The sequence below is a fragment of the Panthera onca genome, chromosome A1 (genome assembly GCF_046562875.1).
Source record: "Panthera onca isolate mPanOnc1 chromosome A1, mPanOnc1 haplotype 2, whole genome shotgun sequence".
Taxonomy (NCBI): domain Eukaryota; kingdom Metazoa; phylum Chordata; class Mammalia; order Carnivora; family Felidae; genus Panthera; species Panthera onca.
Window position 1 is genome coordinate 233,778,292 of NC_138339.1, and position 143,404 is coordinate 233,921,695.

Below are 143,404 nucleotides of genomic sequence, written 5' to 3' on the forward strand. Positions count from 1 at the left end.
GTGCCCCTGATATACCCTTTCTTTTTGCCAAAATAATGTTAGTCCAGACCAATTGCTAAAGAAGGAAGGAGAGAGCTGTTCTCCCTGAGGACTGAACTCAGGGCCTTCACATGGTGAGTTTGACACACTGTCAGCTGAGTGTGTGTGTGTGTGTGTGTGTGCGTGTGTGTGTGTGTGTGTTGTAACTGTTCTTAACATATTCATTTACTCATTCATTATGTTCCCATTAGATGTTGAAGGTCTTACAAAAATGAAGGACTTCTCTCTACATGTCTTCGGTTCAGATTCCTTATGTGGTATATACTCTAGGGGCAGCTTAAATGAAGTAAAGCAAGAGTTTAAGAGGAGCAAGAGTATTTCTGCCTGAAGTGATCAGGGCCGACTTCGCACAGAACGCGACATTTGGACCTCACCTTTAAGTAAATGCGATTTCAGTAAGTAGAGAGAGGAGATGCCATAATCCTCTGTGGGGGCGGGATTTGTACTTATCTTGTTGACTGCTGGCTTCTCTAGCTACTAACTGGTCCCTGATGCCTGGTAGGTGTTGAACAGAGATTTATTTAATGACCATTTGCGTGCAGGGTGAAGAGAAGAGACACATAATCAAATTCTAGAGTCGTGGAAGCCAGGGTTTTGTTTTTTTCATACAAAAATTAGCCTACTTTTGCTGAAAGCTAAGCTGCATGAAGAGGAAAATTGGAAACTGAAATTGGAAAGTTCTGTATTGAATCCAGGTTCTAGTAGCCTAAGGAGTACTCAGTAGATAATCGTGACAACAGCTTGGAAATATTCATCTGGGGTGTTTTTTTAAAATCAGTGGGATAGATCAAAGTAAAGAAACCAATTATAAATCTATTAAAAGAGAACTGAGGAGACGTGGACACAGGCTGGATATTTGATAATGTTAAGAAATTCTTGTTCATTTAAGTGTGATAGTAATATTTTGGTTATCTCTTAGAGAAACATAAGGAAATATTTACAGGTAAAATAATACGATGTCTGGGTTTGCTTCAAAATCATCCTGGGAGTTGTAGGGGGAGGGATACGGATAAACCAAGCATGTCATGTATTAATACCTGGTAAAATTGGGGGATGGCTAAGGAGCTTTCTGGGGTGATGGAAATGTTTTATATATTGATTGGGAGTGGCAGTGAAACAGGCACATACATTTGTCAAAACACATTGTGCACTTAAAGTTTATGCATTTTACTATATGTACGTTTTATGTAGAAAAACTAGGTAATGGTTTAGGTGGGTTCATCTTACTATTCTGTCTACTTTCTAAAGTATGTTTGAACATTTCCTAATACAAAGTAGAAAGAAAGAAAGAAAGAAAAGAAAAGAAAAGAAAAGGAAAAAGAAAAGAAAAGAAAGAAAGAGAGGGGGGAAGAGAGGAAGAAACCTACTGCAATATTGGGAGCAGGAAAATTATTTAAATTGAAGTTGTGGTATGGCATAAAAGGGGATCAAGTGAGAGTGACACCTTTCAGGTTACAACAGATAACGGATCACTCGGATTGAGCGGGTTTTGCCTCATTGGAACACTGGTGCAGTATTGCAGAAAACGGCATGGGTGGCTTTGACCTAGGCGTTCAAAGGAAAAAGCACAGGAGGATTTTCATTCAGTATTTTCTGATTTAGTTTGCATGTTCTCCAACCGATTTCATTATCAACGTCATCAGCGCGTCTACTTGATAGTCTCATCCGTAAACTTGTTACTCCATCATCTCATAAGGAAAAAAACAATTTGAAGAAATTTTCTTTGATGTGCCTTTGGTAGGATTGAGACTTTCTCAGACCATAATTATGGACCCAGGAGGGAAGGTACTTAGGGCTCTCCAGGCTGGGGCCTAATCCTAAAGAGATCTCTCTTGGAGCTAGTGTCCCTGGGTGCCTTGCTTCTATCAGAACTATGTCCACGGAATAGATAATATTGTCATTTTCATGCCTGTAGATCTATTTTTACTTTAATATTTGAATGGTAACAGTTTCCGTGGGTATGTTTTTTTTCTACAGATTTGATATTATGATGACTAGAAACACCATTGATGCAAAAGTTGGAGCAGCAGGGGTCAAGGGAAGTTTTCATGACAAGGTTGACCCATCTTGACCGTGAACACAGATGAACAACAGGCTTTAAATGTCGTGTGTGCCAGGGGAGCCTTTCATCCAAGACTTCACAATAACATTCTGGATTATATTCAAATGAGATTAAACATACCGTCCCAGAGACACCCTGACAGGATTGAAGGGAGACATTACCGGAGGCAGCTGGGGCGTGGAAGTGAATCACTCTGCCAGTCCCGCCCCGCACGGACACTGTTTACCTGAATCTGTTCTTTGCTTCTTCCCTTCTGACTGAATCCTTGTATCGGCCAGGGGGGCCCCCATCCCTCAGACAGCCCGGTGCGTCGAGGGAAGCTGACTCCCGCCCCCAGCTCCAGGGGTGAGCCTGCCTAGTTACAGCCAACCCCGTACTTACGCTCTCACCAGTAGATTGTTCAGAAACCCACTTGGTCTGTTTCCTCCGACTAAGTGTAAACTCTGCGAGAATGTGGATGTTCATCTGTCTTGCCAAAGAACCTAGAACGGTGCCTGGCACGTAGTTCTTAATAAACATTTCACGAATTCCTTTTCGCATTCCTCTTCAGCAAACTGTAAATGAACACCTACTACCTGTCCGGGACTCTTCTGGATGCAAAGGTACACAAGACTCAAGAAGTCTAGCAAGGAAGACAGACATATAAACAAGTCTCTAGTACTATACCATGGTTAACGCTGTCATGAATTACACATACAAGGCTGGAGGGGCACGGAAGGAGCAGCCGACTTCCTCCAGGGAACTCACACGAGGCTTCCCAGCGCTTCTTCCGGCACTTGGAGCAGATCTTCGAAGATGAGCAGAGATTTTCCAGGTGAAGAGTCAGACCGACTGCAGTGGGGCCGCGTCATCTGTTGACCAAACCAGGGCATTTGGAGAGTGAAAGGGAGGCTCCTAATAATTACACGGAATGACAGGTGTAAGCAGAGACCGTTCTGGGCAAACCAAGCCACGTGGTCAGTCCTGGAAGGAGGAGGAACGCGGGAGAAGGCGAGGATGGTGGAAACAGCCCGGGAAAGGCCAGCCCTCTGGCGCGTCGGAGTAAGGAGTGTGGTGCAGTCGGAGGACGGGCTGTGGCTGGAGCGAAGGGCGAGGGATACGGCGTGAGGGACCTGTTCTGGTGAGCCAAGAACTCCGACTGCATCCGGGACCTGGGGAGCTTTCTCAGCAGGAGAGCACCATGATCAGATGTGCATCTGGGGACGAGAGTTCTGCCGGGCATGTAGAGAGAGAACCGGAGGGACACAGACTAAAGAGCAGCCAGACGGGAGGCTGGTGCCGTGGCTCACCAAGGGAGGATGGGCCCCTGATCTCAGGCAGCATGGAAGGGTGGGTTCAGAAGGAAGGACATACTCGAGGGAACGCTGCCGTGGAAAGAACTTGCATGGAGGGCCAGGGGGTGAGGAGCAGAAGAAACGGATGATGCTGAAGTTTCCAGACTGGGTGATGGCGGCTTTTGCTGTCCATTCCCATACAGGGTGACAAGCGGAAAATGACCTCAGCTGCTTGGCAGACGGAGAGTGGCCAGGGAGCAGATACAGGAAGCTGAATCGTGTAGGGGCCAAGTGCCAAGGCAAGAGGCCAATCCAAAAGCTGAGTCACTGTATCCAAGGGGTCAGCACGGGTGGAAAAGAAGGAGTCAACGTGCCTCCTGGGATCAGGGAGGTCCGTGAAGGAGAAGTATTGAAGCAGATGGGCAGGGAAGCAGGTACCCGAGGGCAGATCCGTGGAAGGACAGAGAAGACATGCCCCCCTACGGTTGGAGGAGTAGACCGGGCGGCAGAAGAGGTGAACCTGTAGGCAAGTCAACATGATAGGAGCAATCGGTGTGTTCGGTGCCCAGGGGAGGAAGGAACTTAGCATAGGTGAACAAATTGGCATGGTTCTGTCTACAAGCCCTCGGTGATTTAAAAAAATTTTTTATTAATGTTTTCTTTATTTTTGACAGAGAAAGAGAGACAGAGCATGAGCGGGGGAGGGCAGAGAGAGAAGGAGACACAGAAGGCGAAGCAGCTCCAGGCTCTGAGCCGTCCGCACAGAGCCCGACGCGGGGCTGGAACCCACAAACCACAAGCTCCTGACCTGAGCTGAAGTCGGATGCTCAACCGACTGAGCCACCCGGGCGCCCGGAGAAGAAAACAATTTTAGGCTGTGCCTAGTAATTAAAAAAATATTGTCACATCAGGGCACCTGGGTGGCTCGGTCGGTTAAGTGTTCGACTTCGGTTCAGGTCATGATCTCCTGGTTCCTGAGTTCAAGACCCCCCCTTCGGGGGTCCTGCTGTCAGCACAGAGCCTTCTAGACCCTCTGGCTCCCTCTCTCTCTCCTTCTCGCTCTCGAGAGTAAATGAACATTTACATGTAAAAACATATATGTTGTCGCGTCAATATATTGCTGAAGCTCTAAAAATCTTCAATCTATTTAATTTTTGGAATAGTTATACACTCGGTGATTCAATCCCCCAAAAGTATCCAAAAAATATACGCACAGGAAAAACTCCCGCTTCCATCTCGTCCCCCGACGCTCCTGCGTCCTCGACCCCGGGCCCGCGAACCGTCTCTGGTGCACCCGGCAGGAGTTCCTTTCTGCTAAATAGATTTCGGGAGCCCGGCGTCGGGGCCACGGGGCTCCGCTCGGCGAGCGTGGCAGGGTGGTCTTCAGAAAGAGGGAGCGGCGGTTGCGCCGCTCGCGCCCGGTTCTGGCAACCGACGGCGACGGCGGGCGGGAGCATCTCAGGAACCCCCCAGGCGGGGCGCCACGCGTCGCCAGGCGCCCCGGCCGACCGAGGCCGCGTGGCCAGGAGGCCCGGTGGGTGCTGAGGGGCAACGGCGACGGTCAAATCCCGGGGCGGGGCGGGGGCCCAAGCCGGCCCTGACGAGCTCCAGACGCGCGGGCGAACTCTGGCGAAGCGCGCGCAAAACGCCGCCCTGCAGAGTCGAGGGGGCGGACGCCTGACGCCCGGAGAAGCCGTCTCCGTGGGGGAGGGGAGACCGGAAGCCACGAGAAAGACCAGAGCGGCGACCGCGGCCGGGCGAGCCACTCTGGAGCCCCACGGACGTGCCGTCTTCTTTCCGTCTTTCTTGCCGGCGGCTCTTCTCGCGGGAACTGGGGGGGGGGGAGGGAGGCTGAGGTGCAAACGGGACGTGCCGGCCCGGAGCGGGTCGGCGAGGCGCCCGCAGAGCCCTCGAATCCGTCGCGTCGGCCGGGGAGGACGGAACCCCTCCGCGGGTCGCAATCCCTGTGTCTTCAGGGGCCCCGGGGCCGGAGGCGCCTCGGGCGTGGCGGGCGTCGGCTTCGGTTCCGAGGCCGCCGCGCGTCCGGTCGGCCTTCCCGCCTGCCCTGCGGCCTTGGGGGGCGGAGCTCGCCTCGCCGACGAGGCCCCGGTCGGTCGTCACGCGGCTCCCGCCGACGGGGGGGGGGGGGGGGGGGGCGGGGTCCGGGAAGGGCCGGGAGGCGACCGGCCGAGGGACGGAGGATGTTCCAGGGACGAGGGCCGCCCGCAGGCGCAGGCGGCACGGAGCTCGTCGCGGTGTGAGGCGCGACGGGGAGGCGTGCGTGAGAGGAGCACGGTGGCCGAGGCGGGAGGACCGGAGACGAAGCCGGGAAGGGGGAGGGAGGGGAGGGGGCGGAGGAGGAGGGGGGAATAAGGGAAAGATCGGCCCCTGAAGTGCCAGGCGTTGTTTTAAGTACCCTACAGGCGTTCACCGAGGTCGCAAAATGCCTCAGGAGGTAGGTCAGAGTGGATTCTATACGGCGTAATGTATATAATACGTATATTAGTATCAGTGCCTCTCGGCCTCATTGTGCTAGAATTCGAAAGGAGGCTCTTTTCCATGAGCTGGGAGAGCGGAGCGGATACAAATGTGGCCTTCGCAGCCGGGTTCAAATCCTGGTTCCGTTGCTTACTAACTGTGCCATCTAGGGAAAGTTAACTCTGTGCCTCAGGTTCCCTGCCTCGAAAATGGGGATAATAAATAGCACTTACCTCACCGGGTTGTTAGGAGGATCTGGTAAGTTGGTGTATCGAAAAGTCCTCAGTAAGCATTACCTGTCACTATGGATGTCTTATGCCCCACCCTTCCCCCCTACCCCCACTTCCTCCCCCCACTTCTTTCCCCCTCCCCCCACTTCCTTCCCCCTCCCCCCACTTCCTTCCCCCTCCCCCCACTTCCTTCCCCCCTCCCCCCACTTCCTCCCCTCCCCCACTTCCTCCCCCCTCCCCCACTTCCTCCCCTCCCCCCACTTCCTTCCCCCTCCCCCCCACTTCCTTCCCCCTCCCCTCCACTTCTTTCCCCTCCCCCCACTTCCTTCCCCCCTCCCCCCCACTTCCTCCCCTCCCCCCACTTCCTTCCCCATCCCCCCCACTTCCTTCCCCCTCCCCTCCACTTCTTTCCCCTCCCCCCACTTCCTTCCCCCTCCCCCACTTCCTCCCCTCCCCCCACTTCCTCCCCTCCCCCCACTTCCTTCCCCCTCCCCCCACTTCCTTCCCCTCCCCCCCAAGCAAACTTCCATTTATTTACCGGAGCTGGTACAAATCCACATGCCTTTAGGGAGAAGACAAATGGCCGGAAATACACAAGCACAACTCGTGTTGTTGCTCTTCACATTCATTGTGCGTTTTACTGTGAGGGTTTGTGGCAGTCGTGGGTGGGGCCATTCTTCCCACATCATTGGCTCACTTCATGGTCTCTGTGTCATATTTTGTTGGTTCTTGCAATACATCAACGTTTTGCATTATTGTATCTGTTGTGGTGATCTGTGATCAGTGATCCTGCAATCACTTTGTAATTGTTTTGGGGTGCCACAAACGGCGCCCATATAAGACGATGAACTCAGTCAATAAATGTGTGTGTTCTGACTGCTCAGGTTGTTCCTCCTCTCTCTCTCTCTCTTTGGGTCTCCCTATTCCCTGGGACATGGCAATATTGAAATTAGGCCAATTAGTAACCCTGTAATGGCCTCTAAGTGCTCAAATGAAAGGAAAAAGCCACATGTCTCTCACTTAAAACCAGAAGTGACGAGGGGCGCCTGGGTGGCTCTGTAGGCTGAGCATCAGACCCTGGCTCAGGTCACGATCTCGTGGTTGGTGGGTTCGAGCCCCCGTCAGGCTCTGTGCTGACAGCCTGGCGCCTGTTTCCGATTCTGTGTCTCCCTCTCTGTCTGCCCCTTCCCTGCTTCTGCTCTGTCTCTCGAACATGAATAAACGTTTTAAAAAAAAAAGTTTGCTTTAAAAAAAACTAGACGTGATTAAGCTTAGTGCGGAAGGCATGGTGAAAGCCAACATAGGCGGAAAGCTGGGCCTCTGCAGCAAAAACACTAGCCAAGCTGGGAATGAAGAGGAAACAATCTTGAAGGAAGTTTAAAGTGCTGTGTTACAAATGATACGCAAGTGAAACAGTGTTATCGCTGATACGGAGACATCCTGAGCGTTCTGGAGAGACGATCACAACAGCCACAACATTCCCTTGAGCCAAAGCCTGATCCACAGCGAGGACCCAACTGTAATCCTTTCTGTGAAGGCCGAGAGAGGTGAGGAAGCGCCAGAAGAAACGTTCGAAGGCTCATGACCTTTAAGGAAAGAAGCCGTCCCTGTGCCATAAAATCGCAAATGCCGGTATGGAGCTGCGGCAACGTATCCGGGTCTAGGTACGATGGTAACGAGGGTGGTAGTACTGAACAACAGGTTTTCAGTGTAGACGAAATGGCCTCCTAGTGGAAGAAGATGCCACTGAGGACTTGCAGTGCCCGGCTTCAAAGCTTCTGTCTTGTCAGGGGCTGATGCAGCTGGTGATGTGAAGTCAGTGCTCACTGACCATTCCAAAAACCCCCAGGCCCTTCAGAATTATGCTGAATCGACTCTGCCTGTGCTTTATAGATGATACCCCGAAGCCCGAATGACAGCACGTCTGTTTACAGCACGGTTTACTGAATATTTGAAGCCCACTGTTGAGAACTACCGCTAAGAAAAATGATTCCTTTCAAAATATTCCTCCTCACGGACCAATACACCTGGTCACCCGAGAGCCCTGCTGTGTACAAAACCCCTCAGGTCTTATATTTTAATAGGTAGATTTTGTAAGGTCATAGCTGCCATACATAGTGATTCCTCTGATAGATCTGGGCTAAGCAAATAAAACCTTCTGGAACGGATTCTAGATGCCATTAAGAACATTCTAGATTCTAGATGCCATTAAGAACATTCAATATGCACGGGCAGAGGGCAAAATATCAACATCTGCTGGCGTTTGGCAGAAGTGGATTCCCACCCTTGGGGATGACTCTGGGGGCTCGGGGCGTCGGTGGAGGCAGTCACGGCGGATGTGGTGGAAACAGCGAGAGAACCAGGACTGGAAGCGGGGCCTGAAGGTGGACGGCGTTGCCGCGATCTCGTGACAGGACGCGATGGGGTGAGGACTGCTTCTCACCGCTGAGCAGAGAACGTGGTTTCTCCAGATGGACTGTGCTCCTGCTGAAGATGCTGTGAAGCTGGTTGACGTGACAACACGGGATTTAGAAGTTAAAGCAGGGCAGGGTTTAAGAGGATGGACTCCAGTTTTGACGGAGGTTCTACCGTGGGGGAAATTCGATCAAACAGCAAGAGACACTACAGGGAAATTGTGAAAGGAAGAGTCCGTCAATGTGGCAAACTATTGTTGTTTTCTTTTACAAAATTGCCATATGCATATATATGTATATAATATATAACAATAGTAATAGACATATTTTTTAAGTTAAGGTACATTGTTTTTTAGACACAATGCTATCGCACACTTAAAAGACTGTAGTCGAGTGTAACCGGAACTTTTTATATGTCCTGGGAGACTCCCAAATTAATTTGACTTGCTTTATTGCAATATTTGCTTTTTTGCGGTGGTCTGGAACCAAGCCCACAATATCTCCGTGCTATGCCTGTATGAGGTGACGCGTGGTTAACTAGACACGAGATGAGTAACAAAATATGAAGTAGCTTGCGAGGTTCTGGTCTTTGCAGGATTGTGTAAAACTATTCAAATGAAAAAAAATTTTAAAAATTTAAAACCGAGTACATTAAGTTGGCCCTGGGCTGTTTACTTGCTCTGTCCTTGAAGTTACCTGGGTAAATTTTGCAGTTTCCGCACTCAGGAAGGCCCCAAACAAGTCAGTTATACACATACTCATGCTTCTCTAGGTACAACGGTCTTTGTAAAAACTGTTCCAAACCCAGACGACTCCTTCTAAGCTCTGGGTACAATAGTGTGGTGTTTCAGTCAAATCTTATCTTAACTGAATCGCATGTGGTAAGAAATACCCCAGGGCAGTGCCTAGCACATAGAAGAATCTCTTTTTATATCAGTGCTTCTCCAGTCGACCTGAGGCTAAGGCATCGTGAAGTTCTGCTATTAGGATCTATGACATCCCTCATGAATTTAGACTTCTATCACATCACCTAGACCCAACTCTCGACAATTCTATCAGGAATCCATCTTTAAAAAGGCCAGTTCTCACGTAACATGATGTGTAAAGCTGGTGGCCTTTGTTCCTGTGACGTTTTAGGATTCATGGACGAAGAAGCGTATTGGTGGGCTCAAATTCTGCCACATTAAACCTGTTTCCTGGAACAGAACAGGAATTGAGGAGGACAGGAGTTATATACAGGCATTTATCCACAGAGACAAGGCGGGGTCTGGGAGCCTGGTGACACCGGTAGGCCCTGGGGGTCTAAGCAGAACAGAACACAAAGAATTCGGGTGGGTGATTCTTCCGAGTCTAGGCAGGGAGGCAGGGAGACAAGCACCGCAAACCTGAGTGTGCGGTGGGGTAAAGTAAGGTCCTCGCCACTGGCTTGGGTTTCAGGGCAAAGAGGGAGGGCCCCGGCTTCCGTGGAAGTAGGTGCCTAGAGAACCAGGCCAGCTACTATGGGGACTTCGCTATATTCTATTCGCAATTTTTGCTCCCCAGGCAAGCTTATAAAGGAAATCACTATGGAAACAGCATTCATGTACCAGAAATCTGTTTTGCACCCAGATTTTGTTTGCTGTGTTTTGAATGCTTTGAACCATTAGATAAGGCATATCTGATTTTTGAGCTTCATCTGAATTCAGGCCCTCGGCCACACTGAAATGGGGGAACCCCGAAAAGCACCCCATCACGGCAGCTCACCCATCGGGAAATGTTGCAACCTTTCTAACATAATAAAGTCACTCTACTAGCTTGAACTACTTTCTTAAGTAGGAAGAAATAAAGCTGAGCTGCCTGACACGAGGAACAGGATGCGCGGAGTATTTTCTCAAAGTACAAAAGAGGAGCTGTACCCTCAGCTGCCACGGCTCAAGTAGCTCTCACACGACATTTTTCTCACTTGCGAGACTTGTCTATGGTAACGTCATCATCACGGCTGGGTTGAGATCTTCCCTGCTTTGGAACTCAACTTTCAGAACAAATATATTTAGGTACTGTATTTATAAACATACTCTAAATTTATGGCCAGCAGGGGAGGCGGGAAGGCAGCTTGGCTCCCTTTCCTCATTATTTATTTCTTGATTCACGGAGCGAAATCTACAGTTTCATTTTTATCTTACTAATTTGTCTTTCGCGAAGTCACGGTGTTCTGACCCAACATATGTCAAAGAAACAGACCACCTTACATTTTGTTAAGTGCCTGGGACGTAGGGATGCTTATCGGGTTATTTTAACCGTACAGAAGCAGGTTTCCTCCCACGCCACCCAGAATTATCCAGATCATCAGCTCCGTTTTCTGTTTGGGCAGTGGGGGCCGGCTGTCCTCTCGCTCTCGGCAGAGGTGGCGGGTCAGTCCCTTCCGGGACTTACTCAGGCCGCCGCCGCCCAAGCAGCGGCGGGCGGGCGCTCCCCGCGCGCCGCTCTCGCCGCCCGAGCTCCGCTGGCGCGCGGGCTCTAGGACCGCGCGGGACGCGGGCGGCAGGCGGGGTCCGGCCGTGCGCGGGGTGGGGCCGCGCCGGAGTTCCCCGGCTCGCGCGCCCCGGAGCCGAAGAGGCGTGCGCGGCGGGGTGGGCGGGGCCGCGCGGGGCGGTCGGAGCGCGCGGCGGGAGGGCGGGGCCGCGCGCGGCGGTCGGAGCGCGCGGCGGGAGGGCGGGGCCGCGCGGAGCGGTCGGACTGCGCGGCGGGAGGGCGGGGCCCAGCGGGAGGGCGGGGCGCGCCGCTGGGCCGCGCAGCTGCCGGGCTGGCCGGGCATTAGGGCCGCGGCGGAGCAGGCTCCCCAGCGCGCAGGGCGGGGTGTACGGCGGGCGGCTTCGCGGGCAGGCGCGGGCCCCGAGGCAGCGGCTGCGCCCTGCGCCGGGGAGGAGCCGGGGGCGGGCGGGCGGGGACTGGGGCCCGAGGCGGGGAGTGCCGGAGCGCCGGCGGCGACGACGGCAGCGGCGGCAGAGCAGGCTCGGTGCGTGGGTCCTCGGCGGCTGGGGGTCCGCCCGCGGGCTGCGGTGCGAGCGGGCGGCCCGGCTCCTCTCCTCCCCCGCCCGCCGCCGCCGCCGCCGCTGTGATTGGGTGGAAGATGGCGTTGGGCGGATGGAAATCCTAATGACAGTCTCCAAATTCGCCTCCATCTGTACCATGGTAGGTGCGGCGGGAGGGCGGCGGGGGCGGCCCGGGACCCCCGCGGGCGGGCGGGCGGGCGGGCGGCCGGCCGGCCGGCCGCGGCCCTTGTCTCCCGCCCCTCGCCCGGGCGGCCCGCGGGGCCTAGCGCGGGGGCCGGGGGCCCGCGGCCCGGGCGGGGGCGGTTGGACGGCGGCGGGCGGGGAGCGCGGGGGCTCAGCTGCCCCCCGGGAAGCGGGGAGGCGCCCGGCGAGCCGGGGCGGCGCGAGGGTGGCCGGCGCGGGGGCGACCGTGCCGGACGTGGCGGGGCGCGGGCACCGGTCGTCAGCGCCCCCGGGCTCAACTGCTCAAGTCTTCCCGCGGCGCCGGGGCGGAGCGGCGAGGCGCACCCCGGGCTGTGGGCGCGCGGCCCCCGGCCGGGGTCGGAGGTGGAAGGACGCCTCTCCGTTTCCGTCGGGCGGCGCGCGGAGCGGGGAGGTGGCCCCGGGCGGGGGTGGGGGGGTCCGCGGGGCGGGAAGGCAGGGTCTCATTCCTGCCGGGAGAGGACGGAAGTCAAGTGCAGATTTCCTCCCCGCGCCTCTGGCGAGGCCGAGGCCCCTACCCGGTGCTTCAGGGGAAGGGGGTGTGTGTGAAGGTGGAAACTTTAAATAAGTGCTGTTGAAAATTTTCCTATTTTCTGCCCTTGCTGAGCAACGAGCTCTCCGTTTTCTAGCCATGTGTCCAGGTGGCAGTCTCGTCTTTGCGAATCCACGTTAATCTTGAAAACAGCTTAAGCTCTCCCGTCGATTGTTTACTTTAATAACACCAGACACATCTGTGTGTGGCTGGAAGTATTTCTGTACGGGCTCGTTGTTCGGGTTTCGTTGGGGGCTTTGAAATAGACTTTAAGGGACAAGTGCTAATGCCTGTTGCAAAGTCCCGAATGCATTAAAGCAAAACGTGGGGGCGTTTGAATCTTGTTTTTGTGATTGGCCGGAAGGGCCACAGTTTTCCACGCGATGGGGCAAATTCGTTCCATTAGCTGCACATGAGCCACCATCTAGGGATCATAATTGGGAGCCCTCACGGAAAGAAAGTTAACTCTTTGCAACGTGGGCCTAGTGATTGTGTTATTAAAGACTCCTGAAATCTTTCCTTCTGTTTTGTGTCTTGCGGGCCCTTTTTGTGCACCTGATCGCATACAGGAGCTCCCCAAGCAAGCTTCGGCTTAAGAGTAGTACATTGTATATGCCTTTCTTTAAGGAGCGGCGAATCAGATTGGAAAGAGGCTTCAGAAGCAGAATCTATACTGCGCGCTGGGAAACAGCACAAAAAATGGCTGAAGTCAGGTGGGATTAAAATCGCACAGCATTAAATCATTGAAGAGTGAACCGTTGAAGAATCCATTTCCCCAAATGGATGTTTGTTCTTTCTCATAAATACACAGTTTAGGAAAGCAGTGATGTTAAAGGGACTAGATTAAAACGATTCCCCAGGATCTTTTGGATTCATTATTGTTAGGTGTGCCAATTATCTTGTTTCAGAAGGAATGTGATAATTAAGTCTTTGAAAGTGATAATCTTGCCAGATTGCTGAGCTATACAGATTGTCTGGTCATAGTTCACTGTCAGAGTCTCTTGCTTCAGGAGCGATGTGTTTCCTTTTTACTGACCATTTGTTCACTCAAGTATATCAGATACATGCTTAGCGCCTGCTAAGTGCCAAGACTGGCTTGAGTGCTGGGGGGGAACAGTCGTGATCAGGGCGGTCCCTGCTTTTCATAGTGTATATATTCTAGTTGAGGGACACAAACAATATTCAGGTTAACATAACAATAAATATATATGCTTTAATTAGATTAGGAGAATGAGGAAGAGGTTTGCCAAGTCAAACACTAAGTCATGCCATCTGACCCGAAGAATGTTAGACTCTTAAGCTCTTTCTAGGGCTTTCACTCAAGTGCATTTAAACATGTATTTGTGCGTCTTACTGGTGAATAGGGAAATATCAGTGCCTGGTCAAATAAGATTGTTCCAAAAACTAGTGTTAGAATTGGATGTGTCTGTCTTCATATTTGAATAAATGCTGATGCACTCCCAAAATAACTCTAAATATCTCAAAGTAATCTGTAATCTTTAAAAAAAATTTTTTTTTCTTAATGTTTATTTGTTTTTGAGAGAGAGAGAGAGAGAGAGAGAGAGAGACAGAGCATGAGCAGGGGAGGGGCAGACCGAGAGGGAGACACAGAATCCGAAGCAGGCTCCAGACTCCATGCTGTCAGCAGAGAGCCCGACGTGGGGCTCGAACTCACGAACTGTGAAACCGTGACCCGAGCCAAAATCGGACGCTCAGATGACTGAGCCGCTCAAGCACCCCACAGTAATCTGTAATCTCTTGAGGGAAGACTGCAACCCATCTTCTGAGAGTTACAAAATTGACAGTCAAGAAAAGCAAAGATATTTACCTTTATGCCTTTGTAGGTGCTGTTTTGCTAAGCTTTGAACACTCTCCTTTCACCTCTTGTCTGGTGAGGGCATACCTGTCTCTCAAGCTGGTAGCCTTATCCTAATCTAATCCTGCCCCTGTCCCTCCTCACCCTCTCTCCCCCTCGTATAATTTCACAGAATTTTTGTAATCTCAGTGGCATTAATCCTACTGTACTGAAAATTTTTCTGTTGTCTCTTTATTAGACTGTGAAGGCCTTGCAGGGAAGGACTCTCATTTATTTCTGCAGTTTGGTGTAGGGCTAACTTTTGCATACAATAGAACAGCTTCCCAGAGCCCTGCATTTCTCCTACCCATGTCTGGCGGAAGTGAGTTTGGTTGGCATGGATGAGGTTGGGGGTGTGTATGGAGTGTTAGACGGAAGACGAGTTGGACCGAAGGAGAATATGCTTACTACTCAGAGAATCAGCATCTTTGGCGATATTTATGATGAGTTGGAATTTTGTTCTAGAAAATAAAGTTTACCTAATTTTTTCATTTGTCGACGTAAGGTCTCTGGGCAAATTGGCAATACCTTCCTTGGGTTAAGTAGCTGTTAAAAACAAATCTTTTCGATATGTCTTACCCTGGATCACCATCGTTCTGCTAACATGTGAAAATCAGTTTTTCTTAAGTTAGTGTTATAGCCTGGCTTAAATGAGTGATTACGTTTAGATTGCAGTGAATAATAAATTTGCAAACATATCTCTAGAAATACCAAATGTTATTATTTGTCCTTGAAATAATATATTTTCAGGAGTGCCTGGCTGGCTCAGTTGGGGAAGCCTTTGGCTCTTGATTGCAGCTCAGGTCGTGGTCTCACGGTGCGTGGGTTCAAATCCCACTCTGGGTTCTGTGCCGACAGTGGGGAGCCTGCTTGGGTGGGATTCTCTCTCTCCCTCTCTCTTGCCTCTTCCCCCTTCCCCGTTTGCATGTGTGTGCTCTCTCTCTCTCTGTCTTTTTCTCAGACTTCAAAAAAAAAAAAAATAGTATACGTTTATTTTTTCGGCTTCAGATTTCACAGAGTAGCTACCTAATAGCGTGTATGTGATAATTGTGAAATGATGGGAAAAGTGACTGGATACATGTAAAGGGTTGAAAATTGAGGTGGAAGTTGGTAGAGCAGTTTTGGGTGGCCTAGGACAGGACTAGGAAGTTATAGTATGGGTCCTGGCCGTTACACGGAGGCAGGTGCTCTTAGCACAGTAGTGGGGACTCTCTCATACATATTAGCGTCAGCTGACCATTATTGTTTCCTGTTTGGGTTGTAGAAGTCAAGGCTGGGAAGCGATTGTTGGGGAGGGGCACTGGATAAAGGAGAAGTTGTTGCCGGTAGATGGGGGTGGGGGGTGGGGGGGTGACGCCGGCCTGGCTGCTTGCTCACTCCCAGTCACGGGTCAGGGAGTAGGGAGAGCCCTTACAGTGTGGTGTCCATGAGGCCAAGGCCACAGGTTAGCTCTTGTTGGCTCTGACAGGTTTACTTCTTAAAAGCCAGTCCCTAGGACGGCACCCGACGCATGGTAACCTTTAAACTACTTCTTGAAAGAAAGTCACGGGCGAGGCTGGCTATTTGTCTTTTCTTATGGTTTGGAGTCTCATCGAGGTCACTCAGTAAGACTTAAGATGTAGGGACGGTCAGTGCAGTTTATCATCACTCCAGAAGGAAAGGAAAGGAAGGAAAACTTCTCACACCCTGTGACATGTTGATTGCTGCCCCTCGCCCCCCCCCCCCCCCGTGTGTGTGTGTGTGTGTGTGTGTGTGTGTGTGTGTGTCAGAGAGAGAGTGTCTTCATGTACTCACAGTATTGTATTAAATAATAAAATTCTTTGTTTTTTCTCAGGAAATAGGGTGGATGTAAATCTTTTATTAAAATAATTTTTACTAATATTTTATTAGTATACAATAGTGTTTCTATGGAACACTCAAAGTGGGTTGCCGTTGTTTTACTAATTTTTGCTGTTTTTATTGTAACTTAATTTTGGAGAGAAAAATTTCAAAAATAAGGAGGTTTTTTTTTTATCATGTAAATGGTTAAATACTGATAAAGAACGCTTGAGCATGTGTTTGAGGAGGCTTAGTGGAGAAAACGTTTAGAATAAGTATTATAAAAGTTTTATTTAAGCCTGCTAGTCTTCTGATTTTGGCTAAGATATATTTTCGTTATTAAAAATTATTCATTCTCCTTACAGAAGATTTGGAAAATATTCTGTAAAAAAGAGTTTGAAAACTCTTAAGCAAAAAGAAAATAACTTCCTTTACCTGCCAGAGCATATTTTGTCATTTTTAAAAGAACTTAATGGAGCTCACACCCTAGATAAAATTTTACATTTCAGTTTTCCCCATGACTGATTGTCTTGCCAGGTTTTACGTTTGTACAGTGGCAGGGGAAGCACGGAGAGTTTAATATTTAAAATGATAATATGGCGAGATTGTTAACTCAGTAAGGTATGGTGATAGGCCACTAGGTTGTTGACCGGTTATTTATTGATCATTAGAGGATAAAGTTATATAGTCAGTAGAAATAGAATTTTATAAGCGATGGTGGGTTTATTCTAATCTTGGGTACTTATTATCACAAGCAGAGGTAAGACCATTGGGATTTGGAACTTCTAATATGCTTTAAAAGTGTAGTTTTAAATACCGCATTCGAGTGTGTGGAATGTGTATAAAGACTGTCTTTTGTATCATGTAGTTTTGCTTACCTTCGTCCTCTGGCTAATCTTTTTATACTGGATCTCAGAGCAGGTTAATGATTTACCCTACCGTGACCCATGTGGTCAGTTTCAGCCAGACTGGATCACAGCGTGGCTTCTTGTCCTACTCGCTTCCAGGCCTTTGACGGGGCGCCCAGAGATGAAGTGCACCTCCATTGTGTTACGTGCACGTGTCTTTCTTCCTGGCTTTGAAGTCCTGTTTCTTCTAGCTCTCCTGAAACTTTTAGTCTCAGGAAAGATTATTTAAGATTATTATTTGTTTACTTAGTAGCATTAATTCCTTTCCAGAAACCTTCGTTTTTCAGCTTTAGGTAGTCTAATCTACAGGCTAAATCAGATTTTCTTTTAGTAGCTTGATTCCAGAAATTTAATCTAGTGTTTTGTTGTGTATCCTAAAGTATGGCGTATTAAAACAGTTGGACCAGAAGGTAAATTCTAGTCCACATTTTTTTTTTTTTTTTTTTTTTGAGAGAGACAGAACGTGAGCGGGGGAGGGGCAGAGAGAGAGAGGGAGACCCAGGATCCGAGGCAGGTTCCAGGCTCCGAGCTGTCCCAGCGGGGCTCAAACTCAGGAACTGTGAGATCACAACCTGAGCCAAAGTCGGGCGCTTAACTGACTGAGCCACCCAGGCGCCCCTCTCGTCCACATTTTGACATTTAGATCTGTATATATGGGAAAGTCTCTCTTAAAAGTTCCAGTTGAATTTTCTCATTTGTAAAATAAGGGGATTAGACTAGACACTTTAATAAATATTTCTCATGTTTCCTTTTTGATCTAAAACTCAATACTCTGATCTTTGAGAGTTTATAAATTATTGATGCTATCGTTTTGGAAGCTTTAATCGTATTTTATGTACTAATTTTTTCTTTTTACTTTTTGACTACCTTCCTCCCCCCACACCTTCCACTGCAACCTACCAGTCTGTTCTCTTTATGTCTGTGAGGTGTATGAGGTGGGGTTTTTTTTGTTTTTGTTTTTTTGTTTTTAAGATTCCACATATGAGAGTTCATACGGTATTTGTCTTTCTTTGTCTGACTTAACATAATGCCCTCGGATCGATCCATGGTGTAACATGTGGCAAGATTTCATTCTTTTTTATGGCCGAGTAATATTCCACCGTATGCATATACCATAATTTCTTTTATTCATGCATCCATCAGTGGATACTTAGGTTCCTTCTATGTCTTGGCCCTTGTAAATAGGGCTGCCTGTATCTTTTTGAGTCAGTGCTTTCCTTTTCTTCAGATAAATACCCAGAAGTGGAATTGCAGGGTCATGGGGTAGTTCTGTTTTTAATTTTTTTGAGGAACTTCCATTCTGCTTGCCATAGTGTAGTGGTCGTACCATTTTATGTTCCACATCCGCAGTGCACAAAGGTTTCCTTTTCTTCATGTTCTCACCAACACTTACTTCTTGTGTTTTCGATACATTCTAACAGGTATGAGGTTTTGTATCTCGTCATGGTTTTGATTTGCATTTCTTTGAGGATTAAGGATGAGCATCTTTTCATAGACCTGTTGGCCATCTATATGTCTTTTGAAAAAAGTCTGTTCAGATCTTCTGCCCATTTTAAAAATCAGATTTTTTTTTTTTTTTTTTTTGCTATTGAATGAGCAATAATAATAATCTATGAATGAGTTCTTTCTATATATATCTTGGATATTAGTCCCTTATCAGATGCATGATTTGCAAATACTTCTCCCATTTAGTAGGTTGCTTCTAATCCTGTTTTAGATAATATAAGGAGCGTGGAATTAGATACAGTTAAATATGAGTTATGCCTAGGTTCCCAGTTTTGTTCATGGAAAGTGACAGTCCAAAGTAAATGCATGTTTCTTCCTTGAAGAGCATGTAGTAGAAGTTAGTGATATTGCCATTTTATTCATTAGCAGGCTATTCTATGTAACTGTTTACTCAGGTTTGAAGTTTTCTTCTTTTCTGATATCATTCAAAAGAATTTTGAATTATTGCCCTTGATGGAGGTTCCACATTTGTTTACTTCATTGTGTGACCTTGGAGAAGTTACTTCTGCATGCGATGGTTTCCTTATCTGTATAATAGGGATAAAATGAGCCCGGGTGGCTCAGTAGTTTGAGCGTCCAACTCTTGACCTGGCCCGGCTCTTGATCTTGGCCCACGTCATGATCCCAGGGTCATGGGATGGAGCCCCGCCTTGGGCTCCATGCTGACTGTGAAACCTGATTGGGACTCTCTCTTCCTCTGTTCCTCTCCTGCTCTCCCTTGCTCGCTCTCTCTCAAATTAAAAAAAAAAAAAAAGAAGAAGACAAAATTCTATCTGGCTCATGGTAATCACTTATGTAATGGCGGTGGAGGTTCTTGTTATTCTACCCTTCTAAAGTGATTTGCTCCCCTGGGCATGGAAAGGATCCTGGGGCACTACTGATTAATGTTCGTGGCCTCAACAAATGTTAGTAAGCAGAATTGAAATTTCTTTTATGCAGTGCGGTTCCTGAAGTTCATTTTCATCACAAGAAATAGCTTAGTGGTAGTATATTACACTGTGAAAGCACAGATTTATGTTGAGGTGGATCAGAGTCTGATATTACAAACCAAGAATGTAGATTGTCGTTCTCTGTTTTGAATAGTTCGTAGAAAGATTTTATTCCTTTTGTCTGGGAATAAAAACGGTCTAATTTGTGACATTCTCAACCATGTTTTAGAAGTTTAGGTAAGTTGGGAATACCACCTTTCGATGAGAAATCTTACCTTATTCTTTATACTAGAGGGAAGAAGCACACCAACTCTTTGCCACTGTGAGAACGGGCTGTGTGCATTAAAGTCAGCTTCAGGCCTTATTTCCTTTCATACCTTCCTATTGTTTATGCCTCTTTCCGCTCCTGGAACCACGTCTCTTGCTGGCCTGCAGTGTAGTTACCCAGCCTACTTTCGTATCTTATCTAAAACTTCTCTCCCCGCCTCACGGCTGGAACAGGATTATTTAATATGTGTAAAGTACTTTAAGGATTGTAAGAGAAAGGTAAATGCTAGACCTTGTGAAGAGTTACGTATGGGTTGCTGGACTGAAAACTTGAAACCGGACACACGGTGTTGTTGAAAATCCCTAAAACTAAAGTTTGATCGTTTAAAGCCCCACGCTTAGGCTTTGTGTTAAAGAGGGAGGTGAGGGGAGACCATTTAAGTATACTTTGCTTTGGAAAAAGCAAAGTTATTAAGTCTTTGCTTTCGCAGACGCGCTCCATCCAGAAGAACGTTGTGATGACGTCAAGTACGAGATATTTAACAGAGGACCTGATTGCAGCTCTTCATGATTTCATGATCCTAGATGTTCTCTGGCTTAGGCTTTTCTGTCGCTTCTCTGTGAGAAAGACCATTAGCTGTTTTTTAAAAAATGGTGTAGTGGCTACAGAGTGTAGACGTTTGCCGGTAATCCCGTTTGTAGTAATCCACATGTCTAAGGCTGCGTGCCAGTAAAAATTTATGTCCAACTTAAACCGAGAAGTGATGTTTATTTCAGTGATGGCTCACAGATGTTCTTCTCGAAATGCTTTAGGTGCGGGAACCATCCATGCATTTCAGGCTTGTGAATGCTGGTTTAAATCACAGCATCTTTTAGCCGAGTTAGAGTACCGTTGCCTTTGATTTTCTTTTGGTGTTTTAGTGACCCAGTAAGTCTTCTGCCTGATGGTAAGTGTTCTCCATGGGAGGATGGGGACTATTCGGGGGAATAACGGGCACTGTTATTAAGCTGATAGTGACGTGCTTTTTTTGTTTGTTCTTTGGGTTTTTTGGGGGTGTGTGTAGAGAGTGCCTTTTCTTCAGTAAGTACTTTCAGGAAGTCTGAATGGAGAACTACACGATTATCAGGGTGTGTGTGGGTACTGAGAATACAGAGATGACCATGATAAGCCCTGGCCTCACAGAGCTTCCCCTGGAGTGTGTCCTGACTGTTTTATAGATGTGCTGAGAAAGTAATCCTCGTGGCCACTGGGCAGCCAGGAGCCATCCGGATTGACCAGAGATCCTTGACCAGTCACATCCCGGTGAGAACAGCCTTCTCTGTATATTTTTGTGGGCTCTACGGTTACTGTTGTCTGTGTATACCACGATGAGAAAAAGGTTGGGAAGGAGGGGAGACACAAAAGACGAGTGTAAGGAGATGGTTTTTGCATAAGTAATGATACACACACGTGAAAGAGAAAGTGGTCCACTCTGGGAGAGAGAAGAGGAATTCAGGGGAAAAGCTTCACAGAAGAGATTTGAATTTTGTGAAATGAAGTCATGTATTGCATGGGCAAGAAAGGGGGGATTCCAGATGCAAGCGAAGGTATGCAGTCATGGGACAGATGATGTGCTGCTTTTAGAATCTGTAGCTGGTTTGCACAGAAGGAGTCCTTGGAGGCTGGAGAGGAGGAAGGGGCAGACCACGAAATACCAAGAGAGTTTACCAACAACTATTGCCTCTCTTTAGGTATCATTAAAATGTGTATTTAGCCCGAGAAAATGTAAGTTCAGAGGAAAGTTGTAGGGATCATGAAACAATGGAATTGATAAAAATGTGTCAGTATATTTAATTACATTGATTATTAAAAGTTCCTTTTTTGGGGCGCCCGGGTGGCTCAGTCGGTTGAGTGTCCGACTTCGGCTCAGGTCACGATCTCACGGTCTGTGAGTTCGAGCCCCGCGTCGGGCTCTGGGCTGATGGCCCAGAGCCTGGAGCCTGCTTCCGATTCTGTGTCTCCCTCTCTCTCTGCTCCTCCTCCGTTCATGCTCTATGTCTCAAAAATAAATAAACGTTAAAAAAAAATTAAAAAAAAAATAAAAGTTCCTTTTTTTTTTTTTTTTTTTAAAGATGACAGTAACAAGATGGGGTAGAAAAGTATTCAGTGGGTAGTTAACCCCCCCCCCCCCCGGGCCCACAAGCCCCAGTATTAGAAAATTTAAAGTTATGTATGCATATTGAAACTCAAGGATAGATAAATACGAGTCCACACAAGAAACAAATTTTCTTGCTTCCAAACCAGCAGAAATGTAAACCATCACTCAAACTCTGAGGGCAGGAAGATGGGAAAAACAAGAAGGGGGGAAAAAGTGATAAACAGAAGACAAAAATGAAGTGGAATAAGCCCTACTGCATTCATTACATTAAATCTAAATAGATTACATTTTTCTGTATTATGGTGAAGGGACTATGAAATTGGATAAAAGCCAAAATATTGCTAAACAAGAAACCTGCCTAAAACAAAGACGACATATCTAACAATGCAACACTGCTGCCATACCTAAGAAAACCAAACCTATGTATAGACTGGTCTTTGAGATATTTCAGGATCATTTCAAAGTTATTTAGGGCTTTTTTGTTGTTGTTAGCTTCATACTTTCTCTGGCTGTCGTCTTGAAGATCCACTTGGGGTTAGGAAGGCTCAGGTAATAGTAACCCCGTTTTCACAGGTTGGAGACCTAGGCTTCAGGTCGCCACCACAGCAACTAGGGATGGGGTCCAGAGTTCTCGACTTCCAAGCCTGTGATGATGTCCACAAGCCAGTATGTTGAAGCTTTCATGGTTGGGACAAAATTGTTTCTCCTTCTTTTTTAAACAAGAATTTGGGAATTTTTGTCTCTAACTTCTAAGCTGTGTGTGTGTGTGTGTGTGTGTAGGTTTGAGTCCCGCTTCATTAATTATTGGTACTTGGATTTCAGCTGCGAAATGGAATAGTAATTCCCATTAGACCCCATGAGTGGATGCATGTGAAATGAGATGATTCATGTGGAAGGCCTTTGTGCTGTGAAGCTAAAATCATTACATGACCATTATTGATAGGACTTCTTGTCCTCATAAGGAGAGGACGCGAGTGCCGTGAACTGTGCGAGTTAAGACGGGGCTCACAAGTTCGCTTTGACAGTGTAGTCATGTCCAAGTTTGCAAGTGAGTATTTTACGGATCCTGGTCTTAGGATGCGCAAGTGATTGATGAAGCAGAGTTTTAGGTTATTTATTTATTTGTTTTTTAGTCTAATGGCTCGTAAATTTATGGTTAAGAGAGGGTTTTGTTTTTTGTTTGATAAGGTATTTGTGGGTTTGGCTCTCTTACTAACATACAATTGTTTACTGAATTGTGCTGTGAGGGAGCAGTTAACTTCTTTTTTTTTTTTTTTTTTTTACGTTGATTTATTTTTGAGAGGGAGAGCAAGTGGGGGTGGGGCAGAGCGAAAGGGGATCCGAAGCGGGCTCCACCCTGACAGTAGCGAACCTGATGCCGGGCTTGAACTCCGGAACTGTGAGATCATGACCTTAGCTGAAGTCGGACGCTCAACCTACTGAGCCACCCAGGCATCCTGAGAGCAATTAACTTCTGATGTCAGCAAATTTCCTGTAATTCCCATCTAGTAGCATTTTTTTAAAGGTCTAAAATTATGGAAAGTAAATTTTGTTAATTTCTACAGTATTGGTCTGTGTGGGTCTTTCAGGGATCCTTGACGAGAGAACTTTGTAATTGTTTCAAATTACGATCATACCAGGAGCCCATCTGGGCACATATAAAGTAAACAGTGCAGGAGGTTCTAGGGGCAAGGAGGGAATAAAATAAAAGCCTTCTGTTCTTTGGAATGGAAAATATGTTTGTGATACGAGATTCTGTAGACAAAAACAATTATTCTGATTTGTATGTGATTATCTCAGTTCAGAAAATTAGGCATAACTTTGAAGAAGCTACTGTCTTTTTTTCTAGAATATTGTTCCACAACAATGTTTGTTTTTGTTTTGTTTTTTTGCCGATGTTGGAAAGATTCCCTGGTATTTAATTTGCTTTATGAAGATACATGCAGGATGATTACGGTGGTACCTTGGGGATAGCAATTGGCAATTTGAAATTTGCATGAGGAAAATGTTTTGAAATAGTAGGGGAAGAAGGGTGTTCTTGTTTCTGGAAAACAAGATACTGTATATATATATGTATATTTTTTTTAAGTTTATTTATTTTGAGAGAGAGAGTGGGGGAGGGACAGAGGGAGTGAGAGAGAGAGAAAGAAAGAAAGAGAATCGCAAGCAGGCCCCGCACTGTAAACGCAGGACCCGATGTGAGGCTTGAACTCATGAATTGTGGATGGAGACCTGGGCCGAAATCAATAACCGATGCTTAACTGACTGAGCCACCCAGGTTCTCCAAGGTATAATATTTAGAATGTTTGCACCTTACAGCCTTGAATGATGGTTCGTCTAGGAACTGGTGAGGAATAGAAATGGAGCGTTTGTCATTCATTATGTGATGGACTTAAGGGTGTAACCCTGATGATGTTCTCAGACTGATAGTAGTCAGGGTTATTTATTTAAAGGTGAACAAAAGTTGGAACAATTTTGAAATGTCAAAGGCTCAAACTAAATAGATATAATTGATCAAAACCCAGAAATACTGTGCCTTGATTCTGCTAGGTAAATTTATTATTCTTATTGTCATTATTTGCATATACTTCCTGAAAAGACACCTTTTTTTTTTTTAACCAGTTTCTTTTGTTTATTAGTTAGTTTCATTTGACTTGCTACATTGTTTAGATTTGAGGAGGTTTACCCTCTCCCAGACTGGGAACCCAGTTCAACAAAGACCTGACATGTTCCCATGCTTGGTGAAGTCTATGCCTTGACTTTTGTCAACTTGACAAAGAGAAAGTTGGAGGAAGAAGCAGTCTTGACTTCTGATGTGGTTCCCCCCCCCCCCCCCCCCCCATGAAAATCAAGCCTTAACCCTGTAACCACACTTGGATACTGGCAACCTTCTTGTGTGACAACACACTAGATGGCCTTTTTTTTTTTAAGTTTTTTTTAATGTTTGTTTATTTTTGACACAGTGATACAGAGCATGAACGGGGGAGGGTCAGAGAGAGGGAGACACAGGATCGGAAGCGGGCTCCAGGCTCTGAGCTGTCGGCACAGAGCCCGATGCGGGGCTCGGACCCACGGAGTGCGAGATCGTGACCTGAGCCGAAGTCGGACGCTTAATCGACCGAGCCACCCAAGCGCCCCTAGATGGCCCTTTTTAAACTAACAAGTGAAATCTGCCACCTGTTTTGTGCTCTCTGTACTTTTGTTGTTTTTGTCCCTAAAAGACTGAGTGGCCGCCTGTCACTGGCCCTCTCAGCACTCTGCAGTCCTGCTGTGCCTGCCGCCTGCCTGGTTGCTGTAATTCTCTCCTTGTCTTTCACCTTTCACTTCCGGAGCGGGGTCGGGGTCGCAGTAACTAGACCATTTCAGCCCTGACAGCCTGGCTTTGTTGTGATGTTCTTGCCATTTTCTGTTAATGGTGATGAATTAGATCATCTTAGCCGACTTTGGACAGTTGAATGTGACTTCAGTAATTTTCAGCTTTCCTGAGGAGCTTCGATAGAGATTTCTAACATTTATCGAGTGGCTGGCTCCTTTGTGATATTTTGCTGGGTTGGGTATCTCACAACTGGAGATCTTACAGATAAAGGTGGAAAAAGTTAGGATTTAGGTAAATTTATACATGATAAATCTAGAATGGATTATTCGAGAAAGGGTATTTATTTGGGTGACGTTTTTGGTTGACATCAGAGTTCACAAGGCTCTCTTTAAGTGTTACTTTGTACTGTAACAGGGAGACGGCTGGTTTGGATAGGTGTGGCCCAGTTGAGAAGTGAAATTTAATGATGGAACATTTGTAAAACCACCAGAATTATATGCCTGGTAGGAGCGGTTGGTAAATGTTGCCTTATTTTCCTTCTGTCATTTCTGCAAACAATCTATATTTATTACTGACTCTGAAACATGATGATGTGGTCACTTAAAAAAATTTTTTTTAACATTTATTTATTTTTGAGAGACAGAGGCAGAGCATGAGCAGGGGAGGGGGAGAGAGAGACACACACACAGAATCTGAAGCAGGCTCTGGGCTTGCTCCAAGCTCGCTCTGTTTGTTAGCACAGAGCCCGACTCGGGGCTCGAACCCACGAACTGCGAGGCCATGACCGGAGCTGAAGTCGGACGATCAACCGACTGAGCCATCCAGGCGCCCCGCCCCTTACCCATTTAGCCCATCCCCCTTCCCACAATCCCTCCAGTAACCCACGTTTTCATTTTCTTAAACCCCATTTGTATTAGGTCTTTTTTTTTTTTTTTAATGTTTATTTATTTTGAGAGAGAGCAGGGGAGGGGCAGAGAGACAGGGGGAGAGAGAATCCCAAGCAGGCTCTGTGCCATCAGCACTGAGCCCAGTGTGGGACTTGATCTCGGGAGTGTGGACATCATGACCTGAGTCTATATGAAGAGTCGGTGGCTAACTGACTGAGCCACCCAGGCACCCCCCCCCCCCCGTTTGTATTAGTTTCTTAAAACCGCCCAAACTCGAGTGGCTTCAAAGAACAAAAGGGTATTGTCTCCAGGTTGTAGAGGCCAGAGGTCCAGAATGCCGGAGTGAGCCGTGAGTTGGGTCTTTGGAGGGCTGCGGGAGAGCCCTCTCCGCCCTTCCCAAAGCTGTTGGTGCTTGTTGGCGGTCTTTGGCCTATAGATGCATCCCCCAGGCCTCTGCCTCATCTTTGCTTGGCGTTTTCCCCCTGCGCCCCTGTCTCACATGGCCATCCCTCTTGTCTGTCTGTCACGTTTCCCCTTTCGCAGAGACACCAGTCGTACTGGGTTAGGGCCCACTCTAATGACCAGTCTAATGACCTCTCACTGGATTATCCAAATAGGGTCACATTGTGAGGTCCTGAGGGTCAGGACTACAGATACCTTTGTGGGGGGGGAGGGGGGTCCCGTTCACCCCCTAACAGCAGTGGGGCCGTCGGAATCCGTGAGTGTTCACCAAGTCGGGGGATGTGGAATGTAGGGCTCTTTCCCTTTCAGCCCTTGTCCTCAAAGGACTTGCAGTCTGGTTGGGAGACCAGACTCCCACGTGGCAAGGTGAAGGTGCCGCAGACTGGACGCTTACCCGGAAGGGAAGGCAGGCTGGCCGCTCGAGCCGGAGGAGGCTCTTGGGAGTGGCGGACAAGGAGCTTGGGGGGATTTGAGAGGTAGCTCCAAGGAAAATGAGGGCGGGGAGAGGGTTTGGGGGAGGGAGCGAGAACGGATGAATGAGTGAAGACAGCTGGCAAATAAGAGTAGTGATTAGAATTACGTAAGTGGTTGAATGTTTCAGCAGTTTTGTCCTCAGATTAGTTAAATTGAGTCCGTTGTGTTGGTTTAGGCAAAAAACCTCGTGAAGGTTGTCTGGTACTTTTATTTTTTTTTTTATTTTTTTTAAATTTTTTTTCAACGTTTTTTATTTATTTTTGGGACAGAGAGAGACATAGCATGAACGGGGGAGGGGCGGAGAGAGAGGGAGACACAGAATCGGAAATAGGCTCCAGGCTCCGAGCCATCAGCCCAGAGCCTGACGCGGGGCTCGAACTCACAGACCGCAAGATCGTGGCCTGGCTGAAGTCGGACGCTTAACCGACTGCGCCACCCAGGCGCCCCTGTCTGGTACTTTTAAAAAAGACATTCGTATGTGGTTAATAATCACATTTGTAGCGTACAGTTCTCCTCTGGGCTACAGTGAGTTAGTGAAAAGAAGTACGTTCGACCCAGCGGGTAAAGGAAGGTGGGAGACCTCATACAAAGGACACCCACCCCTTGTCTCCCCAGTAGCGAGTGACAGAGAAAGACAGTTTGAGAACCTTCCGTCCTTTTCAGCTGTGGCACTCTTACTGTTCTTTAGCCTAGTGTATGTAAGACTTGAGCAAAAAAAGGATCAGAGGGACTCGTTCCGCAGAAAATGTATTTTAAAAAAGTCAGCAGAACCTGGTTACGGTGGGTCAGTCATTAGTAAAAATAGTTTATGCGGAATATATTTTTATGGCAAATACCTGCTGTGAAGAAGCCTCACCAAGATCATTACATTTTAGACCACTTTATTATTACTTTATCTTTTCAGCAACTGTAAAATCTGTGAAATGGGCCAATAGTGGTATCCTGTTTCACAAATGAGAAAATGGACAGATAGCTTACTTCAGACTACAGTTGTGTAGTCTGTGATTTAAGGTTAGAATTCTGCCTGAGATCTCTCTAAATTCCATCTGGTGCTTTTGCCACTGGACTACTGGTAATATAAATGTAGAGCACCCCCCCCCCCCCACCCAATACTACCACAGTAGCATTTACTGCCCACTCCGCCCCTCATCCCCCAGTTTCTTAATACCCTCAATCCAGTCATTGTTGAAATTGCCTGATTATCTCAAATGGTTTTACATAGCTCGGTCCATTCGTTGCATTTGGATGTTCTGTCTCTTTTTTGGGGGGGGAGGGGGAGAGGGATGGAGGGAACAGAAGGGGGAGTGGAGGGGGAAGGGAGATAGGGAGGGAGGGGGAGAGAATCTTAAGCAGGCTTCATGCTCAGTATGAGTCCTATGCGAGTCTCAGTGTTCTCGATATTGAGAACTGTGAGATCGGGACCTGTGCCGAAATCGCGATAGATGCTTAACGGACTGAGCCACCCAGGTGCCCCTGGATGTTTTATCTCTTAAATACGGATCCCTCAGCCTTTTTGTAAATAACAGTGTACCAGTTGAAGAAATTCAAGTGTCCCGTAGCTTCTCTCGTATTCTGCATTTTGTTGATTGCATCCTTTTGGTGGTGGTTAGGATTTCCTCCATCCCGTGTATTTCTGTACACTGGTACATCCGGAGGCTTGATCCGGAGTCGTCGTCGTCGTCGTCTTGTTTGTTTTGGCAGGGCTGGAACAAGTGAGTAGGTGGGTGGTGGTGAGAGAACATGTCAGAGGTGATGTGTACTTGCGTTTCCGTCACATTGGGAGGTCCGTGTGTCTTCTCGTGCAAGGGAGGTTGACGTGCGTTCAGGTGTTGTCAGCGGGACTCCTGTTCTGCAGCTCCCCAGCCGCTTTTCACCTAACGATTTTAGCAACTGTTGCAATAATTGCCTGGATCCAGCATTTCATCAGGGGTTAAGAATAGAGTTTTAACTGCCTTTGTAAGTTTTTTTATTTGAAAGAAATACAGAAAATGCTTAGAGAGGACGTAGACCTATTTTCTGTATCATGTTTAAGGCTGTGTAGATGTGAATTTCTTGCATGTGCAGCATATTTTCATAATTGCACTCCAAAGCAAGTATTTAGTCAGGGTAAGCTTTAAAACAAAGTTTAAATTTTTTCATACGTAAACATAGTTTTGTGATATTACAGATGGATAAATACATGGGATCCTAATACAATTCTTGCATCTGAATGAAGACTCAATTGTGATTGTACAGTAATGCTAGACAAAGTCGTTTCTCTTCTTTTCCCCTTTTTAATATGTTCTGTTTTGAAGTCGTGCACTTACTTTTGTTGTTATTAAAGCAACTTCAAATTTTAAGCATATGATTAAGAAAAGTAGATGAAATAGGACGCCTGGGTGGCTCAGTCAGTTAAGCGTCCGACTTGGGCTCAGGTCATGATCTCGAGGTTCGCGAGTTCGAGGCCCGCATCGGGCTCTGTGCTGACAGCTCGGAGCCTTCGGATTCTGTGCCTCCCTCTCTCTCTGCCCCTTCCCTGCTCTTGCTCTGTCTCTCGATCTCCTTCAAAAATACATAGACATTAAAAATTGAAAAAAAAAGAAAACTAGATGAACTAACCAGGGTCAGTCACTTTAATTTTCAAATTTAGGCTATTAGAGTGCATTGATTTCTGTTTGTAATGTTTAAAATGAACCAGAAATTTGTGTCTCCATAACATACTACCACCAATTTAGTGGCCAAAAGCAACGTAAACTTTTATTATTCTGCAGTTCTTGAGACCGGAAGTTTGAAATGGGTCTCCCTGGGCTAACAAGGTGTCAGTAGAGCTGTGTTCCCTTCCGGAAGCTCCAGGGGTGAGACTCTTCCCTTGCCTTTTCCTGTTTCTGGAGGCTGCTGTCATTCCTGGGCTGGTGGCCCCTCCGTTTTACAGAGCCAGTGAAGGCTGGTCAGTCTTTATCCCACCACACCACTCTCAGCCTGCCTCACATTTACAAGGACCCTTGTGATTGCATGGGACTCATGTGATAATCTCCTATCCCAAGGTCAGTTGATTAGCAACCTGAAGGCCCCCCCCCCCCCATGTTGAAAATGGTAGAGGTGATGGAGGCGGGGCCTTTGGGAGGTGACTAGGCCGCAGGGGTGGAACCCTCATGAATGGAAGGACTGTCCTTAGAGGAGACCCCGAGAGCTGTCTGTCCGCGTCTCTGTCGGGTGAGGATCCACCAGAGGTTAGCGGTGCGCAGTTTGGGAGGGGGCTGTGGGTGGGACCAGCTGTGTTGGCCTCCCGATCCGGGGACTTCCGGCCTCAGAAGCGTGAGAAATAGATGTGTGTTGTTTCAGCCTCCTGGTCCGGGGGGTCTGTTAACAGCAGCCTGGGCTGACGAGGACACCTACCTGAAGATGCCTGCTTTAATATGCTTGAATCCAGTTACCAAGGTCTTACAAATTTTTTCCCGGCTCATGTCTTTTTTCCCCTGTATTCCCTTTTACTTTTTTCTGTTGCATAATGTGAATGTTTTCTAATGTAGCCTTTTAGTTTCATTATTGATTTTTTTTTTTTTTTGTGGGTGCGTGTACTTTTAGTGGTTGCTTTAGGTTTTGCCATACACATCGTAAATTTTCAGAATCGGCTTCACCTTTATTCTAGCTTAATTCCAGTGGAATAGAGGAATTACTCCCTCGTGGGCCCATTTCCTTTCTCCCCTTTCCTGGCATGATTTGTCTGCATAGTACATCTGTTAATGTCATAAACTCATCAAGCACACGGTTATAATTAGTACTTTACAATTTCTGATCCCTAGCCCTGTCGTCCCTTACAGCTTTGCTCCTACTCCCCTCTTATGTGCTGTTATTGGTACATATATCACGTGTGTATTTATATGCAGTATATTCTAGTCCCAGCAATATTTTATATACATTTTTTATATAATTGCTTTTAAAATCAGTTGAGAGATGAAAGGAAGAAAAAAAGTGTTTATTTTGCCTTTCGTAGTGAAATAATTACCATTACGGGTCCTCCTTTTCCTTTTCTTTTTTTTCCTTTTTGGTTTGTGTGGGCTTGAATTACCGTCTGAGTTCACTCGCTTTCAGCCTGAACAATCTCCTTTAGTACTTCTCGTAAGATGTGGCCACTAGCAAAACATTGTCAATTTTTTTTTTCCCTTTTCTGTCTGAGAAGGTATTTCACAGTTAGTTTGAGAGCTTTGCCGGATTTAGTGTTCTTGGTTGATGGTTTTTTCCTTTGAGCACCTGAATGCGTTACCTCACTGCCTTCTTGTTGCCATTGTGTCTGCTGAGAAGTCAGCTGTTAATCTTACTGACATTCCATGGTGATGACGTCTCTTTCTCTCGCGCTTTCCAGATCTTCTCCTTGACTTTGCCTTTCAGTGCCTGTGGTCTCTTGCTGTTTATGACTTGCATCTTCTTACATTCTGGTTTATGTAAAACGCCTCTGCCTTCCAGTTGGAAGTATTGCTGCTTTATATTTGCGTTTCCGTTATAGTATATCCGTGTTGTCAGTCAGAATGATTAGATTAATTCAGAATGGTTTTGCCTCAGTTGAGAATATATTATCATCCTCGTTTACAAACATTGTCACAGAAGGCATTTATAAGGACATTCAGTGCCAACTGAAACGAAGTAAAACTATGAATATTGTTGTGCTTGTTTCACTGCATATCTACTCGACACATTTCCATACGAGCCCTTTAAAAAGGCAGTGGATGTGAGGGTGACTGGCCACATGGAATTTATTAGAGGGGGTGTATTAGTTTCGTGGGGCTTTGTAACAAGTACCACAGACAGTGCTTAGAACAAGAAAAATGTATTGTCTGATAGCTTTGGAGGCCAGAAGTTAGATTGGGTGTCAGCAGGGCTGTGGCCCCTCGGAAGGTGCTAGAGAAGCATCTGTTACAGACCTCTCCGGGCTTCTGCCAGCTTCTGGTGCAACTTAGCTTACGCATGGCTGTCTTCCTTGTGGCTCTTCAGATTGTTTTCCTTCTGTGTGTGTCTGTGTCTAAATGCCCCCTTTTTGTAAGGACACCAGTCCTATTGGATTAGAGATTACCTCGGTGACCTCATTTCAACTTGATTATCTCTGTAAAGACCCTATTTCTAAATTAAGTCACCCTGAGCTCCTGGGAGGTCAGACTTTTTCACACATTTTTGGGGAACGCGTTCCACCCCTAACAGATGAGTTAAAAGGAGTGTTGCCATCTAAAGTCCTTTTAGAAACAAGGTAGGAACTTAAGGAACTGTACTTTTTTAAGGGGAATAGCAATTGATTAGTTTAAGTATGTTTTAAACTAACTAGTTTAAGTACCTCTAGCTTCACTTACAAGCCAGCACTGGAGCTTTACCTCGGTGGGGCTTATACTTAAACTTTGCATTAACCTGATAATGGCTGACATCAGGAAGTGGTTAACCAGTTGCTTGATTTTCTTTTTTTTCCCCTCTTTGTAATTGCTCGATCCCGACCCTGCCGCCCCCTTTAACAGCTGTGCAATATTTTCATTAATTACATGGATACTTAATAAGAACTTTTGTTGTTTTGGGGCACCTGGGCGACTCAATTCGTCTAGCATCTGACTATTGATTTCAGCTCGGGTCATGATCCAGGGTCATGGGATCGAGCCCCACGTTGGGCTCTGCACCGAGTGTGGAGTCTGTTAAGATTCTCATTCTCCCTTTCTCCCTCCCCTGCCCGTCACCCTACCCCCCCCCCCTCCCCGCAACACACTCTCTCTCTCTGAAAAAATTTTATTGTTTTGCTGATTATGAAAAGAATATATGTGAACAGGAATGTGTAAAGAAGAAACTAAAAGTCACCTATGACCCATTAATTAATTAGTAGTAATTGATAGCGTGTTTTTGTCTGTTCTCTAGGTCTTTTTCATGCCTAGCAAATATAATTTTTAAAACAATTTGTTTTTAATTTTTTTTTTTTTAATGTTTATTTATGTTTGAGAGAGACAGAGAATGTGAGCAGGTTAGGGGCAGTGAGAGAGGGAGGCACAGAATCTGAAGCAGGCTCCAGGGCTCCGAGCTGTCAGCACAGAGTCCGACGCGGGGCTCGAACTCACGAGCTGTGAGATCATGACCTGAGCTGAAGTCGGACACTCAACCGACTGAGCCACCCAGGCGCCCCTAAAACACAATTTGTATGGTTACGTATCCTTTTAACGGCCCGTGGGTAATTGGATTAATTATTAATGCTAGTGCTCTCAAATTAGACACTTCTAAATTTATGGCTTCTATCTTTTCCTCTTCTGTAACCTCTTGGAGCCCAAGACATATTTATTTTCATTGTTTCTTATTTTCTTTTCTGACAACAAGAATTTGGTGCCAAGTAGGCTTGGGAGTTAACAGGGGATCTTGGGACAGCTAGCCCTTCGTGGTAACAGGTACTTCGGGGTGGGGGGGGACTAAATCTGGAATCACGATATTCACAGCGATGAGCAGATTCGAAATGACCTCCTGCAACATAGTAATTTAGATTGTAGCGAAGGTGGGAGCTAGTTTACATTGTTATTAATTTGCCCTTCATTCTGAAAAGCTACCAAACTGGCATAACAAAGGTTGGGAAAAAATGGTTATGCGGGAAGCCTTCAACTAACAGATTGGTGTCCGAAGATTCTCTTTAAACGTCAGGTGGTCGGAGCTCACTGTTCATTTCCCTGTGGAAGCAGTAGGTGCAGTTCCTCAGCCAAGTGGACAAGGAGTGTTCGACACTGACCATTACTGCCGTTTACAACATTATGGTACAGGCTTCTTGCACAGGGGCTGCTGTTGCCACGGGGAGAGGAGCACAGCTTAGAATTTCACGTCTTTTGCTGCCTGTCCTTTTTCAAGAAGGAACCTCGTAGGGAAATATCTTCCACTTTCATAGTGATTGGAGGAGAGCCCGACACTTGGGGAGGAAGGGAAGTAGGTGTAATGAGGGGGGGGGGGCGGTGTCGACGTTTGACACCCCTGTTTTCAGGCTTTCCCTCTACTGCTTTTAGTTACAGCCAGGGGCAAATGACCTTAAACTCTTGAGTTCATCTGTAAAATGGGCCAAAAATAATAGGTGTGACAGTTCGTTACCTTACCTTCAGCTTGACGTTTTTCTAAGCCCCCTACCCATACTAACACAGTTCCCACAACAGCTCTGAGGTTGCTACTGTCGCTGCCTTTTATGGATGAGAAAACTGAGGCGCAAAAAAGCTTATGGAATTTCCCCAGTGTCATATGGTAATGAAGCTGTGGAGCTGGGAATCCTGTCCCTGGAGTCTGGATCCAGAGTCTCTGTAGTGAGTAGTGATCATACTCAACTTCCTGTCCCAAAGTACGGCTTCCCGGGTTATTGGGAGGAGTAAGTAAATAGCGTATATCAGGTGTCCCATTCAGTGAATGTTCGTTCCCTTCTTCGACTCTTTTCGGTGTCCGCCGGGAACCCTGTATCTTCCTGACGGGCTCTACTTGTGATCGCAAATTACGAATTGCCTATAGTAGCCAAAGCAGGGTTTCATAACGTAGTTCCTCTCTTGACTTGTCTACGCGTTACCTTCTCCTTGCAGGTGAAAATCCATCCCCGCTCACAGTTTCGGGCAGTTCCCGGGTGAGTGGAAACGGGAAAGGAAGACACGGGGAAAAGTCTGAATCAGCCCAGTGGCAGTGTGACTTGATGTCAGGGATAATCAGGGATTGGGGACCCTGATGCAGCCGGGCCCGCCTCCCGCCTCCCGCCTCCCGCCTTTTCTTTGTAGTCTTGAATTAAACTTAGCGCTTCCTTATATAGACTCTAATGAAAAAAACTTAACCTTTAGATGAAAAATTATAGACCTCTTCTTTTAAGTTTATTTTTTTGAGAGAGACAGAGCAGGAGCAGGGGAGGGGCAGAGAGAGAGGAGAGGGATGGAGGGGCAGAGAGAGAGGCGAGGGGTAATCCCAACCAGGCTGCACGAATGCTGAGCCCAGCACAGGGCTTGAACCCACAAAACCGTGAGATCATAACCTGAGCTGAAATCAAGAGTCGGTAGCTTAAGCTGACTGAACCACCCAGGCAGCCCAAAAACTGCAGACCTTTCTGATGAAGGAATCGATGAAGGAATAATTAAGTAGGCAGACCCCGATGGATCATCTAAAAATAATGGCACACTTCTCTTCCTGACAACTCCATTTTCTCACCCGAGACAAGTAATGGCAATTTTCTAATATTGTCTAGTATTTAGACCATGTCCTAATCGCCCCGGTTATTTTCAAAATGTCTTCCGTGGGGGCACCTGGGTGACTCTGTCAGTTAAGTCTCTGACTTTGGCTCAGGTCATGATCTCGTGGTTCGTGGGTTTGAGCCCCGCGTCATGCTCTGTGCTGACAGCTCAGAGCCTGGAGCCTGTTTCAGATTCTGTGTCTCCCTCTCTCTCTGAACCTCCCCCACTCATGCTCTTTTTCTGTCTCAAAAATAAACGTTAAAAAAAAAAAGTGTCGTCTATGGTACATATATATTTTTTGAACAACAGTCCAATCAAGGTTCATATTCTGCCTTTGTCTCTTCAGTCTTTTTAAATCTAGAACAGTCCCTCAAGTTCTTTTTTTCCTTAATGACACGGACTTTTTAAACAGACAGGTTGTCTCCTGTAATGACCCTTTCTGGATTTGTCTGGACATTTCTTTGCGGTATTTCTTAATTTGTTCATAAAATAGAAATGCAGTCGCAAGGCTTGATTAGACTGAGGTTAAACATTCTTTGACAAGAACATGTCATGAGTGATGTTGTGTGCTTGATAACGTAACGTGGAACCTGATGGTAGTTGTATCTATTAGCGATGCTGTCTGATACTCTGATGGAAGTAGAAACCACCATATCTCTTATCAGAAGTGATATATTTCGCTTTGCAATTACCGTGTAAGCTGGAGTATTTGACATTTGACTGATACCCTGTTCCCCTATGTACCCACTGACGATTAGGGCAGTTTCAATGATCTCTTTGGGCTTTACAAATGATATTTTTCTAACTCTGTCCCTTCCATGCTTATTAGCAGGTATTCCTCTGCAAAGAATTTTCTCTCATTAGCTGGCGTTGAAGTAGACTTCTTGTAAAGGCAGAATAAATGTTGAATTCCTCAATGATGAGGTTTTAGAATGAGGAATCATCAGTGTGACCTTCCCCACCAGTGCTGGGACTGAGTCTTCCTCTATTTTTCACTCTTTTACTCTCCTTTGAGCATCATGATGGATTTCTGAATGTTTAGAATCTGTTACAGTTGTTTCAATATTTACAGTTACCCTCTCTGATGCTCAAACTCTGGTGGATTCTGCGGGGCGCCCCTCAGTGGCTGCCGCCGTGACTTGCTGATGTCTAGCCAAGTTGCAAGAGTCGTGCAAGGAATTCCCAAAGAGCCCTCACTGCCGTTCGCTGATTGTTTACATGTTGCTAAATCTGCTTGGCGGACGGACACACACACGTGAGTTTACCCGGAGCATTTGAGGATGAGTTGGAGACTTGGGCCGCTTTACTCTTCAGCTCCTCAGCAGGCATTGCCCAAGAACGAGCGTGTTCTTTTTCATAACCAGCATAACTTAGAAAATCAATACTGTTACCTAATCCGTAGTTCATTTTAAAATTTAGCCAGTTATCCCAGTAATGCCCAGTATCAGATTAAAGATGATCTTACAGTGTAGTTGGTTCGCTACTTGTAATCTGTCCTTTAATAACCGTCCCTCGGCCTTATATGGTGTGTGTGTCTTTATTGGCCGTGACACTTTTGAGGAGTACACACCATATGTTTTTGCATCGTATTCCTCACTTGGGGTTTGGCAGATGTTTCTTTATGATTGGAGTCAGGCTCTGCATCTTGAACAGGAATACCCCGGAAGTGATGTGTCCTTTCAGGAAGCATATGATGTTAGTGATTGGTTCCGGTATTGGCGATGTTTGTTTCGATTGGTTGGTTGGTTGTGGTTTTCCAGCAGGTTTCTTCATTGTCAACTTACTGTATTTACTTTGTACTTAATTTGGGGGAGACACATTTAACACTGAGCAAATATACTGCTCCCCATCCCATCTCACTAGCTGCTTTTAGGACTGCCGTTTTTGTCTCTAGCCGCTGTTACAAATTTTGATGCTTAAATTGCCCCTGGCCTGGCTGGTGGATGTCAGGCCGGCTCCTCTTTCCCTTGGTCATATCTTTGTCACTCTTTGAACCCTTCTTAATTTCCTGACATAAGATATTCTAGGTGCTTCTCACACTTCTTTCCCTTTTCTCTAAAGTATCTTGGTTCCTTTTAGCGGAGAATGGTGTTTAGAAACCAAGATACGGGTTCTAGGTGTGCTCACTGGTATGGGGTGTCACGGATTTGAGGCTTTTTGGGGGGACGTACAGCAGGGGAATTGCTAAAAATTAGTTCACGGTGACATTTTCAAATCAGATTTAACGTTAGAGCGGATTTTTTTCTCTGAACCTTAATTTTTTCAGGTTTAACTGCAATTGCTACGGGAGGCTCTAGAGAAATTCCTGTGTGGCATTTCTGAAGCTCACTGGTTTTAGTGCCTTGTTTCAGCTGTGTGGTTATTGGCTGTCAGCTGACTGGGAAATAATTGTGAAACCTGCTGATCTCTTGTTAGAGCAAATGAATGTTTTGCAATTAAAATTTGTTTAGATTTCAAGTTACGAACTTTTACAATGAAACTTGTATTTAGATTTACACATGTTGTTATGTATGTATGTTATTTACACGTAAAGAAAAAAACAGCATTAATCAAATTTCCAGTCTCGTAAGGATTCACAGCGCTACGCTTGGTTTTGTTATCTATAAAATGAGGATACTATTTAAAAGGGTTGTTCTGAAGATAAAATAGATCCTGTATATAAAGTACCTGGCATAGTCTTTGGCCTTCATACTACTTAATAAGCGGGATCTGTTATTACTAATATGAACATACTATTAATACTATTATAATAAACACTAAAAAATACTCTAAAAATTACTCATTTAAAATATTTTTAAGTTTCCTCACTTATTTTGAGAGACAAAGTGCAGTCAGGGTAGGGGCAGAGAGAGGGGGGAGAGAGAATCCCAAGCAGGCTCCGCACTGTCAGCACGGAACCTGATGCGGGGCTCGAGCTCGTGAACTGTGAGATCATGACCTGAGCTGAAATCAAGAGTTGGACGCTTAACCGACTGAGCCACCCGGGTGCCCCTAAAAATGACTCGTTTGATTAATATTCCTTGATGTAGAAACAAGATTTCACAGTCTAGAACTTTTGATTTTCTGTGTGTTTAAACTGATTTGTTTGACATACAAATGTAATGAGTTTTCAGACTAAACACACCTGTGTAGCCAGTGCCAATGTTAAGAAAGAACATCACGAGCACTTCTGAAGCTGCCGCCCTTAGGTTCTTTCGCAGCGACTATGGCCATCTTCTCTCTCTGGGGACAGTCCACTACTTTCTCTCCTTTTTCTCTATGATGCCTTACCCCAAACATAACACACATAGTCAAGGAACCACCTTATTTTTGAAGTTAGAATTGCATTAGATGGGAACCTTTAAATGAGTTTTGTAAATAGCTTTTGATGTAAGTTGCATATCGTAATCTAAACAAAAACAGATTTCTTAATGTGTATTTATTTTTGAGAGAGAGAGCCTGCAAGCCGGGGAGGGGCAGAGAGAGAGGGAGAAGGAGAATCCCAGGCAGGCTCCACACCGTCAGCACAGAGCCTGATGGGGGGCTCGAGCTCGCCAACTGTGAGATCATGACCTGAGCCGAAACCAAGAGTCAGACGCTTGACTGAGTGAGCCACCCAGGAGCCCCCGATGTAACATTTTGTGTGTTTTATCGAGGTTCTCCTTTTTTACACCGTATGTTTCCTGAGGTTCGGGGCCAAATATATTCCATATATGGCTTTACTCTAGTGGTGCCTTGTGTATGCTTAGAAGTCAGGAAGTTCTGTATTCTCTGGTTTGAGTTTGGTCTACTAATTGACCTAGGTTATGTTAGTTATCCATTTTATTCGACTTTCACCTTATTAAACTACCTGCAGGGTCTTCATCAAGGTCTGTTTTGTTCTAGTTGTTCGTACGACTTGGACTTGGGTTATTATAGTCACCCCACCTCTGCCACCCTCAGCAGTGTGACAGGAAATGAGGGTTCCGCTTAGAGTAACCTTTTTCAAGAAATTTGTTTGTTTGTTTATTTAGAGAGCGAGAGAAAGAGCATGAGCCAGGGAGGGGCAGGAAGAGAGGGGGAGAGAGAATCCCAAGCAGGCTCCAGACTCTGAGCTGTCAGCATAGATCCCGATGTGGGGCTCAGACCCACGAACCGTGAGATCCTGACCTGAGCCAAAGTCACGAGTCAGATGCTCAATCGACTGAGCCCCCCTCCCCCCCCCCCCAGGCACCCCTTAGAGTAATCTTTTTATCTCCGAGCAGGAATCGTCCGAGAGTCCTGCAGCACTGGGGAACTTGTCCAGTCTTCCTTCCTGCTTTCTCGCAGTTGACCTGTGCTGGGGAAACAGCCCTGGCTCAGCGACAGCTGAGGCCTCCAGTGGGAGAGGATAGTGGTCGAGGGGACTGTTGGTTCCTGAATTCTGGACAGAATGGACCCTACGGAAACAGAGTTCGTACGTTTGGGGCAGGCTCCTCTTACACACCGTGGCACGTGGAGAGAAGCGTGTTGGCCTTTGCACTCCCTCCCCACCTTCCCCCGCTGGCTTCTGGCGGTACGTTTATATTTGGCTCTATGCCTGCATATAAAATAGCAGGTGTCTCATGACTCGTAGGCTTTGTGGACCTTAACATTTAAGTGTTTGGACAGAATATAAATGTTTAGGGATTCAGATGGTACAGGGAAGGGTCACTTGTATTTGATAAATTTTGTCACACGTAGAGATTTGAGATAAAAAGTAAGTTGTAAATGTTTTCATCCATTTTTTGATACATTTTTATTCACATTCAGATTGCTCCTAGGTATCTTTAACATTAGTGATTAGTGTTTGAGTCACCTCTGGTTATTTTTTGGGACCTAGAGCGTGGCATGTCGTCTTGGCTTTCATTTAGGTGGACCCCCGCGTGCAGCACGTTTACGTTCATTTTCCATGGCGTCAGTGGATACTGTGGCGTGGGATAATAGCATTTCTGTTTTTATAATACTGACAATTGATTCTTTTTGGTTTGTCTGCTAAAATCCCCACATAATGTATCACTGACTGCTGACCTATTCTTTCCTTTATAAAAGGGATTTTACAAGTCTTATTCATTATAACATCCATCTTATACAATGATGAGATCATATCTCCAGGCATAATTAACAAATGTGTTTAAGCTCTTTACTTCTCTCAAGGCATCTGGAACTCTCGTTTAGTGAGATTGTCTCAGCTCCAGGAGACTTCCTCGGATAACCCTTTGTTGTTCAAAAGGAAGTAATTGTGAGAGTATTTTTTTTGTAACGTGACAGACTTTAGGGGACCTGGATGAAGGTAACTCCCTCTATTCCGAGAGATTTGGAGGAAAGTTCCCCGTATGTTTGGGCATATGATACGTGCGTTCTCACCTTGGACTCCTTGACCTCTCATCTCCCCACCCCCATTGAGTATGGGACACCAACCCTCCCCTTCTGTGTCACTTTTCAGCATATAACAGAAGGTGAACCTAGGTGGCAAGCCAAGAGTGATAGAAATTTTAGAAATTGAATTGCTTTTGGTCCGAACACTTCACTGCATGTTGCCTCTCCAAGTTCTGTCTCACAGATCTTTAGTGACCTTGTAAAGAGAGCTTGAGTCCTTTTCGTTTATAGTGTGACACGCATCATCACGATGTATGGCAAACAATCGTTTTTAGATAAATCAGAGATTAAAATTTTCTGAAATTGATCCATAATTGTGCAACGTTTAGGAAGACATTGGAGATTTTTGCTTGGAATAGTGGCATGAATGAAAGGGCTTTAATATGGGCTGAGAGTTTCTGATGAGGTTGATTTAGCATCAGAGATATTCCTCCTATGATCGTACTGTTAATTGCCAAAGCTTTTGATATGGTTTATACAATGTTTATATTCTGGGGAGAGTTGACTGACCACTTTGAAGTAATATACTTGTGAAACGAAAAGCTCACGTTAGAGGGAACCGGAGGCCAGGCCGAGCTCATACACATCCACCACTTCTTCAACATTGATTTATTTTTGAGAGACAGAGAGACACAGAGCGGGAGCAGGGGAGGGGCAGAGAGAGAGGGAGACGCAGAATCAGAAGCAGGCTCCAGGCTCCGAGCCGTTGGCACCGAGCCCGACGCGGGGCTCGAGCCCACAGACCGGGAGATCGTGACCTGAGCCGAAGCCGGTCGCTTAACCGACTGAGCCACCCAGGCGTCCCTCACGTTCCACTTCTAAAAGTTCAGTGGAAACGGCAGAAAGATGGGAGTGTGGGGAGTGTGTTGTGTTCAGTTCATTCAACTCTTAACAGAGCCCGAGGATAAGTGGCGCTCCAAGGGACCAGATTGAAAAGCAGCAGGGCGATGACAGAGACCGTCGCGGGTGGGAAGGGTTCGGGGCAGGGGAGAGAAGAACCAGTAGAGAACGACCGGCAGGAGCCTTCTCGGGAGAGCCCGTGTGGAAGGTGGAATTTGGAATCTGTAGCTCTTGTTGGGGTGTGGCTGTGATGCAGTCACCATAGCGACCCGTTAAAGAAGCTGGTTTGCGGTAGCTGGCTCTGGAGCCTTCTGTCTTTTTCCGTTCAGGGTAGCTGGCCTGCCAGGATTTTACCTGTAGGATGAAGCAGAGACCTGGTCTTTGCAGGAAGCGGGTGATGGCCTAGGCCCCTAGGCCTCGAGTGGAGAGAGCCCGGAGGGCTTACGGTGGCTCGCTTTTACCACAGGAGCGGGGGACACGGCTCAGCCCGTCCCTCCGAGTGCCACTTCCTTTGTGAGCCTGCCGGCCTGCTCCTCGCACTCTGGAACTTGTCGCGGGCGCTCCCCGGACGAGTGTGGGAGCGGGGTGGGGGGCGACCCCGTGCCAGGTACTTCTGCTGATCATCTTGCACTCACAAATCCGAACAACTGACCGAGGATTTCCAGACACTGGAGGAAAACCAAGAGCTTGAGAGAGAACAAGAAACTTCCGGAGTCTCCCTTGAGTGTCAGTAGTGTAATGACTAGGGCCACGTTTCTGTTCCTTCTCTTTTTCCCTCTCTTTCCTTCCTCTCCCTCCTTTCTCCTTCCCCCCCCCCCCCTTTTTTTTCGATGCTGCTTTTTGTTGGAGTGATCATATTTTTTTATTCTTTTGCTAGTTATCTGTACAATTAAAAAAATTTTTTTTATGTTTGTCTCTTTTTGAGAGAGAGGAAGAGACAGAGCATGAGCAAGGGAGGGAGGGGGGAGGGCAGAGAGAGAGAGGAAGACGCAGACTCCGAAGCAGGCTCCAGGCTCCAAGCTGTCAGCACAGAGCCCGACGCGGAACTTGAACTCATGAACTGCGAGATCATGACCTGAGCCGAAGTCGGACGCTCAGCCAACTGAGCCACCTAGGTGCCCCTACAATTTTTAGCATATAATTAAATTTTCTTATGTCTTAAGTTACTCAGTATCTCTTGTCTTCCCCTGTTTTACAAGTGAAGCTCCTTGGCATGCATTAGCTACTCTTTGAGTAATCTCTCTCTCTAGTTACTGTGTTTTTGACTAAGTCATGGCATATTTAGTTATAATTATAGAAACAGATGTGTCACAGTCTCCGCATACATAAGGAACTAACAACTGGGAGGTGGGAGAAATGAGAGGTAGCAGGAAAGGTAAATGTGCTAATTTTGTTTCATAGCAGGAATTTGTCAAGTTACTATATGAAGTTGGTAAATCTAGCTAGGGATTTAAATGTAGAATTACTAGAAACCCGAGAGCAATATTGTAGCCATTAATACACAATAAAAATGAAGAAGTGATCTGGGGAAGGGGAGTTTGGAGGTAGGGTGTGTGCGTGCGTGTGTGTGTGTGTGTAGGTACGTGTGTACGTGCACACACCAGTTTCTCTTGCGTGGCACAGGTGTAAAGTCTGTTGGCTGAGGCATGTATCATTGAAAGCGATCGTCGTCACCATAAAAACTAAGACCGAACTGTTACCAGTGTTATCCCTGGAGAAGGAACGTAAAGGGAGCGAGTGGTAAATAATGCTTTTATGTTCTTCGTTTCTGCCCCCTTGACGATTTGCATTGCCTTCGTGTTGTGAGCCTGCAGTGCTGAAGTCATCCAGAAGGCAAGGCATACGGAAGGGATTTGATACTCGTTCTAGTACTCATAACAACTGTCCGTCGGGAGCTCATTTCAGATTTTTGAGTGGATTGAAGATTGGCATATTTGTCTTCTGCCTACACAATAGCTATCAAAATAAAGTGCACTTAAAGAGAGTACTGTCTTCTACCGGAATTTTCCACTGTGTTGCTCAGTTTGGTAACGACCACTTAGAAAAACTTGAGTGACTAATGCTTTAATCACACCTTTACACAGTGCTTTAACGGTAGAGAGACGTTTCACATTCAGGATTTGATTTCCATGACAATTTCCACGACAAGGTGGGCACAGGAGATGTTTTCCTGTATCGTAAGGGGGAGGAAACTAAGACTGATGAAGCCACTCGCCAAGGTCACAAGGGCTTGTAAAGTGGTGACCGCACCTGCTCCCCAACTCTTCGGATGCACTGCCCGCCCCACTTCTCTAGCGCTTCTGCCGCTCAGCTCCTCCCGTCCCGTGACGTCGGGCGTCCCTCTTCCCGCTTCCTACCTTTCTGCTTTGTCACGTGACCCAAACTCAAGTGCCGACATCAGCGGCCTTGATTTCTTCCCGCATTCTGAAATTTGTGTTCTAGTCGTGTTTCCGGTACATCAACCTGTGTTTATTTTACAAGACGAACTTCACCGCGGTTTCTAAGAAGCGCCGCCCGCGAGCGCCGGGTGTGTTTCCACCGCCTGTTCTTTGAGCAGCTGGACGGCCCTCATCCCTTCCCCTGCTGCACTGACTGCTGCTCAGAGTCGGAGACGCCTTCCAGATACTCCTCCTACCCCTGTTGGCCACTGTTGTGCTTTACCGATTCAAAGCAGTGGAATTATTATTTTCTTCTTCTTCTTCTTCTTCTTCTTCTTCTTCTTCTTCTTCTTCTTCTTCTTCGTAATATAATTAATTACCAAGTTGGCTAACATACAGTGTATACAGTGTGCTCTTGGTTTGGGGGTAGATTCCCATGATTCGTCGCTGACATCCCCAGTGCTCATCCCAAGTGCCCTCCTCGATGCCCATCACCCATTTTCCCCTCTTCCCCACCCCTCCGCCCCCATCAACCCTCAGTTCTCTGTATTTAAGAGTCTCTCGTGGTTTGCCTCCCTCCCTTCTCGGTTTGTAACTATTTTTTTTTTCCCCTTCCCTTCCCCCACGGTCTTCTGTTAAGTTTCTCAAGATCCACATATGAGTGAAAACATAAGGTATCTGTCTTTCTCTGACTGACTTATTTCACTTAACGTAGTACCCTCCAGTTCCATCCACGTTGCTGCAAAAGGCCGGATTTCATTCCTTCTCATTGCCAAGTATTATTCCATTGTGTATATAAACCACAATTTCTTTATCCATTCATCAGTTGATGGACATTTAGGCCCTTTCCATAATTTGGCTATTGTTGAAAGTGCTGCTATAAACATTGGGGTACAGGGGCTCCTGGGTGGCTCAGTCGGTTGAGCGTCCGACTTTGGCTCAGGTCGTGATCTCACGGTCTGTGAGTTCGAGCCCCGCGTCGGGCTCTGTGCTGACAGCTCAGAGCCTGGAGCCTGTTTCAGATTCTGTGTCTCCCTCTCTCTGACCCTCCCCTGTTCATGCTCTGTCTCTCCCTGTCTCAAAAATAAATAAAACGTTAAAAAAAAAAATTGGGGTACAAGTGCCCCTATGCATCAGCACTCCTGTATCCCTTTGGTAAATTCCTAGCAGTGCTATTGCTGGGTAATAAGGTAGATCTATTTTTAATTTTTTGAGGAACCTCCACACTGTTTTCCAGAGTGGCTGCACCACTTTGCATTCCCACCAACAGTGCAAGAGGGTTCCCGTTTCTCCACATCCTCGCCAGCATCTGTTGTTTCCTGAGTTGTTAATTTTAGCCACTCTGATCAGCGTGAGGTGGTATCTCATTGTGGTTTTAATTTGTATTTCTCTGATGAGTGACGTTGAGCATCTTTTCATGTGCCTGTTGGCCATCTGGATGTCTTCTTTGGAGAAGGGTCTATTCATGTCTTCTGCCCATTTCTTCACTGGATTATTTGTTTTTCGGGTGTTGAGTGTGTTAAGTTCTTTATAGATTGTGGATACTAACCCTTTATCTGGCATGTCATTTGCAAATATCTTTTCCCATTCTGTCTGTTGCCTTTTAGTTTTGTTGATTGTTTCCTTTGCGGTGCAGAAGATTTTTATCTTGATGAGGTCCCAGTAGTTCATTTTTGCTTTTAATTCCCTTGCCTTCGGAGATGTGTCGAGCAAGAAATTGCTGTGGCTGAGGTCAAAGAGGTTGTTGCCTGTTTTCTTCTCTAGGGTTTTGATGGTTTCCTGTCTCACATTTAGGTCTTTCATCCATTTTGAGTTTATTTTTGTGAATGGTGGAAGAAAATGTTCTAGTTTCATTCTTCTTCATGTTGCTCTCCAGTTCTCCCAGCACCATTTGTTTAAGAGACTGTCTTTTTTCCATTGGATACTCTTTCCTGCTTTGTCAAAGATTAGTTGGCCATACATTTGTGGGTCCAATTCTGGGTTCTCTATTCCATTGGCCTGCGTGTCTGTTCTTGTGCCAACACCATGCTGTCTTGATGATTACAGCTTTGTAGTAGGGGCTAAAGTCTGGGATTGTGATACTTCTCGCTTTGGATTTCTTCCTTCCTTTCTTTCTTTCTTTCTTCTTTTTTTTTTTTTTTTTTTTTTTTTTTTTAACTTTTACTTATTTTTGAGAGACAGGGAGAGACAGAGCATGAATGAGGGAGGAGCAGAGAGAGGGCGAGACACAGAATCCAAAGCAGGTTCCAGGGTCTGAGCTGTTGGCAGGGAGCGTAATGCGGGGCTCGAATCCAGGAACTGTTGAGATCATGACCTGAGCCGAAGTCGGATGCTTAACCGACTGAGCCAGCCAGGTGCCCCTCACTTTGATTTTCTTTTTCAACGTTACTTTGGCTATTCAGGGTCTTTTGTGGTTCCATACAAATTTTAGGATTGTTTGTTCTAGCTTCGAGAAGAATGCTGGTGCAATTTTGATTGGGATTGCATTGAATGTGTAGATTGCTTTGGGTAGTATTGACATTTTAACAGTATTTATTCTTCCAGTGCATGAGCATGGAATGTTTTTCCATTTCTTTGTGTCTTCTTCAGTTTCCTTCGTAAGCTTTCTGTAGTTTCCAGCATACAAATCTTTTACATCTTTGGTTAGGTTTATCCCTGGGTATTTTATGGTTCTTGGTGCAATTGTAAATGGGATCGATTTCTTGACTTCTCTTTGCGTTGCTTCATTATTGGCGTATAGGAATGTAACCAATTTCTGTACATTGATTTTGTATCCTGCGACTTTGCTGAATTCATGGATCAGTTCCAGCAGCTTTTTGGTGGTCTTTCAGGTTTTCCATGTAGAGTATCACGTCGCCTGTGAAAAGTGAGTTTGATTTCTTCTTTGCCAATTTGTATGCCTTTTATTTCATTTTGTTGTTCGATTGATGAGGCTAGGTCTTCCAACACTGTGCGGTGAGAGTGGACATCCCTCTCGTGTTCCTGATCTCAGGGGGAAAGCTCAGTTTTTCCCCATTGAGGATGATACTAGCTGTGGGCTTTTCATATGTGGCTTTTATGATGTTTAGGTATGTTCTTTCTATCCCGACTTCCTTGACGGTTTTTATTAAGAAAGGATGCTGTATTCTGTCATGCTTTTTCTGCATCTATTGACAGAATCATATGGTTTTTATCCTTTCTTTTATTAATGTGATGATGTATCACACTGATTGATTTGCTAATGTTGAACCAGCCCTGCAGCCCAGGAGTGAATCCCACTTGATCAGGGTGAATATTCTTTTTATATGCTGTTGGATTTGATCTGCTAGTATCTTGTTGAGAATTTTTGCATCCGTGTTCATCAGGGATATTGGCCTGTAATTCTCCTTTTTTGTGGGGCCTCTGTCTGGTTTGGGAATCAAGGTAATGCTGGCTTCATAGAATGAGTCCAGGAACAGCTTGAGAAGGATAGGTATTATTTCTGCTTTAAATGTCTGGTAGAATTCCCCAGGGAAGCCATCTGGTCCTGGACTCTTATTTGTTGGGAGATTTTTGATAACTGATTCAATTTCTTCGCTGGTTATGGTTCTGTTCAAATTTTCTATTTCTTCCCGTTTGAGTTTTGGTAGTGTGTGGGTCTCTAGGAATTTGTCCATTTCTTCCAGGTCGTCCAGTTTGTTGGCATATAATTTTTCATAGTATTCTCTGATAATTGTTTGTATTTCTGAGGGTTGGTTGTGATAAGTTCGTTTTCATTCACAATTTTATCTATTTGGGTCCTCTCTGGTTTTGAGAAGTCTGGCTAGGGGTTTATCAATTTTATTTTTTTTAGAAAAACAGCTCTTAGTGTCATTGATCTACTGTTTGTGGGTTGTTTTTTTGTTTTTTTGTTTTTTGGTTTTTTTTTTTTGATTCAGTATTGTTTATTTTTGCTCTAATCTTTATTATTTATCTCCTTCTGCTGGCCTTGGGGTTTCTTTGCTGTTCTGCTTCTAATTCCTTTAGGTGTGCTGTTAGATTTTGTATTGGGGATTTTTCTTGTTTCTTGAGCTAGGTCTGGATTGCAATGTATTTTCCTCTTAGTGCCTTTGCTACATCCCAAAGGGTTTGGACTGTTGTGTTTTCATTTTCATTTGTTTCCATATGTTTTTTAAATTTTGTCTTTAGTTGCCTGCCGGACCCATTCATTCTTTAGCAGGATGTTCTTTAACCTCCATGCATTCGGAGGTTTTCCAAACTTCCCTGTGGTTGATTTCAAAAAGCAGTGGAATTTAAATGGTGTTTACTTCAAAAACTAACTTATCTTTTTGGGTTTGCAATACTGAATAAGCAACATCTGGCCTTATCTGAACCCTGTAGTTATATTTTCACCCAAGAAATTTTGGATTTCAACAAATGACTTGCTGTCCAGGAGAACAACAGTGGGACATAAGTGTATTTGGCTCTTGTCTTGGGAGGCCAGAGTGTGTAATACCCTTGATCCTTGATCGTGTGTGTGTGTGTGTGTGTGTGTGTGTGTGTGTGTGTAATTGTTGTAAAGTATATATAATGTAAAATGTGTCATTTTAACTAATTTTAAGGGTACCTTTCAGTGTCATTAGTTACATTCACCGTGCCATGTGACCGTTACCACTATCTGAAGACTTTTTCATTATCCCAAACAGAAACTCAAAGCCATTTGGTGGTAACTCCCATTCCTCCCTCTGTCCAGACTATCCTGGACTCTATTTTCTCTCTTATGAATTTGCCTGTTGTAGGTATTTCATGTGAGCGGAAGCCTTTTGTGTCTGGCTTCTTTCACTTAGCATAATGCTTTCAACGTTCATCCATTAGTAGCATGAATCAGGACTTCATTTTTTTTTTTTTTTTAAGTTTATTTATTTTGAGAGAGAGAGTGGGAGCACGAGCTGGGGAGAGGCAGAGAGAGAGGGAGACAGACAATCCCACGCAGGTTCCACATTGTCAGTGCAGAGCTGGATGAGGGCCTCGAACTCCCCAACCTTGAGATCACGACCTGAGCTGAAATCAGGATTGGACGCTTAACCTACTGAGCTGTCCAGGTGCCCCAGGACTTCATGTGTTTAAATGGCTGAATAATATCTCATAATAGTCTATTGAATTACTTCACATCTTGTTTGTCCATTCATCTCTTGATGGGCATTTGGAATTGTTTCCATCTTCTGGCTGTTATGAATAATGCTGCTGTGAACATTGACATACATGCATCTGTTTGACTTCCTGTTTTCACATCTTTTGGATATGTACCTAGGAGTGAAATTGTTGAGCCAAACGGTTATCCTGTATTTAACTTTTTGAGGAGCCACCAAGTCTGTCTACATCCTGTAAAAATAAATTTTTATCTATTATTTTTATTCTAGCCATCCTGATGAGTGTGGAAGTGGTACCTTGTGATTTTGATTTGCATTTGCCTGAAGAGTAACGATATTAAGCATCTCTTCATGTACCTACCGGCCAGTTGGTTTGTCTTTTCGTTCTTGAGTTCTAGAAGTTCTTTATGTATTCTGGATATTAATAGTCATGGCCAAAAAAGCTTTTAATACGTTGCTGAATTTGGTTTGCTTGTATCTTGTGGAGTATTTTTGCATCTGTATTCATAAGGAATATTGGTCTGTAGTTTCCTTACAGTATCTTAGTGTGGTTTCATTGTCAGGGTAATTAATGCTGGCCTCATAAAATGAATTAGGAAGTATTCCCTCCTCTTCAGCTTTTTGGAAGAGTTGGAGAAAGATTGGTGCTAATTCTTTTTTAAATATTTGGTAGAATTTGTCAGTGGTGACATCTAGTCCTGGACTTTCCCTTTTTCTTTTTCTTTTTCTTTTTTTTTTTTTTTTTTTAATTTTAGTCCTGGACTTTCCTTTGTTGGGAGGTTTTCAGTTACTGACTCAATCTCCTTACTTGTTTTAAATCTTCAAAATTTTAATTTTTTTCTTGAGTCACTTGGTAGTTTGTATTTTTAGGAATTTGTCCATTTCTTCTGGACTTTGCAATCTGTTGGCATACAGTTTATAATATTTTCTTCTTCTTTTTATTTCTGTCAAGTTGGTAGTAATAGTCTCTCTTTTCTTATTTTATGAATTTGAGTCTTCTTTTTTCTTCGTTAATCTAGCTAAAGGTCAAATGTGTTGATCTTTCCAATGAATCAATTTTCTTTAGGTGTACAATGGGATCTTCATTTTTAATGTAGGTTTTTCCAGCTTGTAAATTTCTCTCTGAGCGTTGCTTTTGCTGTATCCCATTTGTTTTCAAATGTATTTTTGTTTTCATTCATCTTAAGGTATTTTCTAATTCCCTTTGGTTTCTTCTTTACCTGTTGGTTGTTGAAAGGGTATGTCGTTTAATTTCCACATATTTGTGAACTTTTCAGTTTTCCTTCCTTCTTTTACCAGTTTGAAGTTTTATTACAGTGTGATCAGAAAAGATGCTTTGTATGGTTTTAGTCGTTTTAAATTTATTAAGACTTGTTTTATGGTCTAACGTGCGATGTATTCTGGGGAATGTTCCAACTGCACTGGAGAAGAATGTATATTTATTGTTGGCGGGAGCCTTCCATTTATGTCTGTTAGGTTTATTTGGTTTCTAGTGATGTTCAAGTTCTCTGTTTCCTTATTGAGCTTCTGTCTGGGTGTTTCATCCATTATTGAAAAAGGGTATCATCTAACTATTGTACAGCTGTCCCTTTATCCCTTCAGTTTTATCAGTTTTTAAAATTTGTTTATTTTTTTAATTAAGGTATGATTGACCTGTAACGTTAATTTCAAGTGTACAACATGATAGTCACAACTAGACACATAAGTCACAACTAGACTTATGGTTGTGAAGCAGCCATCACCATAAGTCTAGTTACTATCCATCCTCCTAAAGAATTACATAAATTTTTGTTTTTTTGTGGTAAGAACTTTCAAGATCTGCCCTCAGCAACTTTCAAATATATAATAACAATATTGTTGACTATAGTCAACATGGTAGTTCTATTTTTAATTTTTTGAGGAATCTCCATACTGTATATGATTATGTTGAATGAAGTACATTCCATCCAGACCCATTTTGTTAAGAGTTTTTTTAAATCGTGTGTTGATGTTGCATATTGTCAATTGCCTTTTCTGTGGTTACGGAGATGATACAATTCTTATCCTTCATTTTGTTAATGTGGAGATTCATGTCGATTGATTTGTGGATGTGAAACCATTCTTGATCTTGGTGCATGATCATTTCAGGGTGTTGTTGCATTCAGTTTGCTACCATTTTGTTGAGGAGTTTTGCATCTGTGTTCATCAAGAATACTGACCTGAAATTTTCTTTTTTGTGTGTGTGTTCTTATATGGTTTGAAATCAGGATAATAGTTGGCTTTGTAAAACGGGTTTGGGAGTATTCCCTCCTTTTCAGTGTTTTGGGATGAGTTTGAGAATAGGTATTCAATCTTTTTTGAATGTTTGATAGGATTATTCACCAGTGAAGTCCTTCTGGTCCCAGACTTTTGTTTCTTGGGAGGATTTTGATTACTGATTCAGTCTTCTTACTAGTAATCAGTCTTTTCAAACTTTCTGTTTCTTCAGGATTCTGTCTTGGATGATTGTATGTTTCCAGGAATTTATCCCTTTTCCTAGGATGTCCAGTTTGTTGGCATATAATTGTTCATAATAGTCTCTTAGATCCTTTATATTTCTTTGGTATCAGTCGTAACTTTTTTTTCATTTCTAGTTTTATTTATTTGAGCCCTGTCTCTCTTGTTCTTAGTGAGTCTAGCTAAAGCTTTGTCAATTTTTCTATCTTTTCAAGGAAAAGAAACTCTTGGTTTCATTGATCTTTTCTGAATAGTGTCTCTATTTTATTTTTGCTGTGATCTGTATTTTCTTCTTTCTCCTAACTTTGGTCTTAGTTTTTCCTTTTCTAGTTCCTTTAGGTTTTATACCTAAGGTTATTCTAACTTTAGGTATAAGTCACCTAAAGTTAGAATAACCTTAGGTATAAATCACCTAAAGTTAGAATAACCGTAGATATAAAACCTAAAGTAACTAGAAAATCTATTATTAGAGTTATACCTAAAGTTAGATTGCTTATTTGAGATTTTTCTTGTTTCTTGAGGTAGACGTGTATTGCTGTAGTCTTCCCTCTTAGAACTGCTTTTGCTGCATCCCGGAGATATTGGTGTGTTGTGTTTCCATTTTAATTTGTTGAACTATATTTTTTGATTTCCCCTTTTGAACACCCACCGGGTGTTCAGTAACATGCTGTTTGATTTCCACATATTTGTGATTTTTGGTTTTGTTTTTTTCTTGTAAGTGATTTCTAGTCATATTGTAGTCAGGAAAGATACTTGGTATGGTTTCAGTTTTCTTACATTATTATTAAGACTTGTTTTGTGGCCTAACATAGGATCTGTGTTGGAGAATGTTCCATGTGCACTTGAAAAATATCTATTTTGCTTTGGATGGAATGTTCTGCATATGTTTATTAAGTTCATCTAGTTTAATGTGTTGTTTAAGGCTGTTGTTTCTTTTCTGATTTTTTGGTCTGGGTTATCAATTGATTTAAGTGGGATATTAAAGGCCTTCACTATTGCTGTCAGTTTCTCCCATTAGGTCTGTTGATATTTGCTTTGTATATTTATGTGCTCCTATGTTGGGTGCATAAATATTTATTTACAAATGTTGTGCCTTCTTGTTGGATTGACTTCTTTATTATTATGTAATATCCATCTTTATCTTTTATTACGACCTTTGTGTTAAAGTCTATTTTGTCTGACATAACTACCCTACCTGTCTTCTGGATTCTATTTGCGTGGTATTTTACATGGTATATACATTCATCCTTTCACTTTGACTATATGTGTCTTACATCCGACGTGAGTTTCTTGTAGGCAGCACATAGATGGCTCTTGTGTTTTTATTCTTCCAGTCACTGTCTTTTGGTTGGAGATTTGAGGCCATTTACATTTAAAGTAATTACTGACAGGTGTGTGCTTCTTGCCATTTTGTAAATTGTGTGTGTGTGTGTGTGTGTGTGTGTGTGTGTGTGTGTGTTTTGTACTTCCTCTGTTCCTTTCTACTTCTCTTGCTTTCTTCCCTTGATTTGATGACCTTCTATAGTGTTATACTTATTTTCCCATTATCTTTTGTGTATCTGCTGTAGGTTTTTACTTTAGTTTTACATGAGGCTCACTTTTAAGAGCCTATATATAGAAGTCTATTATAAAGGTAATGGAAGTTAAGTTTGGATGCATTCTAAAGCTCTGCATTTTTACTCCTCCTCCCCCCTATGTTTTATATTTTTAATGTCACGTTTTGCATCTTTTTATTTTGTGTATCATTTAACTAATTATGGAAGTTTTGTGTTTACTACTTCTGTCATTTAACCTTCATACTAGCTTTATAAAGTGATTATTTCACTACTTTTACTATGTATGTATGTGCTTTTACTACTTTACCAGTAAGATTTTTACTTTCCTATGCGTTCTTGTTCCTATGAAGTTAACATTTCTTGTCAGGGTCATTTAGTAGTGACAGATTCCTTTAGCTATTGCGTGTCTGGAAAACTCTTACCTCTCCTGGAGTTCTGAATGATAACCTTGCTGGATAGAGCTCTTGGTTGGAAGTTTTTTCCTTTCAGCACTTGGAATATACATGCCGCTCCTTTCTGGCCTGCAAATGAATCATCACATGGGCTAGGTGTGTTTCAGTCTGCTGCTTTTGCCCTGGGTCCTGGACGAATGAGTCTGCACACGAGCCCCCCAAGAGCAGAATCTTTGTTTCCTGCAGCCCTGTTTGTCCTCGATGTAAGCCCCATTGGTTTTCGAAGCCAGATGTGTTGAGGGTTTGTCTCTCTGGTGCAGGTCCCAAGGGTTCAGGTGCTTGAAGGGATGCTCCTTATTAGTGAGGTTCCTCTTGACTCCTGATTGTGGGTCATCGCACCAGGGGTGGGGTTTTTGGCAAGATAGTGTCTCTTGCTCTCTTTCCCTTGTTGACGTGACTTTGTTGTGGAGGATATGTTTAACTGATTTTCAGCACATCGCCCCCTCCCCGTTGTTGCGTAGGTAGCTGTAGATTTGTTGCGTCTGTGGGAGGAGTCGAGGTCAGGATTCTCCTATGCAACCATCTTTTTTCAATTTTTTATTGATAGAGTTTGAGGTTTTGTAGGTTGGTGCGTATTATGTTTATAATTGTTATATTGTCTTGATGGATTAAACCTTTTAATAATATATAATGTCTCATATCTACCACCCCCCCAGTTTTACTGAGGTATTATTGACATATAACATATGCAAGTTTAAGGTGGTGATTTGATACATGTGTGTTGCAAAATAATTACCCACTTTAAGGCTGATTAACATCTCCATTTCCTCACATAATTGCTGTGTGTGTGTGTGTGTGTGTGTGTGTGTGTGTGTGTGTGTGTGTGTCGCACGATAACATTTAAGGTCTGCTTTTTTAGATCTTTCAAGTCTATAATACAGTATTTTTATAAGATTTGGGGGGGGTATATTTTACATACAATGTTACATTGGTTTCAGTTATACATAGAACTTTTATCGACTTAAAACTCTATCTTGTCTGAAATTAATAGCCTCCCCTCCAGCCCTCTCTTAGTTACGGTTTCCTCAGGATATCTTTTTACATTCCTTAACTTTCAATTGCTTGTTGTTTTGTTGTTGTTGTTGTTTAATCTAAAATGAGTCTTGTAGACATCCTATACTTGGATCATGTTTTTTAAGTCTGTTCAGCAAATCTCTACCAGTTAGAGAGTTGAAGGCATTTACATTGAAAGTAATTATTAACAAGGAAGGACTTCTGCCTTGGTAGAAGGTAGTAAAACCTCGGTTTGCAAGCATCACTCGTGCCCGACACATGCTTGTAATCCAAACACTTGTCTGTCAAAGTGAATTTCCCCATAAATAATGGAAACTCAGCTAATTCGTTCCACAACCTAAAAACATTCATATAAAAATGATTACAATACTGTAATAGAATACAAAATAATAAAAAAAATACAAAATATAAACAAAAATAAATTAACTTGAACTTACCTTTGAAAACCTTCATGGCTGGTATGAGGGAGACAAGAGAGAGGAGGGTTATTGTGTAGGACGACTTTGACTATCACTACCGGAATCACCACTATCTGTTGGCTCAGTGGCATCTTTTTCTGCACGGGGCCGTTGTATATGCTCGCATGGATGTTGAGTACAGTACAGTATTAATACACTCTTGTCATACGCTGTATATAATGTAATTGGCAATAAGGCACAGAGGAAAGGGTCTACGTCTGCAGGTAGCCTCACCTAGAAATGGAGCTAAGCATCCCTAAGCCTTCTCTTGCCTGGAAAAGCAGAGGGCCGTCCATAGGTGCTTTGAAGGGACAAAAAATACTCTAGTGCCAGTTGTGGGCACCTTCCGATGTTCTGAAAAATCACTGATTTCTGCCAAGCACCACGGCCTGAGACCGAGCCTCCAAGCACGGGAGGTGATCCCCCACAGTCCCGCAGCAAGAAAGAGAAGAACCATTGGTGCAGTTGTGATCACGTGACATTTGGCGTCATGTACTACTCGTATTGCAAGACGTCGCTCGTTTATCAAGTTAAAATTGATTAGAAATGTTTGCTCCTCTTGTGGAACACTCGCAGAACAAGTTGCTCGCAATCCAAGGTTTTACTCTATTTGTTTGTGTATTTTAGTTTTGTCCTTGTTTAATCCCTCTGTTAGTGCCTTTTTGTTATTTACTTGATTCCTGTAATGTACCATTTTGATTCCCTTTTCTGTATATTTTTCAAGTTATTTTCTTAGCAGTTTTCTTGAGTGTTACAATTAGCATCTCAAATTTATAACAACTTAGTTCGAATAGTACCACCTCCGTTTCGTTAGTATACAAACATTCTGCATCTGTACATCCCTGGTCTCCGCTTTTATACTGTTGTCACAGACGACATCCATACATTGTGCACCTATTAACACAGATTCATACTTGTTGTTTGATGTGTCTTTTAAATCCTGTATGAAAAAGAGGGGAGTTAAAAGCCAAAAGTACAGTAATACTGGCAGTTGTATTTACTTGTCTTCTTTGTTTCTTTACATGGCTTTGAGTGGTTGCCTAGTGTCTTTTCATCTTAGTCTGAAGGATTCCTTTTAGCATTTTCTTGGAGGGCGGGCCTGCTAGTAATGAATCCCCTTATTAGGCCTGTCTTGTGGGGCGGGACGCCTGGGTGGCCCCTTGGGTTAAGCATCTGAGTCTTGATCTTGGTTCGGGTCACCATCTTACGGTTTGAGTTCAAGCCCCGCTTCGGAGCCTGCTGGGGATTCTGCCCTTCCTCTTCTCTGCCCCTGCCCTGCTCCTGCTGGGGATTCTGCCCTTCCCCTTCTCTGCCCCTGCCCTGCCCCTGCTGGGGATTCTGCCCTTCCCCTTCTCTGTCCCTGCCCTGCTCACGAGCTCTTGCGCTCTCCAAATAAAAAACAATGAATCCCCTTAGGCCTGTCTTGGAATGTCCTGACTCTTTGTTCATTCCTGAAAGATAGTTCTGCAGTTACAGAATTGTTTGACACTTTAAAAAAAAAAATTTAACGTTTGTTTACTTAGAGAGTGTGCAAGCGAGCAGGGGAGGGACAGAGAGAGAGGGAGACACAGACTCCGAAGCAGGCTCCAGGCTCTGAGCTGTCAGCACAGAGCCCGACGCAGGGCTCTGAACTCACAAACCATGAGATCATGACCTGACGCAGGGCTCGAACTCGTAAACCACGAGATCATGACCTGAGCCGAAGTTGGACGCTCAGCCGACTGAGCCACCCGGGTGCCCCGACACTTTTTATCCCTGTGCCTGCTCGCATCTACAGATTTCTGATGAAAAATCAGCTCTTAATCTTACTGTGGATCTTTTGTATGTGATGAGTTGTTTTTGTCTTGCCAATTTCAAGATTCTGTCTTTGTCTTTTGACAGTTTGACTATAATGTGTCAGAACCTCTGAGGTTTTCCTGCTTCGGATTCATTGAAATCCTTGGATATGTAGATTCGGGTATTTCATCAAATTGGGGCCATTATTTCTTCACATTTTTTCCTGCTTGCTTCTTTTTGTTCCCTCTTCATTGGGGATTCTACTGATGCAGATGTTGGTATTTTGATGGTGTCCCATAGGTCCCTCAGCTCATTTTTCTACATTGGTTTTCCATTGTGCTGTTTGGCGTGGATAATTTTAATTTCCTCATTTTCAAGTTTGCTGATACTTTCTCCTTTCTGCTCAAATCTGCCATTGTACCCCTCTACTGAATTTCTTTAAAAAAAAATAATAAATTTTTTTTTAATGTTTATTTTTGAGAAAGACAGAGACAGAATGTGAGTGGGTTGGGGCAGAGAGAGAGGGAGGCACAGAATCCGAAGCAGGCTCCAGGCGCCGAGCTGTCAGCCCAGAGCCCATCACAGGGCTCGAACTTACAGGTTGTGAGATCATGACCTGAGCCGAAGTCGGACGCTCAACCGACTGAGCCACCCAGGCGCCCCTCTCTACTGAATTTCTTACGTCAGCTGTTGTACTTAATAATTCCTGGTGTTCTGTTCAGTTTCCTTTTTATTACAGTCTCTTTGTTGATATTCCCTATTTATTCATACAGATGCTCTTGCTTTCTTCTAGTTCTTTGAGCATATTTAAGACCGTTGATTTAACACCTTAGTAATTTTAACATCTAGCATTCCTCAGGGTAGTTTTTGTCAAATTCTTTTTTTTTTCCTCCCACAGTGCTGTGGTTTTCTGTTTCTTTGTATGTTCTGAAATGAGAACTGGACCATTTGAATATTACATTGTGGTGACTTTAGAAATCAGATTCTCCTCTTTCTCAGTGTTGCTGTTGAGGGCTGTAGTCATCTGTTTGTGCAGTGACTTTCCCAAAACAACTTTGCAAAATCTGTATTCTTTGTGGTGCGTGGGTACTGTAGTTTCTCTTAATTATCACCTTGTGTGTCACCTTGTGACCTGACAGAAATTTACCCACAGGTCTAGGTCACCCCTCCCACCACCCAAAACGTCCAGAAAGGGAAGTTCGCGCGGTGCAAGAGGGTGGAAACAGATGCACGTATGTGTGCTGTTGCCCCAGGCTGCCTCCAGTATGACGGGGTGCACGGCCCCAGTGTTGGGAGGGCAGGGTCCCCAACCGCCCCCCAGTACCAGCCCACGCCCCACACGTGGGCCCTGCGCCCGCCAGTGCCGCAGGGCCGGGGGACGGGCTGGTGGCCGAGGCACGCGCCGTGCTCTCTCTGCCTTCGTCAGCTGTCCCCCTGCTCGGTGTCCGTGTTCTGAGATGGTTGCTTCTGACAGGTTTTCCAGCTCGGTGGGCTCGTGAAGGCACTGACCCAGGAGCTTCAACGTTCCACGGCGTCACCCCGCCTGTCCTTACGCGTTGGACGTGACCGCACGTAGTCCAGCTGCGGTTCCTTTCTCTGTTTGACAAAACGAAGTGTGGTGGTAACTTTACTTTGTGTTAGGGTGAGCAGGTACGGTGCGCCTCTGGAATCTGGAGTATGAACTTTGTCGTTGTAGTGACAGAGCAACTCAGGAACTGTGATTTCATTTCAGCTTAGTGACACCTTGTATCTGTGTAGTGGTTTTCTTCACAAGGATGTGAAGGACTTTACAAATAGGCCGTTATCCTATAACCCGGGACTTGAGAAGATGAAGTGTGCATATTTTTACAAGTGGAAGAAAGTGGAACATGTTTTTATCATACAGAAACCGAACATCATCTTACAAATCAGTTACTCGCGTCAGGTGTATGAAGTTGGCCAGTACCAGTCCAGGGCTCCTTGTTTTTATAGTGCCAAAAATCCTACCACCTGATAAAATAGGTTGTAAAAACTATAACGAATGTGGCAGAAAGAGCTTAAAACAATGATACATTTCTGGTTATTTGTTCACCAAAGTAGGTGAATCTGTGCGTTGCCTTCACCACAAGCTGCTGTAAAAACCAAATCTTACCTTTTTTTGTTGTAGGTAAGGTGCCAGTGAGGGAGTTCAGATATGGTTATGCTGTAAATGTGTAACTGTCGCGGTGCCTGGGTGGCTCAGTCAGTTGAGCATCCAACTCTTGATTTGGGCTCAGTCATGATCTCATGGTTTGTGGGTTCAAGCCCCCACGTTGGGCTCTGTGCTGACATTGTGGAGCCTGCTTGGGTGTGTTCTCTCTCTCTCTCTCTCTCTCTCTCTCTCTCTCTCTCAAAATAAATAAGTAAACTTAAAAAAAAAAAAGTATAACTATCCATGAGAGTATCTGATAAATTTCTCATAAAGTTTTTTGGTATTGAGATGAGTAGGATTTATAGAATTCATTGTGCTCGATCACATTAAGTACCGTATCCCATTATGCTGAGTTCGGTCCTATTTTGAGAATTTTCTTTTCGGTATTGTTAAGCTAAATGTGAAGGCTTGGCAGAGCAATTCTTGCTAAGCCCGGCGATGGTGGTGATACACCATTACTTCCTGACAGAGATGAATTAATGAGAGATTTTTCAGTAACTCGTCTCATGAATATTTACGGATCAAAAACATGGTTGTTGTTGTTGGCACTGAGTCATGTTCGTACTTTTTTCGTTCCTTGACTGAGTTAAGAGATTTAAGTGACTCTGAATCTTCTTTTCTTTTCTACGTATCAATATTCTCTACAAATGACACATTTACCCATGGATATATAACTCTTCACTGAAGGTGTTAGAGCAAATAATATGAAGATTGTAGCTTTTAACATGTCTGATAGGAACATTGAGGTTCTAATGGATATGGAGATTCAAATCACAGCCTGATGTTTTTGGTCTGGTCATTCATCATTGAATTATAATGATTCACGTATGTAACTTAGCTTTTGTTTCTTACATGCTGTGTTTGTGTATATATCACCGTTAGATGAAAAGGATTATGGGAGTGCTGTCCTGAGTAATTTTAAATGTGCCGTGATTTGGCCAGCGATTAATTGTAGAATTGAATTTTCCTTAATTGCTGGATGGGGAATTTTACGTGGGTAACATACCACACGTGTGTTCCTGTGGCGGCAGCTGAAGCAGGAAGTAAGCTGCTTTAATTTCTCCTGAAAAGAGTTGTGTTGTTGAGAACCTGCCAGAAGTCTTCCTGATCGGGCTGAAGGTTTGGAGTAGCATGGAAGACGGGAGGAGGATGGGATGTTCACATACGCCGTTGGAAATAAAGTTTGATGGTTTCTCCTTCGCCACGGAACTTACACAGATGGCTCTCAGAAGGCCCGTGATGGGAACGGAGGCCGGGGCCCTTCAGGAGCGTGATTTCCAGAGCTTGATAACTGGTTGTGTTGTAGTTCAGGGATGCAGCAGGGCGTTCGGACTTCCCCCTTCGTGTCGGAGACCGTACCTCCCTCCTCTGTGGGTGCCATTTGCACCATATGCTGTCTTCCCACGGGGGGCTTTGCTCGGTGCCGGTCCCGGATTCCCAGACGGCACCTGCAGCCCTGCGATAACCCTGCGAGGACGCGGTGCCGCTGTGAAGTCTGGCTTGGGGTTGAGAACCCTTTTCTGTGGGCTACGTTTTCACTTTGATGGCAGAGGTCGCACCAGAGGAGGCCGCTGCAGAGGTTCTTGGGATGGCTGCACATCAGCGTGGAACGTCCAGCGCCCTTGTCGGTTACTTTGGGAATTTCAGTCTTTTGGGCGGTTGATCTGAAGGGCGGGGGATGGGGGGGGGGGTAAGAAGGGGTAAAGGAACTGTGTTTAGTGCCTTCTGTTGCAGACATTGTTCCAAATCCATACATTTTTAAAAAACAGGCCATAATAAGGGTGTTTGCCCTGTTTTGCAGATTAGGAAATTGGAGCACGAATTCAAAATACTGGGAATATTTTGCCCAAAGTTCACACTTTGGTTGTGATTCTGTGTTGCTGCTAACTATCTTCAAATGAGAGCATTTTAGATTTGCAGTCGATGCCGTGAGTCTGGTCTCTCTCACCTTGCTGATGAGAAAAGCGAGGCGGAGCGATTTGAGGCAGTGACGCAGTGGTTGAACTCCTCCTAGAACCAGGCCAGGTCACTCGGCCCCCCGCGCTGCCTGGGGCTGGAATGTCGAAGTGTCAGCTCGTGTTCCGGGCTCTCGTTTCACCAGCGTGTACAGCTGTATGGAAATACCCGCGGAGAACAGCTCAAGGCTCGGGCTCTTTTAGTTCCGTCCGCTCACAATGGAACACCGTGATGGGAATGTCCCCCATTCTCCGCTCTCGGGGCCATTCCTGTCCCGATATCCTGGAGTACGAACTGCATACTGGCATAGTTTGGTATTGTTTTCTTCTCTGTAACTTTACGTTTATTTTTAATAGTTTTCTGCCTGTAGGTCGTCATGAAAAGCTAATTGTTCACTGTACACGCCCCAGTTGGATTATGACTTTGCGGTTTTTTCTTACCGTTTTTAAATCTTTTGTAACCCTCTATATCAAAACTCTCTTGATTTAAACCCACAATGAGAAATAAGTTTCCCAGTTAGACCTAATAGACACATACTTAGTTCCTGGAAAAAGTCTCACAGACCATTATTTACCCTTAGGGAGATACACGCCATAATGTCTTTTGTTTTACTGAAAAAGCAAATGGTAGATCCACCAAATTCATCTCACTTCTCACTAAATGACACTTTGACGGTCACATTCTACAACTTTCCGCTCAGGGCTGGGTAGAAAGCAGATACTATACTTGGTGAATTTCACCTCTTGTGAAGGTCTACTGCTTTCAGAAGATACTTATGATGCGTGACACTTAGGGTGTGAAATGGCTTGTTTTTTTTGTTTTGTTTTTGTTTTTATACAAATGTTTGTCGTCTCTGATACAGTTTCAGGGACCCGGTGTCATCCAGAAATGCAAATGTGGGCTTCCAGCCTTCCTGTTCTCCGTTCTCCCCTTTAAGATACTTGCTTCGTGTATCTTCTGTACTTTGGGTTCATCCTTTGACGGCTCAGATTCGCTTCGTCTCTGTTGTGTTCGTACCCTCACGTGGGTTCTTCCTGTGCCTCCAGAACTTTTCTTAGTTTACCAAGGTCACTCGACTGTCTCCTTTTCGGGAAGCCTTTCCTGCCTGTTTTGGCAGTTCTCCTTTGGGGACTGACCTGGTGTGACCCTTCGGTGTTACACTTGGAATGACAAACACTGGATTCTAAGATAGGATTTGAAACATGAGAATGGGGAAATGTCATTGTATTTTATTGTACTTGTTTTAAACAGAAATTTCTCTGGGAACTAATAGTTCACTGCAACTATCTAGTAAAAAAAAAAAAAAGCTAGCGTACTTGATAAGTATGTTTCTAGGTAGTAGATGTCCGTCCTTTTACTGTGCTACCGTTTTTTTATTTCTTCCTCATGGATGGCGTCCTCTTGCGTCTTTCTCGTAATGGCAGAATCGGAGGGCAGTCAGAGAGGCGCGTGCTCCATGTAAAAATGACCGTGTGAAAAAGACTTCATCAGAAGCAGCCTTCCCCTGGCTGGCTTGTTTTCTTTTTTCCTGTTTGCAGATGGTGTGTTCAAAATGATAGATCAAAGGTGTGTATCTTGCTTCAACTTTTCTTTCACTTGGATGGTTTTTTTTTTTTTTTGGCATGAAAAAGAAGCATTGCTCACCTTTCTAGGAATCCACAGTAGGCAGGTTTACGGGGGTGCTTACTCCATGGCCTGCACATTCTCGGATCGGATGGCTTTCTGAGGATGTGAAAATACATCCTGACTTTTTTTTCAGAACTTAATGTTTGACCTTCCGTAGACTATCCAACATTGTATCCTTAACGTCTTAATGAGATTGGACGATCCAGCAGATTCCCACACGTTGCTAGAGGGTGGGGATGAGAGGTGCTGTAGGGATCAAGGTCTTACACGGGAGACGACCGGGGTCCAGACAGGGAAGCGTTTTGCGTCAAGTTGTTACGGCTAGCTGCTTGCATGGCCAGGACCAGACCCAGGACTCTGGCTTTGCCAGGTCCGGGTCAGTGTCATTAATAGTATGCCGTGGTCTCTACCGCAGCTCGACAAGGGACCCATTCTTCCATGAGATAGTTTTCCATAAAACATTCCCTGTTTTTAATAAAAAGTGTGGATTACTGGCATTATATTGACAGGAATCTTGACTAAAAAAATATTATCCAATATTAACTTTGTTTCTCTGGCACAGCCTTTGAGTTTTTCTTTTTTTTTCTGATTTAATTATTAAGTCTTTCTGTCTTTCTTATTGCTTGTTTGTTTTTAAGAGCAGTTTTAGTTCACAGCAAAATTGATTTTGGATTTCCCATATGATATATGGATTTCTCATATAGACCTGCCCCAGTGTGAGCATAGCCTCCCTCATTACCATCATCCCCCCCCCCCACCAGAGTAGTACATTTGTCATAATTAATGAACCACGTTGAAACATCATAATCAGGTAAAGTCCATAGTTTGTGTTACTGTTTACTTTTGGGGTACATTCTGTGGGTCTGAACAAATGTATGATGACATATTCATCATGGTAGTATTACATGGAATGTTGTCACTGCCCTAAAAATCTGTGCTCTGCCTCTTCATCCCTTTCTCCCCAACTTCTGATTTTTTTTTACTGTCCCTCTAGTTACCATTTTTAATTAAAAAAAATTTTTTTTAATGTTTATTTATATTTGAGAGAGAAAAAGAGAGTGTACACAAGCGGGGGAGGGGCAGAGAGACTGAGGCAGAATCTGAAGCGGACTTCAGGCTCTGAGCTGTCAGCACAGAGCCCGACGTGGGGCTTGAACCCTGGAGCAGTGAGATCATGACCTGAGCTGAAAGTCAGACACTTAACCGACTAAGCCACCCAGGCTCCCCACCATTAAGTTTTTACTTTCAATTATTATAATTTTTATATTTAAAAGTTTGGTTCTTTAAAAAAAAATCTGCTTTGGCTTTAGAATCTCATCTTTGTTCTTAAAATCAAGCCAGTGTTACTTTTTGACACACGTTATGCATTTGTTCTGTATCATGTCGGAAATAGTTCTGATATTAAATGTCTTGAGAGTCTCATTCTGCCGTCTGTGCTTCTGCTGACTTTTATTCATAGAGTACTCTATTTTCCTGTGGCTTTGGGTATGTGTATGAGTTTTGATTGCGAACTCAGGTCTCTTGGAGTGTTATCTGTGGGAACTTTTTGTGGGGTGGATTGGCTTTATCTTCCAGGGTGAACTTGGTCGTTCTGCTGGTTGTAGGGTGAAGAGGGCACTGTCAACTCAGGGTCTCTCTGAATTACATTTTCTGCTCAGGTGGTTTTGCTGTAAGATCATACAGCTGGCATGAATTTGGGTTACAATCTTTCATAAGTCAGCTTGGGGTTGTGAGTTTTTGGAAGATGCCCTCCACTCTCAGTGCCAAGGACATGCCGGGCGCATTTCCTTGCTGCCTCCTCCTGCGGTACAGGATTATTTCTTGCTCCCCTGACATGACGATCTGGCCCTTTTGGGATCTCAGTGCCCATGCTCAGGTCTTCTCTTGGCCTTTCTATCTCCCGAAGTTTTCATTTTCCCTGCACTCCGTTTCATTCAGCTGTCAGAAGAGCGTGTAAAGGTCACTAGTGTTGACAGTTACCCTCAGTGTGAAATCTCTCTTTGGCATTGGCTTAGCCTCCAGGGTTCCCCCATCATTTTGTTTTTTGTTCTCTGCAGCTTCCTTATTTTCTCACCAGCTCAGTAAATTCTTATTTTGTAATATTAAAATTCATCCACCTTTTGGTTGTTTTCATCAGAGAGTCACGGATATCTAATTCCATCCTTATGATGAATTTTGTACTAATAGGTACTGAGTCTAAAATAACCTTTTGTGTAAGTTACAAAAACAGAGCTAGAAACTCCGGAAAGAACGTCTTCTTCCTGTGTGTGTGTGTGTGTGTGTGTGTGTGATGTACTCCTACAAAACAGATGAATCCTGATACCTATACGTATGAAAGCGTTAGAGCAAAAATTCTTACCTGAGCATGCCACCATTTCTTTCTTTTGTCCTGGTAAAGCATCACTGATTTAGTAAACCACTGTTAATTGTAGTAGGATCATATTTCTCAAGCGTAGGGATAGAGAAAATTGTTCAGAGCCGTTGCTTTTGGATATTGACTTATTCTAGGTTCAGTTTAAACCTTGGGGTCCTTGTTGACCATTATTTGACACAAAAGGGTTTGCCAACTTCCAACAAAATCTTCAAGGAGTGACGACACAGAGAACTCTTCTACAGATACTAAAAATTACGCAGCAAACTTTTGGCTTGGCGGCTGTTTTTCTCCAGCTGTGTCTAACTCTAGTGTTGAAAACCAGTCATCAGAAACTGAATTGCTTCGTCTACTCTTTGCCTTTGTAGTTGGCATGGAGTTAGAGTAGAGTTGTACTCTGATTATTTCGGCAGAGAAAATCTTGAATTCATGCCATAAGAGTATCTCCTGCACATTCACAGAATCTGCTATACAGCGTCCTTATCATGGTAAGGTGTATGTTACTAGGCTGTGCTTGAATTTAGAACCGTCATAAAGTAAATCCCGTTCTCTCTTTGTACTTTCCACTTGGATCCGCTACCCTGACTCCATCTGTCACTGTAATCTCTCCCTGTTGAATTGTGTTGCTTGGCATTTATTGGTTGGCTTGGGCTTCCTAGAGTTTTGTGTTCATCTAGTACATGTCCTCAGGAGGGTTGATAAAAGTGATCGGTAGTGTTAGAGTGTTGAGTTAGAAGAGACTGTAGAAATTACCTTGTCTTTTAATTTTCTAAACATGTGTAGCTGTGAAAACCTTGATTTGGGTAATGGATTACTTGGAAACACAACAGATCAACGTAGAGGAGTTGGAGGTTTTGAAAATCAGTGAAGAGACCAACTCCTTTATCTTGCAAATGAAGCGTCTTAAACCCAGAAAGATTAAATGACTATGGTTTATGGCTGTTTCCACCTTCCCACACTTAGCATCTTTCTCCCAGACCTCCAATTGGATTGTGGTTTTGCTTTGTTGTTAGACTTTTGGACAGTACAGTGACTATACCTCTGTGTTCCTTTGTGGGGTTGGCCAAAGTTGTTTTTTTTAATGATAACTATCTCATTTTTTCTTGTGCCTTTGTTTCTTTCTCTTGATATTTCTTAGCTATTGTTTGGAGCAGATATTTGTGATCATTACTGGCTAATGAGAGTAGCTTTTCTTCTCCCCTTGAATTTGAAGGAAAGGGGGAGAAGGCAGCCAGCATTTATGGGACACCTGCTTCTGTGCCAGGCACTGCGGATGCTTTCATCAAGGTTTCAATTCAGTTAATTTGTAGCCGCCCTATAGAGTAGTTGGTGACATTTTGCTTTTACAGTTAGGAAACTGAGGCACAAAGAAGCTAGTAAGTTGATCCGTAGCCAAACCACCTTGAGGATGCGGACGGGGAGAGGGATTTCTAAGCAGTGCATGCATGATACGTCACGGGTAGGGGGATGAACGGGTCATCTGGAGTGGTGAGAATACGTGCTCTGTGGCATGTGATTGCTATTACATTGGAGAGAGAATGTTCACGTGTTCTCCTGTTCTTCCCACGGGCCAGAAACGCTTTCCGGAGTTAGGTGCACTGACATTTTACTGTCCACATAAATAGATGTGATGAGGTTGTACTCTGGATCATAGAGCCTTTCTTCTTTTTTTTGTGGGGGAGGGGTTATACTTACTTAAACGAATATTGTTTTGAATTCGTATGGTAAGTGGTAAACATCCGGGTTACTGATAGTTTTCGACATACGTGAGGAAGCTTTGACGTGATGCTGGAGCTGGCAGCGGTGGAGGGTGGGGCTTGCAGCGTTCCCACCGAGACCGAGTTGTTCAGTGGGTCTCGAAGTTGCTGTGATCATTGAATTTGATGTCAAAACACAGGGCATAGCCAAATTGGAAGTAAAGGGTGTTTGTAAACTAGCGATTCCGTCAAGGTTTTGTGTAAAGCCTAAAACGAGTTCCAAATTAAAAAAAAAATAACGAAGGCAGCGTCATGTTTATGTACCAGCGCTGGATGGCTGGAGGACATTAGAGGAAATGTGTTGTTTTGGTAGAATCTGACCACCAACCAATCCACCCAGTCCCTCTAATCAGTGCTGACAATCAGGAAGTTGAGGATGTGTTGTCTAACAAAGGTTGGCCTTCCCAAGTCCAGGGATGGAGCTCAGTCAGGAAACGGCAAGGTCTTCTGAGCACCGAGGTGATGTTAATTTCGTGTCCGTGCCCCGGAGGAGGCAGTGTGTGCGTGTGGTTTTACTGCAGCTTTGCAGAGTGGCGCGCCGGCATTTTGTGAGTGATGTCGCATGGGTTTTGTCTGGGGGGATGTTTTCTTGGGAGTCTTCAAGTACACATACCTAGAGGTATCATGCTTTCAGCGTTGCTGTCATTTTTCCCTCTCCGGCTACGTTGGGAGTCCATTTAGGGGCGTGTGCCAGTACACAGGGCCCTAGTGGCACCCCACCTCCCCTCTTTTTCAGGGACGGAGTTGAGTCGGTCGTATTCCTGAGACCACGACACGTGATTGTGGTCTGTGCCGGGCCCTTCTTCTGTTGGGTTTCGTTTTGGTTTTTCCCTTTTTTATCCTTCACCCCTAGTTGCAATGCCCCAGTGCTCTTCAGCACCCACTCAAGGACGTTTAACATCCATTCTTAAGCCCGCTGGCCGGGCGCTAGTCTTTATGTATGCGTTAAGCACAGTTTTTCTTTTTTTCATATTTAACATTATGTTTTTGAGAACTAGGCGTGCTTTTGTATGTAAACCTAGCTCCGATCATTCCGACTCTGCTCCAGAGCGGGCTGTCACATTTCATAGACTGGCTGCTTGTTGGCTGTGCGGTCGTCCGTGCCGCCCCGCGCGGCGTTCTTGTCACTGTGGGTCCTGGGTGGGGATCCGTCAGGTCAAACTTGGAGGAACTGTTAGGTCACCTACTACATGCGTGTTTGGTTTCGGCTCCCTGAGATGGCTGTCGAATTATACCCCGTTAGGGCACGGGTACAGCAGGGGCTTTAATCCTTTAGCTAGAAAAAAAGTCACAAGTTATAAATACAGCTTCTTGATCCGCGCTTTGCTTTCCTGAGAAAGTTCTTGCAAACTAGTCTTACTATTAAAATCCTTCACTCTTCACTATCATCCTTTATTTTCTTTCAGTAATGTTACGTGGTGAAAGGGAACACAGTTTTTTAAGGGATGTCTCTGTGATGCACGTATAACCGAAACGTTATGAAAATACTACGAATACTAAGAGTGCTGTTTCGTTTGTTTTAATTTTTCTTTTACAGGGCGCCAATGCCTCGGCATTAGAGAAAGAGATTGGCCCAGAACAGTTTCCAGTCAATGAGCACTATTTTGGATTAGTCAATGTAAGTATCCGTTGGTCCTCCGCCTTCACAACTATGGTTGCAAATCGTTTTCAAAGTGTTGAATGTGTTTCATAATTTATTAAAGGAAAATTGTTCATTTGCATCGGTAGGCTTAAAGCCAAGAAACTTGATTTGGAATTTTAAAATGCTCTTTTTTTTTTTTTTTTTTTTTAAACGTTTATTTATTTTTGAGAGAGCGAGCGAGTGAGCACGAGCAGGGGAGGGGCAGAGAGAGAGGGAGACACAGAATCGGAAGCAGGCTCCAGGCTCTGAGCCGTCAGCACAGAGCCCAACGCGGGGCTTCAACCCACGAACCGTGAGATCATGACCTGAGCTGAAGTCAGACGCTTAACCGACTGAGCCATCCAGGTGCCCCTAAAATATTCTTTTTAATGGAAGGGAAACAAGACTGCTCGAAGTCTTAAGGGTCTTAGATTGGAGTTAGCCAGATTTTTCCTATTTTGTATCAAATTTTTTCATAACGGAAATTTCATATGGCCTATGCTACATGATCTCTTGTTTCTTTGAGAATTATTTAAATGTCCAAATAGAAGCGGTCCAAATGTACAGGTGTAATAAATAAAGTTTTGCAAGTGCCTCCATGTGTCTGTGGACTCTTTGTGAGCCGACTTCTGGCAGTGTTCCACTAGCATAGATATAAAAATGCAAAATATAGGAGAAAGATACATCCCCAGTCCTTGTGAAGATAATTCTAGTTTTTATACATCATTGAAATTTTGGGAGAACTTTCTTTGGAAGTTTTAACTCTTTTTCTGACTCATCAACAAATGCCACAAATCTGTGTTCTACAATTGTGGTAGTTTATGCCGTCCTGTTACGTAGATCCGTGGTGAATGTTTTAAACTCTGTGTAAGAGATGATAATACAGGGGACAAAGTAAGCTCCATTGAACACACGTGTGTCACTCACTGAGTGCAATCCGTGACGTTCAAGGTAGATTTCTTGTGTAGGTAAAGTGATGTGGGCATTTCCTCTCCTGCTGGGAGTCCCCTTGAGAGCGTAAAGCTTGTAACAAAAGGAGTCTCCACCCCACTGTGCCCACCTCCCCAGAGGAGCCTGCTCATTCATCTACTGGCTCTTTTTTCCGGAATCTACCCCCACATTCTAAATAAAGTGCCTGTATGCTGTTAAAAACAGTCTATCGACTTCTTTTCCCTCACCCTAGACATTCCTTCATGGCTCTCCTTTTCTAGAACTGGTCTTCTTCCTTGGATTTTTCCCTGCTTTGTGGAACATGTTCTATGGTAGCTTCTTTAGGGAGCGTGCATGGGAGGTGAACTTTGAGCTCTCGTGTATTTAAAAACGTTTTGGTTCTTGCTAAAGCTAGATACACAGCCTTCCTTCAGAATTTGTAAGGGATTACTCTGTGGCTTTCTGGCGTCTGTTGATGTCAAGAGGGCTGATGCTGTTCTGATTTGTCACCTCTTCTGAGTGTGGCCCCCTCCCCCCAACCCCCCAACAGTGTTTTAGGAGGCTTTCAGAATGTGGATGATTATCCACAATGTTCTGAAATTTCATGATGTGTCTTCGTGTTCCTCCCCCTCCCCCCCCCCCCTTTGTTGCATTGACTATGTACCAACTCATTCAGACATTTTTCGTTTTCCTCAAGTCTCGAACATTTCTAATACTAGCATTTGGATAATTTCCTTCCTATCAGTGTAATCTCTTTGTTCTGTGTTTTTTGATATACCCTTCGTTGCATATCGAAATGCAGACTGATTTCTCTGTTTTTTCTGCGTTTTCTCCCATTTTTGATCATCTGCTTTGTATTCTACATTTTGGATTATTACTCACCCTTTTTTATCTTGTTCATTGCACCTTTTATTTCTTAGAGTGTTACTTTTGTTCTTTGATTTTGTTTCTCTGTGGTTTTTCTCAGGATATTATTTATGGTTTTTATTGTTGAGGTTTTCTTATCCTTACTGGATTGTTTCTGAGACACCCCCCCCCCCCCCCGCCCGCCTGCCACCATTTTAAACTCTGTTTCCTAATGGAAGCTCTCCTTAAATTTCATTCCTGCATAAAGATGAAATTCTGAGAAGCTGATTGGGGCTCTGTGTATTAGGGTGGAGCTGGTCTACCAAGGGCTTCTCTCCAAGGTGACTGCCCCCCACCCCCATTTCAGTGGCTAGAGCCTTTTCTCTGGGGCTGTTTACCTGGTGCTGAGGGACTTCTTCAGTCTGTGTCTAGGGCTGGCTTCGTTCAGGGTCTTATTGAATCCTGTCCTCTGTTTGGTGCCTCATGCGGTCCTCTGCTGTCCTTAAGGGCTCTTGAACCAGACTCTCCTGTTCAGCTTCTGTGGGGACTAAAACCTACACTTGAAAGAAAGGCGAAGTGCCTAGGGGTCTGAACGGTCCTTTTAAAAGACTTACAACCAGGGGCGCCGGGGTGGATAAGCATCTGACTCTTGGTTTTAGCTCAGGCCATGATCTCAGTTTGTGGGATCGAGCCCCCATGTCAGGCTCTGAGCAGGGAGCCTGCTCCGGATTCTCTGTCTCCCTCTCCCTGCCCCTCCCCTGATCGCTTGTGCACGCTCGCTCGCTGTCTCCCAAAGCAAACAAGAAATAAGCATTAAAATAATAATAATAATAAAAGGCTTATAACTGGACCTGTGTTTTCCCACCCTCACCCTCCTTTCCCCCCCCCCCCCCTTTATTTTTTCCTAATTTATTCTTTTACTGTCATTTCATTGGAGTTTTGTCAGGGGTGGGGGGAAGTTAATTGAATATATTTGAATGTATGTAATTTCCCTTGTTTAACAAGAAAGTCTGGCCTTTACTTCCGATATCTAAGGTGTTTGTGCTTGCATACAGAGTTGTCTAGTGATCAAAAACCTCATTTAACTTCTGGGAATGGGCAGACCCCAGTTTCTTCTCTCTCATTATTACTTCCCTGTGGCTACCCACCCTTATTTGGCTCACACTCAAACTCATATGTGTCTCGAATTGTAGTAAAGGTGTGTTCATCGATAGTGTCTCAGAAGAACCCATTTTCTTTAGCACAGGAGTATTTTATATATTGAAGCCTGTCTCACTTTTAACCTTCTTCAATATAAATATTTCAATCTCTCCATTTTGTGTCTGACTGTAACCTTTTTTGCAGATAGCCTCACAACAAGGAAAACGGTATCCTAGATAAAATCTTACTATAAAATGAGTTCTACAGGTCTGTTTTCCCCTTGCTGTTAATGTTGTTTTTGCTTGAACATACCTCTCAGAATACCAGGGTCAATTGTGTTAAAGGAAAAAAAAAAAAGATTTCTTAGAAGGTTTTATTTTTATTACTCCCCGTGGATCAAGATTAAATTAATCTAAATTAAGAGGGTAGTATTGGTGCTTTTCCCTGAAGCTGACTAACCGAGATTCAGTAAAACCCAAGAGAAGCAGGAGGGAGTAAAGTTAGTACGAGAATTTTAGGGGAATCTTTGTCTTTATCCCCTCCAGAGACTCTTTTGATGGGTGGAAATATAGTTTCTGATCTCTGTGCCTAGTTAGTACACCAAAGAATTGAGCTCCCCTAAGGTAGCCAGGGCTCCAACCTTGAAAGATTGATGAACACCTTGAATTATATTGAGAAAGTAATTGATGGTCAGAGTACATGCAGCAGAACCAGTATAGTGATTAACTTTTTCCATGGTTTAAACTTTCAGGCTCCCTTGCAACTGTGTTCTGTATAGTCTTAACCTTTTTCTAGAAGTCCTATTTTTAAAAAAATAATGTTTATCTTTGAGGGGGGGGGCATGAGCAGATGAGCAGGGGGCAGACAGAGAGAGAGAGGGAGGGAGAGAGAGAGAGAGACACAGACAAGAATCCAAAGCAGGCTCCACAGACTGGATGTGGGGTCGGATGCTTAACCAACTGAGCCATCCAGGCACCCCTGTATTTTTAAGCTCTTAAAATATCACTCTTGTTTCTTTCCCCCTTCCCTCCTCCTCCTTTTTTTCTTTTTTCTTTTTTTTTTTTTAAATTTATGGAGTTATCACACTATTTATGGGAGTTCCTAAAAAATAAGGGTGGAGCTTTGGGGGATAAGGGAGGGTAGCTTAGTTAATTCAGAGATCAACATTTTAACCCCTCCGCCCCCCATCTCTGTCTGCCAGGTAGTTCCTATTGAAAACAACACTGGAATGTAGCTGCTTTAAGAAATTCTGTGGTTTAGGAAATTCTGTGGGGCACCTGGGTGGCTCATTCAGTTAAGTGTCCAACTTCGGCTCAGGTCATGATCTCACAGCTTGTGAGTCGGAGTCCCGCGTCGGGCTCTGTGCTGACAGCTCAGAGCCTGGAGCCTGCTTTGGATTCTGTGTCTCCCTCTCCCCTGCTCGTGCTCACTCTCTCTCTCAAAAATAAACGTTTAAAAAAAAAAAAAAAAAGAAATTCTGTGGTTTATCTTTTCTAACAATTGGATTTTGTTAAAATGAGACACACATGTATTTTCTTTTTATTAATCTGTTCTTAGCTAAGTGTGAGTTTCTGAGGTTCATTTTTTAAAAAATGTTTCTTTTGTGAGAGAGACACACACACACACACACACACACACACACGGGGAGGGGAGGGGCAGGACAGAGAGAGGGGGAGAGAAAGAATCCCAATTTCTGATAGTGCAGAGCCCGGTGTGGGGCTCAGTCTCACTAACCATGAGATCATGCATGACCTGATCCAAAACCGTGAGTTGGATGCTTAACGGATTGAGCCACCCAGGTGCCCCTCCGTGGTTCATTTTAATAGCTTTGAAGGAAAAGCTTACACTGAGAAGAGTTCCTGTCAGACTTGCCTGATTGGATCCTTTTTGTGATTGGCAAGCAGCATACTTACTAGCACTTGCCTTTGGGAAACAGTACGTGTATTTGGACAGGTAGAAAATCAGGCTTTTTTCGGAAACGTAGTCCCCAGGCCCAGTGTGGCGCCCAGCACGGGGCCTGAGCTCTAAGATGGTCAAAACCTGGGCTGAGATCCAAAGTCAGACGCTTAACCAACAAAGCCACCCAGGCTCCCCCAGACTTTTTTTTTTTTTTTTTTTTTTTTTTAATGGAGAAGAAAAATAACCACAGTTGGATTAACAGAAAATTCAGCGTGGTGGTTGATCCCAACGTTGTTAATGACAACGTATTTTCCGTTATTTGCGGTTGCAGATCTTTTTGCCTTGGAAGACTGTTTTCACAAATGATGACTTTGATGGCAGTTTACTCTTCATAATTCTGATGTCTGCCACTATAATTTGCATAATACATAGCGTGGGGATTTCCTGTTGGTTTAACTCTTGTGAATGCGTTCGTATTTCTGATGTTATTGGAAGTCTGAGAGGAGAAATACTAGTGTGGTGTGAGGGCTGAGAGATGGTCTTGTGTAGACAAGGGAGCCTTTTGGAAGCTTTCTCTTGTTGTAAAATATCCTGCTTAAATGTCAGCTGTTTATAGGGCCAGCTAAATTCTCTGAAAACAAATTGTTTTAATCTCATGAACCGGATTGCCTTTTTCCCTTGTATCTTGTCGCTGATGAGTACTTATTTTAGTAAATGGAGTGATTTCAGTTAGTATCTCTTTCCTACTTGTGCAGCCTACATTTTTAAGAGTCTTTTTTCATTATTTTATTGTATGGTTCTATATTAATTTCTAATAACTGCCAAGAGACAGGTGGCCTCATTAAATCGATTTGTGAGGCTGCAGTGGAATGTGCTTTTCCCTAAAATCTTTGTTATAAAATAACAACTGTGTTCCAGACCATCTTACAAGAGGCTTTTAAGCCTGAATTGCCAGTAGTCATTGGCCGGAATTCTGGATTCGGGGGCCGTTGTGAAGGACGCAAATAAAAATGAAACTTTCTTTCCATTTGTAAGTCATAAAATTGATTAGGCAAATGTCTCTTGGTTCTATTTGCTTTTGCATTGATTTATTCTTCTTTAGTTTCTCTCCACCTGCTGGCCATAGGCTGCTTGAGGGTTGCATTATCAGAGATCCCAGAGAATGTTCATATTAGACCTGACAAAAGAACTCTGGCCCAAGTATTCTGCTGAGATTGGGTCAAGTGGACGGCCCTGTTGGCAGGGTCTATAAAAAGGTTTGTGGTGGACAACCCTATGGCACTTATGTAGAGACGTCAGTTCCTATAAGGAAGGGTGGGACAGTAGAGTGAGGTAGTGTAGGGCAAGGAATGGATGTCCACTAGCATATGGAAGGACATTTTTAGATTAGGTTTACTTGACTGTAGTGAGAGTGGTGGATAGGGAAATGTGGGGTATAGTGTTAAAAAACAGGGCCACCTAGGGCACCTGGCTCCGTTGGTTAAGCGTCCAACTCTTGGTTTCAGCTCAGGTCGTGATCTCGCTGTCGGTGGGTTTCAGCCCCCCGTCAGGCTCCGTGCTAACAGTGCGGAGCCTGCTGGGGATTCTCTCTCTCTCTGCCCCTCCCCGCTCACGCTGTCTCAAATAAGTAAATAAATTAAAGCCAACAAATGAACAGAACAGGGCCACCTAAACTGTGCTGGGGAAGAGGACCTTCCTTTAGAAGGGGACGTGCACAGGATAGGCATCATCATCACCAGCCTCCAGCATGGGACAATGGAGCATTTAATAAACATCTTGAAACGTTAAAAAAATTTTTTTTTTAACGTTTATTCTTTTTTGAGAGACGGAGAGGGGCAGAGAGAGAGTGAGAGAGAGAGAGGGAGACACAGGATCTGAAGCAGGCTCCAGGCTCTATCCGTGTGTGCAGTGGTCCTGTGACACTCAAGTTCGACACCAGCGAGTCGATGGTATCATTGTCTCTTATTCGTTTGTGCGGTTGCAATCTATTATAATTTGAACAGAGATTAAGAGATTACATGATTTCATTTCATTCGGTTAACCTAGGTTTTCAAAATGGCCACATGACTTAAAAAGATTGTTTCAGAAATAACAGTGTGGTGACGGAGTGCTGGGGAAGTGCTCCATGCAGGTTGCTAATTTACTTCTTTACAAGGTTTTACGAGGTGTGGGCTGTATTGTCAACCACACGCACAGATGAGGAAACGGATGAACGGCGTGGCTCAGTGATTTCCCGCGGTCAGGTAGCGGAACCCAGCTTGAGCCCAAGGCGGTTCAGTTTCAGGGCTTGTGACTTCCTCGCCATGCCATGCTGCTGGCAAGGCAGTTGATCGCTCAGGTGAGTTCCAACAGACGTGGTAGGATTGAAAAGTTAATATCAGGGGTGCCTGGGTGGCTCAGTCGGTTAGGCGGCTGACTTCGGCTCAGGTCAGGATCTCGCGGTCCGTGAGTTCAAGCCCTGCGTCGGGCTCTGTGCTGACAGCTCACAGCCTGGAGCCTGTTTCCGATTCTGTCTCTCCTTCTCTCTGACCCTCCCCCGTTCATGCTCTGTCTCTCTCTGTCTCAAAAATAAATAAACGTTAAAAAAAAAAAAAAGTTAATATCCTATTTTAGAAAGTAAGGTAAGGCCATAAAAGAACTTCCCATTTGCACCTCTCTTTGTGTGTCTGAGTCTTTGATAGCTCATAGGATATACTGAGCATAAACCCAGTCTGTCAATCACTGTATAAGCCACAGCTTACCAGAAGGCGTACTCAATTTTATTGCTCTCGCTGAAGCATTGATAATCTTTAGTGAAAACAAAATTAATGTAAGTCAGACAAAAATTTAAAATATCTACTTGGCCTTAGTCACATTTGTTATACAGTCGACCTTTGAACAACATGGGTTTGAGCTGCCCCGGTCCCTCTATACATGGATTTTTTTTTTTTTTTTTTTTTAACACAGTACTGTAAATGTCTCTTCTCTACCTTATGATCTTAGTAACATTTTTTTTTCTCTAGCTTTGTTGTAAAAGAATACAGTACATAGTACATATGACATATAAAATATGTGTCGATTGTTACTGGTAAGGCTTCCAGTCAACAGTAGTCTAAGTTTTTGCAGAGTCAAAAGTTGCCCTCAGATATTTTTGTAAAAAAATTTTTTTTAATGTTTATTTTTGAGAGAGAGAGTATGCGTGGGGGAGGAGCAGAGAGAGAGGGAGACACAGAATCCAAAGCAGGCTCCAGGCTCTGAGCCGTCAGCACAGAGCCCAATGTGGGGCTTGAACTCACGAACTGCGAGATCATGACCTGAGCCAAGGTTGGACGCTTAGCTGACTGAGCCACCCAGGTGCCCTGTAAATTTTTAATGTTTTTTTTTATTTTTTTTTTTTTTTTTTTTTTTTTGGAGAGAGAGCATGAGCAGGGGAGGAGCAGAGAGAAGGAGACACAGAATCTGAAGCAGACTCCAGGCTCCGAGCTGTCAGCACAGAGCCTGATGCGGGGCTCAAACCACGAACCATGAGATCATGACCTGAGCTGAAGTTGGACACTTAACCCACTGAGCCACCCAGGCACACCAACTCAGATTTTTTTTTAATGTTTATTTTTTTATTTTGAGAGTGCATATAAGCAGGGGAGGGGCAGAGAGAAAGGGAGGGGGGCGGGGAGAGAAAGAGAGAGAGAGAATGAGAGAGAATGAATATGAATGAATGAATGAATGAATGAATTCCAAGCAGGTCCTGTGCTGTCAGTGCAGAGCTCGACGTGGGGCTTGATCTCATGAACTGTGAGATTATGACCTGAGCTGAAGTCAAGAGTCAGACACTTAACCTACTGAGCCACTCAGGTGCCCCTACACACAGATTTTGACCATGTGAGGGATCAGTGCCCCTAACTTCCTCATTGTTCAGGGGCCAACTGTATATAATGTATGTTTTTATGTATATAAATTTTATATTTTATAAAAGTAATTTTAATGTGTAGAATGTAACACATATATAATTTTTATTTGTGTTTATTAGGGATGTGTGCTCAAAATGATCTTAATGATGGAGATATGATAAATATTTGTGGAGGGGGCATTGATTTTAAAACTAGGAAAAAAAGGCATTAGGGAAAGCAAGCATAGGTCATTGTGTTCAGTGAGCAATTCAAAAATCAGTGATCAGACCTTGAGGAGGTGGCAGCTTTTAAAATTTGTTTCCCTGATTTTAAGCTGGATTATACCTTTGATCTTCAAAATAAGCTGAGAAGATAGGGTAGGTGTCAACCCTATAGCAATATCTTATTTAGAAATTGAGCATTCGGGGGCACCTGGGTGGCTCAGTTGGTTAAGCGTCCAACTTTGGCTCAGCTCATGATCTCACGGTTCATGGTTCGAGCCCCGCGTCAGGCTCTGTGCTGACAGCTCGGAGTCTGGAGCCTGCTTCAGATTGCGTGTTTCCTTCTCTCTCTTCTCTTCTCTTCTCTTCTCTTCTCTTCTCTTCTCTCTCTCTCTCTCTCTCTCTCTCTGCCCTTCCCCCGCTCATGCTCTGTCTCTTTCTCTCTCTCAAAAATAAATAAACATTAAAAAAATGTTTTTTAAAATTTTTAAAAAGAAACTGAACATTCAGAAACAGGAGTGTGGAGGAAATCATCCCAGACCATCTTTTGCATGAAAGCTATGCACTTGAAAGATACATTTTTAGGTCTTAGGAACTTGAATGAAAGCTGCTATCAAGGAAATTGAAAGAAAAGTTTCCGAGTTATGAATAAGATTGAAAGTGATTGTTTATTCTAGAGAAATAGTAGTAGTTTCACACTTTCATTTTTCCTTACTGGAATTGATGAAGATAAGTGCAAGACCATAAGAGAAGACATCAAATAACTGACTATAAAGTTACTTATTGCTTTACATTCAGGAGATGAGCAAGGAAGGGGCTGCCTTCCAGCATTCTCTACAGAATACAGACTCCCTCGGGTTCTTTACTAAGCTTGGAAGCCATTTGCTTCTTTTTTATGTCAGTCAAGTTTTACTGTCGTACGTTTTTCTAATACACTGTGAGATGCTGTCTTTTGTTTTTAATCTACCTACTCTGTGGAAGTCATTGGAGTCTCTGTTGCTTATTCTTGAATAAAAATGACCAAATTATGGAGATGGAATCTTCTCTTCAGTTGACAGAGGTATAGTTTGTTGGTCATTAGCGTCATTAGACCATGGTATGAATCCTAGTATTGCTTTAGACTGGCGAATACTGAGTAATTGGTACATTAATCTCAATATTGTAGGTTCTGCAGCAGGTGTACTTAGCCCCTGGATAGGCTTTATGAAAGTTTCCATGGTTACATTTATCAATAGTATCAGTGCATCGCCCAGTTATCTATCTCTTTTAGTATTTCTTTGGAAAGCCTCTTAAGCATCTGTTTTTATGAAACTACTTGGCTCTGACCAACACTATGAATGTAAAATCCTCATTGGGCCACACGTTCTGTTCCTTTTTTGTGGTATTGTTTAACTTGTTTCTCTGTTTGAATCTCTGTAAATTGATAGGTCTAGATGCTAGATATAAATTTAGTGTTGTTTTTTTTTTTTTAATTTTTTTTAATGTTTATTTATTTATTTTTGAGAGAGAAACAGCATGAGTGGGGGAGGGGCAGAGAGAGAGGGAGACCCAGAATCCGAAGCAGGCTCCAGGGCTCCGAGCTGTCGGCACAGAGCCCGACACGGGGCTCAAACTCACAAGCTGTGAGATCATGACCTGAGCCAAAGTCAGACGCCCAACCGACTGAGCCACCCAGGTGCCCCTAGTGGTTTTGTTTAAAAAACAAAAGAAGAGCTGCTATGTATTTCTCCAGGAGACAGAGAAATTTTGTGGTTCTTTTTTAATGATGCTGGAATGCACTGAGGGTTCAGATCATTTTAAAGTTCTCCATCAGTCTTTAATGCTTTTAGTATCCCCTGATAATCACTGCCCAGTCCATTATTTACAATCATTTCTTTGGAATTTATTAGCTGGGATTGTTCTGTAAGCTAGAATTTCTTTCAGCAGCTATTTAGAGCCTTCTGGAATGTTGTTCTTACAAGAAAGACAAGAGAAAACTTTGATGTTTTCCTTTGATGTATTAGTTTGCGACTTCCCATGGAGAGGTCTCTTTTTTTTAAATGTCATTTTTCATAAATTTCTATGTAGTCAATTGCAGTATTTCTTTTTGACGAAAGTTGGCTCTTGAATCCACACAAAAAGATATTCCAGGCTAATCTATATTTGTGTATTTCCTGTCCCAGACCTTGTATAGATAGCCATATCTGCAAGGCATCCTAGTTTCTTTTTGCGGGTAAAAGGTTTTTAAAGACTATAATCTGTGTGCCAGGGAAACTTGCTGCTGCTGCTAGGCCTTGAAGTGGACAGAAGTTGAACACACGCACACACACAGAAAGACATGAGTTTATAATTGATAACTTCACATTCCAATTTAAGTTTACAAGGCTTTTACTCTTTATTACTGTAGCTTTTTTCCTTTGCATTAATAATTTTGGTTCCTAAGGATATTAATGTGAGTCTTTGCTTGCTTTGTCCTTCAGAAATCTGTAGGGGTTTCAGAATAACAATGTCAATAGACTAATTCTAACAATGCGACTACTGGATGCCATTTAGGATTCCTTTTTTTCTTTTTATTCAAGACTATTTCCGTAGGCATGTATGATAAAAATTCTGTGTTTTAAAATTGCTTGAAGTAATTTTTTGTGTGGTTCTCCCCCAACTTAATGAACATTTAGTTTTCACTGATCTCTATTTCCTTTCAGTTTTAGGAATTTCTTTTTTTTTTTTTTTCCTCTGGGTACTTCTTAATTTATTTTTTAAACAAATGGGTGCAAAGCAGACGTTTTTAAAAATGTGCTTTGAATTCTCTCCACTCTTCCTTCTTTCCTTATAAATAACCATTTTTATTAGCTTTTAATTTATCCTTCCTGGTTTTAAGCATAAGCAAAGGACATGAGTTTGACCTTGCTCATTATTAAAAGTCTCTGCCTAGCCTTTTAGGTTAGTATGTGTGTGACTTCACTGCATGATGGTGCTGTGAGAATTGCCCTCTTTCCTTTTTTATACTCTCAAGGTAACCCCCCCCCCCCCCAGGTCCTCCCTGGCTTTTGGGTGTTTTGTCAGCTGACTTTGGGAGCCAGTGTCTATTAATGGGAAGGGAAAAGGGAGACAACAAATGTTTGTCAAACTATGTGTCAGTTTCTCTTAAGGTAGGAGTGTTTTCCCCATTATTAAAGAGTAGGAAGTTGAAGTTCAGTGAGCTGTGGTTACACATTCCAGATCACATGGCCGGTAAGAAGTTGAGGATTTAACTCTGCACCTGACGCTCATTTGTAATATATCCAGAATGATGTGACCCGGCATCTCAGCATTTCAGTGGTGGTTGTGCTGGCACGCTGATGATTTTTTTTTTTTTTTAAGTGTATTTATTTTGAGAGAGAGGGAGCGTGACCTGGGAAGGGGCAGAGAGAAAGGGAGAAAGAGAGAATCCTAAGCAGGCCCTGTGCTGTCAGCGCAGAGCCCGACGCGGAGCTCAGTCCCACCAACCCGTGAGATCACGACCCAGGCCGAGATCGAGAGTCAGATGTTAACTGACTGAGCCACCCACGTGCCCTGCTGATGGTTTTTAATGTAATATTTCACAGGATCTCATTTGACTTTGCTTTTTGTTTTTATTTCTTGAACGGCACTTAAGAATCGGATAGAAAACTTTACTTTTGTGTTTTTTTAAAGAATTTTTGAGAGCTATGTTTTAAAGTGTATCATATACAAATGGTTGGTTAGTATCCAACCAACATATAATAATAGTGGGAATTGAAAAAGAAAAAATTACACAGGATTCTAAACCTTAACTACTTTGTTTAAACTATATAATTTTTTGAATTTGTTTTCATAAAGGCCAAATTTATGGCATCTGTTTTCCTTCCATTTTAACCTGCAACCAATGCCTGGAGCATCCATTTAATGTTAAAAAGGCAAATTTGCAATCAGAATAATTATTTCTACTCTCAGATACCTTTTAATTTATGAGGGTCATAAATTCCCTGAATTCCCTGTCTTGTCTCTGTTTTCTTAATTGTACACGTGGAAATTCTTTCTTGAAAATATGTTGCCCCAAATTTAACAAGATTTTTTTTTTTTTTTTCTATTCTAGTTTGGGAATACCTGCTACTGTAATTCAGTTCTTCAAGCACTTTATTTTTGTCGTCCATTTCGGGAAAAAGTTCTAGCTTACAAGAGCCAACCTAGGAAGAAGGAGAACCTTCTTACCTGCCTAGCAGACCTCTTCCATAGCATAGCCACTCAGAAGAAGAAGGTTGGGGTGATTCCTCCTAAGAAGTTCATAACAAGATTACGGAAGGAAAATGGTAATTCTTCTACTTCTGAATATATTCTTACGTAACAGGAAGGGTAAATACAGCACACTGTAAGTCAGTAAGCACTGACCAAGCATCTGTTTTATGCCTGACAATATGTTAGCCATTGAAGAGACCAAAGCTGATGTTCCTGTCTTTAAGGACATGCCAGTTTAGTGAGGAGGCAGCCACACAGTAATTAAAATGAGGTGTGATTCATTTTGGAAGTATGTTAGACAAAGACCAAATTTCTTTATGCCAGGAGATAGAAATGATATTTTTTTTTTTTTTTTTTTGCCTGCCTGACTTTTCTATCAAGAGTGAAGTATTATGGGTTCCCCCCCCCCCCCACATTATTGTTTTGGTAATGCTTTCCATACGTTAACCCTTAACCCATTCTATCCTTACAATGACCTGATGCAGAGAGCCTGTTATTTCGCCCATTTTAGCCGTGAAAAGGACAAAAGCGAACCTTTCCAGGAGTCCTACCCCAGGGAAAGGAAAGAGCCAGAACAATAAAACTTTTTGGCTTAGGGTAGGTGGTTTTAACTCCACTCACCCCTTTAACAAAAATAGTTACTGATTAAGCCCCGCTTTCCTTTTCTCTCTTAAAATGTTTTTCACTTAATTTTCACAGCAAGCCCCTACGTTAGACATTATTCTCTCTCTTGACATGAGATGATTGACGCTCAGAGAAGTAAAAGCGGCTTGTCGGGGTCCCATATGTCTTCCTGACGTCTAAATCCCTTATTCTGTCTAGCAGGGTCTGTTAAAGAATTCAAATGGGACTTAAATAACATGTGGAATTCTGTTTTGTTTGATAAAGGCATTTAAATCATTGTAGAAATAAAATCGAGTGGTATTTTAGTTTGATTTCTTATCAAAAGATAAGAGATAAGATTTGAGAAGTCTTTAAGATTGGTTATTAAACATACTACTGAATAATCCTGTCCTTAGCTGCCGCCATTCATTATCCCATGAATTGAGATAGGCCTCGTGGGTCAAATCTAGTTTCCCAAAACATAACAAGACGCTGAAATAATGTGACAATAGGCTGTTTATTGTTCTTGAGTCTGATTCAGGTGTAAAAGATTTTATCTCCTCCAAATACAGATACAGAGCAGTGGAACCGTCGCTCACAAAAATAAATCTTTTTAAGTGTTTCCCCTATGAAAGCCAAACATCTTTACTTTCTCAAATTACAGAATTGTAGGGTGTCTTCTGTTTTTAAGGACACCACAAACAACTCCATTAGAGAATGGCTGAGTGATTCACGTCCTCTCTGTCTTTTTTGTCTGTACTGGTATGAAACTTCAGAAATTTTGTCCCGGTAGAAAATTCACGTGCATGGTAATTGAACATGCCATCCTTTCAGTGATTTTGTCAGCATTTTAGAAACGTACAACATCAGAAAGCTGAAACTCACACAGAATACACGTCCTTTTTCTTTTTCACTGAATAGTATACTTTTCTTGACATTATCGTTCAGTGTATTGTCTGTGCCCTTAGTTGGGGCTGCCGTAACAAAAATACCGTGGATTGGGTGGCTTCAACAATAGATACCTATTTCTCACCGTTCTGGAGGCTGCGAAGTTCAAGGGTAACGTGCTGGCAGCTTCCCCGTGTGATGTCGGCCCTTTTCCTGGTTTGTAGGCGGCTGCCTTTTTGCTGTGTCCCCCACACGGTGGAGAGAGAGAAGCAAGCTCACTCCTCTCTCTTCTTACGAGGGTGCCGGTCCCAGCCCTCAAGACCTGAAAGTCCTTCCAAAGGCCCCATTTCCAAATAGCATCGCTTTGGGGGTTAGGGTCTCAACCTACGAACTCTGGTGGGGGCACACGCATGCAGTCCTTAACGTGATTGTTAAGTGTGCAGTGACTTGTTAAGTTTAGATTCACTCCTAAACACGGAGCTCAAGTGACTGTGTTTGGAAAGGTGTGTGTGGATTTATGTATTTGTTTGTCAAAGCTGGGATGTTTTTAGAGTGTTTATTGTTTTTTAATAATTCGGTGTTTTCTGAAAGTTTTTATATGTTGAGGCAGAGTAAATTGGCGCACCGTAGACTTATTTTGTTGAATGAAACTGATCGCAGAATGAGTATTCCAAACTTATCTTTTCGTAGTTTTGTTTCATTTTTCTGTACCTCAGGAACAATATGGAATGGAAAAGCATGTTTATTATTCGATGTTGCTGGCTTTTGTATGTTTTGAAATCCAGTTTTGCCTTTCGATTCTTTTCCTGATAATCGTGTGAAGGAGAAGAGGAACATACAAATTAAAGAGGGTTCAGGCACACCTGGGTGGTTCGGTCGGTTAAGCGTCCGACTTCAGTTCAGGGCGTGATCTCACGGTTCGTGGGTTCGAGCCTGCTTCGGGCTCTGTGCTGACAGTCAGCTTGGAGCCTGGAACCAGCTTCGGATTCTGTCTCCCTCTCTCTCTGGCCTTTCCCAACTCCCACTCTGTCTCTCTCTCAAAAATAAACATTAAAAAATAAATTAAAAAAAAATACAGAGGATTTAATTGTATACACCCTCCTGAGATTGTCTGCTAGTTGTTTTTAATCTCTGGAACATTGGATGCTGCCTGTTTCAGAATTACCACTAACTTTCACTGTTGGACTCTTGTTCCTTTTTTTAAATTTTATTTTATTTTAGCACATGTGGGTGAGAGAGGCGGAAGGAGGGAGGGAGGGGGGAGAGAGAGAGAGAGAGAGAGAGGGAGGGAGGGAGGGAGAGGGAGAGGGAGAGAATGAATATCTTAAGCAGGCTCCACACGCAGCGCGGGAGCCTGACGTGGGGCTTGATCCCACAGCATTCAAGACCTGAACTGAAATCGAGAGTTGGATGCTCACCCAACTGAGCCACCCAGGCACTCCTGGACTGTTGTTCTTAAATCCCTTTTCTTCCATGTTACGCTGTAAACTTAAGGTTTTGCATTTTCAGTAGATACTAGCTCAATATTGTGCTAATCGCTGTTGCTTTATATTACTAATCATTCTGATATCCCTTGGAAAGAATCTGTATTAACTTCGGTAATGGATTTGTGTTTTCAAAATTTTAATTCGTGTTGCCTAATCACAGCATATGACAACTGTGGCATAGTGCTTTTATAGTGTGATAGATGCAGTGGTGACACTTAGTGCTTTTACGGTATGATACAGGGCTAACACTCGCTCCATAACCGTGTTACCTTTGATGATGGGAGACTAGCTGAATGTTTGTATTGGTTAACTATTATGTATTTAGCTCCTGCACAGCACCAGAAACGAGGAGCTGACATTCTCACGGGGAAGGCACTCAATCCTGTAATATAATGTATTGGCTCTGTGAAAACAAAACAAAAACAGGGAAAGGGGATAGAGAATGAGGGAGTTGATAAGTTTTGTTAGATCAGAGAGTTAAAATGAGAAGCCATTGGAAGATCTGGGGCAAAATTGTTCCAACTGGATAGAATAGAAATCGCAGTTGCCCTGAGGGCTCGACGGGCAGCGAGGAAATTAATGTGGCTGGAGTGGAGTAAGATAAAGATGGAAAAGGGAGGGGCCTGGGGCTTGGGTTTTATTTCGAAAGTCGTGGCAAGCCGTTGGGGGGTGCTGAGCAGGGGGTGATAGGTTTTGATCTGCATTAGAAGGAGATCCCTGTGGCTGCTGGGGGGGGGGGGGGCAGCTTGAGTGGGAGCAGGGAGACCATCCCAGAGGCTACTGCAGTCATCTGGGGTAAGAAATGAAGCCCTCTCTTTCACATCGCTAACTCCCTATAGGCCCTCTATTATTTTCGAAGAATTAAAACATAGACTGGTGATCGAACTGTGTGCTAGCCGGCATTGACTCAGCTGAAGAGTTGGGGATCGGTTAGGTTGGGCTTGAGAGTCAGACCCGCTGGTGCCTGTAGCTGTGCTCTCAGACTCGCTGGATCGTCACACTGTTGTTTTGGGCCACAGTTGTTCCTCTCCTGTCATCTTAGCTGTTTCAGCCCCCAGTTTTGTTCATTCGTTTGTTCGTTCACTCATTCGTTCGCTCGTTCATAAAATGTCAAGCACATCTAATACGTGGCAGGCACTGTTCTAAGTGCTGGGGAGACAGCAGTGAATGGGTAGAAGTGGTCTTTATTCTCGAGAGACCTGCAAGAACGTAGCAGTGGCTCAGGCGATGTGGAGAGATACTAATGCAAATATACATGCATATTTATATGTATATGTTTTAAAGCTTATTCATTTTGAGAGAGTGAGAGACAGAGCATGCAAGGGAGGGAGGGGCAGAGAGAGAGAATCCCAAGCAAGTTGAGCACTCTGAGCGCGGAGCCCAGCGCGGGTCTCGAACTCACAAACTGCAATATCGTGACCTGAGCCAAAGCCAGGAGTCGGACGCTTAACCGACCGAGCCACCCAGGCGCCCCTGTATATATTTAAGTGTTGGTCTTCCTTAAGTGAGGAAATAATTAGAAGTCACACCTATTGGGGCGCCTGGGTGGCTCGGTCGGTTAAGTGGCCGGCTTCGGCTCAGGTCATGATCTCACGGTCCGTGGGTTCGAGCCCCGCGTCGGGCTCTGGGCTGATGGCTCAGAGCCTGGAGCCTGCTTCCGATTCTGTGTCTCCCTCTCTCTCTGCTCCTCCCCTGTTCATGCTCTGTCTCAAAAATAAATAAACGTTAAAAAAAATTAAAAAAAAAAAAAAAAAGAAGTCACACCTATTAAGTAGGTTTGAGTAAATAATTTCCGACATTCATTTTAATCCTTTTTCTTGAGAAGGAGCACAAAAGATTTTCTATGTAATAAAAGCTACTAGCTATTTCTGAATTAGGAAAAACACGTAACATTTTTAAGCGTTGATTTAGTTTTCATTTTTTTTTTTTTTGCATTAATGTTGCAGCTATATTAGAACTTTAGTCGTCTGTACTTTCCATATACATTTATTTAATAACGAAATTGTCTCTCCCACTAGACTGTCGGTTCCATGACGGAGGGAACCCATTTGTTTTTGCTCTCCATTGTATTCCCAGCACATAATCCAGTTCCCGGCACATAGTAGGTTCTTACTGAATATTTGTTGACTGAATGAGTGAATTTGTTTTTAATTTGCCAGAACAAGCTGGAAGTCCACCCTTCCCATTATGCTACTTAGCAGAGAAGAAAGCAAACCATAAGGAAACCAAGATTTTAGGAATCTAATATAATACAATTTCCAGGGATTATCCTGTGGCCATTTAGTTGATTTTTCTTTTTGGGTTGGGGGGGGGGGGTCCTGGTTAATGTTTTTAAAGTTGTATTGGGTGCTCTTAGGCATGGCAGGATTCTGGCATATACAGCATACTGTATTTATAGAAAATGGACTATAAATTATTTTAAACATTTCAGCAAAATGCTGAAAGACTATTTTCTGGTTTACTTTACATCTCAGTTCCAGAGCATTCGAGTCAGTGGAAGTATGTCTGTGAGTGTGAAGTCATTGTTCTGTGTTTAAAAAAAAAAAAAAAAAAAACACCCAAAAAAAGATGTTTTAAGTGTTTAAAAAGCAAAAAGATTTGCACATTTTGCTTTACAAAAATTATTATTCTGAAAAATATGCATAGATGCTAAAATAATTTTTAACAGGAAAAAATAAGACTTCATTATTATTTTTCTTAGCCAGAAAATTTTTCATTTAGATCTTTGTAGGTATTCTTTAATTTCGTAGTTTAAGAATTATTTTTTAATTTGAGAGAGAGCGTGCGTGCGAGTGGGGCAGGGGGGCAGAGGGGAAGGGAGAGGGAGAGAGAGAGAGAGAGAGAGAGAGAGAGAGAGAGAGAGAGAATATCTGAAGCAGGCTCCATGGCCTTAGCGTGAAGCTCAGTGCGGGGCTCGATCCCACAATCCTGACATCATGACCTGAGCTGAAATCAAGAGGGGGTCACTCAACCGACTGAGCCACCCAGGTGCCCCTGTAGTTTATTTTAAATATTTATGGCAAAAAATGTACTCCTTAAAACTTCGGTTGTAAAAAATGCTTGATTTAGTGGAAAAGAGACTAGATGACAGCATAGAGCCTAGCGTGTAGAGACCCACCATAGTGATTGTTCCTGCCTCACTCCGCTAGGTCCTTACAGTGTCTGTAAAATATTTGTACTTACTTCCTCTTAGTGACTCTAGCATCATTTACTTCTGTGTCTTACCTTAGCGGACCTGGGAGGCTCTCGATTTGTGGCCCGGGGATGGATGAGTAAGTGAGGGATGAAAAGGGAACTTCAAGGGGTCAAGTGCACTTGAGGAAGCGGCCCGGACACTGAAAGTGTCAGGGTCAGTGCAGGAGTCGGGATGAACAAAAGACACCATGAATCAGGCCATCCGTCGGTGAGGGAGGGGGAGGCGGCCGATGGCCACAGAAGGATGGGGCTTAAGGCCAGATCTTAATAGCTTTTTTGACTGAGGGCGAGGGTTTTTAATATGCAGATGACATGGGACGATTTAGAAGTGGCCGCAGGGAGCTCAAAAATGCCAAAGGTTGGAGACGTGGGGAGTTTAGAACAGAAACTGGCTCCTGGAGGGAACAGCAGAAAGGGCCGAGAGAGTAGCAAATCCCAAGGTCGAGGAAGGACGTAAGGGACAGTAAATGAACGACAGTAATAGAGGATGGGAGCCTAGGGTTGGGGGACGGAGTAGTATTTTCAGGGATGAAGGATTATTGCATCGAGAGGCAAGGTGAAAGGTAATTGACTTGACTTTTCCCAACTTTGGCCCAGACCAGTCCAAAGGCGGAACCATCCAAGGTTTCTGAGCGCGACTTGGCTTGGTCTGAGGGATGGAGTAGATGGCCAGGGGGGTTCTGCACTGGAGGGGGCTCTGTCACGATGGGTGTGGTGCCGAACTTCTGCTGGGAGCGTGGGAGGGGAATGGTGTCACGGCGCTTGGCTGCCTCGCGGGCAGAGACCGTTGCACACTCGGAACACCAAATTACACATCAGTAGATGTTAAGTCCACATAGGCCGATGCACTGTATCTTAGGGCTCAGGACTCAGGGCTGTTACTGTTCTGAGAAAGAACATAAGGGGTTTGTTTAAGGCTAATCGGGTCCCTCAGGGCAAAGCTTACAGCAGAGAGAAGAAGCGTGAACAGATGGATGCTTCCTGTGTGGCTCTTAGTACATTTTTTTTTTTTAATTTTGTTTTTGCATTTATTTGTTTTTAAGAGACCGAGCACAAGCCGGGGGAGGGGCCGAGAGAGAGAGAGGGAGACACAGGACCCGAAGCGGGCTCCAGGCTCCGAGCGGTCGGCCCAGAGCCCGACGCGGGGGCCCGAACCCACAAACCGCGAGATCGTGACCCGAGCCGAAGTCGGACGCTCAAGCGACTGAGCCACCCAGGCGCCCCTCACTCCACTCTTCACATTGTTGTGCTTGACTTGAAATCCAAGAGAGGTTGAGTCAGTTGCCTGTGACATGCATGTAATTAGTGGTAGGACCGTCATCGGAATCCCAACAGTCTTGCTGTAGCAACTGCACCTTCAATCTGATACTTTTTAAAGGTCTTTCTGACGCCAGGATTGAAATCATTCTTTTATTTTCTTTGAGTATACCTCCCCAGTGAACATTCTCACCTGTTCCCATTCTGTTTGTACAGTGACTTTGCAAAGGAAGATGGTATTCCGTTTTACGGACCAGAAAATTAAGACGGTTTTGATTACCATGAGGTTGAACGTCTTTGCGTCTTTCTTAACCTTTCGAATTTAGCTTCTATAAATTGTTGATTCCAAGTCCTTTCCACACTTTGTATTTCCTTCGGCTCAAGCTCTTTCTGTGTTGAAGAAGTTGATAACTTTTAGGTTTTATGGTTTTTTGTAAACCTTTTCAATGATTTCTAATCCAGAGGATTTAACTTTACGCAGTCATAACTGTAGCTCTTCTAAAATGGAATATTTTATTTTATCTTAGACTCTCCCAAAGTTTTCTTCCTAATTTATACTCTTTTATTTAAAATACGTTAACTGTAATCTTCCTGGAATTCGTTAAATGGTCCTCGAGGATCTATCAAGGTAAAATTTTCCTGACCCGGTACCTGCTGCACGTGTTTGACTAAGCCGCAGGCGTCCGTCTGTCCGTGCGAGGCTCAGTCACCCCGCCTGCCGGAGTCGGGACTGCCAGGTTTGCATCTTGGGCCTGCATTTCCCAGCAGCGTGACTTTTCCTCTCTGATCCCCTTCCCTCATTTGAAGGATAACCATAACGATGTCGCAGCGGTGTTCAAAAGACCCAGTGGGACCCCGCCTGTAAAGTCCGTACCTTTCAGTGTCAGGTTGTGTCGGGTCAAGCGCAGGGTAAAGCAGTATTTCCATCACATTTACCCATTTGTGTAGCTGCGGGGGACCTGTCACCTTTGGAAGGGCCTTAGGGACCATCTGGCTCGAATAGGTCATTGGTGACACCACTGTTTCCTGGACCTGACTGCAGCTCAGACTCGCCTGGAGGACCTTTGAAAAGTCCCGGGTCCCAGCCCCCGCCCCCCCCCCCCCCCCCCGACTGAATCCCGAGGATGCACAGCCCAGTGATTCAGAATTGCAGCAAACTTTCTGTGTGGTTCTTAAGCATTTGGCTTCCCGTTGGCAAGAGGTTGTCCAGTGTCAGTTTTACAACTTGCCACGTCGTAATGTTTACGGAATAATACAGCGGTTTCTGGTCCCTTCCATGTGTTACGTAAACGTACAAGGCGGGTTTTGCCCTTTTCTCATGGATCGGTTAGTATCATTTCTCTAAAAGGAAAGTTCTCATCTCAACTGTCTTTTCTCCAAATTTAGTCCTATTTCCGTATGTGAAAGATTGTCTGTTTCTTGTATGTGACCGACAATGCCAGACGTTTGTACTTGGTTCTGATAGACTACGAGATTCTCGTTTTAAATCTAGTTTTAATGAAGTTACTAATTCTGAAATAATGCCCTCATGTATTTTTGGTTTTAGAACTTTTTGACAACTACATGCAACAAGATGCCCATGAATTCTTAAATTACCTACTAAATACAATTGCTGATATTTTACAAGAAGAGAGAAAGCAGGAAAAGCAAAATGGCCGTTTACCTAATGGTAATATCGACAGCGAAAATAACAGCAGCCCACCAGACCCGACGTGGGTTCATGAGATTTTTCAGGGAACATTAACAAATGAAACCAGATGTCTTACTTGTGAAACCGTAAGTATATGATAAAATTTTAGAGGGAGCAAATTTACTTCCTTTTTACCGAAAGTTCTTTGGAGGATGAGTGAGAGAGTGGAACGCGAGGCTGGAATTTCTTAGGTGTAGGATAAACGAAGATTAAAGATGTACCTGTCACTTGAAAGGGATCTGTCTACACTTTTTCCATAATGTTGCTTATTAACAGTGAATACCTGCGACGACAGAAAAAGTAACTTCCTGCAGTTTCGGACCACAGTTGACCCTTGGACAATAGGGGGTCAAACTTCCTGGGTCCACCTGTTTGTGGATTTTTTTTTTTTTTTTTTTTTGATACAGTACTGTAAATGTATTTTCTTCGTAATGTTTTCTTTTCTCCAGCTTACTTTACTGATATCACGATACAAAGTGTGTGTTCATCAAGTGTTTACGTTATCGGTAAGGCTTTTCTGGTCAACAGCCGGCTGTTAGTAGTTAGCTTTTTGAGGAGTCGAAAGTTACGCCCAGATTTTCAACCGCAGCGGGGGTGTGGGTTGGGGAGTTCGGTGCCCCTGACCCCCCTCTGCATTGTTCAAGGATCAACCGTGTTTGATTCTGTTTCAGTAGAAGAGGCCAGAGAGCCGGGTTCTGGAAATTCTGTGTCTGTGTGTCAGGCAAGCCCGTAAGAAACTTACAGGTCAGGGAGGCACATGCGTTTGTTTTTCCTTTCCCTACAGTTATGTGTCTCGTTGGAATAAAAACTAAAGCGTATTTGTTATACTCCGCGGGGAAGGCACCCGCTTGCTGGATACTTTGTAAAGACGAGCAGTAGGGAGGAAGCCCAAAAAGGATTCCACTGGATTCCACTGGATTCCACATGGGATCGGATAACTCAGTCCTTTTGTTATATCGTTACCTCGTTACCTCATTTCTCACTTGAGGAATGAAAGATCAGACTCTTGTTGAATCAGGCATCCACTACTCAGTTTTGCCAGTTGAGCCAACAGTGTCCTTCACGGCATTTCTTCCCCTGCAACCGCATCTGGTTAAGAGTTTGCTCGAGCGGTGTGCGTTTCATGTAGTTGTCATGTTTTCTCTAGCCGCCTTTAATCTGGAACATTCCCGTAGTGTTTTTGGTCTTTTATGACATTCGTTTTACATTTTAAAAGAAGATGTGCCTCCTTTTTAAAAACAGTTGAACATTGCTCTTACCGAGTTTGCCTGATGCTTCCTTCTAATTAGATGCGGGTGCGTTCTTGGCTGGAGTGGTCAGTTAGTGTTGTGTCCTTCTCAGGGCATCCTGTCTGGGCACACAGTACCCACCTGCCTCTTGATGGGGAAATTAACTTTAATCTCCCATTCAAATTGTTGTTCAGTTTCTCCGCTTGGTGATGACCGGCCTTTATGCCCTTGTAACTATGGGCAGTCTGTGGGGAGACACAAATACCTTGTTCTTCATCAACATCTCCCCTAGGATCCAGCATCCGCTGAGGATTTTTGCCTGACTCAGCCGTCAGCATGATGGTCGCACTACTAGTTTTAAGAGGAGAGGAGCATCGTCCAGGGGAAAAGAGAGTCCACGGCGAGAAAAGATCAGATGTTTTATGGATGTTTGGAAGAATAACGTAGTTCCTTGGTTGACTAGATCAGATAAACTTGCACTGGCGGAGGCTAATAAGGAGCCGTATTCTTCTTTTTTAATTAATAGACTTCAGAAGAATTGAGTGGGAAGTACAGAAAGTTCCCGAATACCTCCTCTCCTCCACTTCCCCCTGTTATTAACATCTTGCACTACTGAGGTGCATTGGTTGCAGTTGATGGGCCACTGATTGATGGCTGCATTATCAACTAACTCTGTAGTCCATATTTGAGTTCGCTCTTGGTATCACCTGTTCTGTGGTTCTGTGTATTTTGACAAACGTATAATGACCCGTGTCTTTCACTACAGTATGATACAGAGTAGTTTCAGTGCGCTAAAAATCCTCTGTGCTTCACAGATTCACCCCTCCTTCCTCCCCAAATCCCTGGCAGCCATCGTTCGTTTTACTGCCTCCATAGTTTTGACTTTTGCAGGGTGACACGTACAGTTGGAATCGTAGATAGGAGCGAGGCCTTTTCAGATTTCTCCTTTCTCTTAGCAATAGGTACCTGAGGTGTCTCCATGTCTTTTTGTAGCCTGGCAGCCCGTTTCTTTTCACCACGGAATTCTGTTTCATCGTGTGGACATATCACAGTTTATCCATTCACATACTGAAGGGTGTCTAGGTTGCTTCCCACTTGTGATGATTATTGCTTTGTCTTCTCTGGGCCTCTTGCCTCTCCATGTAAACTGGAGAATCATAAAAGATTTAGAAACTGGTTTATTATCCATAAAATCATGTGCTGTGATTTTGAATGGATTGTGTTGACTCTGTTGATCAAGTTGGGCAGAACTGACTTCTTGACAACATTGAGTCTTTACTGTCCATTTACATGGACTATACATTTATTTACATCTTTCTTTCTTATGGAAGAAGTCATCTTGTCGTTGTCCTCGTGTTGATCTTGTACATACTTTGTTAGCTTTACATACCTAAGTGTGGGGGTTTTTTGTTGGTGTTCTTTTGTCTTTTGTTTTGTTTTTGGTGCTAATGTAAACAGTAGTGCGGTTTCTTTCTCTTACAGCAAATAGTGATCCTTTTGATTCAACCATGAATAAAAAGATAGGCTCTTTCAGTGGAACCCTAACCAATAAAGCTGAGTGACTGTTGACTGTGGATTATGCGTTCATCTTTTTAACTATAACCAGAGCTCTGCAGGATGATCATTGTCAACAGTGTAATTTTAGTTAATGAAAGGACACAGTTGTAATAAATAAAATTCTCTTTTGTGAATCCATTTTTACTGGTGAACCTCTTTCACATCAAGCGAAAGAGGTTTAACTGAATGCTTGAATGCATTAACATCCTGTGTGGGTGTTTTTGGGTTAGAGTAAGGATTACTGTTCGTTGTTGTAGCCATTGCAGTAAGAGCTTGACTGGGCAGTGTTTGATGGCAGGAATTGGTCTCAGGACTCACCTTTATTCGATCTGAGCAACTCCACTGGTTTGAACATGAGTTTTATAGAGACATCTTACAAAGAAAAATTCTGTTGTAGCTGAATTCCAAGCTTTAGGAAATACACTGAGCGGTGTTTCAATCGGAAGAGTGAGTAGAATCAGAATTTGGCAGTTGGTTGGTGTTTGGTGTGATGAAATTTGGTCTGTGTTCGAAGACGTGTATAATTCATCCTCTTCAAGAAGACAGGAGATAGTTAAATTTGCTTAGCATGTTGGGAAATGTAGTTTTGGTGAAGCGGGCAGAGTAGATTTGGGACCCTGTGGAGGTCTTTGGGATGCTGTGGTGCCAGGCCTTGGAAGCTTATTTTGTAGACTGGGGACGATGGGGGATGAGGATTAGATGTTTTTGAAGGACAAAGTGATGTCACCCATCCTTGTTTGCTCAAATATTTATTTTATTCGCAACGGATGGCTAGTGATCCTTCCCCCCATTCTCTGCTAGGTCCTCCTGTGGCCTGCAGTCTATATTTGCAGATAGTTTCCCAAGAATTAAAGGTATGAATTGAGAATATTTCCTCAGAATCCCAGTCATTATCTTGCAGATTCAGTAAATGGTCATCAGTACCCCATGGCCTTTATCAAACTCAGCTAGAGGGATGAAATTGAGAATTTCTGAAGGGTGAATATGTATCCTTTCTTTAGTTTTGCATAAATATTTAAGTGCCAGCTGGGCCAGGTAGAAGATGGGTAGAGGTTGGCAGAAGGTGAGTAAGACATAGAGGTCCTGATCTGCAGCTGCTCGTAGAGGAGTACAGACCGGTAACAGGTGGACAATTCCAGTCCAGTACGTTAACGGTTCAGGGAAGCACGAGAGCCCGCGCGAGTCAGAGAACAAGGAGACCTGACCTCTCCACGTAGGAGTGGGCTTCTTGGAGGAGGCAGTGTTTGTGTGGCAGGTGTTGGTAACGCGGTTGTTAATACCCCAGTTGGTTAGGAGGCTGGGTCCCTTGACAACTCTGTCTTCTGATGGTTTCTTCTTGGCCTCTTTCCTTTTCTTCTGTTTAGTCTTTAAATGTGGGTGTCCTCCAGGCTTTCACTTTGGGCGGCTTCTCACTCTGCATCGGGAGGGTCCCAGTCCGTTTTCGTTACCGCCTGTGCTGATGACTCCCCACCCACGTCTCCAGCTTAGACTGCTTCTCTGAGTCTCCCACATCCTGGGTGTGACCTGACGTTAGATCACGGGAGTCCAACAACAAGCAGACGTGTTTACAAACACTTTTGAAAGTTAAATAGTGCCCCACTCGGAGATTGCCTGGTACCAGCACGCTTGTGAGCCCAAACATAGTAACTCAGATATATCCAGATGATCCAGAGCCTCCTTCTATATCATAAAGATGGAAATGTAAAATGAAGACCGCCGAGGCAGCGCCTGAGAACCCGCAGACCTCATTTTGACAAACACCGGGCTCTTAAATCTTCACTCCTTTTTGGCCTGCACGTAAAGCCGCGTGTTAGCCTGTCTCTGCCACGCCACCCTTCCTCCAAAACGGAGCTGATTCTTTTTCCTTAAGCCCCTCACGTCCCCTTTCCTCTCTCTCTGCCATCTTCCTTATTGTTTCTTGTTCACTGAATCTTTCGTGACCCAGATCACTTATCTCATGGTGTCACCGTACCGTGTGTACACGGTAAAAACGTACTCCTGTTGGCATAAGGACATAGTAGATGCGGCTCTAAATCCGTACAGCTACACGATGTATCACAAGTTACTGATGCCGAGCTCCTGAAACAGGTGCGCTGTTGAAGCAGGAGAGCACTTACCCCCCGGGGGTACGGCCGTGGTGGGTGCGAGGCTCCGCCAGAGCCCTGTTGTACGCTCACCCCGGGCAGAGAGTCGCCGAAGGAAAGAGCTAGGAAAAGTGACGTCTGCAGTTCTACCCTAATCCTGTTCACACGAATAAGCGCTAATTTTTTTTATCAGATGATTTGCCCATAATTCAAACAGAACCTTACGTTAGGTTTTTTTAGGGAAGGTTTAGAAAAGGTCATCGGTGAAGATTGTAATTTGGCATTTTAGGCTATAATTATTTCCTGAATGATAAAACAACACGGGCGTCAGGCCCTTGCCAAGCATCCTCATTCCGCCTTGGCCTGTGTGTGCGTGTGTGTGTGTGTGTGTGGATTTTAAGTATCAGTGCATATGGGCAGTTTGTTTCGTGCTTGACGATAATACCTAGATTCAGGAAAGTGATGGGATTTGACATCCTAGCCTCTGCCAGTAAGGGAATCGGTCCCAGATGTACTTTGCTGTTTAACCTGTCCACATGATGAGAGTCGTTTACTCAATGTCCCGTTGGATAATCCAGATCAAGGAGATTTCTTGTGAATTTGGGGGGAAAAAGAATTCTTCATATACCTACTACTAATAGAATGAATTTAATTCTATCCTTTCAGAGCAGTGATTTACTGATATTTCAAAAAATCAAAGGTAATTCCCTGTTTTTCCAGATAAGCAGCAAAGATGAAGATTTTTTAGACCTTTCTGTTGACGTGGAACAAAACACATCGATCACTCACTGCTTAAGGTAATTGTAGATGTATTTATGTTGAAATTTAATGAATGTCTTTGGTTTAGAATATTTTGAAACAAACACACAGTTTTCCGGTAGAGACAAAATAAATTTATTTTGAATTTTACACAGGGGTTTTAGCAACACAGAAACTCTGTGCAGTGAATACAAATATTACTGTGAAGAATGTCGCAGCAAACAGGAGGCACACAAACGGTAATTTAGAGTTTTTAAACTGTTTTAGTGATTGCTCTGGCAATGGATGTTATCGATGGGCTTTTCTAGCTGAAAGGGATGTGTGAAAATTTACACTGAGTAAAACTTTTGAATGTTATCGTTGAGTAATGAAGACGCATTAACTTCTTACCAGATCAACAGTATCCCACTCCCCACCCTCAGGCCACTTTCTACACTTGTTTAACAATCCTAAACCAGTACGGTTAAAATATTTGACTTTGAGGCTTTGCTGCCTGTGTAGCTTTTTCCTTGGTGGGGAGGGGTAGGGGGAGCTGTACCCGAGTTTCCGCTCTTCCCACATAGGATGTCGTACCTTCTCTTCTTTGGGATTCGGTATCAGGGAATGGAGTCGTCGTCATCATTCTCGTTACCTTACTTCTTACTTTGAAACAATCTCAGAGTCAAAGAAAAGCTGTATGAACCGTACCAAGAATGCCATTTTACCCGAAATCGTATGAAAATAAGGTCCTGGTGTGATGTCCCACGATCCTGGACACTTGAGTAGCCATTTCCTGCCAACAAGGAAGTTTTCCCATGGCCGTATTCACCCACACGGGGAAAGTCACGCTGACACGCCACTGTTCTCGTAGACCTTATTTTATTAGCGCAGATGTCCCGGTAATGTCCTCTATGGAAAAAAGGATCCAGCCCAGAAACATACATTACATTTAGTATTTGTGTCTCTTTAGTCTCTACATTTGGAACAGTTCTTTAGTCTCTTGTTGACTTTAAAAATCTTGAGAGTTTTGAAGATTGCCGATTCGTTATGTTATAGACCGCCCTCTTTGGGGTCATCTCGTGTTTTCTTAGGATTAGGTTCAGGTTATGTATTCTGGGTGGGAGTCTCCCAGAAGTGAAGCTCTCTTCTTCCCATTGTATCCTCTTAAGTGACACATGGTGTGTGGGGGTCCCTAAGACCACTCCGGACACTCACTAGAAGGACTCACAGGACTCCGTGTATGTAGTCATGCTCACAGCTGAGACTTATTACAGGGAAAGGTGACAAAGCACGTCAGCAAAGCAGAAAACCAGGTGAGCTTCCGGGAGTCCAGTCCCATGGAGTCACGTGGGCGTACTTCACTCCTGTAGCGTTGAATGTGACGTGGGAAAAGTGTTTTCTGCTAGGGAGGCTCATTATAGACTCAGTGTCCAGTGTTTTAAACCGAAGGCTAGGCGCCGTCTGCCCAGCATGTACCAAAATTCCAGACTCTATCAGAAGGAAAACAGGTGTTGAGTATAAGCCATATTGTTTGTTCAAACAATTTAGGCGTGTTGAGACACGCTTATCATTTAGGGACACTCCTCAAATCCAAATTCTCATATATTATCCAAGGATCACCCTTATAAGCAGACCTTTCTAATAAAAGTGGTTTTTTTAAGCGTTTATTTATTATTGAGAGACAGGAGGGTGACAGAGTGTGAGCAGGGGAGGGGCAGAGAGAGAGAGGGAGACACAGAATCCGAAGCAGGCTCCAGGCTCTGAGCTGTCAGCACAGAGCCCGACGCGGGGCTCGAACCCCCAAACCGCGAGATCATGACTTGAGCCGGAGTGGGACACTTAACCAACTGAGCCACCCAGGGGCCCCACAAGCAGACCTTTGTAAAGACAGTCTGAGGCCTGCTAGGTTAACCCTTTGCTGCACATCCCATTACTGGTGCTGTTACTTTTGAGCACTTGATTAAGGGGATGTCTCCCAGAGTTCTTCACTCTTACGCTATGTTTTTGCTCACGTATAATTCATAAGTATTTTGTGTGGAGGTTATTTTCAGATTGTAAATACACCCATTCCTCATCAGACTTCTAGTATTTTTCATTTTCTAAATCTCAGTTTGGACTCCAGGGTTTTTTTTGTTTGTTTGTTTTTTTCAGCGGGTTATGATCCGTTGCCATTCTTACTTTTTTTATGTGCAAACGATCCCCGATTTGGCCAGCGGGAACCCCTTCAAGCTGGTGCCTGTGTCTTTATGACATGTCCCCTCATCCTTGAGTGTTTCTTTACTTTCTGGCACCATAAGATACTCCTGGCTCATTTTCTCATTTTGTACTTGCCTTGCCCCCACTCTGGTCCAGCCATTTCTCCAGAGAGACCTGGTTCCTTTGAGGAGGAGAATGATGTTTAGAAAGCAAGACTTTGATAGAGGGGTGCTCCCTGCTATCGGGATGTTTCTGTTCTCGAGCCCCCTGGGTGAGCAGAGCTGGAGGGTGGGGGTATATGCTCACATCTATACCTGTTTATCTTGCCTGTTGATCTTTCCGTATTAAAAAACCATAAGTTCCCAATTAAATTCCCAATTTCACATCTCTACCTGTGTATCTTGACTGTTGATCTTTCCGTATTGAAAAACCCTAAGTTCCCAATTAAATTCCCAATTTCACATCTCTACCTGTGTATCTTGCCTGTTGATCTTTCCATATTGAAAAGCCATGAATTCACAATTAAATCCCCAATTTCAGCCAACACCATAGGGTCCATTCTAGTTTTCTCCTTTTTCATATTTGTGGTTTCCTTCTCTGAAAGTAAAAATTGGCTCCCGTTATCTTTCTGTATTTATCTAATTGTTCAGTGACCCTGTAGGTAACCGGTCTTCTCCCTCCACCCCCACCATGCACAGAGGTCATACAGACATGCTCTTTGCTCTGCTTGGGTTTCCTCTCTCCCCTGACGGCACAGCCGTCTACCTAGTATGGCCCCACCTGACGGTTGAACTGAAATGTTCATGAAAAGAAGAACTTAGGTTTTTTAAATGATTATGTTTTTGTTTTTATTTTGGACACAGATACATTTATTAGGAAGGGAGGGGTTTTAGGTAGTGGACACAGGTAATCAAAGCAGATGACTCATTGTTCTCTTCTGTTAGTGAAGATGATTGGGGTGGGTACCTCACATAAGTTTGGGAGAGGACGTATCAGATTGATCCTGAAAGTGTAGAAGGTGTCTAAGACTGTTGGTTAAGGAAGACAGAGTCAAGGACTAAACGTGACTAAGAGGAATCCGACTCGCGAACTTCTTTGGCCACATGGAGGAAGGCGTATCTGTGAGCCTGGCTGGTCTTTGTACAGAATGACAAATAGCCGTATACGTGAGTAATTAAAGATGGTTTACAAACTCAAGCTGTTTGTTTTGCAGACATCCAGGAGATTTTAATATATCATTTAATATGAGGTTTTTTGTTAATATACATGGGGAATATATATATATATATATATATATATATATATATATATATGCTCTGTAAAGAAATTAGAAAATATAGATGAGTATACGTCAATTAAGAATCATTATGAAAGCGCTGTTAACATTTTTTTGTATCCTGGATTTTTGAAGGGTGTCTGTATGCACACATGTAATTCTGGCAATGGAATCAAATTTTTATATGCAGTTTTGTAGCTTTTTTCACTTAATAAATGACAAGCATGTCACTGAAAGTATATTTTTACATCATTCTGAAGAGGTGCTCCATAGACTTTTTGTATGGGCGTACCATAATACACCATAATCTGTGAACTGTGTTCACAGCTAAATCGAATAGCTTAGATTGTTCCCATTTTTTTTTTTTTTTTACTGTTACATTGCTTTGGTGAACATGCATATTTTGTACGTATATGCCCACCAACAGACACATTTTCACACAGTTTTTAGAGTATTTCTGTAGGATAAGTTGCACGTTAGTTTACAGGAAGACAGCAATACAGAAATTATCTGTTTTCTACTAGGATCTAGCGTCAGCCCTTCTGATAACTTGCGTTGTAATATTGAGCAAGTCTCATTTAGTCTTTTTGGGTCTCACTTGCATTAGTTGACATCTGCCAGCTCTCAAAGTCCACAGTTTGTAGTCTTGGAATAAGAGAGTAAGATTGTGTTGGATATACAGATCATAGTTCTTATTAAAGAAACAAAAACCAGTTTGACTTTAAAAGGTTTCAGTCTGGATGAAGTACAAAAACCACGGGATCATCTCAGTGGACACAGAAGAAGCATTTGAGAAAATTCAACACCCGTCCACGATAAAAAACACTCAGCAAACTAGGGATAGAAGGAACATACCTCAACATAATAAAGACCATCTATAACAAGCCCACAGCTAACATCAGACCCAGTGGTTAAAAAAATAAGAGCTTTTTCTCTAGGATCAGGAACAAGACAAGGATGCCTAGTCTTGCCATTATTCAGCATAGTATTAGAAATCCTAGCCCGGGCAGTTAGGCAAAAAAAAAGAAAAAGAAATAAAAGGCATCCAAAAGGGAAAGGAAGAAGTCAGATTATCTCTGTTCACAGATAACGATCTTATTGACAGAAAACCCTAAAGATGAAACGACCACAAGAAAAAAAACCTTGTTAGAACTAATCGATTCAGCAGACCTGCAGATACGAAATCAACACGCAAAAATCGGTTGCATTTCTGGGCACTGACTGAACAATCCGAAAAGAAAATTAACAAAAGAATCCCATTTACAGTAGCATCAAAGGGAATAAAATACTTAGAAATGGACTTAACGATGGGGGCTAAAGACTTGTACCCTGAAAACTATAAAATGGTACTGAAAAATTAAAGAAGATATATACAAATAAATGGAAAGATATCTTGCGTTTATGCATTGGAAGACTTAATACTGTTAAAATGGTCATACTACCTAGAAGAGTCTACAGATTCAGTTTAACCTCTATCAAAATCTCCATAGCAGTTTTTGATGAAATAGGGGAAAAAAACACCCAAGATTCATAGGAGAAATCTTGAAGGACTCTTAAAGCCAAAACAATCTTTAAAGAAAAACAAAGCTGGAGGCCTCACACTTCCTGACTTCAAAACCTATTACAAAGCTACAGGAATTAAAACGGCATGGACTGGGATAAAGACAGACCTATAGATCAATGCAACAGAGTAGAGAGCCCAGAAATAAACCCTCACTCGCATGGTCAGGTGATCTACAAGTGCGCCAAGGCCGCACGATACAAAAATAGGGAAAGTATAGTCTCTTCACCCGATGTTTTGGGACCACTGGATATCCATGCGCAAAACCTTATACCATGTACAAAACTTAATTCAAAATGGATGAAAGACCTAAACATACGACCTGAAACTACAAAACTCCTAGAATAGCGGAAAGTCTTCATGACCTTGAATGTGGCCATGATTTCTCGAATATGACACCAAAAAGCACAAGCAACAAAGGCAAAGGTAGACAGATGGGACTCTGTCAAACTTAAAAACGTACGCATAACAAAGGGAGACGATAAATGGAGTGAAAAGGCATGAATGGGAGAAAATATTTGAAAACCAATACGTGACAAGAGGTTAATAACCCAGAATATATCAAGAACTCGTACGGCTCAGCAACAAAAACCAGGCAAAGAACTTGAGTAAACGTTTCTCCAAAGAAGATAAACAAAGGGCCGCCAAGCATATGAGAAGATACTCGACTAAAGCTAATCGTCGGGAAGAGGCACATCAGAACTACAGCGAGGTATCCTTCCGCACCAGTTAGGGTGGCCGTTATTGGAAAGTGAGAAAATAAGTGTGGCGACGATGTGGAGAAACTGGAGCCTCGTACGCTATTGGTGAGACTATAAACTGGCATAGCTCCTATGGAAAACAGCGTGGAGGTGCCTCAAAATACTGGAAGTAGAACTACCTGAGGATCTCGCGTTCCTTCTTCTAGGTATATATCCACAAGGATTGAAAACGGTGTCAGAAGACGTGTGTGCTCCTGTGTTTATTGCTGCATCGTTCACAATAACCAACAGGAGGAAGCAGCTTAGATGTCCATCTGCAGATGAGCGGATAAAGAAAATGTGGGATGAACATAAAATGGAGTATCGTTCAGCCTTAACAAGGAAGGAAATCTTGTCACATAAAACATAGATGAGTCTTGAGCGTATCATGTTAAGTAAGCCGGTCACAAAAAGGCAAATTCTGTAGGATTCGAGTGATCTGAGGAATCTAAAGTAGTGACGTTCTGAGAGACAAAATAAAATGGTGCTTGTCCGGGTCTGCGGGGAGGGAAGAAGAGGAGTTATTCAGCGGGTGTAGACTTTCAGTTTGCAAAATGAAAATCGGGCGATTTTCTCCACAGTTCTGGAGATCTGTGGCACAACTGTGTGCTTATAGGCAACACTGCCATAGTCTCTGTTTAAAAGGGGTGAAAATGGTGAAGTTCACATGTTTTTTACCACAATAGAAAAATGCATGTGATTTGGCTTTCGTTCGGAATCTGTTTGTATTAACGTAAAGACAGTGTCGTCTTTGCAACCAGCCGATCTTGGAACAACGTCGAAGAACGATTTCTGGAAATGGTGCCCTAAAATAAGTATTCCGCGATCAAATGAATTTGCTATATAGTAAAATTTCCTCTTCATTGTTTATTCATGCTTCATATTGTGGACTCTGAGAAGACCCACAGAACAGAAGAAATTTATCTTTTTATCTTTCATACGGAATTTGTCCGCACATTGACTCCTTTCACGTAGCACCCCTGTATAGTGCAGTCCAGGGAAAATACGAGGTTGGTAAATGTGGATGAAACAGTCCTGAGCTGTCACCCAGTGGGAGGATAAAAGCATAGGGTAGAAGCAAGGTGATGAAGCCGGGGAACTGGAACGAGAGGATTTGATGGCTTATGGCGTTGTTTTAGGTGCTGTTTTCCTGTCCTCTGGGCTGGGAGTGCCGCTTGGGATTTTAAGGAGCACTCGCCTGTCACTCCCCTCTCCCTGAGAGCGGGATCTGATGACGAGTGACAGTGGAAAGCTGAGCCAGCCTGACCGGCTCTCCACTACACACCCCTCCTTGCTCCCCTCCCTGTACTCTCTCCCCTCCCTGTACTCTCTCCCCTCCCTGTACTCTCTCCCCTCCCTGTACTCTCTCTCCCTTTAGGCCACATTCAGCCGAGCCCGCCTCCAGGCCCACCCCTGTCCGCGGGCGGCGTTGAGGACTCACGCAGTGCCCAGGTGACTCAGCGTCTAGTTGTTGTGGCCGCTGCCTGTCTCTGTCCACCCTGATCTAGTGGTAACTGAGGTTCTTCCTGTTCCTGAGGCCAAGTTCTTCCCTTCTGCTCGGTTTCCCTAGCTAGATGCATATCGTTTTCCTGCGTGTGCAGGTTCTAGTCACGGGTAGTATCACGTCGGGAGTAGTCAGCCCTTTCACACACACCCTGTCTCCGTCTGCTGAGACTGCCGTAACAAAACCCCATAGACTGGGCGGATTATAAATAGCAGAAATCTATCGATCCGTTCGCATTCTGGAAGCTGGCGGTCCAGAATCGAGGCACCAGCATGTCGCGTTCCGGTGAGGGCCCTCTTCGTGGTCCCCAGCAGGTGCCTTCCTGCCTGGTGGGAGGACTCCCGCAAGCCCTCTAGGGTCTTTCATAAAGACACTAATCCCATCTGTGAAGGTTCCACCCTCATGATGTAAGCACCTCCCGGAGGCCCCACCTCCTAGAACCGTCACGTCGGGTATTAGGTTTTGAACATGAGTTTTGGGGGGACACAGGCATTCAGACCGTAGCACCCCCTCCCCCATTGGGATCCTCCTGAATCTGACCCGTGTGTCCGGTTGCCTAGGTCCTTCTGTCTTTTGACGGGTCGATGCTGTCCGGATGCGCGCCTGGTAGCATCCCCAGGTAGCGATCAGGACTCTCCCCCACTCCCCCCCCCCCCCCCCCCCCCCCGGTCGTGGCACTGGATCTGCCCTGTCCCCAGACCTGCCTTCGTTGATGACACCCACTGGAGTCAGGCTCCGTCGGGTCCAGCTCTCCTCTCAGTGCTTCCCACTCAGTCTGGTGTCTTCGTCACGCGCAGCCATAACTTCCGTTTCCCTGTCACACTCAGCCTGACCTTCCCCAGTTAGGCCTCGTTGACATGACAGTCCACGAGAAGGAATTTTCCCGCAGTATGTGTGGACCTCTTTGCTCGGCTCCCGCCGTTTACCCAAATGGGAAATTTTCCTTTAAAAAATGGTTTCTGGCCATTCTTGGGGAATCTGCAGACAGCAGACAGCTCTAGAATATGGAACTCGCCTTCGTGGTGCCCCCCCCCCCCCCCCTTGCCTGCAGCAGAGTGGCCGGTATTCTAGTCCGGGAGTGGCCTCAGGGCCCATTCTCCGCCACCCCCACTCCTTTGGGGCACTTTCACGCCGGCTCTCCTTCAGAGGACTCCTCTGGGGCTGGGGCTACCGCGGAAGGAAGCTTCTGGGAATTTCTTTAACCTGTGACCTATGACCGGCAGGGGGAGAAGAGAGTGTGAAAGCCCAGTCACCTCGCCACGGTCCAGAGAAATCTGCAGGGAGATTCAGAGTCCAGGCAGGGTTTCCCCGAGGGACCAAGCTGGAGCTGCTCCCTGTGGGCTTTTTCCCGAGACTGAACCCTCAGCTGGCTGCCTCCTCTTCCCTCTCGGCTTTGCTCACTCGGCCCCCAGAGCAGCGCTCTGATAAATCTCGGGCACGCGACTTCTTTCGTCAGGGTCTGCTCGCTGGGTCATGGGGCCCCAGGTTGAGAAGATGTGCCCGCCACCCCTCCTGACGGTGGCTGCCGTAGGCATTGACTTTGTAACCTGGTGTGTGACGAGGGCGGTACACTTTTGCTGAGAAAATAGTATCTGCCGTCCGCTCGTTCCCGGTCCAGAATACTCTGATTAGGTTGGAAGGGGACGTGCTTGTTTTTCAAAGTCACATCGCTGGGAAGCATCGTCTTTCTGCGGAGGTCTAAAATTTCCGGAAAACTGAAGTTCGGCTGAGGACGCTTTTGTTCCGGAGGAGAAATGGGCTCTATTAATAGTTTAAAATGCTCCTTACAAATTTATGATTACTTTGTTAATTCAGGGACATAAAGGAATCTTGCCATTTTTGCAGTTACTGGTCTTTATTTACAAAGAACCTGAGGCAAAAACGTCAGCGTTTCATTTAGGAGAACTATAATATCATCGCCAAGGGAGGTTTATATGTTGCCGGATTCAGTCTGCTAATGTTCTGTTGATTTTCACATCTTTGAGATACCGTGAGGGATATCATTGGTCTGGGATTTTCTTGTAATACCGTTGTCAGGTTTTGGTACCGGCTTTCAGCTGGCCTCAGAAATGAGTTGGTGGTCATTCCCTCTTTTACGAAGAAGTTTCTGTAAGACAGGTACAGGCACACCTCATTTTATTGTGCCCTGCTTTGTTGTACTCCGCTGCGTTGTTTTTTTTTTTAACATATTGAAGGTTTATGGCATCCTTGCGTCGAGCAAGTCTATTGAGGCCCTTTTTCCAAGAGCATTTGCTCGCTTTGTGTCTCTGTGTCATATTTTGGCAGTTCCCGCCAAATTTCCCGCTTTCTCGTTACGGTCACATTTCGTATAATGACCCGTGCTCTCCGATGTCACTGGTGTAATGTTTGGGGGTAGCACAGACCACTCCCTTACAAGATGGTGAGCTTCCTCGATGAGAGCTGTATGGCCTCTGAGTGCTCTACCGTCCGTTCCCCCCCCGCCCCCCGCCCCGGCCCCCTTTCCCTCTCCTCTGGCTGCTCTCGTCTCTGAGACACAACAAGATCGAAACTAGGCCCATTAGTAACCCTGCAGTGACCCCTCCGTGCGCCAGTGAAAGCAGAAGTCCCGCGTCTCTCGCTTTGAATCAAAAGCTAGAGATGGTGAGGCTTCGTGAGGAAGGGCGCGTCGACGGCTGAGACAGACTGAAAGCTGGGTCCTTTGTGCCAAACTCCAGCCGCGTCGCAAGTGCCGAGGGAACGTTCGTGAAGGACGTGAAGAGTGCTTTTCCAGCGCACGCACGAGTGACAGGAAAGCGAAGCGGCCTTGTTTCCGACACGGAGAAAGTGTGAGTGGTCTAGACAGAAGAGCAGACCGGCCACAACATTCCCTTGAGCCAAAGTCTGACCCAGAGCGAGCCCTCAAAACTCCCTTCAACTCTCCGAAGGCGGAGAGAGGCGAGGAAGCTGCAAGAGAAAAATTGGAAGCTGCGGGGGTGGGGGTTGAGGAAAGAAGCCGTCTCCGTGACGTGGAGGTAAAGGCGGAGCAGCCGGTGCTAATGCAGAAGCTACAGCAAGTTCTCCGGAAGGTCTGGCTAAGATCGTTCACGAAGGTGGTTGGTGTAGACAGAACAGCGGTCTGTGGAAGACGACGCGTGCCATCAAGGACTCGCACACCTAGAGGGAAGTCCGTGCCTGCCTTCGGAGCTTCAAAGGACAGGGCTCTCTTGTTAGGGGCTAACGCAGCTGGTGACCTGAAACTGATGCTCACTGGCCATCCTGAAAATGCTGGGGCCCTCCAGAATTACGCTAAATCCGCTCTGCTCTATAAATGGAACAACAAGGCCTGGATGACAGCACATCTGTTTACAGCATGGTTTACTGAATATTTGAGGCCCACCGTTGAGACCTTCTGCCCGGGGAAAAGGCAGAAAAAAAGATTCCTTTCAAGTTTTGCTCTTCATCCACTGATCATGCTGCCTGGTCACCCAAGAGCTCTGATGGAGATCGTGCCCTGAGATGAATGTTTTCGTGCCTTTTGACAAGCGTCCATTCCACAGCCCGTGGATCAAGGAGTCATTCTGACTTTCTTATTTTTTAAGAAATACCATTTCATAAAGTTGCAGGTGCCATAGACAGTGATTCCTCTGATGGATCTGGGCAAAGTAAATTAAATCCCTCCTGAAATGGAAAGCCACTAAGAACAACGGGAAGAGGTCAAAATATCTTTTATAAGAGTTTGGCAGAAGTGGATTCCCACCCTCGGGGACGACTTTGGAGGTTGGGGACGGCAGTGGAGGCAGTCACGGCGGATGTGGTGGAAACAGCGTCGCTGGGATCTCGTGACAGGACGCGATGGGGTGAGGACTGCTGCTCACGGCTGAGCAGAGAACGTGGTTTCTCGAGATGGAATCTGCTCCTGCTGACGATGCTGTGAAGCCGGTTGAAGCGTCCGCGAAGGATTTGGGATACTACACAAACTTGGTAGTTAAAGCAGGGCACGGTTTGAAAAGACTGGTTCTAATTCTGAGGAAAGTTCTGCGGGTGAAATGCTCTCGGACGGCATCTCGTGCTATAGAGAAATCGTTCACGAGAGGAAGAGTCCGTCAGTGTGGCAGACGTGATTATCTTCTTTTAAGAAGTGCCGCAGCCACCCCAACGACCTTCATCATCACTACCCCCATCAGTCCGCAGTGAGCCGGGACCCTTCCCCAGCAAAGAGGTCATGACTCGCTGAAGGCTTAGGTGATGGGTTGCAGTTTTTCACGATGAAGTGTTTTTTAGTTAAGGTGTCTGCACTGTTTTTTCTGGACATAATGATATCGCACATTTAATGGACACGGTGTAATGTCAGCCTAACTCTTATGTGCACTGGGAGACCAAAAATTTCATTCCATTGGCTTTATTGCAATGCTGACTTTACTGTGGCGGTCTGGAACTGAACCCATACTATCTCTGTCGCATGCCTGTCTCTAGGATTTTCCCAGTTTTTCACGATCTAAAATAACTCTAGAAGTGAACGTGTTTCAGACGTCTTGTATCTGAGAGGATATATTTAAGTTCTAGAAGTTGGGATTACTGAGGCAAAGTCCATAAAGACTCTTACACTGTTAGCTTTCTTTCCGGGAATGAATATCGGTTTATGTTTTTTCTCGCTAATGTTTTTCAAAGGCCAGGGTAGAATAGTAAATGTTTCCGGAATAACAAGCTGCCCACCGCATTTAAGATCTGTAGGATGCAGGTTTAGCGAGATGCCACAGGATGATTTTTGTTTTCACTTCATTAGAGGCAATGGCTTAGTAAATTTCGTTTTTTAATTAATGAAGTGTTTTGCTTCATTGAACACTTACGGAATTCAGTGCTGCAACACTTGTCAGGTATCTGTCACGTGCCAGGCATGTTGCTCGATAGAGAAAGAAAATGAAAACAAAATAAAAATGGTTTCTCCCTGGCAAGATTTTAGACCCTAGAAGAAGAGGAAGACCCATAATCATCATAAACATTTGATGGGGTCATAAACTGTACATGCATAGAGTGAATCTAGAAAGTGCCGATGGGGGATTGAAGAGAGGGGTTACTTGTGTGGGGGGGACAGCGTTTGAGCTGAGCCTGCAGAAGAATAGGCTGTCATTAGGAGGAGCCAGGAGTGCGGAGTCGTGTCGGGGCGAAATGACATTTAAGGGCGTAATAAAGATTATTTAGAGTGTGGAGGATAGCCGGTGTTTTACAGTAAAAAACTTAACCCTAAATTTGCGGGTCATTTTACTCTCTTTTCGAGGATACACGTAGTCCTTATTCCTAATGCGGAGTTACTTCTTATCTCTGGCAAACACCTTTCGCAGAACGGTCTTTCATGCTTTTCTCGTTGTGTCAGTCTGTTACTGAATTATATAGACTGATGGGACAGATGGATTTCAGTCTCCCCTCACATCCAAAGGAGTTAGCAGCTCTAAGGAACTGGTTTTCCTCCACCAATCATAGGCATCATGTGCAGTTTGCCTTATCATTAGGGACCTGTATTTCAGAATAAGGATTTCTTAACAGCGGACTGATGTCGTTCATCTATTTTGAAGCCGTATTGAGTATGAATTAGATTTACGTGGTTTGTCGATGACGGGTGGGGTGGGACAGTCTTCAGATGTTGAGAATGTTGCTTTGCCAATATAAAAGTAATTGGTAGAAACATGCAAAACTGGGTAGTGCTGGGCTATTAAAACTACTAATGGTTTGTTAACGGAATCCTAAAGTTTGATAGTTCTTTTAAGGGCATGGTGTGAATGTCTTTTATGAAATTCTGTCTCCGTGTTTATTTGAATAGGATGAAAGTTAAAAAACTGCCCATGATTCTAGCTCTGCACCTGAAGAGGTTTAAGTACATGGATCAACTTCATCGATACACAAAACTGTCTTACCGGGTAGTTTTTCCTTTAGAACTTCGTCTGTTTAACACCTCTGGCGACGCAACCAATCCTGACAGAATGTACGACCTCGTCGCCGTGGTGGTTCACTGTGGAAGGTAACTGCATCCGAGGGACGAGCTGGCAAGGTTCTTGGTCTGTGGGGCGGGCGTTCAGGATGGTCCCGGCGTGGATCTTTCCGAGGCTCTTGATCCTTCCGGGTCGTCGTGTCAGGATAGGTTGATTGCAAGATGGGTGTTTCAGATACAGTGCGTTTATCATTTCCTCCTTAAACTTTGGTGTACCGAAATATTACTACATTTGGTTCCATGCCTCTGTGTTCACGTAGCTACTAGATGTGTATTGCTAGCCGTAACTTACTGCCCTGTGTTGTATTGTTTATCAGTTTGTATATGTTTCCCTTATGAGAACAGGCACTTCTTAAAACAGGAAATGATTTGTCCGTTAACAAAAGAGTAGCAACATTGAGGACGCCTGGGTGGCTCAGTGGGTTGAGCGTCTTGATTTCAGCTCGTGGGTTCAAGCCCCACATCAGGCTCTGTGCTGACAGCTCAGAGCCTGCTTAGGATCCTCTGTCTCCCTCTCTCTGCCCCTCCCCTGCTCGTTCTCTCTCTCTCTCTCTCTCTCTCTCTCTCTCTCTCAGAATAAATACAGATTAACAGCATTTAAAAATCTTTTTTATTTTTTATCAGATTTATCCGTAGTAAGATTTCACACGAGAGCGTAGATGGTTTACTTTGCCTGCATCCTTCAACTGTCGAGGACGCTCGTCCTCGGCAAGCCCGTGCCAGTCCAGCTATGCGTTCTCTCTCCTCAGTGGCGCGTAGATTTCTAACAGGTGCTTGCGGAATTCTTAAGTGTGACCCTTTTGGCCCGTCTCAGGCCCCCCCCACCCCCGGAACCAACCTTCCTGGAGTCCTCAGCCCTGTCCCTCCCACCTCCTCTCTCGCCGGACGGGGTCTGTCCGTTCCACTGCGCCTGCAGCTCTGCTTTTATGTTCTGTTTTGCCCCGAAATGTGTTTGTGGAGGGTTATCTGCTGCACTGACGGTGTCCTCGGGGCAGGAAGTGTTGGTGTCTTTCTGATCCCCACAGAAAGCAACACCCTTATGTGCACACGATAGGCACTCACGCCCACTGCAGTGAGCGTGTTTTATGTTCAGGATGCAAATCCCTAATAAACGGCCTTCCTGGGCGCCTAGTAAGTTTTTGAGCCTCAGCCCTTCCTCCTCCTATTAGTTTCTGTAACCGACTTCTGTCTGTTCTTCAAACCACCTGTTTGCCGAAGGAAAAAGCCGAGCTGCCCGATGCCTAACTTTTGTGTCCCCCACCTGCCTCCTCCCTCTCAGGCTCTGTTCCTCAGCCTTTCTGTGATTCTCTCTGCCTTTCTACCACCTTAAAAAAGTACAAAACAAAACAAAAAATAAAATAAAATTCTTAGCCTCTTATATAAACACATGATTCTTTAGATGAACCCCTGAGAAATGGGGAAAATCCGTTTATTTTGGTTTTTATTTCAGAATTTTAGAATTAAAAGCCTTCTTAAAAAAATAGTTCTGAGGGGTTTTCGTCTGTGGGGAAAGAGCAGTCCTCTTGTTTGTGTCGTTTTGTCACCTCGGGTATTCGTCTCCCCTAACCGGGTCAGAGGAGTCGACACCAGGAGGCACAGAGGCTGCTTATTCCTTTATCTCATGTTGCTACTCTTAAGATAATGTTCACATTAACGATACTTTGTGTGGAAAATTATCTCAAATTCTATACTATAACAATTACAATGGAATTACAATTTAATGAAGAATTATGTAGAAGCTTTTATAATGAATCATACTTAAACGGGGAGAAGTTGAAATCTTCACCACGTCTTTTATAAAGCAAAGGATTTATTCTGTTTGAAGAAACAGTCCCACATGCATTTTGATGAGTTTCTAGATTTCTTTATTCCAGATTTGTTTAAAATGAGACGCAGAGACCATTCTAATAATGGTGCTAAGATCTAGGTACTTAAAAATAGCACTAATAATACTAACAAAATGTCATTTGTTTTTAAAGAAGTTTATGAAGGTCAAGCTTGATTGATTTCAGAACTGTAGATTTGATAGCTTTGCTTGTTTAACTATCACTCGATACCTTTCCTCAAGAGAAAAACTTTTCCGAAGAGAGTAAGACTTAGAAAAAAATGTTTACTTGTGTTGTTCTGTAGTTTAACTCAGACTGTGACACCCCCACCCCCCTCAAAATGCTAGAAAAAAAATGTATTTACATTTTTCATAGAAGCAAATTTGAAAATTATTTTAAAAATAATAAGTTATAAAAGACAAATAATTTTAATAGCGTAACTTCATATAAATAGAATGCTGATTATATCTTTCAAAGTAGAGTGCTAATTATTTGATTTTAAAATAGAATGCCAGTTCACATCAATGTGGCTTGATATTTTGGGGAAGGATAGGTAAGGAGTATTTTTATCGGTTTCAGTTATGCTGCTTTATAGAACGTGAAATTCGGGCATAGAAGAATGATGTTAATAAACATTGTATGAAATTAACTTTTCTTTCTCTTTGTTTTAGTGGTCCCAATCGAGGACATTATATCGCAATAGTTAAGAGTCATGATTTTTGGTTGTTGTTTGATGACGACATTGTAGAAGTAAGTAGTTCCTGAATTTCTTCTTTTTCTTCAAAGTTGGGTGTGTATTTCACTCTTCTCTTTTTTCTCCCAGCCTCTCATTCGTAGGACAGGTGACGAATATTAGGCAACTGTTGAGGTCTTCAGATTATCTGATTCCTACTTCTTACTCCCCAACAGGCAATCCCAATGCTTGAATGGTCAGGTAACCTTTAAAATGCTTAGGATAAAACAAAAGCTTTCGACAACAGAGCCAGCTTTAAAAAAAAAAAAAAAAAGCTTTCATTGTTTAAAAAAAAAATTTGAGGTTAAAAAAAATTATTGAGTTATAATATACATAAAGTACACAAATCTTAAGCAACAACTTGAATTTTTATGTGAACGTGCACGCACCCGTATTTGCATGCGCGCGCGCGCGCGCACACACACACACACACACACACACACACACACACACTCACACTGTAACCACTATCAAGATCAAGTGCACTCTCAGCACCCCAGTGAGCCTCCTTTATCCTCTTTCTGGTCCGTCCTCATGGCTTTCCTCCCTTCTCCCCACCATCCCCTTCACCGGCTCCTGGCTCTCTTGAGGCTTCTCATTCTCATTATTGTTTTGCCTCTGTTTGAATATAAATGGACTCATTCAATATGCCTTCTTTTGTGTCCGCCCTTTTCCGCTCATCATTGTATCTAGCAGTTTATTCGTGTTGCCAATAGTAGGGTTTTCTTTTTTATTGTAATTGCCTGTTGTCAGAACAGAACGAGTTAGAAGCTTGTCTTTTTGCCCCTTACTGAAATAAAACTGCCTCCACGACCCTGGTGTAAGTCTTTTGCTAGACACGCGCACTCATTTTTCCTGGGTGTGTTAGGTGGGACCATCTGAAATTGCCATTTTCGTAGGTCACGAATGGTTGGGAATTCGTGGTTTCTTACAGTCCAGGTAGAAATTCTGTTCCCTAGGAGTAGGATTGCTGGATCAAAGGGTATAGAAGACAATGTGACACGTTTCCCCAAAGTCTCCGAATTGTTTTACATTCCTACGAGCTGTGTCTGAGAGTCCTGTTTGCTTCACGTTCTTACCAGTACTTGGCATCATCGGCCCTTTTAACTTAAGCTGTTCTTACTGTGCAGAGCTGTTTTATAGCCCCGACGAAAGACACGGTTCTAAGAAATGTGGAAGGTTTTATTGGATTGAAGCAGTTCCCAGAGCTCACTTTCGTACTAATGTTTACATTTTGCCCCGCAGAAAATTGATGCGCAAGCTATTGAAGAATTCTACGGGTTGACATCAGATATCTCAAAGAACTCTGAGTCTGGTTACATCCTTTTCTATCAGTCTCGGGACTGAGGGGGACCGTGATGAAGAGATACTTTCTGCCTCATTTCTTCTCTGGTTACTTTGCAAAGGATCAAGCACTGATGTTTCAAGAAAAGAGAAATGCAGGAAGCTCAGGGGGCAGTAGCACACTTTGCACACAATAAAGCAAAGACTGTGGATTCACACGCTCTTCCTATCCTGGTAGTTGATTTATTTGCTCAGGTATCATGCCGTCCGTGCAGTTCCACACAAGGAAGTGAGATCAGAGATAGCAGCTCCTCTCGGGAAACCGCCTTCCAGTAATTGACATGCATTTTCTCTTTATTCGTCGCACCAGTAATGGTTTGAACTCCTTGGGGGTGCAGGAGAAAGAGTGGGAATCTGTGCTAGGTTGTAGCGATCGTTTCGGGAGGTGATACTGAACGCACCGCGTCAATTTGCCCGTGTCGAATACACACACATAGAAGGAACATCCGGTGGTCTTTTCAGGCGTAAACCAGAACTACATTTGGGCCCAACACTTGCAGTTGCCTTTCTGATGTAAAAACGAACAGATGACTAGAATCCGGTGTCAGGAAGACAAATATGTTTTGCTTCTCTGAAGAAGCTTATAATAATATACAGTATATGTATATGTAGGGAACAACTGGTCAAAAGTGGCTTTTTGTTTCCCCAAGGGGAAAGACTGGCTTTGTAATTATAAGTTTTTTTCTTATTTATTTTACTTAAAACTGGTAGAGTCTAAGTATTGTATGAAGTGCCCATGATTCTGTCAGTAAATTTGAGCTTATTTTTATTAGTTTTTGTCAATTGAACTCGTCCTTTTGTTTGTTTCTATTTTTAAGGTGAATTTTAAACCATTTTAAATCGTAAGATACCTTAAGAAAAATTACACTGAGAGGAGGTAAATACTCTTTTTCAGGAGGAACTGATATCTCTGACTAAATATTTGTCCTTTTGTCATGGTTTATAAGTCACTGATTTTACTCAGCTTTAATTTTGTAAAGTAAAAAAACTTATCAAAAATTCCCTGTCACGGTTGGAACCATCGATGAAATTCTGGTGCAGTGGTGGCTCACCAGTCTTCAGAATCCTTAAATACCCTGACGTTTCAAGTTGCAGCCGTGTTCGGAAAAGTCGTGTCTTGGCAGTTAACGTTCTTTTCGAATGTCATTCTTTACCCTGGGAAGAAGGAACCTGTCGTAACCCCAGCAGCCTGGGTGCCTAGCTGCAAACCGTGCGAGGATGAAATTTTAAGGAAGCAGACCAGAAACACACGAAGCAAGTCCTTTTCTCCCCATCCCCCTCCCCCCCCCCCCCCCATCTTTGCAGATCTACTGGAAGAGTGTTCAGAAACTAAGCTTTGCATTTGTCAAGACTTCATTCTGTCGGGGGTTTTAAGAAGTAATATATGTAATGTAAAGTGTATGTAAACCATTGAGGTTGACGCTTCCCCGTGCATCAGTGAGTTGACGGTGGCCGAATGTAACGTGCAGAAAATAATTGACTGTATATTCAGAATCATAGCAATCAGGCCTTGGATGTTCTTCAAGTCTTTTCAGGCAGTGATTTTTTTTTTTTTTTAATTGCTGTAATTTTCTAAACTTATTTTACTAATACTGTTGAATATGAAAAAAAACCACAAAAAAAATTTTTGTCTGCTGCTATTTATTAACATTTTATTATCTGTATCTTTTAGCTCAGGAAATGACTTCACCTATATTCGTTCCGTGAACTGATCTTTAACAGGGTCGCTTGGCTAATGGGGCTGTTTAGACAGATACGCTGGGAGAAAAATTACGACGTATTTTGACACCTTGCTTTTTCAGATACAGTCGCTAAAGCCTTACGGCCGGCTGGAACGGGCTTATACCGATCGATCGCGATTGCGTAGCCCGCCTGGTTACCACGTTGCACAGAGACTCACGACTGAGAATGCGGGGAAGGGGGAGGGGAAGGTCACAGGACGGGGGAGGTGGATACATTTTTTTTATTTTGAGGGCTTAAACCAAATTGTCTCGGGATTTACGGCTGTGTTTCCGTAGCTTTCAGCGCAGAGGAAGTAGAGTGAGGCCGAGTCCGTTGTTTACTTGAGTTAGGCCACAGCATGTATAAGAAGGATAGATGAGGTCATTTGCACAGAGGTACAGCACTGGGATACTACGCTGTGTTCGTGTCTCCATTTTGCATTGTAAAAACCACAGTAAAAGGCAAAGCGAAATTTCCTGTCGAAGCAAGTTCTAGCATTTTCGTTGAGCTCCTTGGTAGTCGCACACTGTTCACATCTACACCGTGTTTAATAGTATGATTTGTCAGGGGAGGGACTGTGGGGCGATGGGTCTCAATTTCCTTTTTACTCTTAGTACAGCCGCGTCTGCGTAAAATGTTTGGAAGCTCACCCGAGACGCAGCAGACTTTAAAAGCACAGGGTTGGGGTTGGGGGGCAAATGCAGGTATAGCGAGAGAAGGGACCCAGAGAGGAAGCATTGTGAGATTGTTGGTTGACTGTGACTGAAACGAGGGGTGGGTTTACGGTGTAAATGGCGGCCGATTGCTAACTATGTACATGTTTGCTGGGATGGCTGTCCCATATTTTGTACATTGGAATAAAAATTTCCACAGGTCATCGTAACCGGAAGTAAATATGCTAAATTCAGTCTCACTGCTAAGTCGTACGGCTCCTGTCTCAGAAACTTCACCTGTAGACGACTGCTCAAGACGGGGGCCGTGAGGCTTCAGGAAAAGGGAAAGAAGGAAATGTGTAATATATGGACCTCGTTGCCTCTACCGATCAGTATCGGGTTTTTCTTTTCCGTGGCGGCAGTAGAAAGACCTCACTTTCGTAACATACTACTCTTGATACTTTCTTTAAGGATACTTTTCATTAAAGATTCTCTCATGAGGTATTAAACTGGGAGCCGGGAGGCTAAGGCGCTCAGGTCCTGGCTCCTCAGTGAATTTAACTGTGTGACCTTGGGCAAGTCACTTAACCTCTCTGTGCTTCAGTCTCCCTGTCTTGTAAAACGGGAGTAATACCTACCTCACAGGGTTGTTGTGGGGATTAATTAGATATAATGTCTGTAAAGCATCTAAGGTTCTTGAAGAAGGCGCTATATAAATACAAAATAATATCTATTAAAGTTGGTTTATTTGTGCTTGCGGGTTTTTAAGTGTGTTTTTTTCCCCCTTTTTTGCCTAAAACGTCTTTGAGAATGGGAAGGGCAGACCCTTGAACAACATGGGTTTGAATTGCGTGGGTCCTACTTGTTAAGCGGATTTTGTTCCTTAGACACGGTATTGTAGTACGGTGAACACATTTTCCCTTAGGACTTTCTGAACACTTTAGCTTTATTCTAAGAGCGCAGGTATGTAATAACGTATCCAAAATGTGTGTTAACCGCCTGTTTATGTTATCGGTAAGGCTTCAGGCCAACGGTAGGCTATTAGGGGGGCCCCCGGGTGGCTCAGTCAGTTAAGCGCCCGACTCTCGATTTCGGCTCCGGTCACGATCTCACGGTTTGGGAGTACGAGCCCCGCATCAGGCTGTTCACTGACCGTGTGGAGCCTGCTTGGGATTCTCCCTCTCCCTCTCCCTCTCCCTCTCCCCCCCCCCCCCCCCGCACCTCCCCACTTGGGTGGTCTCTCTCGCTCTCTCAAGATTAAAAAAAAAAAAAGTAGGCTATTAATAGTTAAGTTTGGGGGGAGTTGAAAGTTCAACCTGGATTTTTTTGGCTGCACAAACATGGTGCCCCTGACCCCTGTGGTGTTCCAGCTTCAGCTGTATACACTTGGGGAAGTGCCTTTACTGCTCTTGCTGCAAACTTGCTGCTTTTGTTACCCAAAGAGATTTTCCGAGAACAGCATTCCGTGTGTGTGAACCAGCACCTGTAATCCCGTGCCTGCATTGGTCTTTAGGTAGTCGCCTTGCCTTTCCAAAAATTCCGAGTTTAAAAATGTAAATTTAGAATCCTAGAATCTTACTGTTTTTAGCTCTCCCTTAGCCCTTGCGGTGTAGTCCTCGCTCCTGTAAAATCGGTCACTTGAGAATATTCACCTGTGCTTGAGTACTTGAGATCCCGTTCCATTGTTCAGTAACTTAAACTTCCATACCTTGCCTTTATTTATATTTAATCTGCTATATTTAATCCACCGCTCTTCATTCTTGGGAGACCTGTCCTGGTAACACTCTTATTTATTCATCTCTCTGGAACAGTGTTCTTAGAATAAGCTTCGTAACAGGTGAACTGGACCGCCAGTGGGGACCTACGATTGCTTGCTTGCTTTCTGTCTATCTATCTATCATTTTACATTTATTTACTTTTGAGAGACAGAGCACAAGCAAGGAAGGGGCAGAGATTGGGAGACACAGAATCCGAAGCGGGCTCCAGGCTCTGAGCTGTCAGCACAGAGCCCGATGCGGGGCTCGAACCCACGAACTGTGAGATCATGACCTGAGCCAAAGTTGGACGCTCAACCGACTGAGCCACCCAGGTGCCCCTGCATTCTCTTTTTTAGATGTCTATCACATGCTTCATACTGAACTTTTAATAAGTGAAATTCGCTGTATTCAAGACAGCTTCTCATGAACTGTTGAAAAGCCAAGACTTTCCCTCCCTTTTTTTCAAGTGTCCTTGTCACCCAGTATGTGTTCATGTTCGTTTGAAGCTTTTTTACCTTTTGTCATTTATGTTTTTCTATGATAACCTACCTTTTTTAATTTCCAGAGCTGCTAAAATAACCCATCACTTGTTAGTTGATGGCAGGATAGGCCCTACACTCAGCATTTTACTTTTTCTTAATGTTAAGAAGAAACTAAAACTCTCCAGAGGTTGAGTAATTGTCCCAGAGTCCCTCAGCCGGAAAACAGCAGATCCAGATTTCAAATAGGTGTAACTTCACTGCCAAGCTCTTCTCTGTGGCTTTCATAATCAAAGGGTTCTCTTTTATGGCAGAAGATGCACATAACCTGGAGTTTCCTGCTTCTGCCATTTTTAAGTGGGCAGCGAAGTGACGTTAAGCACCATCCATGTTGTGCAGCCATCACCGCTCCCCATCTCTAGGATTTTTCATCTTCCCAAACAAACTCTACCCATTAAATACTAACTCCCCATTTCCCTGACCCCCAGCCCCTAGTCACTTTTCTACTCTCTATCCGTGTGACTGCTCTAGGTAACTCCTATCAGTGAAATATACGGTATTTGTACCCTTGCATCTGGCTTCTTCCATTTAATGTTTCAAGATTCACTCAGGTTGAAGCAGGTGTCCGAATCTCCTCCCCTGTTAAGACTCTGTAATATTCCATTGTATGGATGCACCCCATTTTTAGACCTTCATCTCTTGGTGGACATTTGGGTGGTTTCCACTTTTTAGCTATCGTGACGCCACTATGAACACAACTATGTTTGAGGCCCTGATTTCAGTTCTTCCAGGTATATACGAGAAATTGCTCGGTCATACGGTGGTTCTAGGCTTAACTCTTTAAGGAACTGTTTTCCATGTGGTTTTCTACAATGGCTGCCCTGCTTTACATTCCCCGCCAGCAGGGCAGTAGCATTCCGGTTTCTGTATAAACACTTGATCTTTTCTCTGGAGGCTTTTTTGGTGGTGGCCGTCCCAGCTGGGGTGGTGGGATAACTCACTGTGGTTTTGATTTGCATTTCCCCGATGATAAGTGATGTTGAGCAGTATTTCATGTGTTTACTGGCCATTTTTAGAACTTCTTTGGAGAAATGTGTATTCAAGGTCTTTGTCTATTTTTTTTTTTAATTGGATGTGTATTTTTAAATATTGGATTGTTTATGTGTGGGGGTTCTTTAGAAGTTCTGAATATAAATCCCTTTTCAGATATTTTCTCCCATTTTGAGAGTTGTCTTTTCACTCTCCGATAGAGTGTCCTTTGATGCACAAAAGTTTTTAATATTGGGGCGCCTGGGCGGCTCAGTCGGCTGAGCATCCGACTTTGGCTCAGGTCACGATCTTGCAGTTCATGGGTTCGAGCCCCGCGTCGGGCTCTGTACTGACGGCTCAGAGCCTGGAGCGTGCTTTGGATTCTGTGTCTGCCTCTCTCTCTGCCCCTCCCTGGCTTACACTCTGTCTCCCTCTCAAAAATAAACATTAAAAATATATATTTTTTTAAAGCTTTTAATATTAACACAGTCCAGTTGATCAACTGTGCCTTTGGTGTCCTATCTAAGAAATCACCAAATCCAGTGTCATGAGACTTTTCCTCTGTGTTTTCTATTAAAAGCTTTATATATTTTAGCTCTCAGGTTTAGGGCTTTGATTTATTTTGAGTTAATTTCTAAATACAGTGTAAGAATCCGGCTTCATTCTTTAGCACGTGGATATCCCGTTTTCCCAGCACCACTTGCTGAAGAGACTGTTCTTTCCCCATTGAATGATCTTGGCTCTTTTGTCAAAAGCCATTGGCCGTTATGTGTGAGGGTTTGTTTCTGGGCTCTGTTCTATTCCATTGGTCTGTATGTCTGTTGTTAGGCCACAGGCACACTTTTCATTGCACTTACAGCGTAGTGAGTTTTGTATGAGGCCTCCAACTTTGTTGTTCTTTTTAAAGATTGTTTTGGCTGTTTAGGGTCCCATGAAATTTCATACAAACTTTAGGGTTTAAATTTAAAAAAATAAATGAAGCTTATGCAAAAATTGCTGTTGAGGTTTTGATAGGAATTGCATTGAATCTGTCTTCCAGTCCACGAACACGAGATGTCTTCAAATTTACGTTGCCTTTAATTTCTTTTCTTTCTTTTGTATGGTTATTTATTTTGAGAGAGGGAGGGAGGGAGGGAGGGAGGGGCAGAATCTCAAGCAGGCTCCACGCTGTCAGCGCAAAGCCGGATGTAGGGCTTGATCTCACGAACCGTCGTCGGTGAGATCATAACCTGAGCTGAGATCAAGAGCCGGCACCTAACTGACTAAGCCACCCAGGCGCCCCCGTCTTTAATTTCTTTCAGCAATATTTTATAGTTTTCAGTGTACCCTTGGTTACGTTTATTCCTAAGTACTGTGTTGGTTTTGATGCTATTGTCAATGGATTGTTCCCCTAATTTTCTTTTTCAGATTGTTCATTTGTGAGTGCAGTTAGAAACGCAGCTGAGTTGTGTGTATTTTATATCTTGCAACTTTGCTGAATTGGTTTATTCTAACAGTTTTGGGGGCAGCCTTTAGGATTTTCTACCTATAAGATCCTATCATTTGCAAACAGATACTTCATCTTTTTCCAATTTGTATGCCCTTGATTTCTTTTTCTCTTGCCTCATTGCTCTGGCCAGAGCTTTCAACACTGCATTGAATGATAAGTGGTGAAACCTGGCATCCTTGCCTTGTTCCTGGTCTAAGAAGAAAAAGCTTTCAACCCGGCACCATCGAGTGCGATGTTAGCTCCACGTTGCACATTTTTCATGTATGGCCTTCGTCCTGTCGAGGAGGTTAGTCTCTCCTCTCTCTAGTTTGAAGGTTTGTCTCGAGAAGGGGTATTGAATTTTGTGAAATGCTGTATCATCGAGATGGTCGCGAGGCGGAGGGAGAGTGGCTTCATTTTGTGAATGTGTTACAGTGATTTTCATAGGTTGAACAGTCCTTGCATTTGGGGAGTAAATCGTATGTGGTCTTGGTGTCTGATCCCTTTTAATATGCTGCCAAATTTGGTTTGTCGTACTTTGTTGATGATTTTTGCCTGAGTGTTTATAGGGCATACTGGTCTGTAGTGGTTTTTTGTTGTTTTTTTTTTTTTGTTTTCTTTTTGGTCACGTGTTTTTAATTGCCTTTGTCCGGCTTTGGTCTCAGTAATGCTGGCCTCATAGAATGAGTTAGGAAGTAATCCCTCCTTTTCAGTTTTTGGAAGAGTTGGAGACTATCCAAAGATTTTTACAGATAGCTAATACTAATTACAGAAAGTTTACAAATAACTCATACGCTCTCTGTAGGACATTACTATGCCTACAGGTGAAGGCATAGTTTTCGCCTCCGAGGAGTCCACCACCTAGAAAGGAGTCAGGAAGTAGCTTGTGAGGAAGGTCAGCTGTGCATCTGAACACGTACACAGCTATACAGAACAGGTGGAGAAGAATGGGGTAGAAAGGTATCATTGACCTCCACGGGATGCGGGCGGATTGCTAGGCTCGCAGAGAGATCTGGGAATCGAAAACAGTCAAAGGGGTTGGGGATACGAAGTGTAAAAGGAATTGAAAAACACTCATAATATTCTTTGGTAATAGAATTTCTAAGCCTGCTTCCATACTTTCCTCCCCTTTTTCCTAAGGAGAAACTCTAACTTACTCTCGGGAATTCTCAGGCTGCTACTATGGACCCGATTCCTGAGAAAACAGGCTTATGCTATTCTGTATCCTAGGCCTCTTATTATAATCCACCTTAATAATCAGCTCCTTTTGGGGTGCCTGGGTAGCTCAGTTGGTTAAGCGTCCCAACTTCGGCTCGGGTTAGTGATCTCACAATTCGTGAGTTCGAGCCCCGCATAAGGCTGCTACAGCACAGAGGCTGCTACAGCACAGAGCCTGCTTCGGGCCCTCTGTCCCCCCTCTGCCCCTCCCTCGCTCGACCTCTCTCTCAAAAATAATCATTAAATAATAATAACTGACTCCTTTCTTAAATGTCCTCACCTGTTGCCAATGATTTGCCCTATAATTAAACCCTGGCATCACGACTTAATTAAAACTTCCTACCTCCTAATTTGTTTTCAAATAAGCGACCTTCTGCTTTAAGATCAAGAAAAATAGTCCCACTGTATATTGATTTGCCGAGTCATTCCCACATCTGGGTGCTGAGCAGAATCACTGGGGCAGTCGTACCGATGTTCAGATTCCTGAGACCCACCCGCAGCGATTTCTGATTCATTGGAGAGGAGACCTCCAGTTTTGGCAAGTTCGCGGGAGTCTCTCATCATCTGGGTTTGGGACTCGTTGGGGCAGAACTCCTCGAACGTTCTGGATCGTCTCTCGGTACGGTTATTATCGCCAATCAAGTGTTGACCTGGAGCGTTACCCGAAAACCCGATCACGTGAGGAATGGTCTTGGGAAATTTCAGGGGAGGGGTAGGGAGGGGGCCCTGGGGAGGGTTCCCCCCCGGAGGGTGTTTTGCTGTGGTGGCTGAACTGAGCCGGAGGGGTGGGAAGGGCAGAGAGGTCATATCAGGAACAGGGAAAGCCTTCTGGTGGTTCGGCCGCAGTGAGGAACCGAGAAACTAAGAAATGAGATGGGAAGCATCCCGTCCCCAGTCCCTGACTTGGGAGGAGCGCTGTGGGTGGAAGACAAACACCAGACTCCGGATTTGCCTCCAGACTCCAGGTGCAGCAGGCAGGATGGCCTTGGGCGCGTCTTCCCACCACGGCTCCAAATGCTTTCTCCGGAAGAAACTTCAGGTCCTTTGGATTTTAGAGGCTGCGGAATGGTGACCGACTTAACAGAAGACCCATGCAAAGTGGCCCGAACCCTAACCTCGCTTTTCAGGAGGGACGCCCTGCTCCCCAGGCGCACGCGGGAGAACGCATGTTGGGTCATTTATAAGTAACACTGCAGGAGAATATAAAGTGGCATCCTGATTTTGCTCGACTCAGCCATGTCGTTCCAAGGTCTTCATCCGCTGCGAAGCCCAGAAAACAAAGCAGTAAAATCATGCTGTCTCTGCAGTTTGGGATGATGAATGCGGTGATTGGATGTGTGGTTTTTTTTTTTTTAACAAACTTTTGTTCGCCGGTAGCTTTTCCCTTCAGGTGGAAACCAGTTACCAGGGGCGCCTGGGTGGTTCAGTGGGTTGAGCATCCGACTTAAGCTCCAGTCATCTCACGGTTCGTGGGTTCGAGCCCCGCGTCCCGCTCTGTGCTGACAGTCCGAGCCTGGAGCCTGCTTTGGACTCTGTGTCTCCCCCTCTCTGCCCCTCCGCCTGCCTGTTCGTTTTCCTTCCCACCCCCCCACCGCCTCTCAAAAATAAATAAACTTAAAAAAAAAAACCAAACAGTTTCCAAATGTTGTTTATTTTAGGCTGCAGAAATGAACATTTTCTTGACTTCCACTGGCTGGTTTTGTATAACCTGCCAGAGTTTTTGCACACACTTTAAGGGGAAAAAAACAGGGATGATAGAACGATAAGGAAGGTAAACTTGCAAAGTTGCGTGACCGTGGGTTAGATTATTAGATCTAATAATGGAGGCTTCAGAAAACAGAACTACCAGTAACCCCTTACCTGCTTTCCCAGTGTTACGTGTGTTTATCATTCGAAAAGTCGTATCAACTGTTGCACTCTGTTCAACAGATACATTTTTGAATTCCTATCCTAAACATAGTATAGGTAGTGTAGTGTCTGATTTCTGTGCATCATATGTGGTCTTTATATAGCTCTTGATTACAGCTGGTTTGAGGGGCGCCTGGATGGCTAGTCGGTTGGGCATCTGACTTCAGCTCAGCTCATGATCTCATGGTTCGTGAGTTCGAGCCCCGCGTCGGGCTCTGGGCTGATGGCTCAGAGCCTGGAGCCTGCTTCGGATTCTGGGTCTCCCTCTCTCTCTGCCCCTCCCCTGCTCATGCTCTTTCTCTTTCTCTCTCTCTCTCTCTCTCAAATAAAATTAAAATAATTTAATGTACTGAAAGTAAAGATACAAACTGGGGTTAAAGTTTATGATCCTATGCCCAAAGCAGGCAGGGGTGGGGCGATTTTACTTTCAGAAGATACTCCTGGCTGTGGTGTGGAGAGGGGTGTGGAGGGGGCCAGCGTGGGTGTGATGAGACCTCGGGGGGACGGGACTTGGGACTGAACTGGCTGGCAGGAGATGAGGGAAAAGGCATGTTGGGGTGGTGGGGGGGACTCTTAGCTTGCACACCTGGGGAGAGGGGAGCCTTTTGCTGGGAGCCCACGAAGAGGACGAGGCTTGGGGTCAGATCATGGTGCTCCGAGGCGTGGAGGTACAATTTGTTTACGAGCATTTATTTGCCTTTCACAAACTGGCATTGCCTGGCAGTTTGGGGAGGTCTCGCCGTGGTCGTGTGTGCGCCGTTGGCCTTCACGCGCTCAGCGTGTACCCCCACGTGCCACACACGCAAAGCCTTGACTTTAGAATTTAAGATGGGGTACAAAGTTGGAAGGACTGTTGTACTTCTGAGGTAATTACTCGGATTTGATGAGCCCACCGGACGTGTTACCAAGTCTGTATCGGTTTTGAGGCATTTGATAACTGAGGACAGGTTGATGAAATTAGCCTCGTGTTGAAGAATGTCGGGTGCCTTTTGAAAGCTTTTCCTGGAAAGAATTACATCTGTATCATTTGCCCTTGCATTAAAACAACAACAACACGGGAATGCAAGCTGGTGCAGCCGCTCTGGAAAACAGTATGGAGGTTCCTCGAGAAACTAAAAATAGAACTACCCTACGACCCAGCAATCGCACTGTTAGGTATTTATCCAAGGGATACAGGTGTGCTGTTTCGAAGGGACACATGCACCCCCGTGTTTATAGCAGCACTATCGACAGTAGCCGAAGGATGGAAAGAACCCAAATGTCCATCGACGGATGAATGGATAAAGAAGATGTGGTATATATATACAATGGAGTATTACTCGGCAATCAAAAAGAATGAAATCTTGCCATTTGCAACTACGTGGATGGAACTGGGGGGTATTATGCTAAGTGAAATTAGCCAGAGAAAGACATCATATGACTTCACTCATGAGGAATTTAAGAGACAAAACATGAACACAATGGAAGGGAAACAAAAATAATATAAAAACAGGGAGGGGGACAAAGCATAAGAAACTCTTAAATAAGGAGAACAAACTGAGGGTTACTGGAGGGGTTGAGGGAGGGGGGGATGGGCTAAATGGGGAAGGAATCTACTCCTGAAATCATTGTTGCACTAGATGCTAACTAATTTGGATGTAAAATAAAATTAACAACAACAAGAAAATACTTCCTTTCTTTTATGGAAAACTGATCGATTTTAAGGACCCTGGAGAGGCCTTAGGATTTAAAAAAAAAAAAAAAAATACGTTGATGGGCAACTTGCAAACTTTTGGAAAGAAGTTATGCAAAGTGGATTTACTGCTGGGTAGATCAAACCCTGGTCTGGCGAGGTCTGAAGAAACTCCCAGAAGTTGGCTGCTGCCCACTGTGGGATGCAGGTGGTGCGGTCCAGACGGAGAGCTAAGAGGCTCCGGAACCATCTTTCAGTCCCAGCTGCTGTGTGATAGCTCAGTGGTCTGTGCCGGAGAATCTTCTCCAAGTGTCTCTGGCAGAGGTTTCTTGGGGTGTTTCCCAGTCTGGGTCTGAACTGTTGATCACTCAGTGACCGTGATGTTTACCGCCTTCTTGGCATGTCACGAAATCGCACGCACCGAACCGGCAAGCAGACCCTTCCGGCCTCAGGACCTTAAGCAAGTCACTTAGCCCCCTGAGCCCACATTTCCTCGCTCATAAAATGGCAGAAGTAGTACTATCCTGTAGGAGTGTTGAGAAACGCCTAGTTCAGGGCAACAGTTGCTCCCATAGTGTCGTCTAGAAACGTGGGCTGTGACCCAACACATTTCTTACCTCCTTCCTGAACTGGGGGAAGGAGGCATTATGGGAAAAGCATCGCACCCATTGTCGCAAGGGACGTCAAGATGACAGGATGACCAAGACGTGATTTCTGTTCTCATGGAGCTTACGGTGTAGAACATTAGCTCATTAAAAAAGAAAGAAAGAAAGGAAAGAAAGGAAGGAAAGGAAGGAAAGGAAAGGAAAGGAAAGAAAGAAAGAAAGAAAGAAAAAGAAAGAAAGAAAGAAAGAAAGAAAAAGAAAACGTAAGTAAGAAAAGTGCTATTAGGTGCCAGTTGCCGAGATCACAGAGTTGAATGAGACGTCGTGTATTCAGTTCAGGGAGGAAACAGACAAATCGAGAATTAATTGCAGTGATGCGGAGTGTTGAGAGCCATAATGGGCACATAAATAAGGTAACGTGGGGACAGGGCAAGAGCATCCTAAACCAGATTGCCGGGCTTGGAGGGCCTCCCGGAGGACATGCTACTTGGACCGAGCCTTCAAGAAGGAAGGTTATCCGGATCCGGGAAAGGAGACGGGGAGGCATCCCAGGTAGAAAGAAACAAGGATGTGGGAAGGCCCCCGGCACAGAAGAGCACTGCATATTTGGGAAACATGGGTTTCACATGGCTCGAGCAGGGTACCTTTGGCAATTCGAGGCAAGCAAGGTGTTGTTCTAAATCCAAGAGGCCTGATGTATGAAGCTAACAAGTTCGGATTTTACGGAAATGGACCCCGGGGACCTTCGAAGTGTTTGAAGTAGATGACTAGTTTCTCAGAATGACGTTCTGGGGGGCTCATTTTAGTAGCCGTGTGGGTGTCAATCCCTCCTGGTTGGAAGAGGGAGACCAACGAGAAGCTTGTGGTAATCCGATCAAGAAGGCTTGAGAGCCTGGATGAGGTGGTGGCAGGAGGAACCGAGCTGGGGGCTTGGGACACAAGATGCTGCCACACAACCTGGAGGGCATGATTGAAGAATTAGCTGCGGAAGTCGGTGGGAGGGGGGGTTCCGCTCGGTCCCAGGGTGTTGCTGTTCTCCAGGGTTCTCTTCCGGGCTCTTTGCTCTCTTCTCCTTCCTGGGCATCTCCGTCCGCTCCCACAGCTTCAATGATCACCTGACGCCAGACCCTATCGGAGCTTCACCGCTAGCCCAGGTGCCTGGGGTTCTAGGCCCATGTGTCCAGTTGTGTCTCCTGGGTACCTCCACACAGACGTCACACTGACACCTCAAACTCAACTCACAGAACGGCGGCTGGGATCCAACAGGGAGTATCCCGAGAGAGCGAGGCGGTAGTGCACGACGGTGTTTTGGTGATCTGTCTTCGGAAGCCACGTGGCCTCACTTCTGCCTTACAGCATCGGTTGAGTCCGCTCCAAAGGCTCACTCAGATTGAAGGGAGGTGGACATCTCTCTATCCCGTCCCGTGGTGGGAGGGATGTTTGGGTCACCCTGCAAGAACAGGTGGGATAGGAGGTGGCCGCGGCCATCTCTGGAAAATACGATCGGCCACAGGCAATATCCCATTCCTTCTCTGTTTGACTCGGTTGGGGAGAGCTGTCATCTAGAGAGCACGTGCATTTAGTAAAAGCATCTTGGTTTTGCCCCTTGCTAAAAGTTCGAGGTGCAGAGGAAAGAGGGAAAGAGCAGGAAGGAATTCTGGGCCTGGAGCTACCAACAGGGACAGGTGTGGGGAGCAGGTTGCATCGCGTAAGGGAGTTTCACCCCATTGCGATTAGTCTTCCCACGGATCAGTCTGGGTCTGAGGCCACTACGTGTGCAGGAAATGGAAACGGGGAGAGGGGGTGTTGCCTTGCACACGGCAAGCAGCACACGCGCTCCCCGTCTGCAGTCATTGTAGACGGAACCCTGGCCGATGGAGCTCCTTTGCCCTTGGACGTCTGCCACGAACGCCTGAATGGGGGGCCAGCAGCTTGAGAAGGCAGCAGAAGGCCAACAGAGAAGCTTTGGTTTGGAGGCAATATCATCTTTTGATGTCAAAGTATTAAATATAATCAGCCAACACTTTAGTTGCCGTAGGTATGAATCCGTGCCTTTGCAAAGCCATAGTTATGGATCTAATAGATAGAATTTCTTGAACTCAAGATATACAAGAGATAAACCAAGCCCAGGTGGGTAGGCATTTAAAACTAAAACAGAAGACCGAAAACCGGTTCATCAGTAAGAGTTCTATTATGGTTAAGAGAAAACATGTCGGGGCGCCTGGGTGGCTCAGTCGGTCGAGCGTCTGACCCTTGGTTTCCGCTCAGGTCATGATCCCAGGGTCGTGGGATTGAGCCCCACATCAGGCTCTGCCCTGATCATGGAGACTGCTTGGGATTCTCTCTGTCTTTCTCTCTCTCTCTCTCTCTGTCCCTCTGCCCCTCTCTTGCTCTCTCTCTAAAATTAAAAAAAAATTTTTTTTTAAGAACCACATGTCCGCCTCCTTGAAAAAGAGTGTCATTCGGGCACTCTGGACAGGAACTTAAACTGAAGGGGTCATTCCTTCGTTGATTCATTCAAGAAATATGTGTTAAGCATGCAATTTGTGCCCAGTGCCGTTCCAGGCCACGAAGAGGTGAATGAGATTGGCTGCCTTCAAGGAAGGTACGCTCCCATGAGGGCAAACGGGACACAGCATTGGATACCGTGATGCGTAGGAAGAGAAGGAAGAGGGCCATGGGCTGGCGTGACCATGAGGGAGGCCTGCCATAGATCGGGGTAAGAGGCAAGGCCTCTGAGGAGGCCACACCTGAGCCGAATCCAAAGGGTGGAAACGAGTGAGCTGTGCAACGCGCCGGGTAGAGAGCGTTGCGGTCACTGGGCAGGACGGCAGACGCACAGGCCCCGAAACGGGAACGAGTTTGTGGTGCAGAGTGAGGCGGTGTGGCTGACGCCCCGGGAGCCCTAAACGTGACCTGCTTTATCGGCCGTGTTTCAACATAGCGAGTCTTTTGCTGCGTGCAGACGCTTGAATAGTCGTTAGGTGGGCATTTTGAAAATGGCTTGAAAATGATCACATCCGTTTTCTGTGCACGTCGTAAGAATCTTTGCTGTAGGGATGAAGGAGGTAATCAAAATAGCTCGCTGGTTTTTCCAGGGCCATTCACGGAGTCAAACGTCTTTTCCCCACGGAGTTGATAACACGTGCTGAAATCCCACACGAACTTGTAGCTCTCGGGGAGCCTCTCTTCGGTTTCATTGGTCTGCCTGTCTGGCCCTGATTTCATCTCTGGTCCTCAGTCTTAGCCGCACCTTACTGAAAAATAGTATAGGGGCGCCTGGCCGGCTCAGTCGGTTGAGCGTCCGTCCGGCTCGGGTCGTGATCTCGCCGTCCGTGGGTTCGAGCCCCGTGTCGGGCTCTGTGCTGACAGCTCGGAGCCCGGAGCCTGTTTCGGATTCTGTGTCTCCCTCTCTCTCTGCCCCTCCCCTGCTCGTGCTCACTCACTCGCTCTCAAAAATAAATAAACATTAAAAAAAAGAAAGAAAAGAAAAATACCATAGACAGCTATATAGCGGTGCCTAGCGTTCTTCTTGTGTGGCTGTTACGATACATCTCAGAAAAGATTTTTTTTGATGTTTCGTCCACGCAGTCCCATGAAGTGCATGTGTTCCCTCGATTCCAGTTTGAGAAATACTGAACTTGTACTGTCTTGCGTCAGAAAGGACTAGAAGGCCTGGAGCTGACTCTGGAAGAGGCCAGATTCACGTGACATTTGCGACGCGTCGGGCGTCGTAGAGCGCGTCGCATCCGCTTTAACCCTTGCCTTTGCCTACCCTTTGGAGGGATCTCTGTTTCCCTGGGAAGCGTCAGCGCGGTTGAGGGACGATATTACGGTGAGTGATGGATGCCCAGCAGGTGCCGCGTGTTCTGGATGGGGAGCATCCTTTGGCCCCTATCCGACCTGCAGTCGGATCAGGCCGTCCCAAACACCCAAAATAGCGGCTCATATGTGGGGAGCACTTCTACGGGCGAGAATCGGGCCCAGGCCTTCACACGCATCATCACAGTGCACCTTGGTACCCTCCCCCCCCCCCCCCCCACCCCCACACCGGATGTTTTTCTCCCGTGGGAACCCTAGCTTGTTCACAAGCGGTGTGGAAGAAAGTGCAGGAAGCTTGAAGGCAGACGGGATCGCTTCCCATCCTACGGGAGAGGAAACGAGGGTGGGGAGGGTCGGTTCACTCGCTGGCAAAGTCACATTGCTACCAAAGGTGGCGAGGCCGGGATTTGGACCCTGGAGGACGGGCTCGGAGCGCACCGACAGCCCCGTGGACCGTGCCCCCCCCCCCCCCTCCCCTGCCCCGAGTCTTGAGTTTTCCCACTTGGAGGCCTTTGAGTATATGCCATTCCCGCTGCCTCTGTTTATCCTTCGAGGCCGATCTGGAACACCAGCCCTCATGCAGCCTCACCCGCCGCTCAGCTGGATGCAATTGCTTTCGTTCGTCTCCCCTGACCGGCCGCGCGTGGCAGGCGGGCTAGCCTGGCTACCAGATGGCAACTTGCCCGAGGTTCCGGGGCCACGTCTGGCTCATCCCTGACTGCACGTGGCACCGGGCCCTGCGGACAGACGGGTACGTATCGGATGTTTTGAGCTGACTCTCTCAAGGGGCCAAACCCGAGACCTTCTCTAGGGATGAGAGCTGGGCCAGAGTTGGAGCCCATCATCCTGGACAGACGAGTCCTCTCTTGCGATGCCCTCGGAGAGTGGTACGGAGAAGAGGATGAGGCCCAAAGGCGGGCAGAACTGGCTTGAAAATCAGTCCCGCCACATATTGGCGACGTGCTCTCTGGAGCTCGGGTTCCTCACTTAGCAACTGTGAGTTTTATATAATGTGCTAGGGCAATAAATGCAAAAGGTCCTGGGGGACCTGCCACTCTCCATCCCCAACTCCCGCCATTTGCTCAGCAAATATTTATGAACCTACCCGTTGTATTTACCAGTTGTTTCTACGGAAGAGCATTTCACGGTTCAGGCTGGAACGGATCGATCATCGGAAACTCGTGGAGCTGAGAAAGATGTCTGTGTCGTCATGAGAATTCTCCCCGCACCTGTGCTGTGGATCATGTCCCCAACACCGTGCTCGTCCACTGGCTGTGGACGCCTCATTCTCCAGTTCCCAAGGGGATGCCTTCACGCGCGGTGATTTGATCAAGGTCCCACGTGAGCTGGCATTTGGATAACTGAGCTCGGCTTCCGGGTTTCCCCACGGTTGTTACAGAACCCAGAGCTGGTGCCGCCACCCCTGGGATGATTCCGAACAGGGCTGTCGGTCTGGGGGTGTGGGGACAGGCGGGAGGCCTGTCCCCACAAGTGCTTTTAGGGTAATGCTATGGGTTCCTTATCCCTCGGGAGTTACTTCTGCAATCAGAAGGGCTCTCTGTCTCGGTGTCTCATGCGCCTAATCCCACTGTCCCGTGCACGAGTGTGGTCAGATTCAGGAAGTGCAGTTTGTCTCCCAAATCAGGGCCAGAGTGAGTTCAGTGGGGAAGGCTATCGTTTCCTCCAGGATTAAAATAAGCAAAGAGGATGGGTTCTTACATAATCAATGACGTTGGCCCCTTGGTTAAAGACACAAATATGACTTATGGCCAAATTATCCTCTAGTTCCTTGTTCTACAAAATTAGATTACAATAACGGATGTGTTGGGCCTCTTGAACACGGACAGTTATTCTCACCCAGCAGCCTCTGGAGGGACGGTCTTCCCGGTCCAGATTTTCTATGGATGGAATTTGGGGGGGGGGTAAAAAAGCATTACCAGTCCAAACGTTGGAACCACCGATCTTACCGTCATTAAGAGCTAAGCGACGACATGGCCTGATGGGGCAAGCTCGGATTTTGGAATCAGATAAACCTGGGCTGAGACGCTGGCTTCTGTACTTAACCAGCTGCGCAAGTTTTGTTCACGTTAACCTTTCTGAGCTACGAAATCAAATAAAACACTTAAAAGTGGAAATAACAGGGGCACGTGGGTGGCTCAGGCGGTTGAGCGTCTGACTCTTGATTTTGGCTCAGGTCATGATCCCAGGGTTGTGGGATCCAGGCTCGAGCCGGGCTCCGCACTGAATGTGGAGTCTGCTTAGGATTCTCTCTCTCTCTCTCTCTCTCTCTCTCTCTCTCTCTCCCTCCCTCCCTCCCTCCCTCCACCCCCACATGCTTGTTCTCACTCTTCCTCTTAAAAAAAAATGGTGCTAACAATATCTACCTTACAGAATTGCTTTTGGGTTTCAGTTTTACTGTATATGAAAGTACATTGTATTCGGCCCATATTAGGCCCTCAGTGTATGGTAACTGGTGATATTACAAATGCTTAGTAGAATACAGATCAAAAGACTGTTTAAATTGGTTCCAGAACCTGAGGGCTCTCTCTTCGAGAGATCCATGAAGCCAGTGGTTTTCAACCCTGGCAGCTCAGAATCTTCTGGGGAGCTTCTTTTTTTTTTTTAATTTTTTTTTTAACGTTTATTTATTTTTGAGACAGAGAGAGACAGAGCATGAACAGGGGAGGGGCAGAGAGAGAGGGAGACACAGAATCCGAAGCGGGCTCCGGGCTCCGAGCCATCAGCACAGAGCCCGGCGCGGGGCTCGAACTCACGGGCCGCGAGATCATGACCTGAGCCGAAGTCGGCCGCTTAACCGACTGAGCCACCCAGGCGCCCCTCTTCTGGGGAGCTTCTAAGAAAAGTCACTGTCCCAGTCTCGCCTCCCAAGATTCTGCTTTTAACTGGTTTGCGCCGAGGCTGGGTTATGGAGCTACCGCAGTGCCTGGGCTGAGAACCCGTGCCCTGCGCGCTCGTCAGCTAGGGCTGGCCGACCGCACGTCGGGAAGCCTCGCGGAGGCGTTTATCTGGGGTCGGGCCTTCAGCCTCTCGAGTTCAGAAACCATCTTGTCAGACCTTCAAGGTCGTCGGTCTCAGACCCACGCTGTAAAGAAAATGCAGAAGCCGTTAATTTATAATTAAAAATAAACCTGCCGGGCGGACCAAGTGGAACACCTGCCTTACGGGACCGTGAGGCCTACACAGCGTGTCCTCCCCTTAAGCAAACGCCGGAGGAAGCCAAATAATGGAGAAATGAGTCAGGGCAGAAGTGGTTACACAATCGAAACGCTGCCTGGCATCTGGTCGGATGGCCCAGCCAACACTTGTGCCCTTGAGGCAGGCTGGAAGCCCTATCTTTCTTCCCGGCCCCTTCGCACCCGCGAGTGGCGTTGTCGCGGCTCGTCTAAGGTTTGCCGCTGAACCCCTCGCGTGTTGCCAACGCCAGGTCATTCAGAAGCGGGCCCCGTAGTGTGAGTCAAAGCGGTAGAACGAGCTCACCTCTGCATCTAAGAAACCGACTTGCCAACACAACCAGAGAGGGGAGGGTGTGACCTCAGCCGTGGTCTGATGTCAGCGAGGGTCCTAAACGTCCGTGAGAGGGCCCCAGAGGAAAGGATTTTGGCTGTGACCTTCATCCTTCTCGTTCCAAAGGAAGGTTTGAAAGCCGTAGCTAAAATGCCCACAGGGTCGTAAACGTGTCACATCGCTTTTACAGCCCAGGACCGACGCCACAGGGGCCCGGCCTGCTGGGACGGAGGTGAGGCGTAGACAGACCAGGGCTCAGCAGAGAGAAGTTGCTGGGCTTTCGAAGCCTGGGCATCCGAGGGGGAGGGTGACACTCTCCGGGAACAGTGTGTGCGTGAGAGTTACCCTGCAGGGCAGGACCCCGGCCGTGGGGCCAGTAGGCAGGGGGTCTCCGTGAATGATGGGATGGGGAGTGTGGTCGGGACAGAATCCACAGCCAAGGCCGATCAGTGGTCTCATCAGCACATGCTTGGCAAGTGGGCAGAACAACGGGGTGGTTGAGACGCCTGGGTTTGGCATAAAAATGTTACCAAGTGAGGAAAGCAAGAGTCAAAAGCCGGGGTCACTCTGGGTTCAGAAGTCTTATCCCTGAAGGGGATAATTTATTTATTCGGGATTGAGAATCACCGTTTAGTCATTCTTCCTAGAGAGTGAGAACTATGTTTGGCTTATTAATCAATGATACAGGATAATTACATTTATCAAAGTCCAACTTTCATCATGGCTTAAACCTCAGTTCCTTTGCGTGCTGGGTATTCCCCTGGCCGGGAGGGGCAGAAGGAGATTTCTTGCCTGGGTTCCGCTTGGATCCTTGTTGCAGTTAGCTGACCTGATTTGGCTTCGCCCGTTCTCTTGGGTGGGGTCCACACTGGTTTCCATCAGAGTGGCCATGGGCTCGTGCCAGGATTCTTACACCGCAGAACAGGTTTTTTTTTCCGACCCCCTCCAAGCCGACTCGCCAGAGCAAACTCCCTGGCAGGTGCCCACGGCCCAGTGAACATGGCGGCCCTCCAGCTCACCCAACTCCTTTGAGTTGAGTGGTGTCTATTCCTAAACCAGCTTAAGTCCACAGTACATGTTATAGTGATTAAGTAATTTAATTACCTATTCTGTCAACCAACTTAATATTACGTAAATCATGATGAAGAGTGTAAAAAAGGAAGAGTTGTCTCTTTGAGAACTAAGTTAAATGATTTGGAAAGACTCTCAATAAAAGGGCAATTATTTGGGGAGAAAATAAGAAGACTATGGAAGAATTCTATACTGGAAGTCCTTTTGAAGAGTCTTTAAGATTTCGTGCCATTTTATTTATTTTTTTAATGTTATTTTTGAGAGAGAGAGAGAGAGAGAGAGAGAGAGAGAGACAGAGTGCAGGCAGGGGAGAGACAGAGAGAGAGGCAGACACGGAATCCGAAGCAGGCTCCAGGCTCCGAGCGGTCAGCACAGAGCCCGACGCGGGGCTTGAACTCATGAACCGTGAGATCGTGACCTGAGCTGAAGTCGGACGCTCGGCCGACTGAGCCACCCAGGTGCCCCTCATGCCACCTTAAAGGAGTTGAAATTGTGGATAACACAGTATAGGCATGATTTATGCAAAAAGAAGAAAGAGACAGCAAGGATCCCCAGTGAGGGCACCATGCTCAAAGGAAAGGCTTTGGCCCTATGTCAAAATATTGGCAAACAGGGGTGCCTGGCTGGCTCCGTTGGTAGAGCAGGGAATTTTTGATCTTGGGGTTGAGTTTGAGACCCACGTTGAGCATAGAGTTTACTTAAAAAAATACGTGTATATACATATTTAAAACATCGGCAAATAAATGATAGATGTGTTTTCAGTTAAAACGTTTAAAGTATTCCTATATATTTTTTTTTTTTCATGGATTCACCATTTAAGGTATCTTTATTGAGTGCCTACTGTGCATCAGAATTCTAGGTTCCAGGAATGCAGAAATGAATCAGGCTACCAAAGGATAATCCCTGTGCTCCAATGATCACTCTGGTGAAGGGGACACGGTGAACAGCATATAGTGTAGACCGCCGTGCACATGTATGAACGACAGGGTAAGCGCATTCGTGGTGGACGGGCAGCCATCGGACAGGCCTTGCCAGTGAGGAAACCAGAGCGGAGACGGAACTCCGTGGGCAGCGGGGAGCCGTGTGGAGACCCAGGGGACACTTTCTGGGGCAGAAGGGCCAATGGAACTAAGACCCCGGGTTGGGCCTGAGCTGGTATTTAAGGAACAGCAAGAAAGCCGGCCTGCCTGGAGGAGGGGGTCGGAAGACGAGAGCCAAGGGTTGAGGTGAGCCCGAGGCAGGGCCGAGTCGTCCGGGCACGGGGACCCTGGGAGAGACTTTGGATCTTCACCTGAAAACGAGAGGAAGCCACTGGGGGGTTCTGACCAGGACACGGGCAAGGTCTGGTTTCTATGTTTCAAAGGTCACCCTGGGGCCGTATAGAGAGTTGATGAGGGGGCAAGAGTGGAAGCTAAAGGCCACAAATGGGACAGACAGGGAAGAGCCAGAGATGTCTGAGGGGGCCCAGTGGAGAGGCGCTCCCAGAAAGCAAAGCCGGGGAAGGACCGGAGGACGCCACGGAGGCCTGGCGAGGCCCCCGGGGAGAAGCCCCCGAGGCCCAGGGGCAAATACTCATGGGAGCACAGGAAGTAGAGCTGGGAGTCTGAGCCCTTTCGAGTGGCTGGAAGGGAAAGGGCAGGAGGCACGAGGCGTGGAGAGGAGAGGGCCTGTGCTGGGAAGAAGGGCAGGGAATAGGCCGGCAGGCAGGAGCCGGGAGGTGGCCTGGACCTCGCCCTCCTCGGGATGCGGGGCTTCCTGTGAGTTAGAAGAGAGATGACTTTGTTTATGGCCGTAAGGTAACAGGGCAGAACTTGATTTACTTCACCACGAGAAGCAGTTTTCCTGACTTGGGAGCTATTTCCTTATTGTCTTCTGCTCTGGGTTCCTTCTCCCTGCAGGGGTCTGGTGGGGCAGCGGGGGGTGGGGAGCCAGGAAGCCGGCCAAAGCCTCCTTTTTGTAGGTCTTTGCAGTAGATTTGACCCGGGGTGGGGGGGTCTGGAGGCCTGTGATGGGGCCTTCAGAGCATCAGGGAGATGGCCCGGTGCCCGAGGGGGGTGATCTTGCCCATTTTTGGCAGTCACTGCCGGGGAATGCTACTCGGCAGGGTTCCCACGGCAGAGGAAAAGTAGGCCCAAGGCTTACATTTCTCAGGCTTTATGTGGACTCTCTGTGGTTTGTCGGCTTTAGAAAAAACGTCTGTTTCTGGGAATCTACCTTATGTATAGATGTCAGCAATCGGACTGGAGAAGAAGAGGTTTCTGGAAACCTCGGGACCTGGCTGGGACCCCAGTGTGGACTGGAAGCGTCCGGGCATCAGGTCACTTTGGAGGATCAGATATTTCTGACTGAGGGATGGAAGGAGACTGGTTCAGAGATTTTACCCCAAAGGCCTGGTCTTCTGCTCTGGGTTCCTTCTCCCTGCAGGGGTCTGGTGGGGCGGGGTGGGGGGGAGCCAGGAAGCCTGGCCCAAAGGCCTGGCCTTACCTTTTTGCCATGTTCGCCTCCACCCTTAGGTGCAGGACTTTGGGAACAGACGAGGTCAAGGGGTTGAAGATCCGCAGTCTTTGAATTCTGCCCCAACGCAGCCCATCTTCCCCTTGATGTGCCCAACACAGGGAGGGAGGTGAACATAGGCTTTTTCGGACCACAACGCCTAACGTAGACCCCAGTTAAAGCCAGTGTTGGCTCTGGGGAGTCGGCCTCGTGCCTGGGCTGGAGGCCGGCCCGGGGCCCAGACCCAGACCCAGACCAGGCTGAGTGGTCATGCCCTCCGAGCCCACACCCGAGTCTTTCCAACAGGCACCCCGGGAAGGTCCTGCGCCCCGGGGGAGAAGCCACAGCCGGAGCCTTCACGACAGGACCTGTAGCCTGCAGGTTGCCTGCCGTGCCCTAGGCCCCCCCCACCCTGGGGGTTTGGGGGGACTCCTGTGCCCGAAGGTGGGAGAAAGAGCAGGTGAGTGAAAGGAGCAGAGAAAGACAAGGGCGGAACTTCTCATTGGCCAGGACAGCTCCCAGGGGGCACTTGGCCCAGCCTTTCTTACGTTTTTGAAACACTGAGCTTGTGGTGGTAAATACCACGGACACACATAAACTTGCGTAACAAGAGTTTAAGAAAGAATTATAAAGGGAACCCCCCCCCCCCCGGGGAATCACTGCTGAGTCAGGAAGTGGAGGGCAAGGTGCACCCCAGGCCCCCCCACCTGGGGAGCCCCCCACCCCCACCCCACCCAGAGTGACGACCGTCCTGGCTCTTTGCTTTCCTTTATGGTGTGATCGTTTATGTATGTATCTTACACGACACACTCTTGCTCTGACCGGTTTTAAACACTATGGGAATAGAACCATGCCACACGGCTTCTTTTACCTTGCCTCTTTCGCTCAACACGTTTCTTTGAGACTCATCTGTACTGTTAGGTCACTGCCCTGATATTCACTGAGGTGTGTGGTCCTCTCGTGTGCATATGCCTCGATCGCTTATTCACTTGGCTGTAGATGGGAAACGGGCTGTGGTGCGGGGCTGTTGGCAATGGATATCGTTGACTGTGGCCATGGGTGGGGGGGGGGCATGTGCACAGGGACCTCGGCGGTGCGTCCCTAGACTTGGAAGTTCCGGGTGTGCATATCCGTGATTTTAAAGATAATGCCCTACCGTTTTCCAGAAAGGGGGCGTGGCTTGTTTTTATCTGTCAATTCCTGAGAGAAGTATGTCGATGTCTCTCCCTGGGTTTGTACATCTGTTTATCGTCTGCGTTCGGCTGGGGTGTTTTTGCCGTATACATTTGAAGCTAGGTTATTAGATAGAGATACAATCGTTGTATCCTCTGGGTGAGCTGATCGTAGTCAGAACAGTTTGGACTTTTATTCCGGAACACTTCTTTTTTTTTTTTCAACGTTTATTTATTTTTGAGACAGAGAGAGACAGAGCATGAACAGGGGAGGGGCAGAGAGAGAGGGAGACACAGAATCGGAAACAGGCTCCAGGCTCTGAGCGGTCAGCACAGAGCCCGACGTGGGGCTCGAACTCACGGGCCGCGAGATCATGACCTGAGCCGAAGTCGGACGCTCAACTGACCGAGCCACCCAGGCGCCCCTATTCCGGAACACTTCTAAGAGCACTCACTGTGCATTGCCAACTGCACTGAACAACAATCCCCAGTGGGAAATTGTCCAAATGTTACTTTATCACGAGGAAATGACCCTCATTACCTCTGCTAATGCTTTCTGCGTCGAAGCCTATTTTGTACTTCTAACCTTGTTGCCACCAGGATCTTGGGAGAAAGGGAGGCCCAGGCAAGGTGAAGTCGCCACGAGGAAACCAAAGAGGGCCGGAGAGAGAGGAATAAAACTGCTCCCCAGTGAACGCCTGGCCCCTCTGGGCTCAGGGAAGCTGAGGGAGCCCCCGCTCACTCCCTTGGGGGGACTAGAAGGAGGCAGGAGTTGGAAAACCCTACTGTGTGCACACGGGGCCTCCCCACGTGCTCACACCCCCGCTCCAGGCGGCTCGTGGCCCGCGTGTGCGAGGATGTTGTACTCCCTGCCAGCCCAAGACGGAGCTCCAGACCTTTGTTGATTCGTCACTCCCTTCTTCGTGTTGAGTTACCCACTCAACAAATCCTTATCAAGTGTGCAGACGCTGAGCCCATCCAGACTCCTCTCCTTGAGTCTCCTGGCCGCTGCTTCATGGGCAGCGGGCAAAACCTCCCATTCTTGAAAGGCCCGGGCGGCCCTCCGTGGTCCTTCGGCGACCAGGAAGGCTTTGGCCAGTTAGCAGCCGAGAACAGCAGACTAAGGCTTCCCGTTCCTTCGGGCCCGCTCTCTCCTCGCGGGTTGGAAACTCTGATGTGGACGTTTCCTTCCCCCAGGACAGTTCTAGGCTCCTAAGACCCGAGAAGGGCCGGTGACAGGGAAATGCCCTGCCAAACTGGCTGGATATTTTCCAGCCTGAGGGTGCCTCGAAGTGAGGAGCGTGCCTGTCCCTGATCCTTTGTCCTCAACTGGACAAGCCCTTCCTTAGGCTTCACCCCAGCAGACAATTCGGGTGTAAAGCCTCTGCCAGTTGCCACGGGGGCTCCCGAAGCCTGAACGCGCGGGAGCCGTCACCCGGACTGAAGGTGACTATGTAAAGTTGTTGCCAGATTTTGGGGACACTGGGACACCTTCGAGGATGACGAGGAGCTCTGTTAGCACGCGCACCATAACAACAGCTGTAAACCACGACCGTCCTGGGCAAACTGAGGCATCTGGTCACTCTCTCTAGAATGGAGTTTCTCAGAAACGGTCTGCAGTGAAGAACTCGGGGCGCCTGGGTGGCTCAGTCAGTTAAGCGTCGGACTTCCGCTCGGGTCGTGATCTCGCGGTCCGTGAGTTCGAGCCCCGCGTCCGGCTCTGTGCCGACAGCTCAGCGCCTAGAGCCGGCTTCGGATTCTGTGCCTCCCTCTCTCTCTCTGCTCCTCCCCTGCTCGCGCTCTGTCTCTCCTTCTCTCTCTCTCAAAAATAAATACACTTTAGAAGAGGATATTTGCCAACGGGGAGGCATTTATGACAGTGGAGTGAGGCAGCCATCGCTGGCTGGGCCTCTGTTCTGGGTGACTCGGGATGGGATGGCGTTCGGGACGTGAGTGGGGCTCGGGGCGGGGGGCGGGGGGGGGCCCGGCCTGTTACAGGTGGACAGGGACCTAAACCCTTCAACTGAGAGGCAGGCCCCCAGGTAGACCAGAGGCGGGGATTGGCTCCAGCACCTGGGCTTCCCTGCGGGGCTGGCACGGTGCTGACCCGACGTGTCTCAGCCCCCACCTGAGTATCAGGCAGACCACGTGTGTCCCACCTTCACACCAGGTGTCCTACCTTCTCGAGGTGCTCCAGGCGTGGGGTTGGTGGCTGCGGACGAGGAGGGGGGCGCTGCCTGACCCTCTAGGCTGAGGGCACGGCGCCGGGGAAAGATTCCACCTGCGTTTCTGGTTCGAAAAACGACAAGAGGAAAACCCGGGGAGACCAAGGCAATAGACTTGACCTTTGGTCCTTACAGCTAGAGACTCATCCTAATAGTTGTGTTGGTCCTAACGATGGCAGCAAACAGTAGCAAACGTTTACTGAACCCGCTTAAACGCAGGAGTTTTAAAAATGTGTATTTATTTACTTTTGAGAGACAGAGCGTGAGCGGGGGAGGGGCAGAGAGAGAGGGAGACCCAGAATCCGAAGCGGGCCCCGGGCTCCCAGCCGTCAGCCCAGAGCCCGACGCGGGGCTCGAACCCACGCACCGTGAGATCCGTGACCTGAGCCGAAGTCGGACGCTTAGCCGGCTGAGCCCCGCCCCGGCGCCCCAAGTGCAGGGTTTCAGTGAGTTCTCACGGTAGCCCCCTGAGGTTGGTGTCACTGTCCCATATTTCAGATGGGGAAACAGGCAGAGGGAGGGCAAGTTGCTCACCCATATCCCCCTGCTGGAAGTGGCAGTGGTGGAGAGCACAGCCTCCATGACGCGCGGGACACGAGAGTGATGACAGTGGGTCAGACAGGAGTCCCCCTGGGCTCCCGCCACCGAAGCCCCCGACTTCCCCTCGGCTTCTCCCGGTCCTTCCCCCTTCTGACCGGTGACAAAGGAAGAGGGGGCTCGACCTGTGCAGGGCCTGCCTGTCTGAGGGACCATCCTCCCGGCCCTGTCTCAGCCTTTCCCTCCCGAACGGGTCCTTCCCGTCACGAGAAAATGTGTTCAAGTCCCTCGTGAAAAAGGACTGGAAGCCAAACCCACTTCCCTCCACCTCCCCTTTCCTCTCCTCCCACCACTCAACTTCTAGAAGAATTTGTCTGGGTTCTCTGCGCCCGCTTCCTCTCCTTTTACTCCGTGACCTGCCGTAAACTGCATTCTGCCCCGTCCCCCCTCCACCAGTAACCTTACACCCGACCCCACGTCGATCTCTGTCCTTGCCGCACGGCCTTCTTGCGGATTCCATCCTTGTTGGCCGCTCCTTCCTTGCTGAAGGGCTCCCTCCCTTGGGTTCCCCCGTATCACCTGTCCTTAACCTCCTCCTGTTCTTCTAGCTGTCCCTCCATCGGCTTTACGGGCTCTACCCTTTCTGCCCATCTGTGACCGTCAATTTTGTCAACTTGACCGGGCCCCGGGATGCCCAGACATTAGCTTAAGCGTTATTCTGGGCGTTTCTGTGATGCGGTTTCAGCACGGGATGCACACGTGAATCAGTGCATCGGATAAAGCCGATTGCCCTCCCCAGTTGGGGGGGTCTTCGTCTAATCCACCGAAGGTCTAAGGTGACAAAAAGGCTGAGAAAGGGTGAATTTGTTTGAGCTGGGTCATGGGTCTCCTGCCTTCGGACTCAGACTTGGACTTGAATTACACTGTCCCTCCCGGGTCTCCAGCTTGCTGACTGGAGGTCTTGGTTTTTTCCAGCCTCCGTAATCCCGCGAGCCAATTCCTCATAACCAACCTATCTCTACCTCTCCTTGTCTACATATCTATCTACCTGTTGCGGCTATAATATATATAATCTCCTATCGGCTCGTTCTTTTCGGAGCACCCTGACCAAAGGGTTGGATTGAGCGCTCTTTACTCCTTGCCCCCATAACATTCTGTCTGTAATAACAGAATTTGTTTCCCACACGTATTATCTCTCTGACGCTACAGACAAGATTTCAAATCTCAGCTCCACGCGAGGCCTTAAATTCCCTTTCAGTGTGCACTGTGTCTCTTTCTCTCTCCACCTGGCCCCTTCCCGTCACTCAGTCGCATTTGCAGGGGGGCGTCCTTGGAGAAGAGAATAAGAAGCCTGTGTGCCTCTTTTCTAGAGTTAGAAATTCTTTGACAGGTTAACAGTTAGCCCTAGGCCTTACTCTCTATCTTGAACTTTTAGATGAAGTATCTAAAGTCCTCAGGCTGACATAAAACAAGAACCTGTTTCGGCTTTCGTTTTGGGTGTGTCAAGACCAGTCTTCGGGCGCCTGTCCAGACAGGGCAGTGTAAATGTTGGAAGGCTTGTCCAGGCCCAAGGGCCGTGGGTGGTGACAGCAGGAGAGAGTTTTGACAGATGCTTATAAAACAGAAAAGGGCAGAAAAACAGGTTGGGAGGGTTCATGGGCCGATTACGTAGAACATTCCATCTCATTCCTTATGTGTTTTTCCCAGCGACACAGAGCTGGATTCCCCCCAACAGGTCGTGCGCTTCACCCGGGACACAAAGTGGCGTGTGACGTGACAGAGGAGACGAGTCAGTGCTGGCCTCCAACACGGTCAGCCCACGGTATAATCCTGGATCGGGCCGCAGAAGCTCCTTCTCTTAAGAGATGTAGGAACACTGTCCCCAACATCCATTGGCTTCCAAAGCATAGCGTGTGAAGATACGCTCGTGCGCACCAAAACGTTTATTACACATCATTAAGGGTGCTGCCTACAGCTGACTGTTGGTATTGAAAGTGGCTGGTGAATATTGGGGTTACTCAGACTGACCCAACTCCACGGAGCTTGTAGAAAGCTGAGCTGAAGTTCTTCTGTAATTTTGCAGGGGGCTCTAGGGACAAAAGCAAAAATGCCCACAGTCCTGTGGCACCAAAGGACCCCACCATTCTTGGGGAGGGTTTCTCCTGAATTCTTACCCTCGTGGCTGAGCATGTCCGGCCCGTCTTTGTGGGGGGATAACGCCAAGGCGGCATTGAAATCGGTCACTTGTAGGTTGGAAGTTGACGGATTCTTGGCGCGTCCGGGCCCCACACCTGACAGTCCTGAGACAGAGCCCGAGGACTTTTGTGAGTCTCAGTAACACTCAAGCTACCGCTCGATGACTCTCTTCGGGGTCAGGCCTTTTGTACGGTAGGCTGATGGCTAATCAAGCCGGATCTTTTCATGGCTAAGAAAATCTGAGCCCGGAGAATTCTGCCCCCAGTTAGCTAGCAGCAGACCTGGGTGTCAGACCCTAGTGTTACTCACCTGGGGCTTGCGATCTCCCCGATACCCCACACAGCGTATCTTCCATCACTCCTTTGATCTCGTTCATTCTGTTGCCCCTTTCCCTGCTCTCCAGCAAAGCTAGGGAAGAAGAGCCTCTCGTTCGCTCAGAGGGATACGTTCCTGGCAGTCCTGGGAAACCCAAACACCTGCCAAACGCCTTGTACTGAGAGAGCCCCATTAGGCGCCTCTGATCCCTCCCCGTCTGCTCCTGTGCCCGGGGAGCGTCGGGTGCCAGGCTGTGGGCTTCTGGTCAGCAGCGCCTGGGTCTGGTTCATCTTTGCCTTCCTGGGCTGAGTCCCGACTGGAACACGGTACTTTCTTGGTATGGACATAACCTCCCTCCTTCCTCACCTCCTGCGACCCATGTCCTGCCGACCCTTCTTCCCACGTCCCAGGGTCCTGAGCGCTCCCTCTAGCTATCTAGAGGCCTTCTCCGGAACATCTGCGGCCGCTGGAATAGATCGCCACCAACCAAGGGCCTTAAAGCAACAAAACGTGCTCTCTCACTGTCCTGGAGGTAGAGGTCTGAAATCAAGGTGTCGGCGGGGCCACGCTCCCTCTGAAGGCTCTAGAGGGGAATCTGGTTTCTGCCTCTTCCAGTCCCTGGGGACTCCAGGTGTTCCTTGGCTTAGAGTCGCCTGTCTCCAAAGTCGCTGCACCAGTCACAAGGC

At 45.5% G+C, this 143,404-nt stretch overlaps 1 protein-coding gene across 3 annotated transcripts; it reads left to right on the top strand.

Moving 5' to 3' along the window:
* The first annotated feature begins 11,238 nt into the window (after window positions 1-11,238).
* On the top strand, window positions 11,239-115,979 carry USP12 (ubiquitin specific peptidase 12). 3 transcript variants are annotated; one of them, XM_078444862.2, is made up of 9 exons: window positions 11,239-11,668; window positions 67,802-67,882; window positions 80,860-81,073; window positions 89,976-90,205; window positions 95,710-95,786; window positions 95,904-95,987; window positions 108,781-108,978; window positions 111,446-111,524; window positions 112,753-115,979. In XM_078444862.2, exons 1-9 carry the CDS (start codon window positions 11,621-11,623, stop codon window positions 112,852-112,854), a joined length of 1,113 nt encoding a protein of 370 aa, XP_078300988.1. In that variant the 5' UTR covers window positions 11,239-11,620; the 3' UTR covers window positions 112,855-115,979. The 3 variants fall into 3 exon arrangements, with proteins under 3 accessions (XP_078300988.1, XP_078301030.1, XP_078301081.1); XM_078444904.2 differs by lacking the exon at window positions 108,781-108,978; XM_078444955.2 differs by lacking the exons at window positions 11,239-11,668; window positions 80,860-81,073.
* The last annotated feature ends 27,425 nt before the right edge of the window (window positions 115,980-143,404 follow it).

Excerpts from the sequence above, each read along its gene's own strand:
- USP12 (XM_078444862.2), top strand. The coding sequence starts at position 11,621 with ATGGAAATCCTAATGACAGTCTCCAAATTCGCCTCCATCTGTACCATG. Across the intron at positions 67,883-80,859 it reads ACTATTTTGGATTAGTCAAT|TTTGGGAATACCTGCTACTG; the intron begins GTAAGTATCCGT and ends TTTCTATTCTAG. Across the intron at positions 95,988-108,780 it reads AAACAGGAGGCACACAAACG|GATGAAAGTTAAAAAACTGC; the intron begins GTAATTTAGAGT and ends TTATTTGAATAG.